This window comes from Xenopus laevis, chromosome 2L (assembly GCF_017654675.1).
Source record: "Xenopus laevis strain J_2021 chromosome 2L, Xenopus_laevis_v10.1, whole genome shotgun sequence".
NCBI lineage: Eukaryota > Metazoa > Chordata > Amphibia > Anura > Pipidae > Xenopus > Xenopus laevis.
In genome coordinates, this window is record NC_054373.1 from 144,172,206 (window position 1) to 144,316,384 (window position 144,179).

At 38.2% G+C, this 144,179-nt stretch overlaps 5 protein-coding genes across 11 annotated transcripts in view; 2 read left to right on the forward strand and 3 right to left on the reverse strand.

The window, feature by feature from the left end:
* Positions 1–12,058: 12,058 nt before the first annotated feature.
* ankrd52.L (ankyrin repeat domain 52 L homeolog) lies at positions 12,059–65,623 on the forward strand. 4 transcript variants are annotated; one of them, XM_018247395.2, is made up of 28 exons: positions 12,059–12,197; positions 24,832–24,915; positions 28,302–28,380; positions 28,825–28,895; positions 29,466–29,666; positions 30,845–30,932; positions 31,287–31,429; positions 32,831–33,043; positions 34,169–34,247; positions 34,340–34,454; positions 36,547–36,629; positions 36,712–36,829; positions 38,220–38,288; positions 38,960–39,100; positions 40,050–40,127; positions 43,376–43,487; positions 43,651–43,722; positions 44,638–44,839; positions 48,823–48,910; positions 50,010–50,127; positions 50,332–50,551; positions 50,645–50,732; positions 51,319–51,399; positions 51,854–51,999; positions 52,136–52,218; positions 53,058–53,140; positions 53,780–53,871; positions 54,809–65,623. In XM_018247395.2, the coding sequence occupies exons 1-28, from the start codon at positions 12,171–12,173 to the stop codon at positions 55,042–55,044; spliced, it is 3,210 nt and encodes a 1,069-aa protein (XP_018102884.1). In that variant the 5' UTR covers positions 12,059–12,170; the 3' UTR covers positions 55,045–65,623. The 4 variants fall into 4 exon arrangements, with proteins under 4 accessions (XP_018102884.1, XP_018102885.1, XP_018102886.1 ...); XM_018247396.2 differs by having other exon boundaries at positions 54,812–65,623; XM_018247397.2 differs by lacking the exon at positions 40,050–40,127.
* Positions 65,624–74,247: 8,624 nt separating this feature from the next.
* slc39a5.L (solute carrier family 39 (zinc transporter), member 5 L homeolog) lies at positions 74,248–94,978 on the reverse strand. Of its 2 annotated transcripts, none has more exons than XM_018247400.2 (12): positions 94,816–94,978; positions 89,590–89,892; positions 88,460–88,623; positions 87,652–87,841; positions 86,643–86,823; positions 84,927–85,096; positions 81,314–81,463; positions 81,144–81,219; positions 78,500–78,712; positions 75,976–76,056; positions 74,811–75,001; positions 74,248–74,493 (listed from the first exon to the last, which is right to left on the reverse strand). In XM_018247400.2, the coding sequence occupies exons 2-12, from the start codon at positions 89,890–89,892 to the stop codon at positions 74,350–74,352; spliced, it is 1,863 nt and encodes a 620-aa protein (XP_018102889.1). In that variant the 5' UTR covers positions 94,816–94,978; the 3' UTR covers positions 74,248–74,349. The 2 variants fall into 2 exon arrangements, with proteins under 2 accessions (XP_018102889.1, XP_041438432.1); XM_041582498.1 differs by lacking the exon at positions 94,816–94,978 and adding an exon at positions 94,473–94,592.
* Positions 94,979–100,861: 5,883 nt separating this feature from the next.
* nabp2.L (nucleic acid binding protein 2 L homeolog) lies at positions 100,862–112,740 on the reverse strand. Of its 3 annotated transcripts, XM_018245115.2 has the most exons (8): positions 112,574–112,737; positions 110,851–110,936; positions 110,408–110,515; positions 107,909–108,047; positions 107,334–107,405; positions 106,594–106,675; positions 106,439–106,499; positions 100,862–102,513 (listed from the first exon to the last, which is right to left on the reverse strand). In XM_018245115.2, exons 3-8 carry the CDS (start codon positions 110,484–110,486, stop codon positions 102,335–102,337), a joined length of 612 nt encoding a protein of 203 aa, XP_018100604.1. In that variant the 5' UTR covers positions 110,487–110,515; positions 110,851–110,936; positions 112,574–112,737; the 3' UTR covers positions 100,862–102,334.
* A 588-nt stretch (positions 112,741–113,328) lies between these two features.
* Positions 113,329–144,179, forward strand: part of rnf41.L (ring finger protein 41 L homeolog) — a 38,931-nt gene continuing 8,080 nt past the window's right edge. Inside the window, 3 exon segments of the mRNA NM_001094785.1 lie at positions 113,329–113,421; positions 140,503–140,614; positions 144,122–144,179. The exon segment at positions 144,122–144,179 is cut by the window's right edge and continues 214 nt beyond it. Coding sequence (NP_001088254.1) covers positions 140,525–140,614; positions 144,122–144,179 — 148 coding nt within the window. The 5' untranslated portion in view covers positions 113,329–113,421; positions 140,503–140,524.
* On the reverse strand, positions 132,211–135,720 carry LOC121400046 (cell wall protein DAN4-like; the record flags this gene model as incomplete). The annotated part of the gene is made up of 4 exons (XM_041582499.1): positions 132,211–132,661; positions 133,001–133,225; positions 135,095–135,349; positions 135,581–135,720. Coding segments are annotated over 4 exons (1,071 nt in total), but the record flags the coding sequence as incomplete, so codon positions are not given.

Sequence of the window (144,179 nt, forward strand, 5' to 3'; positions counted from 1 at the left end):
GAATGCAGGTTAGACGTGGATGGCTATATTGCAATAGCCCTGTTCTGTTTGTATACTTTCTTATAGTTTTATTAGACAATATTTTAGTTAGGTACTCGGGCTCTGTGTTACCATAGTCCGTGTAAAGACTTCTTTCATTGGGGTTGTCCATCACCCGGGGCTTTGAACTAGGTAAGTAAAACAGATATGGGCAAATTCTAATAATTATTCTGACATGTTTTGGGGGCAGTATTCATTAAGTTGGCACTACATTTGTTCTACCACATGTTCTGTGGCTATAACACATGGGGGCCGATTTACTAACAATAGAATTTCTATTTTTTTCCACGAAAAAAAATTTTCCAGTGAAAATTCAAGATTTATTAAGTGTAAGAAACCTCTAATACAAAACTTTGACAGGTAAACATTGTCGAGGTCCTATAGAAGTCAGTGGGAGATGCGCTGATTCTACTGGACCGTTTTTAATCAATTCAGACATTTAGAGGTTTTCCAATTTTTTTAGCTAGGAATTGAATGAAAAACTTTTTATCGTTCAGTTATATTCTGTCCGTACGTTTTTATTTGGATATTAAAATAAATTTCATGACATTCGTGGTTTTCGAGAAAGTAGCCTGTCAGGTTTTCCGATTTCACTTCGTGACTTTTGGCGCATGCGCAGTAGATCTGTACCGGCGAAATGCTCCTACTGCGCATGCGCCAAAAATGCCGGTCAAAGCAGGAAGAAGATCGCTTGGGAGAAGATGTCGTCTGTGAACTGGACCTACGCAGAGGGGTAAGTAACAAGTTAGGGGCATTTGCCCAGCGGGACAGGTAGGCCAGGGGGGAGGAGGGAGGGGAAGCAACACATGGGAGGGGGGATGGGTTTTGCGCCCAGGGGGTTTCCTTCTCCTTTAATACATAGGCCTCATGGTGTTGGCACTCGCAAAAACACCTTGCCATGTGTTCTGGTACTTTCTTTTAGATAAAATTGGCACTGTATTTATCTTGCTGTGAAAGACGGTGCATTTGTGCAACTATGTGCTCTGGGGCATTATGTTTTCTTTTGGGGGCAGAATTCTTTATATTCTTGTATTTACCTTCCTCAAACATAAAGATCACCTATAAAAAAAAAAAAAAAAAAAACAGATCAACTGAACTCAATAATGTATTGTGCCTAACCATATATTTTTTTTTGAGAAAGAATCAATCAGCAAGTTTACAACTGCAAAATCTTAAGAGACTGGCCAGTTAAATGTTTTTCCAAATTTTTCCACGATTAGACTGGAAGTGGTGGTTCATGCTGCCTGCAATACAATGGTTGGCATTTTGTCACTAGAGTGGGTGATAAAACACCCTGTGTGTCATTGCCCTTCCTATCATTTAATACTATTAAATGGAGAACACACCGTCGCTAAGCAAGAATGTATGAGTGTAGACTGGTGGACCTTGGTCTGCTCTGTGTGTATCAGTAGCTTTTTTTTTTTTTTTTTTAAATCCGAGGGTTTATTGAACTTTTTATTTTACAAATATGAAATAAAAAATATGCATTGGATACATTTGTATTTAAGTGCTACAATTAAGTGACATCAGTGACAGTAATGCCCCTAGGTATAACCAGGCTAACATCATATAGGTTTTTCAACCTGACAGATCAGGATAAAGGAGGTTGGGACTTGCTGGATTCATGTCTATATTGTGACTAGGGTACTGGCTGTCATGTATTGAGTCCTGGATTACAATTTGAATCACCATTTAAGACAGTATCATTTTGTCTGATTGAGTTTTCTGGAAATACAACACAGACTTGGGTCTGGCAGATTCTCTGCCACTACAGAAATGCCTAAAACCACCTAATACGACTTTTATATAGAATTTTTAGCACATAAAAATGGTCAATGTGTATTTTGGGGCCACATACCATTTCTGCCAGTCGTGATGGAAGCGGACATACAGTTTAATGCCATGTGACATTATATGAAGAAATTAAAACAGGCTAGCCAACTATAGCAAAATTATAAAAACAAACTTTCAGTATGTGAATGATATTTTCATGATTTGGAAATCAGACCAGATAGCGTTTGTTGGAAATGATTAATTATATTAATTCCCAACATAATATAGTTACATTGGCTGCTGATTACTGAAAAAAGGGCATTATCAGGATATGAGTTACAAATATCCAGAGAAGAACTGAAACTGAATCGTTTATTGAGACATGATAGCTACCTTACCCTGAGTACTTAAAAATTAATTTCCAACAGAATTGCATTTAACAATGATACCTTTAGAAATACTGTTGACTTTGGTTAAGAAATTCATAGAAAGGGGTAAGACAAAGGTACATTACTTGCATTTTATAAGGAAATCTCAGTGAATGAAAGGAGAGATTTGTGGAAAGGACAGAATGAAATCAAGAAGGAAGATGGAATACAATTTGTGAAATAATATTGATCTATGAGAAAGGGCTCTTACACATGAACATGTTCTTGTGGATTCCCTGTGGTGGCTTTTATATGCATGTAATGGGGTGAACCAGATGAAAGTGTGATATGTGAAAATTTTGTTATCTTGTGTATGAAAAAATGTGTTGGTTTAATTTAGTTTAGTTGTAATTTCTTCCCCAGACACTAGAGGCCACTATAGAGCACAGAAGGGCTATAAAGGGAGGTGCCTGTCCAAGGTGAGCAGTCTTGATGGGAGGGAGTGACAAGAACATCAGCTGATCGGTGAGTGAAGACATCATTGACTGGTAGGAAAAGTTAGAATAGGAAAGATCTTAAGTAAATCGAGCACTAGGTGCACGAGATAGTGAGGATAGCAGCTGTGGCCCCATCAAGGAGGAAAGTAGAATTAGTTTCCTATGGGCACTCCGTAAGGAAGGGAATCAGTGATAGTTTAGGACAAGGTAGGAAGAACACCTGAGTCTCTGGACAGGAATTGGATGGAAAAAGCGTCCTAACCTGGAAGAGTGGAGGGATATCACCCAAGATGTATCGGGCCACTATTGGAGAGTGGGTGGATACAGGTATCGGGCCACTGTTGGAGAGTGGGTGGATACGGGTGGAGCATATATCGGACCACTAGTCAGTTAGGTGTGATCCAAGATCTTAGGAAGGTGTGCCTACTCTGCCGTGATTCCTTGAAGTAATTGTACTGAAAGTGTTTTGAGTGTCCTGGTGTTCATATTCCAAATAAATATCTTCTGTTTCATTTTTACATCAAGTCTCGTGTGGTGAGTAAAAATTGGGTTAAGTTCCCCTTTAAAATCTGTAAGCCCCTCCCACATGCATTCTGCAGGGGAACGCATGAGATAATGCATGTAGGAGTTCAGCCCTACACTTATAGCATGAAAGATAATGAACTGGTAACATTCTGTAAATATCAGGGGTTCACTAATTGCAGAATATGGATGGATCCTATCATGTTTCAGTAAATGTACATTCAGCCAAATTGTAATTACCTAGTGTTTCTAGTCTTCATGTGCTGGAAAAATTAAGATGACCTGCCAATCCACTCTACGATGCTCCAATAACAGCACTATCCTGCAGAATGTTGAACTGTTTATTTTTTACTTAGAGATGCTGAATGGAGTATGGGCAGATTCTATTCATTTAGGATAAAAAGGTGTTTCTTCAACTATTAGATCACAGGGGTCAGTTTTGAGCATTGAATGTATTATTACTTATGCTTTAACCACATGCAGCTAGTGCAGTTGTTGGTTTGGGAAGGGTTTATACATCTACATGCTATTGTATTCTAAAACATACAGATTCCCTACACAATGGAGCATAGTGCTCTCTGGGTTTCGTCTTGTAGAATTCAGTGTCTGAATAGTAGAAAAATTAAAAGTAAATATGTAGTAAAGCACTCCCCTGAGGACTTTTGCAATTTATTTTCATTTTTTTAAAACAAACCGTTATTAGAAAACGTAAATAACCTCTTTACTTCTGCATCAAAGTACCTTGTTATAAGGGTAGTTTGTTAGGCATGATAGGAAGTAACCATGATAATCCATGTTCAGGGATAGTTAAAACAGTTTAATATATAGTGAATAAAGTACCCCCTCATGTAAAATATAAGGATATTATAAGTTACCGAGGAGTTTCATGACCATATAAAAACACGAGGCCGAAGGCCGAGTGTTTTTATACAGGTCATGGAACTCCGAGGTAACTTCTAATATCCTCATATTTTGCAACTGGGGGTACTTTATTTATTATAATACACAAGGTTTAGGGAGTCATGTGACAGAAATGACATCAGAACTCACCGTTTATAACTGATGACATCAGAACTCACCGTTTATAAGGATATAATTTACAAGATATTCATGGCTTTTGTGTATTATAAAAGTATCTTTATATCCCAACTATAACAAATACAGATTGCTTTAAATAAAACAAGTCACATCAAATGTAAAATTCAATCCCAGCGGTACACGTGTCTCTAAATTAAATCTCCAATAAACTTCTCTTTTATGTAGCAAAGTCAGAATATCTCCTCCTCTAATGCCTGTTTTTACCTGTTCAATCACTTGTACTGAAAAGTATTTCACATTTCTATTATTACCTTATGTGATGTGTCTAGTGACATTGGTTTTATTACAGTATTTGATATTACTAATCTGATATGTTCCCTAATTTGTTCATTTAAGGACCGCATAGTTCAGCCTACATCTGTTGCACTTTCTGCACGTTATTAAATAGATTACTCATGTGCTGTTACAATTTACAAATCATTTAATACTAGGGGCAAATTCACTAACCGGAGAAAATTCGCCAGTGATGGCTTCGCGCACATCGCAACACTTGACCAGGCATAAATTCGCCTGGACAACGCTAATTCACGAAGATCTGAAGTTGTGCACAGGGTACCGAATGCTGGTGAAATTATGCCAGCAATATAACGCTCAGCAGTTGGAAGTTGGTCTGAGGTGGCGAAGGCAAGTCTAGCGATAGAGGTAACGGTCAGTAAAATCTAGGGTTGCTCCGAATCCAGGATTCGGTTCGGGATTCGGCCTTTTTAAGCAGGATTCAGCTTCGGCCGAATCCTTCTGCCTGGCTGAACCGAATCCTAATTTACATATGTAAATTAGGTACGGGGAGGGAAATCATGTGACTTTTTGGTCACAAAACAAGGAAGTAAAAATTGGTTTCCCCTTCCCACCCCTAATTTGCATATGCAAATAAGGGTTAGGTTCGGTATTCGGGTGAATCTTTCACAAAGGATTCGGGGGTTTGTCCGAATCAAAAAAAGTGGATTCGGTGCATCCCCAGTAAAATCAAAAACTTAGTGAATTTGTGCAATAATGCTCTTTTGCCAGACCGAAAATTCACCTGGCGTCAGAGTGCGAAGTTGCGCCAGAGTCTATCTCCACGGTGAAATAAGGCCAGCGAATTTACGCCAGCTACCATTAGTAAATCGGCGAAGTGCCGAAATGACATCACTTCGCCCTTTAGTAAATTTCCCCCTAAAAATTTTCAACTTTTTTTTGAGGAACTCCTATCTACTCTATTGCACTTCGTCTGGTCTGAGGTGGTGAAGGCAAGTCTAGCGATAGAGGTAACGGTCAGTAAAATCTAGGGATGCACCGAATCCAGGATTCGGTTCAGGATTCAGCCAGGATTCAACCTTTTTAAGCAGGATTTGGCTTCGGCCGAATCCTTCTGCCTGGCTGAACCGAATCCTAATTTACATATGTGTAAATGTGTGTGACTTTTTGGTCACAAAACAAGGAAGTAAAAATTGGTTTCCCCTTCCCACCCCTAATTTGCATATGCAAATAAGGGTTCGGATTCGGTTCAGTATTCGGGCGAATCTTTCACAAAGGATTCGGGGGTTTGTCCGAATCAAAAAAAGTGGATTCGGTGCATCCCTAGTAAAATCAAAAACTTAGTGAATTTGCCCAATAATGCTCTTTTGCCAGACCGAAAATTCACCTGGCGTCAGAGTGCGAAGTTGCGCCAGAGTCTATCTCCACGGTGAAATAAGGCCAGCGAATTTACGCCAGCTACCATTAGTAAATCGGCGAAGTGCCGAAATGACATCACTTCGCCCTTTAGTAAATTTCCCCCTAAAAATTTTCAACTTTTTTTTGAGGAACTCCTATCTACTCTATTGCACTTCGTCTGGTCTGAGGTGGTGAAGGCAAGTCTAGCGATAGAGGTAACGGTCAGTAAAATCTAGGGATGCACCGAATCCAGGATTCGGTTCAGGATTTGGCCTTTTTAAGCAGGATTCAGCTTCGGCCGAATCCTTCTGCCTGGCTGAACCGAATCCTAATTTACATATGTAAATTAGGTACGGGGAGGGAAATCATGTGACTTTTTGGTCACAAAACAAGGAAGTAAAAATTGGTTTCCCCTTCCCACCCCTAATTTGCATATGCAAATAAGGGTTAGGTTCGGTATTCGGGTGAATCTTTCACAAAGGATTCGGGGGTTTGTCCGAATCAAAAAAAGTGGATTCGGTGCATCCCCAGTAAAATCAAAAACTTAGTGAATTTGTGCAATAATGCTCTTTTGCCAGACCGAAAATTCACCTGGCGTCAGAGTGCGAAGTTGCGCCAGAGTCTATCTCCACGGTGAAATAAGGCCAGCGAATTTACGCCAGCTACCATTAGTAATCGGCGAAGTGCCGAAATGACATCACTTCGCCCTTTAGTAAATTTCCCCTAAAAATTTTCAACTTTTTTTTGAGGAACTCCTATCTACTCTATTGCACTTCGTCTGGTCTGAGGTGGTGAAGGCAAGTCTAGCGATAGAGGTAACGGTCAGTAAAATCTAGGGATGCACCGAATCCAGGATTCGGTTCAGGATTCAGCCAGGATTCAACCTTTTTAAGCAGGATTTGGCTTCGGCCGAATCCTTCTGCCTGGCTGAACCGAATCCTAATTTACATATGTGTAAATGTGTGTGACTTTTTGGTCACAAAACAAGGAAGTAAAAATTGGTTTCCCCTTCCCACCCCTAATTTGCATATGCAAATAAGGGTTCGTATTCGGTTCAGTATTCGGGCGAATCTTTCACAAAGGATTCGGGGGTTTGTCCGAATCAAAAAAAGTGGATTTGGTGCATCCCTAGTAAAATCAAAAACTTAGTGAATTTGCCCAATAATGCTCTTTTGCCAGACCGAAAATTCACCTGGCGTCAGAGTGCGAAGTTGCGCCAGAGTCTATCTCCACGGTGAAATAAGGCCAGCGAATTTACGCCAGCTACCATTAGTAAATCGGCGAAGTGCCGAAATGACATCACTTCGCCCTTTAGTAAATTTCCCCCTAAAAATTTTCAACTTTTTTTTGAGGAACTCCTATCTACTCTATTGCACTTCGTCTGGTCTGAGGTGGTGAAGGCAAGTCTAGCGATAGAGGTAACGGTCAGTAAAATCTAGGGATGCACCGAATCCAGGATTCGGTTCAGGATTCGGCCAGGATTCAACCTTTTTAAGCAGGATTTGGCTTTGGCCGAATCCTTCTGCCAGGCTGAACCGAATCCTAATTTACATATGTGTAAATGTGTGTGACTTTTTGGTCACAAAACAAGGAAGTAAAAATTGGTTTCCCCTTCCCACCCCTAATTTGCATATGCAAATAAGGGTTCGGATTCGGTTCAGTATTCGGGTGAATCTTTCACAAAGGATTCGGGGGTTTGGCCGAATACAAAAAAGTGGATTCGGTGCATCCCTAGTAAAATCAAAAACTAAATGAATTTGCGCAATAATGCTCTTTTACCAGACCAAAAAATCCCCTGGCGTCAGAGTGCGAAGTTGCGCCAGAGTCTATCTCCTTGGTGAAATTACGCCAGCTACCGTTAGTAAATTGGCGAAGTGGCAAAATGAGGTCACTTCGCCCTTTAGTAAATTTCCCCCTAAAGATTTTCCCTGTAACTGTGGATTTAAATTCCTGGGAAACATGCAAGAATTTACAAGTGATACAATGGTTACTTCCACACTTATAGCAGCCCTTGAAGCTCAGGAAATGGGCCTGTTTAGCTTTCTTATATGTATATAAACTAGGTGATAATAAATCTCCCAAAGTATTTGCTCGCCTAGCTATACTACTCACCCCTTGATTTAAAATTCTAAAGAAATCTCATCAAAAACGGAACTAGAGGGGGGCGGGCCCTGGCGCAGGACGCGCAGCCGGGCCCCCCGCCCTCCTCCGTACACCCGGAACTGGCCGGGAAACATGCGGGGGGCGGACTGCCGGGGGGCCCTGAGGGGGTGCGGGCCCTGGCCCGCTCGCACCCCCTGCTCCCCTGGTAGTTCCGCCCCTGAATCTCATCTGTGTATAAGATTGGAAGGAATCTTTTTTTGTACTGTCTGTTGTATCTCATAATACAACAGTTCCTTCTCAATCCTAGGAACTGTCCCACTGGTATTCCCCCTATCAGACTCTTGGGGTGACATGAACGAGCATACAATAGGGTATTCCCGCTACATGGTTTGCGATAAATTTTAGAGTAGATTTCCGTCTGAGAAAACTTGTCCGTAAATTTTAAATTATTATTGATTGTTTTATCAAAATCACTGCCCTCCCACACACAGAGTAAGTCATCAATATAGCGAATGTATATTTTCAAATGTTTTTTCTAACCTGCAGAGATTTGTGTCTCCTCCCACCAGCCCATGTAAAGGTTGGCGAAAGAGGGAGCACATTTTGCAAATTTTTTCCCATGGCAATGTGTTTGCAATATCCAAGTTAGCTTGTGTTGGAAAGCTGTCTGTGTGGAGTGGAGAGCAGGAAAGCAAAAAATAAGGCAAGTAGCCAAACCAAAAAGTCTCACAGTGATTACAAACAGGAATAGTAGGTCAGAGCAACATAAACTCACTAAATTGAGAGAAGACAATGGTTCATAATTAGAGGAAGACTTGGAACAAGGGTTCATAACCATAATGGATCCCTAGCATAGTTCTGTTATTTTATTCCAGAAAAACAATCGCACTCACACTTGCGGAATAGTATTGGGTCTACTGCCTCTGGCGGAAGGCGGACCAAAATCTTGATCAACACAAGGATATCCAAAAAGAGTCATGTGACAGAAGATTACCACCTATGGCAATAGGGAGTAAATAGACCCCTAAAGAGATTTGTTGTTGGTCCAATGGGCATATGATGTGTGGCCAATCCCGCAATTATGTGCTTGCCAAACAAGCATATTCCAGACACCTTGCCCTTCTTGAAAGCTTTACTTTATAAACTAAGTCAGGGGTTTCAGACTTTTTGATGACCAAGCTCATTTGAGCCCCAACATTATCTTACTTTAGTTCCAAGTATGCATATCAGTGAATCTCTGTTTAGGCCAAATTGTTCCAGGTAGGTTGGGCTCCCCGGTACATCTAGAATAGTACATGGGCACAGTCTAGCCACAAGTTATTTTTTGTGCCCCTAGAAGGCTGGCACCAGGACACCAGCATGAATCACATACTATAAGTCTACACCCTGTCAACAAGTAGAATTGGGCTCCAGTGGAAAAGAACATGGCTTAAGATGGCCATAGACATGCAGATACAGTATATCCTTATGTCCAACGAATTATTGTGCGTTGCAAACTCCTGACCTACCATTACCAATTCAGATTAAATAAAGTAGTAAAAAGAAGCAAACAGATGATGTTCTGGCCATTACTTCACAGACAGGAATTGTACGAAAGTTATGTCCGACAAATTCTAGTGACATTGATATCATCATGCAGAGATATTATTCTTAGCCGACAGAAATCTTCTAACCTGTCTGATCAACAAGGTGGCCATAGGCGCAAAGATCCTATCGTACCAATCGAACGTTCAGATTACTCCCGATATAGCCATGCCCATTAGTGGAAAGTGGTTAGGGGAAAGAGCGGCTTGTTTGGCGATGTCGCCAAACGAGCGGATCTTTTCGTCTATGGCCACCTTAAACAACCGATAGCCATGGGACAAAAAAATGTCTGAATGATTCACACATGGTCTAAAAATTGTACCAAACGAAGTTTTGTACGACTTTATCTTTATGTGTATGGCCAGCTTTACAAGCTCATGATCATGAAATTGGGCTACTAATTTAAAGCACAGGCTGGTTTTGAAAGTACAAACTAGCCAAGGTACGGATTTGGGCTACCTTTTGGGCCTTTGGCTAGTTTGTACTTTGGAAACCAGTTTTTTCTTGCCTAAATGTGCCAAGCCGGTGTCTCCCAATGCATGTTGGGTAATGTCATTTTTATGTAATGTAAGACTACAATACACAGCATGCAATGGGACTGACTTGTGTAGAAGTTGGGAGTTACCAGACTTTGGGCTCTGTACCCCAGTCTCCTACTCTCACATTTTTCGGTGACTTTCCTCAATTTCAGATAATTTTGGGGCAAAAATCTGCTGGCCACCAAAATGTGTAGAGTTCGACCTTTTTTTACCAATATTTATTGAAATATGGGACCCCTATACCTCCTGGGTCCCCCTCTGTAGTTACACCCCTGGTGACGGGCGAATCTGTCCCATTTTGCTTCTTGGAAAAATTTGTGAAACAGTGAAAAATTGAAAAAGGCTTGTTTTCACATATATTCGTTTATTTTTTTAGACTTTTTTTCACTGCACATATTGTGGTATTTTTTGGCTACTTTTAGGGTTGCCACCTTTGCCAGAGGCTAAACCCAAACAGGGGACGGGACAGTTAGCATTGGAGGTGGTACAGTGATGTTGGGGTGGGCATGATGACATCAGAGAAAGGCACAATGATGTCAGTGGTGTTATGACACTGGGGCGGGGTTAGTGCATCACTTAAGCTGGCCATAGACGGAAATCGAGGATTCACACCATTTTCGGACCGTGTGTGGAGAGTCCCGACATTTTTCTTCCGGCGGAGATCGGTCTTTTGGACGATCGGACAGGTTAGAAAGTTTCTGTTGACTGCCCTTAATATCTCTGCATGTATTGCCAATCGTTGCTGTCAGGGGCAGAACATCGGCTGATCTGTTCTTTAACTACTTTATTTGATCTGAATGGTAAGACTTTGATCTGAATGGTTAGCGGCAGGTCGCGAGGTGGGTAAGTCCGATCATACTTTGATTCGTACGATCAGATCTTTACGTCTGTGGCTGGTTTAAGATGCAAATGGCTCGATTTCTGTTCAGTTTTCTGCAATCAGTTATCAAGAAAGCTCTGTAATACAGAAATGCTGATTTAGAAAAACAATTGCTTATTTTTGATTGATTGGACATTGCTCTTTTCACAACCCAGGTTAACTAAGAGACTATGATTTGCTTTTTTTTCTGTAATAACAAATTGACTGTACTTGATAAAAACTAAGACATGTTAAGCTGAGTATTTTAGTATTTAAATGTTTTTATCCGCCAGATTACCGAACAGAAAGTTGAGACCCGAACAGGCCTTAGAAAAACCGATCAATCCCGAACAGGTGGCAACCCTGGCTACTGTTGAAGTGCCTCTTGGCTAGTTTTGGGTCGGTTTTGTAGAGGACTTTGGCTGGTTTTGAAAAGAAGACCTGGCAACCCTGGTCTCTTGCCCCCCTTGAGTGCAGTACCCCCTCTACCTTCCTGATGGCGGCCCTGATCCCTGACAGAATTTTATTGCATGTAATATTATTTACCTCAAAGAGCCGCCATCACAACCCCTTTCTGTGAGGCGGCCGCATACAGCCACGCTGAGCCACATTGGATATTGCTTTACAGGCGACTGTCCTGTGGTATCGTAAGAAAAACTTGCCGTAACAATATATTCCCCTTTTTGCGCATCACTGCAAGTAAAAGGAGGATGGAGGTCACGTGATACATTTTCCTAGCCCCGTTTTTGTGAATGTGTGGGACACAGCGTCACCGTAACTGATAGTGGCACGTTACAATAAACTCGCGCCATTGCTTCTCCATTTCACACGTGCGTCACATTCCACTAGCCTGCGATTCCTGCTACACACCAGCAGATGTCAGTGTTGTTCAGTGTGAAAGGAGACCAGGAAGCTAGAGCCAGCGTCGCGCTATGCAGCACTGAGGACTCGGGAGTCTCGCACTTCTAAAACAGGTTTTCCGGTAGGCGGCGCTGTGATACCATGACCAGGAGGCGGGCCCTGGCTTCCCGCAGCAATAAGAAAAAAGGATCGAAGAGAAACGGCGCAGCTTGAGCGCCTGCAGTTGTCTCCTGTTCTCCGGCCCGCGGGAAACACCGCCTCATGACGGGAGCTTCATGCTGACTGACTGCGGGACATGGGAATCCTCAGCATTACAGACCAGGTGAGGCCTACGTTCTGCAGCAAAGCTGTATGTGAGCCAGAGCAGTGTGCGGCCTAGCTGCGCCTCAGGCCTTCATGTATAGTGCTAGTCCTCAGCGACTTTATTCATGGTGCCATATGTGCTCCCTATTCCATGTTGGCTATTGCTGCGCTTGCAAGTGCCCGGCCCTCCCCACAGCTGCCTGGAAACTGCTGCTCCCCACTCCCAGCAGCAGCTTTATTCAACACAGGAGGGGGGAGATATATATATATATATATATATATATATATATATATATATATATATATATATATATATATATTACAAAAGATCCTTGAAAATCTTGTTAATTGACTAGTGATGTCATCAGTTATAAACGATTACTTGTGATGTCATCAGTTATAAACTGTGAGTGGTGATGTCATTTGACTCACTAAAACTTGGGTATTATAGTAAATAGTATTATAGTAAATAAAGTACCCCTTGTTGGAAAATATGAGGATATTAGAAGTCACCCTGGAGTTTCATGGAACTCCTCTGATTTATGATATCCTTATATTTTACAATAGAGGGGTACTGTAATCACGATATATATATCATGTATCTCCAGTTACGTCTCTATTTATTTATGTATACAGTGTGTGTATTGCATTTTATACATATTCATATTTCTGTAACGGTTCCATTGTGGATACCTGGTTTCCAGGTACACTGAGCCCCTCCTCCTCTGGGTTAGTCCGTTTTCTGTTAAGTTTTGCAGAATATATCTGGCGGGGACTAGCTTTCCCTTAAATATATAGTATGCCCCATGATGACAAGTCATTGGCATGCCCACAAGAAAATGAGTAACAAAACCATTGTGGAAGTGTTTAACTACACAGACCAAGGCAGCCAGTAGGTGACCATCAGTCCTGTGAAACACAGTAGTCACACACAAATGCAGCAAGTTTGATAGGATTGAATTTGGTGTGGAGAAAGTGAAATTCATCAATGATGTGTCGGCAAACTTTAAAAGGGGATATGAAAGCATGTGCTAAAATTGCGCTGTGTTATGATTAGTGCTAGATAACAGTATCAGACTGACAGTAGGACCAAAACTGTACGACCTTGCTAGCCTGTGAATTACTAACCTGCAATCTCTCTCTGCAGCTGCTGGTTTACAACTCCCAGCATCCTTTTACTGTTTACTTTTAATGTTTCTTGTAATGTTTAGGTGCAGTTTCTAAATGTTTAGCAACTGGTATTGCCAAAAAACCTGAATTGGCATGCTGTAGACTTTGGCAAATGCTGCTGTACGCTGGCATAGATCGGCACTATTAATTGGGCCCGATGCTGTTTGGGCATCTGTTCTATTTACATGTCAGGACCTGTTTTGACTCTCTGTGCATGTGCAAAGTGTATTTATGTACAAACACATGGCACGTTGAGTAGCGCGAAGAACACCAGTATATGAACCATTGTATACACAATCAACATATGATCGCTATAAGTAACTTTTAATGTACATTAATATTTTGAAGAGCTGTTTTTTTAGTGTCATAATCACTTTAGATGTGTCATCTGTTAGATTTAGTGCATGGGGAAAAAAAGTGGGGGGCAGGAGGTTTTATCCAGGGAAAGAGACAGTGCCAGGAGACTGCTGGGTGTATTTGCAGTTTCTTCGCTAGGAGAGAAATGGTAAGGGAAGTAAGATGAGATCTTGCTGAACTGTTGAAATTGTCAGTAGGAATACTGAAGTCTCAATGACTAAAAATAAGGCAGCCTAAGTATACAAGTCCTGGAGGTTGCTAGATCCCTGGCACGTGGAGGCAGAAGGGGTGTGCACACATATAGTGGAGCTTGAAAGTTTGTAAACCCTTCTGAATTTTCACAATTTATGCACAAGTATGATGTAAAATGTGATCTTTTTCATAAAAAATACTAAAACTAGATGAGAACATAATTGAATTTTTTTTTTTCATTTATTGAAAATGGTTTACTTTGTGTATGGCAAAAGTGGGTTAACCTTTGCTGTCTAACTGGAGTGCCCCTTTGGGCAGCAATAGCTGCAACTAAACATTTTTGTAACTTTTCATCAGCCCTGTATGTTGACGAAAGAATTTTAGCTCATTTATTCCATCAACTAGCTTCAGCTCGGACGCAGGTGGGTTTCAAATGAACTGCACTCTTCAGGTTCCTACAAATCATTTCACACTCTTGTTAGCCTGGAGTTCTTTGAGCTCTTCTGGATTATTACACTACCTTTTTTTGGTGTGATCTTTGTTGGCTGACCACTCTTGAGAGGGTAACAATGGGGTTGAATTGCATCCAGTTGTTCAAAATATGACTGACACTCCAAAATAGTTTTGTAAACATTTCCTACCTGATAAACAATTTGAATTTCCTCTATTACACACTTTCACAAACCTGTGTTGCTGATATCAGACTTAGATGGGGGTTTAAGTGAATTAGGAGGATCCACCTTACATGAGTGCTCTGGTTGATTCATTATCTGTGAATGTAGGCCATCTTTCGGTTATGGGTGGCAGGCTTAGAGAGTGGAAGAGGAATAGTTCATGAGTGGCTGTTTATTGCAAATGAGTGTTTAGTGGTTTCAGTCAGAGCATTTGAAACAATTGCACTTGCAAAGTCGTACGGAAACCTTTTTATAGTTGTTACTGTAAATTGTAAACATTGGCAACGTACCACTTCCTGACAAAGATGGCTGCTGCCTAATCTACTGCAGCCTCAGGGGCTGGGTCTTTCCTCCAGTTTCCTATGCATGTCCTGAAATGTATCTACTTGTGCTGGTAAGCATTGTGTTTTGAAAAAGTAGGCTTTTACACAGGTGAATTTATAACCTTTGTGGTTTTCTTTAACTTTTAGTATGATGCAGAGTGATATTCTGAGACAATTTGTAATTGGTTTTCATTTTTTATGTGTTTTGAGTTATTTAACTTTTTATTCAGAAGCTCTCCAGTTTGCCATTTCAGTTATCTGGTTGCTAAGGTCCAAATTACCACAGCAACTATGCATTGATTTGAATAAGAGACTGGAATATGAATAGGAGATTCCTGAATAGAAAGATGTGTAATAAAAAGTAGCAATAATAAGAAAAAAACCCTGTAACCTTACAGAGAATTTTTTGTAGATGGGGGTCAGTGTCCATTTGAAAGCTTGAAAGACTCAGATGAAAGCAAATTATTAGGGATGCACTGAATCCACTATTTTGGATTCGGCCAAACCTCTGAATCCTGCAAATTAGAGGCGGGAAGGGGAAAACATTTTTTACTTGTTTTGTGACAAATAGTCACACAATTTACCTCCCTGCCCCTAATTTGCATTTGCAAATTCGGATTCGGTTCGGCCAGGCAGAAGGATTCGACTGAATCCGAATCCTGGATTTGGTGCATCCCTACAAATAATTAAAAAAAAAAAACTATACGTAATAAATTATAAAGACCAATTGAAAACTTGCTTGGAATTGGTCATTCTATAACATACTAAAAGTCAACATAAAGGTGAACCACCCCTTTAACTGGAATTTGTATTGCCTTTCCTGAGCAGATCACAACTGTCTTTCTTTCGATACATATCCATGACCTGATTACAGTCAGAAAACTGACCAACAGGTGGTGTATTTTACAGACTATATTTGCATACATATATCTTTGAATGTTTAAAAAAACACAAATACATTGAGTGGTTTAGATTAGTTGTCTTTCAATTTGCTGGAAAACTTCATTCATTGGTTCTTGTTTTTTGGACTTTTATTAATAAGGCAAACAGTGTTTAGCTTTTGCTTGTTTGATTAAAGGTGACTATATACTATACGTATAGTTTGTATGTTCTTACTATATCTGTGTGAGTTTTCTACAGCACTCCAGGAACATGCTTTTGGTTTAATTCGTTCCTGATCAAATGGACTGTGTGGTACCAAACATTTAGAATTTTCTAGAGCAGGGACTGCTGTGACTGGTAATCAATATCTGTAAAACACTGTGTATTATAATGTTGTTGTTTTGTGTATCCTATATTATGTACGTTATATAATTCAAATCACAAGTCTTTAGTTGGTGCCACATATCTATTAAAAGGGTTGTTCACCTTCAAACACCTAGCTGCTTTCAGACTGTTCACCAGAAATAACAAGCTTTTCCAATTACTTTCTTTTCTCTGTGTGACGCTTTTTCTAATAAAGTGTCATTTTTCACCTTCTAATCCAGCTCTGGGAGGGGGGGGGTCGCCAACACTGTAAACTGATCTAGATTGAAACATTTAGCTGATACATTTCTTATCTTTGTCCCTGCTGACCAGAATCATTAGTTTCATTACAGGCAGCTGTTAGAATTGATACAATAGTTACTAATACTCCAGAGATGCTGCTGAGAAATGGATCAACTAAATGTTGCAAAATTGTAACAGTTAAGAATCTGCACCTGAATTACTGAGCTGCCAGACTGAAACGCCAGTGACAGGAACTTTAAACTTAGATTTTAAAAATAACGGTAAATTAAAAATGGAAAATAATTATTTCTGGTGAACAATCTGAAAACAATTGAACTGAAAAAAGTGTTTGGAAGATGAACCCCTTTAAAACATACACACCTATGTTGCTAACTGATGTTGTTCTTGTTAAAGCTCATATTTTTAAATGTATGGGATCTGCTATCCAGAGTTCTCTAAAAAAAAAAATAAATAAACTGTAGTTACCATTGACTATAGTTTTTGCTTTTCATAGTCCAGCAAACACATGCTTCCCCCATGTGGGGATATGATGGGGTTTCCCGAGAGACCTTTTATGGGGGATGTAACCCGTGAACACTTACTTATTGCTACATTGCTACATTAAATGAAAAGCTTGATTATATTCACAACTTTTTATAGCACTGCTTGTTCATGAAGAGCTGACGTTTTACAAAATAGTGTGTATGTTTATAGGTATTGCTTACATGCCAACGCTAAGTAAGATCCATTAAGACACATGATGGAGGTAATTGCACCATTTTATCTAAGTGAGTAGATAACCTCACCAGCAGTAGGGTAGATAGGTGCTTTTCTTCCTGGTGGCCAAAAATGCAAAGACAGCACCAGTTGATTTGCTAGTGCTCCAAGAAGGAGAATCTGAGTTTAATTTTGAAGAGGCTGAGTTACACAGATAAGAAGTATCGAGATGTTTATAAGATGTGTGATAGCATTTTATGTGGCAGGTATGAAAATATCTTGGTAGGAACATAGGGGATGGCCAGGAAAACATGGAGAAACAAAAAGATGTGAAGAGTAGTGAAGGCCTTGTAAGGTTAGAAGAAAAATGTAAATTGTTTGCTTAATAGGAAACTGTAATAAAGGTTTTAATAGAGGAGATTTTTTTATTCATGTCAATGACAGGAGGCACAGACATATGTAGTATCTTCTCTGCTGGATAAACTAGGTAGCGAAGAATCATGTGCACCATCGGTCTTTGGTTACAGTAGTCCTCTGTGGATAGCATAAGGGCACTGATGAATATTTTAGTAGTTGCGTGAGAGAGAGGGATGGATCTTTGCAGTATTGTAAAGGAACAAGCAGCAGTTGTTGGCAGTAAAAAAGTAATATAATTTAGAAAAGGAAACTGTCAAAGTATATCCCCAGTCAGTATGCTGTGACAGCTAGGTAAACTTCAGAAAACGAAGTGCTCAGAGTGCCATCCCGCCTTCAATTTCCATTCTAGCCAGTGGGGAAGCAGTTCGGGGAGATTAGTCGCCCCAAAGAAGAGGAGATTTTTTGCCGGCCACTAATCTCCTCTAATCGTATCATGTGTCTCTGCCCAAGGGTAAGGCCACACTGGGCATTTTGGGGAGCTTTGTTCGACTGGCGACCAAACGTCATCCCTTACTCTGTGCCTCACTCTTGAAAAAAGGCGATAGGGCAACAAGCCCCATTTCTATGACTCTACATGCGCGCCCCCAATGTCTGTCCTCCTCACAGGATGTCCTGCTGTAACCCGGAAGTCCGCTCATGTGCAGTCCTCGGTGAGAGGCGCACGGCTGCTGGAAGGGCTGTGGGAAAGGCGCATGACTGCTGGAAGGGCTGGAGGAGGGAAAGCCGCCTTGAGAAAAAAAAACTGAAGGGGAATGTTTGGTGACATACTGTGGGAAAGGCTGTGCAAGGGAGAAACTGGCTGCAAGTAAACTCGCAGTGCCGGGAGAAGTGACGTCACAAAGCAGGAACTGAATACAAGGATGTGGCTCTTGGCAGCACGCACACAGGGAAAAGAAGCTTTTCTACTTTTACAAGATGGCGGAATTCTTGGACTCCATGGGAAAGTGGCAGGTTTCATTTTTTTTCTTCGGATTCCTAACTTGAAAGCAGGATGTAGCACCATTTTGGAATTTACTAAAGTAAGTTTATTCATCGGGACTAGGTTCTCTAAACGGTGTTACTGGTCCTTAAACTAGGCTCTGTAACCTAGTGCAATATATACTACAATATGTAAATGATGCAATTTTTTTTTTTTCTTTACCGTAAATCTATGAAAACACTTGAAGTAGTTCCTTTACTTTCCTAGTTATGGAATAAAATCGATTATCTGGTTGCTAGCATCCCACTGAAATAGCTACTTCACATGGCTTTAATGAAATACTTGACGATAATTAGAGCAGGGCCTGCATAAAGAAGCTTACAAAAATAACAGCCTGAGAATGAATTTGTTGACTGTCTGTCTCTGACCCCAGCAACCAGAGAGTGCAGTTTGCCTGAGGATGAATTTGTTGACTGGATATCTCTGACCTCCACAACCAGAGAGATTATTTGTAGCAAGTGAAACATAGGCAGAAGTCCTGCTTGGAATGCTGTAATTTCCTCCTGCATCATAGGGTGTAAGGAGTAGACTGGGCTTCATGGTGACCTCTTAAAGGAGAACTAAAGCCTAACTAAAGAAGTAGGCTAGAATTGTTGTACGTTATGTTTCGGGTTTCTGTACCAGCTCAAGGCAACACAGCCCTTTTGCAGAGAAGTTCTGTGTCTCCAAAGATGCCCGGTAGCTCCTCATCTTCTTTTCTGCTGATTCACTTCACGTGCTCTGTGCTGCTGTCACTTACTGGGCTTAGGGACCGACTCACAATATACTGCATATACAGAATAGAAAAGTCACAATATAAGGCTAATAATTCATGAAAATAATTACTACATATCGGCTCAGAAACCAGTCCAATTAGCATCAGAAGTTAATAATCAGCCCTGTAGCATCAGCTTATATTACAGGCCAACCCCATTTTCTGCTTGTAAATATGCAATGACTCCTAAGCTTAGCTTCTCAAACGCTGCTCAGAGCCCACTGAGCATGAGAGTGTTGCAGACCGTTTCCAAGATGGCGACCCCCTGTGACAAGTTTGAAGTTCTGGATCATTGCTGCTATTGAGATATTATTATATTTTTAACCATATTAAATTTTAGGATTTAGTTCTCCTTTAAAGGGGTTGTTCACCTTCCAAACACTTTTTTCAATTTAGTTGTTTTTAGATTGTTCCCTAGAAATAATGACTTTTTCCAATTACTTTCCATTATTTATTTTTTACGTTTTTTCCAAAATCTGTTTAAAGTTGAATGTTCCTGTCTCTGGTGTTTGAGTCTGACAGCTCAGTAATCCAGGTGCAGATTCTGAACTGTTACAATTTTGCAACATTTAGTTGATCCATTTCTCAGCAGCATCTCTGGAGTATTAGCAACAATTGTATCAAGTCTAACAGCTGCCTGTAATGAAACCCAGAGATTCTGCTCAGCAGGGACAAAGATTAGAAATGTATCAACTAAATGTATCAATTTAGAACAGTTTACAGGATCGGCGACCCCCCCTCCCAGAGCTGCTTCAGAAGGAGAGAAATGACACTTTATACTTCAATATTAGAAAAACCGTGACACATAGAAAATAGAAAGTCATTGGAAAAATTCGTTATTTCTGGTGATCTATCTGATAACAACTAGTTGTTTGAAGGTGAACAACCCCTTTAACTATGGATTATTGTCTGCTGCTATTATATTTTGAAGAACGGATATAGCACATCTGCCATATGTGCAGAGATGGTTGGGGCAGTATGGTTGAATTTGGCCAAATGCAATCTAAATCTGTGCATGTATGGCTAGCTTTAAAGGAACAGTAACATCAAAAAATAAGTGTTTTAAAGTAATGAAAATATAATGCAGTGTTGCCCTGCACCAGTAAAACTGCTGTTTGCTTCAGAAACACTACTATTGTTTATATAAATAAGCTGCTGTGTAGCAATGGGAGCATTCATTCAAAGGAGAAAAGGCTCAGGTTAAACAGCAGATAGCAAATAAGCTCTGTCTGTCTAATAGTGTTATCTGTTATCCATTAGTTAACCTGTGCCATATAGCCTTTTTTCAATTTCCGCCATTGCTACACAGCAGCTTGTTTATATGAACTATAGTAGTGTTTCTGAAGCAAACAGATCAGTTTTACCAGTGCAGAGCAACAGTACATGATATTTTCATTACTTTAAAACACTTACATTTTTTGGTGTTACTGTTCCTTTAAAGGACAAAGATATTGTATGCTCTAGCCTGATTAACCTATGAAGCTGACTGCACAGTTCTGTGATAATCTTCACTGTGCAGCTGCTAGATGTGTGTGAGCTGCTCTTTATCTCATTTGTCTGTATAATTGGCTGAATTATTTCCTCTCGTTGTGTAATTTTATCTTATGTAAACACAATAATCTGTAATATTAGACTCATGCAAAGGCTTCACAACGGACTGCTGATTTGTTTTGACCTTACTTGTTAGTAGGAACAATGAGCGACTTAAAAGGATACTGTCATGGGAAAAAAAATTTTTTTTCAAAATTAATCAGTTAATAGTGCTGATACAGCAGAATTCTGCACTGAAATCCATTTCTCAAAAGAGCAAACAGATTTTTTTTATATTCAATTTTGAAATCTGACATGAGGCTAGACATATTGTCAATTTCCCAGCTGCCCCGAGTCATGTGACTTGTGCTCTGATAAACTTCAATCACTCTTTACTGCTGTACTGCAAGTTAGAGTGAAATCACCCCTTCCTTTCCCCCCCCCCCCAGCAGCCAAACAAAAGAACAATGGGAAAGTAACAGATAACCGCTCCATAACACAAGATAACAGCTGCCTGGTAGATCTAAGAACAGCACTCAATAGTAAAAACCCATGTTCCACTGAGACACATTCCGTTACATTGAGAAGGAAAAACAGCAGCCTGCCAGAAAGCATTTCTCTCCTAAAGTGCCGGCACAAGTCACATGACCAGGGGCAGCTGGGAAATTGACAAAATGTCTAGCCCCATGTCAGATTTCAAAACTGAATATAAAAAAAAATCTGTTTGCTCTTTTGAGAATGGATTTCGGTGCAGAATTCTGCTGGAGCACTATTAACTGATGACAGGATCCCTTTAAGAATCCCATTGTACAGAGTTTATGTTGTCTGCTATGTAATCTGTGAATTTTCTCCTTTTTTGGCTTTTAATGGCTGCCCCATTGCTACACAGCTTGTGTATATGAACTATAGTAGAGTTTCTGAAGCAAACACACCAGTTGTACCTGTGCAGGGCAACACTGCATTATATTTGCATTACTTTAAAAATTGAATTTTTTTGGTGTTCCGGTCATGGAAAAACATGTTTTTTGCAAAACACATCCGTTTATAGTGCTGCTCCAGCAGAATTCTGCACTGAAATCCATTTCTCAAAAGAGCAAACAGATTTTTTTTTTTTATATTCAGTTTTGAAATCTGACATGGGGCTAGACATTTTGTCAGTTTCCCAGCTGCCCCCAGTCATTTGACTTGTGCCTGCACATTAGGATGGAACTACTTTCTGGCAGGCTGTTATTTCTCCTACTTAAAGGGATCCTGTCATCGGAAAACATGTTTTTTTCAAACCGCATCAGTTAATAGTGCTACTCCAGCAGAATTCTGCAATGAAATCCATTTCTCAAAAGAGCAAACAGATTTTTTTATATTCAATTTTGAAATCTGACATGGGATATGCAAATTAAATTATGTTTCTTTACAAGTCAATGTGGCAATGTAACTTTATGTAATATGTTTTCATGCAATGTAATAATTCTCCTCTGTGTAGAACACATACATTTTATAAAGGAAAATTGAAATGGTTTGTCAATATTGATGGATAATAAAAAAAAGTTTTGAAAGAAATCTGACATGGGGCTAGACATTTTGTCAATTTCCCAATTTTGTCAATTTTCAGTGGGAGACTGTCACTAGCTTTGGTTGGACATAGATATCGTACGATTGCTTTCAGGGGCAGAACATTGCTGATCTGTTCTTTAACTAAAGGTGGCCATACACGGGCAGATAAAGCTGCCGATATCGGTCGTTTGGACCGATTTGACAGCTTATCTGCCCGTGTATGGGGGCTTCCGACGGGTCTTCCCAATCGATATCTGGCCACAATATCGATCGGGAAGGTTGGATTTTTACCCGACCGACCCGTCGGAGCCCCTTGGCGCATCGTAATTCGATCGTTCGGCCATACGGCCGAACGTTCAAATTGCCCCCCCCCCCCCCGATATAGCCATGCAGTTAGTGGCATATCGGGGAAAGATCCGCTCATTTTTTTTTTTTTTTTTTTTAAACTGACAAGTTTTATTGAGTTCAGTTAAGCCAAGAGCAGGGTATCCGTGGCACACGGAATCCCGTCAGTAATCGTCATACACAATACAACTGATAATAACCATTATTCAAGACAGAGAGAAGAAAGGAGGAGAGAAAAGAAAAGAAGAAGGAGAGGAGAAGGAAAAAAAAAAAAAAAGGGGGGGAAGGAAGATCAGAGATACGGGGGGAAGGACATATCATTTGCAGAAAAAATGAGAAACAATATAGTTATAAGGCGGTGGGGTATCTGTACTGGCACAATTGGGGGGGAACTAAACGTGAGAGTCAACTAAAGCCAGTCAGTGTGGTTCGTATCATGAGTGCAGGGCTTGAAAAAGCTGAGGGTCGTTTTCATGGGCCAGCCAAGGAAGCCATATTTTGTCGAAGGCCGCCATATCATTCATCAAGGTATAAGTAAGTTTCTCATTAGTGGCTATGCAAATTATCTTAGCCTTAAGAGAACCCAAAGGTAGAAGATCCGCTCATTTTGCGATGTCGCCAAACGAGCGGATCTTTGAGTCTATGGCCACCTTAATCTGACTGGTAAGACTTTGATCTGAATGGTTAGTGGCGGGTCGGGAGATGGGAAAGTCTGATCGTACGATGATTCGTACGATCGGATCTTTGCATCTATGGCCAGCTTTAGATCTACCAGGCAGCTGTTATCTTGTGTTAGGAAGCTGCTATCTGGTTACCTTCCCATTGTTCTTTTGTTTGGCTGCTGGGGGGGTTAAAGGGAGGGGGGTGATATCACTCCAACTTGCAGTACAGCAGTAAAGTGTGACTGAAGTTTATCAGAGCACAAGTCACATGACAGGTGGCAGCTGGGAAATTGACAATATGTCTAGCCCCATGTCAGATTTCAAAACTGAATATAAAAAAATCTTTTTGCTCTTTTGAGAAATGGATTTCAGTGCAGAATTCTGCTGGAGTAGCACTATTAACTGATGTGTTTTGAAAAAAAACACGTTTTTCCATGACAGTATCCCGTTAAGCTTAGACTGGTGGAAGGTGTGAACCTTTGTGAGGCACATTCCAAAATATCTGTATATGTAGAAAGGACTGAGACAAATGAGACTATATCTGGGTTCATGTTTTTTTTTTTTTTTTCTTCTTTGAAGTTCCTGTCATACCAGGGCTGTGGAGGCGGTACATAAATCCTTAGACTCCTTATGGTACCTCTGACTCTTTCTCCTCTGTTTTTAAAGGAACAGTAGAACCATAAACTGAAAGTAATTAAAATATAAAGTACTGTTGCTTTGCATTGGTAAAAGCTGTGTGTTTGCTTCAGGAATGCTACTGTAGATTATATAAATAAACTGCTGTGTAGCCATGGGGGAGCCATTCAAGATGGAAAAAAGAAAAGGTACAAGTTGCATAGCAGATAATGGATAAAACACGACTGTATTGGACAGGGCTTGTCTGTTATGTGCTATGTAACCTGTATATATGTTAATTACTTTAAAACTCTTAATTCTAAAACAAACTCTGTTACAACTACATAAACTAAAAACAATTGGACACCCTAAAACAATATTGTATATTAATTGGACCTGGCATATAACGGTAAAATAGCTGTTACAATCTGAAAATTAACTAAAGTATTATTCTTAGTAACAGAATTGCTTCTGCCATATCCTCCTTCATAGAAGATTTTAAATCTGATCTGATTATTTTCAGTGCTTGTACAGTATTTAAAGTTATTAGAAGTTGGAGTCGGTATGTTTTTGGCTACTCCAGACGCCACAGCTCTGAGTCATATTCTACTAGAACTGACCATAATATCTGATCAAACGTAATGTAAAAATCTGTAAAACTTTTATGTTGATGAAAAGCCATATTGGTTTACTTGTAAGTTCTATAGTTACTTCACTGCTTTCAAATTTTGCCAGTGTATTCTTGTTTATATAGCCAGTGACTCCCTGACTCTGGTGTTGCAGTTGCTGCCATGCATTGACTAGTTAACATACTTGAATTCTTAGGGAACCAGTCCATTTGCACATTGCTAAGTTTTCCTTCTGTTTTTCATCTTGCAGCATCCACTGGTCCAAGCAATATTCAATCGCAACAAAGAAGAAGTACGTGCATTGCTAAGCCAGAAAGATAATGTCAACGTGTTGGTAAGTTCCAGGTTGTTTCCAAATTTTGGGTGTACTTATCGTTTTTTCTTAAAGGAACTTGTTGGTCAGAATTTGGTTTAAATTGTTTATGGCAATACATTTTTAAATTATTTACATTTTTGGAATTTTCTCACTGGTTTTCTAAAGGTTACCATACATGGACTGACCTTTAAAAGAGAAGGAAAGTCTCTAAACAACATTCCCTAAAAACCTCAGCCTTAATATAGTCTCTAACATATTCCCCCAGCTCAGTGTCCTGTTGCTTAGTTTGCTTATGAAAAGTCTAGTCCTACAACTAAGTACATACAACTAAGCTTGTACATGCCAAAGACATTGAGCTTGTTAGCCCCGCCCACTTAATCGCAGTGTCCAATCTGATGTTGCCCCTATAGTTTCTATTACTCCACTAAGCACTGTCCTGCACAGCCCCTCTCCCTAAACCTTCGCACATGCGCAGTATGCAGGCGGAAGTGACGTCAACAGCGAGAAAATGGTGACCGCAATCTAACAGAGAGGGCTCTCTTTCAAGTCTTGAAACTGGAGAAAGAATGTGCATCCAGATGAACTACTATAGTGGTTAGGGAGGCAGAAGCATGGTTATAATATTAAAGAAATTTTCATTTAACTCCTTTCCTTCTTTAAAGGGCAAATAATCAAAAAGATTTGCACGGTTACTCACTTCAAGCATTTATTAGTGAACAAATACCACAGCAATAAATTACATAATAGTGAAAAATAAACTCATATCATACCACATGGCAGTATCTTCCCTCTGTCTGCATACCTCATGTTAGCCACGCATGTTAGCTAACAAGAGGTATGCAAACAGAGGAAAGACATGTATGATGTGAGTTTATTTTTCACTATTATGTAGTTTATTGCTGTGATATTTGTTCACTAATAAATGCTTGAAGTGAGTAACGGTGCATATCTTTTTGATTATTTACTTAGGGCTATTGGAACTTGGCATGTTGCTCTCCCATAGACAGTATTTGGCCTTGATATATTATTTATAAATGACCTTAAAGGCACCTATCACCTCTGCAAAGAAAGCCTGCACTTTTCTAAGAAAAGCTCCATAACAAGCATTCTGGGCCTCGCTCCTGGAAGGGTTCTCCTAAGTCCGGGCAGCCATTTTGGGGCACACTATATAACCGATTGCTTGTTACGCACGTGCGTGTGATTTGGCAAATTGCCGACCAATCTGCATCATGTGTGACCTTATAATGTCAGCTGGAGCACATGGCCTCCAGTATCAGGGGCCAGAGCACTCAATGGGGTTTTTTCTTAACCTCTCTCTCCCCCCCCCTCCCGGCAAGCTGTTAGCCCACACCTTTCGTGGTGGTGGGGAAACAATTTTAGGTGATTGGTGTCCTCTAAAATTATCTGATTGGCCTGCAGAATAGCATTTTGCCAATGATCTGAATGAGACGGTGGCCAACAATATTTTTCCCTTTTTTTTTTTTTTTTGGTTAACCATAAAGCTTGTATGTGGGTATCTTTGTTCTTCTGATAATTGACTCTCCAGAAAAAGTAACAGTTTCCTTGTCTCCTGATGAAATTGACAATCATTTGTTGACTGAACGTGTTGGTACGTTCCGCTATTATGGTCGTTGATGTGAATTATGAATAGTTTCAGAAACACACTTTGTAACTAATTACAAAGGAAATAGGTAAACATGGAACATAGCCAAAAGGTTAGCCAAATTATTCAAGCCATTGACCTCATGGAAACTACTCTCACAGAAGAGTTAATGCAAGCTAAACACTCTTCTAATGTCAATGACAGAAAGCCGACGCGACTTGTATGTTTTCTCAGTGATCACTTTATTGCCTGGAGGAAGCATTTGGAGTAGTGATGTGCGGGTTGTGTTTTACATGACCTGTACTCGACCCTAACCCGCCCTCCCTCCACCCATGCCCGACTTCCGGCTTCCATTTATAGACCTGTGCCGACCCGTCAATCTATAAAAAAAGGAAGCCGGCCGTGCAAGGTGGTGGCTGGGGAGAGCAGGAACAAGAGCTCAACCCGGAACCGCCACACGCAAAAGGGGGTGCGAGGTTGGCCCGAACCTGACCGGCCCACACATCACTAATTCAGAGGAAGCATTCGGAGGAAATTAGTCACCCCCAGTAGAGCAGATTAATCGGAGGGCGACTAATCTCTTCATCTGTTGGGGCCCTAACAGAACAAACATCGCCTGCACTGTGCTAACAGAGGGAACTAATTCCATAGTGTAGTAGAAGAAGCAACCCTGTTTTAAGTGTGACACACTGAACTGTTTCAGATTTACTCTATGAACGCACTATATTTTGATTGGTGTTTCACCTTTAAGGTCCCCCAATAAATGAGTTAATCCAACCTGTGGTCCTTTCACTTTAAATATCTCTAATGCAAGTAAAAATAGCTTTCTGAAATAGATAGCTATGCTTAGCTATGTCCATTAGTTGTCCGTAAAGAGGGAGACAAGTTTAATGTGACTACCAAAGTTGTCTATATACAGTGGAACCTCAATTTTACATCCCCTAATTTTAAGTTTTCTCTCATTTTACATTGTTGTTTTGTGGTCCCACCTATATATTATGCATAATGCATTTCCCCGATTTTACATTTTCCTGGATTTTACACCATTTTTTTATTGTCCCCTGAAAAACGTAAAATGGGGTTTCTACTGTAAATAGTTCTGACTCTAAACTGATCTAAATGATCCATTACTTGATCCATTTGTTATCATTGGCCCTGCTGATAGCAGGAGTCCCCAATACTTTTTCCCCGTTATCCACATTCAAATGTAAAAAGTTGAGGACTAATGCAAGTATGACAAAAGTCCTTGGGGTACCCAATACGGGCTGTCACTGGCTATTTTGTACTCCCTATGTGCACTGACAGTCTACAAGAGACTTTGTTTGGCAGTACACCCAGTTTTTATGCAACCAAAACTTGTCCCCAAATCAGGAATTGAAAAATAAGCACCTGCTTTAAGGCTACTGGGGACAACATCCAAGGAGTTGGTGAGCAACATGTTCCTCAAGAGCCACTGGTTGGGGATCACTGGTTTAGAGGGAGACAGACATTAGTCGCTTTCTATAGCTTTGATTATATAGTCTCTGTCCCCAAGAAGTTTATAATCCTGGTCTTATCTTTTTGATCGACATTTCCTTCAGCAGGCAAAAGTTGAAAGGGATGCAGATATCCAGCTGTAATGCAGCGTTCTTTCAGTTTGTTAGTTTGCGATTCTTCACCTTATCAGATGATGATGAATTAATGTAGATACCATTCCTGGCATATGAAAAGGCTTAAAGAGTGTAGTCGTCATTAAAGTTGGGCTGATAGCACTGCATGTTAGTTATTGGTAGGTAACCTGCTACCTGTCTTTACTGAACAGGACCAAGAAAGACGCTCTCCCCTGCATGCTGCTGCCTACTTAGGAGACATCCCAGTTATCGAACTTTTAATTCAGTCAGGTAAGTTCTTTATTTTGCTGTACAGTTAGGGTAATGTCACACTGGGCGTTTTGGGGAGATTTAGTCGCCTGGTCTTTGCAGCGACCAATCTCCCCAAACGCCTTCCCTCACTTGGTCGCTGCAAAGACGAGGCAATTAGTCGACAGACGATCAAATCTCCCCAAAACGCCCAGTGTGACCTTACCCTTAAAGAACTTTACTCTTATTTAAACAATAGCATTCTTAGTATATTGCTTTTCCTGCTAACTTTGTTTGTTTGTTACCGCTCTACCTATATGGCCTTTACCACATCTCTTAATTGAGCTCCTGTATTTTTTTGCCCTGTTGTTTTAACCAGTATTGACTAAATACAAAAATAAGAGTCTTCAATACCAAAATAGTTTTTTAGAGTAATATTAATTGTAAGGTGCGCTGCTAAAATTTGTATTTTATTTTTATTTCTAGGTGCTAATGTAAATGCAAAAGATTCAGTTTGGCTCACTCCTTTGCACCGAGCTGTGTCGTCACGCAATGAGGTATATATATTTCACTATTAAGTTTTTCTTTTCTTTTTACCTTTTTACCAATCCGTCTTTGTCAGTGGAACCACCCTGCAATTCTATAAAATCACAGTCAGCTTGTCCAAACTTGTCCAATCAGCTGATGAACCGAGAGGAGCTGAAGTTACTACTCGGTTCCTGCCATATCCGTGTGTTTGAGCTGTTGGCTTAAACAAACAGAAAATTGCTTTTGGCTTGAGCAAACAGAAAATTACTATTGACCAATCCCCTGTTTTGCTTGGGGGCCTGCACTCTCCAGTAAAAAGCTTTCCCATAGTCAATAATGTGAATCGCTGTTGGTAACCCCCATGTGTTGCTCCAGTCTCCCAAATATTGAAGTTTCCTCTTGTATCAATTTTGGAAGACTGGAGCGACACATGGGTTTTACCATCAGCGATTCAGCGAAAGCCAGATAGTTTTAAAGTTATCTGTAAATGTAACAGCTCTATTCATAACTATTCATAACTATGTTGTGCTTTCCTGAAGAAACTAGAATATAACACCCTTATGCTTTTAATCTAACCTTTCTTTGCATGGACTATGCAGAGAGCAGTCTCCCTCCTTGTGAAGCACTCTGCTGACGTCAATGCTCGAGACAAGCACTGGCAAACTCCACTACACATCGCTGCTGCCAACCGGGCAAACAAATGTGCAGAGACGTTAATTTCGCTAGTGAAAAATGTCAACCTAGCAGACCGTACAGGACGCACAGCTCTTCACCATGCTGTGCTTAGTGGTAACCTGGAGGTATATAATCGTTTAACTGTTGTCATTGTCTGTAATAACATTTCTGCAAAATGCACCCAATATTCCCAAATTTCTCGAGACATCTGTAAATTATGCAATATTTGTCATGCTTCAGTAGATTGAATCAATGTTGTAATCGTAACATAAGGAAGTGGTCCTCACAAGTACATGATCATGAAAAAATATTTTATTGAAATCACACATTTTTGCACTGGCACATTGCTCTCTTACAGCAATATTTCACATTTGCTGCTGTACAGTAAGCCATAGCTACCAGTCAGATGTTTGCTTTCAGTGTTCAATCTGCAGCTGGCTGAAAAAAATATTCACTGACTGGTTACGATGGGTTACTGCCCAGGTCAAATTTGCCCAGTGTTTATAAATGAGCCTCCCTGTTTTAAAGTTTTCCAAAACCATGCTCCTTCTCAGGCAACTTCAATACAAGTCTTTGAGCTGTAGCAGCCTAAGGCTGCCATTCTTGCATCCTTCAAACACCCTTTACTTAATTTTATTAAAAGGAATTGTTCAGGGTAAAAATCTCTTAATTGGGAAAAGTTTCAAAGCCGTCTATTATGACATTTTTTTTTGCAGACAAAGTCTGGCGTATATTTTGCTTTGCCAATAAGTCTACCCTACACTGTAATCTTTAGTGAACCCCCAATCTTTCACATTCACTCTTATTTATAGTTATTTTGGTAAACCCATGATTTGTCCACTCCTTACAGTTTTACTTACAGTATTGCTGAATGTTGGTGTTCTAAAATTTCAAATGTATTTATTTTATAAAAACATCATATATAATATAGGTATGGTACCTGTTATATAAAAAAAAAATGGAGGGTTGTGGGTGCACTCCTTGGGCCATATAAAAACATATTTAAGTACAATAATCCCCTGTCTAAATAATTCAATGAATATGCAAGTGGATGTATTTAAAAAAAAGAGAAAAACAGGGTTTTTTGTTACAAAGTTATGATCATAAAGTTGATAAGCCACCATACCACGTCAAGGTAAACCGTGTGTGTGTGTGTGTGTGTGTGTGTGTGTGTGTGTGTGTGTGTGTGTGTGTGTTGTTAAAACACGAGCAGGGCATTTATTTATTGAAACTTATCTTTTGTGCTGCAGTAATGTGAGTTGTTTTACACAGTGATTCACTTATCCTCTGATATTCCCTGCAGATGGTGGTCATGCTTTTGAACAAGAGAGCCCATCACAGCATATGTGACAAAAAAGAGCGACATCCAATTATTTATGCATCATACTTGGGTAAGTCTTCGGTGCAGATTTATTCATTTTCAAGGAGAAAAAAAGTAATTGCAAGTAAAACTGACAGCTCCCTATTTTTTTTGCCTGGTTGTGTGTTGTCACTGGGGAAAATGTCACACAAAAGCAAAAATCACGTTGTTCCATACATTAAGATCTCAACTGTTTTAATAAACTGGCGGGAAAAGTAAGTTGCATGAAATTTTCAGACAATTGCCTTTGACTTTTATAGAAATTCTGCAACTTCCATGTACTTCTTAATTTTTCTATATATTTGATCCTGATAAAATATAAATATATATTTGTATTGAATGATAGCTATGTGAGCCACTAATTAACCCTTTTTTTCTTCTTTAGGTCATTTGGAGATTGCAAAGCTGCTGATATCCCGGGGTGCAGATGCTATGTCGAAGGATAAGAAGGGTTACACGCCACTCCATGCAGCAGCATCTAGTGGGCAAATTGATGTAGTGAAGTACCTGCTGAAACTTGGTGTGGAGGTAAAATTAAATTGTTCCATCTTCATTGAAATTAGCAGTTACTTCCTTGTGAGTTTCAAAATCTGACATATTGCTAAAAACTTTCCCTGTAAATCTGTTAATTGTTCCAACATAGATCTATTCAGTGTTCAGATAGTTCACCAGAAGTAAATGCTTTTTCCAATTACTTTATATTTTCTATTCGTGACTGTTTTTCTAATATTGAAGTACAAATTGTCATTTTTTCACTTTCTAAAGCAGTTTTGGAAAGGGGGGGTTGCTGACCCTTTAAACTGTTCTAAACTGATACATTTAGTTGATACATTTCTTATCTTTGGCCCTGTTGAGCAGAATCTGTGGGTTTCATTAAAGGCAGCTGGTATAATTGATACAATAGTTGCTAATACTGCAGAGATGTTACTGAGCCATGTATCAACTAAATGTTGCAGAATCTGGAGCTGCCAGGATGAAACACCAGAGACCGGGACATTCACCGTTAACCTTAGATTTTGGAAAAATGTTAAAAAAAAAAAAAAAAAAAAATAATTAAAAAAAACCCCAACAAAGTAATTGGAAAAAGTTCAAGTTCCAGTCAATGGTGTTTCTCTGACAGCTCCATAATCCAGAGAGCAGGTTACAATTTACTACATTAGTTGATACATTTCTCATCAGGATCTGTGGGATGTTGGCAACTATTGTAACTATTGCTTATAACAGATGCCTTTATTGAAACTTGATTTATAATAGATTACAGTGACACCCCCCCCCACACACACTTCCAGAGCTGAAATAAATAGAAAGTTGTTGAAAAAAAGTCTTTACTTTTAGTAAACTATCTGAAAACAACTGATCAAAGTGTTGGAAGGTGAATAGTCTTTGAAATTCTCACCAGAGCAGATGTGAACTTCTTCCCATAAGATTGGGGCACATTCTTATAACATGAGCAAAACAGACAGAACTACGGTACCTTGTAACATTCTCTTATTGCCATTGAACTATGAATCATGTATTTCGAAGACCTGCGGTGTAAATAAAGTCAGCTCTTCATCCTTTTTTTTTTTTTTTTTTAATATTTCAAATTTTTTATTGGTTATCATTGTAACAAATAATAAAAGTCATAAATTACAACATGTATTCAGCTGCATGCTTATCCTGGTCTGGTTATTTTATGATGTTCCATATGTATGATCCTATGTGACTGGTCACCTCCAGAGACCTCTCAGGATGTTCTATTTCAGTGCCACTATCTTGCAGCTCTCAGTACGATAGAAAGGGGGGGAACCTCTGAAGAAAGGGGGGGGGGAGAAAGGAAGCTCTTCATCCTTTTAATATCAAAGTGCATGTTAAAAAGTGTTTTTGTTTTAGAGCGGCTTCTCTCAATATTTGTTGTTTTGCAATAAGCTCTAATGTTCTATATTTTAGATTGATGAGCCTAATGCCTTTGGGAACACTGCCTTGCACATTGCTTGTTACATGGGTCAGGATGCTGTTGCCAATGAACTTGTAAACTATGGCTCCAATGTCAACCAGCCCAATGAAAAGGGTTTCACCCCACTTCACTTTGCTGCTGTCTCCACCAATGGGGCCCTGTCTCTGGAGCTGCTTGTCAACAATGGGGCTGATGTCAACTTCCAGGTATTTTTAAAATAAAGTAGGCTTGGATTGTAATTGTGTTTATTGATAAGATGAACGCTCTTGTGAATTTAAATGTTCACTAGGTATTAAATACAGATATGATCCATGTACACAGTAACTTTGTAGGTGTCTGCTATGGATCAGCAGAGGCCTCTGGATACAGAGCTTCTCTGGTGAACTGTCCTAACATTCTTTAAAGGGGCAGTATACACCTAAAAACACCTTTGCTAAAAATGAGCACTATAAATAGGACTTCATTTTTTTAAAACATCCATAATTTTTCTATTGCCATTATAAGGCCTACTACCCTTTTCTTTTATAAATAGGGAGATTTGTCTACCTTTGAAAAAACAAATCCCTTCCTTCTCTAAGCAGCAGCCTTTGAGCAGTTCATTATTGGGGGATTCTCGTGGACTGGTAATTAGTTTCATCAGCTTCTACTAGGTTCTGTGAGACAGGAAGTACTAAATTGAAACTGACTTTATATTCTTGTTAAGTGTCAGAAACCATAGATATTCCTGATAGGGATGCACCGAACCCAGGATTCGGTTCCGGATTTGGCCTTTTTCAGCAGGATTTGGATTCGCCGAATCCTTCTGCCCAGCCGAACTGAATCAGAATCCTAATTTGCATATGCAAATTAGGGGAGGGAAATCGCATGACTTTTTGTCAAAAAACAAGGAAGTAAAAAATGGTTTTCCCTTCCCACCCCTAAATTGCATATGCAAATTAGGATTCGTTTCGGTATTCGGCCGAATCTTTAGCCAAGGATTCGGGGGTTTGGCCGAATCCAAAATAGTGGATTCGGTGCATCCCTAATTCCTGAAACAATAGGGAAAAGTAAATTTAGCACAAATCCTCTGGTAGAAAAGGGGTGTATACTGTCTCTTTAAACTGATACACTAAAGCATGTTAGTAGGTTAAGTGAGTCCTTTTCTTACATCTCAGTTTATTTTGAGGAAGACAGATTATGAGAAGATGCAATTGTATGACTATAGAAACCTTTTAAGATTATTTTTCAGGAATATTCCATTAACCTCTTGACTTCTAACTGATATTTTCTAAAGATTATATGGCTAACTAGTTAATTTACCTTTGTTTGCTTTGTTTTTTTAATCTTCATAGAGTAAAGAAGGGAAAAGCCCTTTGCACATGGCTGCGATTCATGGAAGATTTACACGCTCCCAAATTCTAATACAGAATGGTATGGGCCTTTTTCAAACATCTATTCTTTCCTTTGATCAGGGACTATATGATCAACTGATTTGATGTGACTTGTATTGTCTTTAACTACAGGTGGTGAAATTGACTGTGCTGATAAATATGGCAATACCCCTCTGCATGTCGCTGCTAGATATGGGCATGAGCTGCTAATTAGTACATTGATGACAAATGGTGCTGATACTGCAAGGTAAGGATCAAATTGTAGAAGAGGGTTTTTGTCCAGACAGGCAATTAGGAGGGCACTGTACATGGGCCAATAAGATGTCTATTGCATGTCACACTTCTGGAAATGCTGTAAAGCTCTCATGGTTGCCCCCTATTGATTTTATATTTGTAAAAAAAATAATTTTGGTGTTGGGTTAAATGCTTGTACTTTCTTTAAGCTCGGAATATTTTGAATATTGCAGCTATAAAACAAGTTCTCGTGTACTCAAAATACCCATCATCCTTTGCCTAGTTTTGGATGCTTAGAGATCCAAGGCATAGACACTTGCCTGAGAGTGACATGGTTCTCAAGAACTTAAGGAGATAAAACAGCAGTTTTCCAGCTTTGAATAAATTGTACGGCCCTCCAAATGTTGTTGAGCTAGATCTAGAAAGGAACCTGAAATTCTAAATATTAAAGAAAAAAGTGTTTAGTGTATTGGAATATTCTAGGGGGATGGAGGCTGTAGTACATAAATAGAAGTCTACCTGCATCCATGGTATACCATGATAGTATTGGTTGAATAGGTTAAAGTGGACCTATTCAACCACCTAAAGTGGACCTATTCAACCACCTATTCAACCACCTAAAAAGCTGCATAATGAAAGTTCTTTGCAAATTAAATATGGAACCCCAAAAGGTGTTATAAAGGTGTTTAAATATCTATCCTGTCAATCAAATATTACCTGCCCCGCCTCTATGCCCGTGGCATAGAGGAGGGGCAGACAATTACTTTCACTTTCCATTCAGCACTTCCTAGATGTCACTGCTCTCCTCACATTCCCCCTTCCCTCCTCAGGCTCTATAATTGTGTAGGGCACTGCACATGGACATTAGGTCCCCCATTCTGGTGCACAAGATTTCCCTTAATGACCATGTCCACAAAATGGCAGCTGCCTGCTTGCTGTGATTGTATAATTCCAAGACAGAAGGAAACAAAATTTAAATAATAAATACAGTGTAAGTAAAGTTTATTTTGCTCAACTAACATGATAGAAAATAATTTGAAATTATTTCTTAGGGTGACAGGTCCCCTTTAAAGTGGACCCGTCACCCAGACCTAAAAATCTGTATTATACAAGTCCTTTTCAAATTAAATATGAAATCCAATTTCTTTTTTTTTATTAAAGCATTCATAGCTGTTGTAAACTCATTTAAAAATCTCAGCTGTCAATCAAATATTGTCTGCCCTTCCTCTATGCCTAGGCATAGAGGCGGGGCAAGCAATTACTTTCACTTTCCATTCAGCACTTCCTAGGTGTCACTGCTCTCCCTACATTCCCCCAGTTCTCTTAACCATTTAATTGTGTAGCCAGGGCATGGGGATGGACATTGGGTCCCCCATTCTGGTGTACAAACAAGACTCTGAGATGATGCAAGGCTTGTCTTAATAACAGTGTCCACAAAATGCTTCCTGTCTGCTTGTTATAATTATGAGTCCCAGACTGATGGAAACAAGATTCAAATAATTTATAAAGTGTAATTAAAGTTTATTTTGCTTGACTAACATGATACAATAGGATTTGAAATAATTTTTTTGGGTGACGGGTCCCCTTTAAGCTGGCAAATGACTTCAGGTGAAGTGGAATAATTCTCTGTATGAAACCTGCAAAATGTATTGCCAGTTGGTAAAGGCACCTTTCTTGACTTATTGTGTTGGTTGAGATCCCTTTTACTAAACTGTAGCACAACAGCTTGTGTTTTGCAGTATTACACAACTGCCCAGGTAAAGTTGTTGTTGTTTTTTGAGGTGCCCCATGTATCACTTTTGTGCTCCAAATAAAAAGTTCTATATAGGTCATGTCAAACCATTTATGCTCATGTACAGGAATGTTATCTGTGGCTGCTAAATATCAACATTGCTTTGTATCATAAGCAAAAGCCTACAAATATTCTGATTCTCTGTCAGCCATGATGCATGAAAACAGAGGATGGAGCCTATCTGTACAAGTCTAGTAAAAACTAATGGGCCAGAAAGACTTGATTTCTTAAATTGCCTGTGGTCCTATGAAAGTATTGTACAAATGTACTGTAGATTTAAAGTATTTTTTCGGTAACTGGTTCATGTTCACAGGCGTGGCGTACATGGCATGTTTCCCCTGCACTTAGCTGTTCTCTTTGGGTTCTCAGACTGTTGCCGTAAGCTGCTTTCCTCAGGTAAATATACTAGTTTCTTAGCGCTCATTCTCATCTTTCTATAATTCCCAATTGTTTTTACTTGTATACTGCTTTCTTTCAGGTCAGTTGTACAGCATTGTGTCCTCGCTCAGCAATGAACATGTGCTGTCTGCAGGCTTTGATATTAACACACCTGACAACCTCGGGAGGACTTGCCTCCACGCTGCTGCTTCAGGCGGGTAAGAGCTGGCTTAAAGAAAATGCATTGCTGTTGGGACTGTTAAAGGTGTTGCTTAGTTAGTGTTTTCAGATTGTTCACCAGAAATATATATATTTTTTTATTACTTAAAACTAACTGAAACATGTTTTGTGTTTGACCTTTTTCCAGAACTGAAGTTTAAATTCCAGTCTCTGGTGTTTGTCTGGCAGCCCTGTAATCCAGAGAACAGATTCTGAACGGTTACAATTTACTACGTTAGTTGATACATTTCTCAGTAGAATCTGTGGGATGTTGGCAACTATTGTATAGATTTATAATAGATGCCTTTATTGAAACTAAGAAATGTATCTATTTAGATCAGTTTACAGAGTCGGTGCCCCCCCCTCCTTCCTGAGCTGGAAAAATAGAAAGTTGTTGAAAAAAGTAATTATTTCTGGTGAACAATCTGAAAACAACTGAACTGGAAAAAGCGTTGGAAGGTGAATAGTGGTCTTCGTAATCTGAAATGCAGATTTCAGTCTGTGTCTGTGCCACTCAAAGGATAGAAAAGAAACCTTTCAGTGCTGTAAATAAAAAAAAAATGGGGTATGTCAGAAATGTTCTTTTGCGCTATTGAATGACACCATTTTCTCTGCAGAAAATCTTTTTCTGCTGGGTTGGATCGAAAAATAACCATGTCTGAAAAAGAAAATATATTGAAGAAACTGGTGGGATTGTGCTCTTCTGCTAATACAGCACCCATATGTGGTTAATTTGTAGAAGTGCTCAGTTCTACAAACAGTCTTATTATTATTATTATTATTATTATTATTATTATTATTATTATTATTATTGGTAGCGAGATGGAGTTGGCCAGCTTACAAAAATGATCGGCTGGTGTGCCTATCTAAATTGGGACTGTGTACAACACCAAATCTAATTCGCAAACAAACTCCAGTTTTTGTTACATGCCACTCTATGTTAAGTTGCATTGACAGCTTTTTTTGTATCTTAGTTTGATGATATTAACCTAAGCAAAGTGGAATATAATACTCCAAATTCATACAAAAAAATTGAGTCCCAGGCAGTGAATAAGTAAAGCACTCATTCTAGCAGCAGAAATCTCCCCTTGGTCTGCAGCAATAATGTAATTTTCAAACATATGGATCCAAACAGTAAAAGGTATAGTAGACTCACCAGGGTTTGGAAGAAAAGCTGCAGGCTGCTGCAGAGGTAGAAGAGCCATCCTCTCGCCAATCTGTTATGATGTGGGTAGCCGAGGATGAGTAGAGTATAACAGTGCTTTATATTAGCAGAGACTCATGCAATCATTACACAACAGTAATTTTCACTTTTAAGCTATTTTTTTTTTTTTTTACCAGTCACATTTCTTTTGTTGCATTGTATAACTATTTTTTGTTAAATTGCAGAATTGTTGAATGTCTTAACTTACTGTCAAGCAGTGGTGCTGATTTGAAGAGGCGAGATAAGTTTGGAAGGTAAGAAGTGAATTCCTTATCTTTTGGAGCAGAATTTTAAAGAATGCTGGAAACTGACAGCACAGGAATCTCACAATTATTTATTTGTTTCTCTCTTAAAGGAATGTAGTAAAGCATTTTTGCACTCCCTGGTACTTTCAGTGTCAGACTTCTTATTTAAGGCAATGGGGGGCCTTTTTTTTTTTTTGACTGCATTGTCTGCAAAGTTAATATTCCATTTCATATTAAATATAAGGGTTTACCAAGCTAAGGTTTTGGATTGGTATTTGGTCAAATCACAACACATTTGCAAGATTCGGAGGAAGGCAAGTAACCTTGTGTGCCTCTAGCCTTAATATTAAACATTGAACAAATGCAAAAAACAGTTTTTTGTTAAATAGTGCTGTTTTTTTCTTCAGTTGTGCTTATGAAAATGTGTATATGTGAATGTGTTTATAAAAATTATGGGTTTTTTGCAGTTTGGTATCCAACACCATTAATTGTAGGTGTCCAATATTCAGCCTAAAAATCCAAATTTTTAGTGCATAAATGAAATGTACCCGCATGTGTGTTAATTTCCGTTTTATTCCATTTCCTGCATGTTGCATGTCTGGTTAGAAAGGTGCATAGTCTGTCTGTTTATCATCAACAACCGCTATCATTAATGTAGTAAACTTATTTAAATCCAATAGGACTCCATTGCACTATGCTGCTGCTAATGGCAGCTACCAGTGCATAGTGAGTTTGGTCACAGCTGGAGCCAGTATTAATGAAGCTGATTATAAAGGCTGCACCCCCTTACACTATGCTGCTGCTTCAGACACATACAGGAGGTGAGTAAAGCTTGTATGCCATGTATATTATCTGAAGCCTGTTCCTGTGCTTAGCTAATTGGCATGATCTTCAGTAATGTATAAATTATGGCAGTTTGTGACTTTTCAAAGTTATTATAAAAGGGATTGTTTTGTGTATGAATGCTATATTGCAACAGTAGCTGCTATGTTGCCCAGCGTGGTGTAGTTCTAAAGGGCAACTAAAGGCCTTAGAAAAGATACCAGAGTCATAGGCCTGCAGCACACTGTACGGTCACCCAAAGCCAGTGCAGTGAGGGCCATATTTACTAACACTGGAGACAAACCTCATTGATGAACAATCACCTACAAGTTAGAAAACAAAAGCAAATATTTGGTTGCTATGGACAACATCACCGGTGATGTTTGTTTACAATCTCAATAAATAAGCCCCATTGAGTAAACCAGAACATACCTTTATGATTGCTTTCTGTCTGCCTTTTTTGAGTAACTGTCCAAGTGCATGTTCTACACATGCTAGGCTATAATAGAATGTCACTTGGCAATGCATCCCTGGCACTACTGATGTTGACAGGGTGCAGTTGCCTCTATCTTTACTGTCTGGCTGAATTTCACAATTATTTGGTAGAATTAATATATACCAAGGTTTTTTGTTAACTTTTCAGTACTGTGTTTGTTTGTGTCAAGAAGTATCTGTGACCAAACTCTCTTTCAACCCTTGCTCAAATAACCCCTATACTAGAGCTATGAAAGAACCCTCGATAAATTGCTGAAAGTTTTCACCCTTGAAAATGCTCCCACAATGGCTTGCTTGTTTTGAGATTAGCAGACCTTGTATCTCCATCCGTGTGCATAGATGGTACATTTTAAAGTGTATTAAGCAAATGTGTTCTAAATCCTTCATACATCTATGTAGGTGGTAGCACTGCTGCACTTTTTCTCACTCCATATCCCCACTATGTTTCTTCAGAGTGGACACACACTCTGGAATGAGCCAGGATCCAGAGGAAGAGCTGGTGAAAGCCTCGCGCCAGAAGGAGGCTTTCTTGTGAGTTGTATATGTAGCACCCTCCTCCTTAATTTCCTATCTCGTATTATGTAATGAAAAGACCCCAATTTGTGATGCTTATTTCAGCCTTCATGAAAATACATTTGTATCAGATATTTTACTATCTTTTACCTTTTGGGACTCTAGATGGAAGCCTTCACATGCAATATGTTACTGTGCACATAATGGCTGTATTTTTCAAGTGAAATACTAAGATGAATTGTTTAAAGTGGCTGTTTACCTTCTGAGTTAAATTTTAGTATGATTTAGAGAGTGATTGTCTTAAGACAATTTGTAATTTTAATATTTTTTATATTTATGGTTTTTGAGGTTTTATTATATATCTATTTGTAATTTTTACGTTTTTATCACAAAAAAAGAAATAATGCTAGAAATATTACATGTTCAAAAAAGTGTTGATCACAAAACCACTCATGAAAATACAGACATAATCCCCCGAGAGTATGCGCATGAAGCTGCTGAAAAAAAGGAAAATAATTTAGTTTGGCATAACATCAGTTCATAGGTATGACCGTAGTAGTTTTGTCCCAAGTGTCCAAAGGAGAGAATGAGCATCCAAAGAGTCTTCCAATCTAGCCGTAAAGTAATGCATATTTTGAATATCGTTGAGTCTGTGGAGTAGTTGCAATAAAGATAATTTGGGGGCCAACCAGTTTAGTGACACAACCCAACGTGATGCAGCCAGTATTTGAGAGAGTAGCTTCCTGTGAAGGTGTAGCAGTTTTGTATATGTAAACACAGCAGTGCTACTTTTGGAGAAGGATTGTTGTTAAATATTTTCAATGCTATCCGAAAGACCCGAGTCCAAAAAGATTGTACTATAGTACAGTGCCACCATGCATGCATATAGTCTCCCATTTGTTAACATCCACAAAAACACGGCTGAAGCAGATGGGATAACTGTGTTTCCAGAGAGGAGTAATGTACCACCTGGAAAGTACTGGCAAATGCCAGAGGGCCTATTTTAATTCTCAGTTCGGACCTGCTTGCAGTGTTGTCTGGGAATGGTAGAAGTGTGTGATCTGTTGAAATCTAAATATCTCAGATGGGATGGGGATATGGTCTATTTCTTGTAGATACTGGAGTGTTTGAAATCCTCTGGAAGTGAGCAATTTATACATAATTACCAGGCCCTTTTGCAGCCTTCAAGAGGGGGAAAATATGGATTATCCAGTAAGGGTAATCTTGTAGCTCCGTGATTGTTGTCGCTATACCAGAGCTGTTGATGAAAAGCTATGATAGGATTTTGGATTCAATATTGTCGAACTCTCGTGCACAGAAGCGCTGATGTAGATAAGGAGTGATAGAGGCATTCTCGAAGTCGACCCAACGGAGAACATCTTGAGTTTGAGTTACCATTGGATCTTTAGCCCTCCTTGATATGGCAACCGGTACAATGCTGAATTGTTAACTCTATCTGTTATGCCAAATTCGATTATAGATCTTTCTTTCATCAATGTTTTTTATTAATAAGAATAGGAAGAGCTCTAAACAAACAGAGAATCTTGGGGACTTTTACCATGCAAGATGCTGCAATGTAGCCAAACCAAGATTGCAGGATATTTACTGTAAGGGCTTTAGTTTTGGACAGATTGACTTTCAGGCTGGAAATTATGAAATTGGTCTAGTATCTGGAACAAATTAGGGAGACTTATCAGGGCTTTGTGAGTGTGAGCAAATCTTATCTGCATATAAAGTGATTTTATGGAGATGATTGACTTTCGCTTAACCTGAAATATTTGTCGAAGTACGAATAAGATAGGCCAGATGCTAATTGCCAATGCAAATGACAGTGGAGATAATGGACAACCCTGACAAGTCCCCCTAGCAATCTTAATCCCTGGGGAGTGTATTCCCATGAGTTGTATATGTGTAATGGGGTTGGTGTACAAAACTAAGCTTCCTATGCTCCCTAACACCCCCCCCCCCAGCAGCAGCAGAACAGTGGGAAGGTAACCAGATAACAGCTCCCTGGTACATATATGGTACATATTTGAACAACTCTTAATAGGAAAAAATCCATGTCCCACTGCGACTCCTACATTGAGTAGGAGAAACAATAGCCTGTCAAGCAATTCCATAGCAAAACACTGGCTCTTTCTGAAAACACATGACCAGGCAAAATTACTTGCTGGTTCAAGAATGAAATTTTACATGGTAGAGTGAATTATTTGCAGCGTAAACAGTCATTTAGAAATCAAAACTACAGAATAAAATTATTACAGAATCCCTTTAAACATTTCCAGTATTGTAGTTTTTATCTTAATTTTGTGAGGCACAAACTGGCCACTCTAATATTTGTCTGTATGGGAATTTATATTCTTAGATCAAACATAAGTGTGTAATCTTTTGTATGTTTGACAACAAATGCTGGCCATTCTTGCAGCTCTGCAGGATGCAGTCAAACCAGAGGAGGGTATTAGGTGTTGTCTTGTTTGCTGTATGCTTCCCCCCCCCTATTTCCTCTGCCCATGGCTTAAGGAAATTGTGTTATTCTGACAGATTTTCAGAATAAAGTCTAGTCAATGATAAAGTAGTAGTAGTAGTAATAATACTAGCTAATGCTGAAGACATTGTCGCAACTATTTATATATTCTAGTCTCCTCTTGAATATGAGGAATGATTATTTTGGAGTCCTCTTTTATCACTCCTTATATTTGTCCTGTTAACCTCTGTGCATTTTACCAGATCTGTTGTGTTGTAAAATAATTGCGTATTCTGTAGTGTTGTAAAATGTACACGCTATTTATAAATACTGCAGTTAGCCAATTGTAAAGGATGATTTCCACGACTGTGACACATGGTGGTAATTTAAATGTAATGGACCTTTGTAAACATTTCTTTCACAACAATTTGTTTTCCTTTTATATACCTTTATAAATATGCCCTTTTATATTGCAGATTAGACATTTTTGCTAGGACTAACTATTTTTTAACCACAATTATATATTCTGCATGAAAAAAAATTCTGAAAGCAAAATAAACTCTTAAGTGCCAAAAATGTATTGTACCTCAAATGATGCACACAGTTTTATTTAAAAGAATAGCTTGCAAAACTCCCATCATGTAAATCAATAGTATTTATAAGTGTATTAAATAAATCAGTACAAATTAAGCCACAGTACAGCTTGTACATACTGCTTAACATTGACTTCAGCATTCAGTGCAGCTAGGTTATTTTTATGGAACAATAATAGACTTAATGTAGGTTTCTATTTTTTCCCCAGCTGCTTAGAATACTTGCTGGATAACAACGCGGATCCTTCACTTCGTGATAAACAGGGATATAGTGCTGTTCACTATGCCGCTGCATACGGTAACAGACAAAATTTGGAACTGGTGAGTTTGTCAGTCAAATTAAATGGCAAGACAAATACAATGCTGACATAATCTGTATAAACAAATCTTTTACATAACCTATCATAACAAGCCCATTTCATGGGAAAACTGGGAAGAGTTTTTTGTTTGTTTTGAGATCCTCCTAACTTCTTATTCATTTTAGCTCCTGGAGATGTCCTTTAACTGCCTGGAAGATGTGGAAAGCACTGTACCAGTTAGCCCTTTGCACTTAGCTGTAAGTCTGTCTCTAAATACATGGTCAAATGAAAAACTGATCTTTTAGTGTTTTACCTTAAGTATTTGTTTCTGGAATGCATTTTTGCACTTTGAAATGTCTTTGGATTTTTTAAACTTGGTCCCCTGAAAACTGTTAGGCTATGGGCAGACAGAGTGTCGGCTCTGCTGCTCTCAGCCTGCATATTTTATTAATGCTGAGAGAATCAGATCTGCTCCATGCCCCATCCATGCTGATTTAAATTAGATCTGCTGGCATGCAGGCACATGTAACAGAGGTTGGCCCAAATACGCAAAAGCATGCCTTTTCAGGCCAACCTTCACTTCTTGCACCTTGCGGAAGTGGTTAGAATGAATGTAGTTGGGGCACGGAGCGTATACACTTCTCTGACTGCAAAAATATGCAACGGAGCCTAAAGCTCACTGTCCCCATAGTTACAAAATGGGATTTCTGCTGTAAACTTGTTGGAGATATGTAGTACAGCTGTTCTTGTTGGAGTTGGTTCCTACAGACAGAACTGCGCATAAGATTTCATCATTCCTACATCGTTTGGATGTCCAGTTTTTTTTCTTGCCATTCATTGCCACTGTAAATGTAACAAATGTGAAATGTGGCCCTTTTACATTTCTTTTGGGGTGTAAAGGCAAAGGAGGCATTGAGAGTGTCATTGTTATCAGAAATTGTATGTAATCTCTTTAATCACAACCTAACTTCAGTCATATTTACCTATAAAGCTTAACTTTTGTCTTCAGGACATTGTGTGCAAACTTTTGTCTGTATATTGTGCTGAGACCTGTCAAGGTAGAAACTTGAAATGAACTAGAACTTTTAATTAAAACTAAACAAACTAAAACAAATGCTGTAGCTGACACTATAGATAATTTTTTTTTTTTTTTCAACATTCTTCTTTTGTAGGCCTTCAATGGTCACTGCGATGCCCTAAAAACTCTGGCAGAGACGCTGGTGAACTTGGACGTACGTGACCACAAGGGCCGCACTGCGCTTTACCTCGCCACAGAGAGAGGATCTGCAGATTGTGTGAGTGTTCTGACCAGCCATGGTGCCTCACCTCTTATAAAGGACCGCAGGAGGAAGTGGACACCACTGCATGCAGCAGGTAAGTGACTTATACCCAGTGTAAGGCAACCGATAATCTGAGTGTCAAAGGAAAGGCAGAATAGAATTGGCAAGAGACAAATAAAGGTTAAAGGAGAAGGAAAGGCTAAAATTAAGTAAGCTTTATCACAAAGGTCTATATAAATACACCAGTTAACCCTCAAAGTAATGCTGCTCTGAGTCCTCTGTCAAAAGAAACATAGCATTTCTTTCCTTTTATTGTGTACACATGGGCTTCTGTATCAGACTTCCTGTTTTCAGCATAACCTCCAGGGCAGGGCTTGATCATGCTCAGTTTGCTCCTCTCCCCCTCCCTGTAATCTGAGCTCAGAGCTGTAAGTGAGCAGGGAGAGACTCATGCAGGAAGTGATATCACAACAAGCTTATATGGCAGCTTCTATCCTAAACAAACAGAAACAGTGTCCAAAGCTGTTTACCCAGGCATGGTAAAGCTTTCTGCAGAATAAATATAGCGTTCTAGCTTGCACTATTGTGGCTGGTCTGTTGACAATAAACTGTCTTGGAGCTTTCCTTCTCCTTTAATCTGAAAATAGCATAGAAAAGAAAGGGGAAAGGAGAAGCTGAAATGTAATGAAGAGGATAAGAAAATAAAAGGGCAATGTGGAAAGTAGCAAGGAAAGTAAAACAAGTAGCTGGTAAAAAGAAGCAGAAAAAATCTAATTAAAATGAAGACAAGCTTGCGTTCTGAGCTGTGTCTGTATAAATATGAAAGGGTTACTTGGCATAACTATATGGCCAAGAGACATTTTAATGTCCAACATTTCATTGTTATATTTCATTTCTGTTGTTACCTTATTCTTCTAGGAAGAATTGCTCATGGGATTTGCTTACATTTAGCCACAAGATTATTAGTGAGGTCTAGTAAAGTTAATGCTCAACAAATCCATTATGTACGATCTTGTTCATGGTTATATTATTGTGCTAAAACAGAAAAGGGAGTTCCCCAAACTATTGCCACAAATTAGGAATCGTAGAGAATTGCGATTGTATTCTGTAGCATGAAGTGTGTTTTTGTCAGGACCAAGTACCTTTAGGCTACGGACACACATACGTTTTTCCGCTGCATCTCTGCCGCGGTTTGGGAGGGGAGACTTCCTCCCATCCAGTGCATGATCACTGTTTTTTTTTTTTTAGCGTAGAATGTGGCAGTACGTAATCTAACTTTGGCTGCAATAGTAGAGAGTACCCCGTCTATTACTCCTAACAGACAGACTGCTGGGTTCCCTATCTGTGGTGTGCCCAGTTCTTCTGCTAGAGTTTCCATTATTTTAGACCAAAATTCTTGTATAGGGGGACAGGACCAGGCCATATGAATAAAATTGACCCTAGGAGATTTACACCTTGGACAGGAGTCATCTTTCCTCCTGCCATATTTCTTCAGCTTGAGGGATGTTATGTAGGTTTGGTGAAGGAATTTGTATTGTATTAGCCTGTCTTTTATTGATATTAGGAAGTTGTAGGCGTTATCCTCCCACTGTTAGTATTCAAGACCAGGAATGGCCTGCACCCATAGGCGGTAGGCTTGGTCAAAGGTCGGCTTTATTGACTCTAAGATTCCTCTTTAGAGCTTGGATATGAGTTTAGTTGGGGACGGGGAATGGAGAGTCTTCCAGCCCCACTGTGGCCACTGTGGGTGGAGAGAGTTTGGAACTGGGCATGGAATGCATTCTGAAGTTGGAAGTGTATATAAAATTGTTCCTGTTGATTAGGGACTCTTTCATGTAGTTCTTGGTGCGTGAGGAAGTGAGACCCAGATATTAGATAAAGAGTTTTTTTTAAAGCACAGTCTTGGCCAATATACAAAGTCTTGGAGTTTGTGGAGTGGGGCGAGATGAGCGGCAAGGGGTGTCAGGCAGGGTGATCATGTCCATGTGATGCCTGTAAGGGTATGCTCCCATGCCCTCTATCGAGTAGAGAATAGATGCTTGAGGAACCGTATTAGGATTGTAGGGGCAGGGGGAGAGACCCCAGTGTAAGTAATAAATTTGAGAAGCTAAGTAGTAGAAGTAGAAATGTGGGAGGGCCAGACCCCCTTTTTCAATGGCTGCTGTCCGTTTTACCCAGGAGATGTGGGGGGAGCCTTTAGCCCATATAAATTGGATTATGGTACTATTTATTTTTTGAAAGACTAGTTAGGGTATGGTGAATGGGGTATTGTGGAATATGTAAAGAAATTTAGGGAGGTAGATCATTTTAATGTTTGCCCTTCCCCAAAGTGCGATTGCTAGTTTGGCCCAACTCTTGAGAGTATGAGACATAATCAAGTATCGGGTCTAAGTTGAGTTTCAGAAATTGTTGGTGGTTCGGGTGCACCCTTATCCCCAGGTACTTGATTTATATCACCCATTTTAACTGTGTCTGGGGGGGTAATGGGGTGGAAGGGAGGGGGTCAATGTTAAACAATTGCGATTTATCCCAGTTAATCTGGAGTCCTGAGTATTTGCCAAGTCCTGAGTATTTGCCAAGTCCTGAACAGTGGCAAGTAGACTGGAAAGGGACTCTAGAGGGTCTGCTCGGTATACAAGTATGTCTTCAAAGAGGGACACCTTCTCTGTGATATTAGCGTATTGTAGCCCTTTGACAGTTGGGCTTTCTCTTATCATAATGGCCAAGGGTTAAATTGCTAGTGCAAAGAGGATTGAGGACAGGGGGCATCCCTGCCTTATCCCCCTACAGAGTTGAAATGGGGGAGAAACAGTTATTGACCCTTACCTTGGCTATTGGGGATTTGTACAGTACTTTGACCCACTGGACAAACTTGGTACCCAGGCCAAACCTGTGTAGCACTTGCCAAAGGTAGTCCCATTCTACCGAGTCAAAGGCCTTCACAGAATCAATCGGTGTCGCCGCCCTAAATTCCCTGTTCGTATGTGAAAGTTGAAGGTTAGTAAAGAGACGGCGAAGGTTAAAGTCTGTTGCTCTGCCTGGCATAAAGACGGATTGGTACGGATGTATTATGTCCTCCACTGCTTGGGTGAGCCTTGTGGCCAGAATTTTTGCCAGTATTTTAGCATCAGTGTTGATAACAGATATAGGGCGGTATGAGCTGCATAGGGTTGGGTCATGTCCTGCCTTTGGAATGACCACTATAAGGGCTTCAGCGAAGGATGGTGGCAGTGATTCAGAATCCCAGGCTGCCTGGAGAGTTTCCAGGAGGCGTAGGGTTATTAGTGGGCCTAGTGTTTTGTACCAGTCCGGGGGGAGCCCGTCCAGGCCAGGGGTTTTATTCAACGGAAGGATTGGATAGCATTTTCTAACTCTTCTGCAGTTATGGGCAGATCAAGTCAGGCTTGCTTTGCTGGGGATAGCTTCAGTATCCGTATAGAGTCAAGAAAATGACTTCGCTGGAATGCTGTGTTTGAGGTAGAGGATTTATATAACTTTCCATAGTACTTGGCAAATATTTCAGCTATCAAGTGGGGTTCATAAAGGATTTGGCTTCCCTCGGACTGTATGCGAGGCACGGCAGTAGAGGATTGTTGTTGTTTGTCTAGAAAGGCCAGTGTTTTACTATTTTTATCCCCTTTGTCAAAGATTTGTTAGAAGTATATAGTAATGCTTTCTTTGTCTAGGTGGTGGACTCCCTAGCTAGGGCTGCTTCAGCTTGTCTTACCTCCTCATATGTGACTCGAGTAGGGTTACTGAAGTGTCGGTTTTGAGCCTGCCCTAGTCGCCATTCAGCTTCTGCAATGGCCTCTTTGGCCGCTGTTCTGACCTGGGCCACTAAGGCTTTTATGGAGCCTCGTGGCGACGCCTTAGATGCTTCCCACACCGTTTCTTGGGATGTCGGTTTTTGTAATAGTAATGCTAATTTAGCTCTTTCCTCTGTCCACATTTTAAGGAAAAGTGCAATGAGAAAAATAAACTAGTTGTTTGGCTCTCTATAATTGCCCTGTTATTTGAGAGCAGTGATACAGTGAGATGGAGAAGTCATTTAGCACATTTTGTTTAAATCTTTAACAGCTGCCTCTGGGAACATTGATTGCCTGCACCTGCTGATCGATTGCAGCGAGAGACCGGATATTACTGATGTGATGGATGCTCGTGGGCAGTAAGTTATTCCCGTACAAATCTATCTGACAACACAGTTACTTTGTTATATGAAGCCCTGGCTCTCGAAAGGATACCATGTTCTATTAGCTATTGCGTTTGCAAAAGGCCATTATGGAACAGCTATTCCAATTAAGATGGAAAGTGGCTTAGTTGGGGGTAACAGTAGTTTATAAGGGGAAAAAAAACTGGCCTTGCAAGAGTTAGGACACGCTGAGAGGGAGCTCCCAGTGCGAGTGGCCATGTCGTGCAGAGTGCATGCGCATAATGAGCAAGTTGTGACATTCGGCCCAACATTTCTGCTCGAACCGGGAGCTCCCTCCTGGTTTGAGTATTCTAGAGCTTGCAGGGGGGGGGCATTTTTTTTTTTAAAACCTGTTACCTCCAACCGGAGTGCGGTCCCCTTTAAGTACACAACAATTTATCACTGCCAACGCTCAAAAATATAAATCACATCTTTTGGTAAGTTAAACGTCATAAACCAAAAACAACTGGAAACCCTAAAACAACTTTTATATATTAATTGAAACTGACATATAACTATAGAATAGCTGTTAAACACAATCCAATATTAACTAAAGCATTGTTCTTGGAAACAGAATTGCTTCTGCCATATCCGCCTTCATAGAAGCTCTTAAATCTGATTTGATTATGTTTAGAGCTTGTATTTAAAGTTATTAGGAGTTGGAGTTGATGCCCACAATTGCTTCCAACTCCACAGCTCTGCTTTTATGGCAGTCATGTTTTGGTCTAACAGAGACTATAATTGAAGTGGAAAAATGTCCTCTCTATAGAGTTTTCACTTCATGTTAATTGGGATTTATTTACACCCAACATCTATTTTGACATTTTCCCCACTTAATGCATCAACATTTTGTTTAATGCCCTCAAGAGGCTATGCAGTACAGAACATTGACAGAGGCATTTCCAAAAAGTAGTGGGCAATATTCCCCCATTGATTGCTTGTTTGAAGAAATACAAATGGATAAAAAAAAATCCCCTTAAAACCATAGCAAATCTTGGTAATCCTTTTGGTTTTCTGTTATTGGTCATTTATGATACTACTGCTTTGGAGTGTTTTATAATAGTCTTCTTTTCAGAACCCCGCTCATGCTTGCTGTGATGAATGGTCATGTTGACTGTGCTCATCTGCTGCTGGAGAAAGGGGCTGCTGTGGACGCGGAAGATAAAAAGGGGAGGACAACAATTCACAGAGCGGTGAGCAGCCACAAGTTATAGTTGTTAAAATTTGTTTAAGAGTAACTAAAGATAGTTACTCTTTATCACTATTATAAAGTTTATGGCACATGATGTGTTTTACAAAATGGTGCTATATATCTGTAAATAAAATGACAGTTGCTTTCTTTGTTTAGATTTTTTTTTTTTTTTTGTTTAATCTAAAATATGTCATGTCTTCAATAGTCTGTTACAGGCTGTGAGGATTGTGTGGGAGCCCTGATGGAACATGATGCCTTTGTGCTGTGTCGGGATTTCAAGGGACGCACACCTATTCACTTTGCTGCAGCTTGTGGACATGCTACCTTAGTGCATGTGTATTTGCAGGCAGCTCTTTCAATAGACCCACTGGATGCAGTGGTGGATTATAATGGATATACTCCCATGCACTGGGCTGCTTACAATGGTAAGTTTTAATAACCAAAGATTTCTATGTTGCAGTTATTCTGTGTGATACTTCTTGTAACTTTTTGAGGTTTTTTTGTGTTGTATTTGACAGGGCACGAAGATTGTTTGGAACTGTTACTTGAACACAACCCATTTGCTTACCTCGAAGGAAACCCTTTTACCCCTTTGCACTGTGCAGTGTAAGTGTTTACCAGGAATGGGTGTAAAGTAATCCATTGACATTCATGCACCCACTTGTAGCTGCAGTTTCCTCAGGTCTTGTGGAATAACAAATATTTTAACCATATGAAATGGTGAAACCTATCTATTAACAGCTAAAAATTTTTAGCCAATATTTAGATGTATGGAGGGGGAATTTAATAGCTATGGGGACAAACCAGACCTAGACAACATTAAGCATTTCAGATGTTGGGGAAATGCTAGATTTTGTAACGGGCAGACTTGGTAAATATTCTGCTTAAATGCTTTAAAAGCATTTCACGTAACTGATATTTCTGTTCCTTTAATGCAAAATGCTTGGGGAGAAGAAATTATTAGGGATGCACTGAAAGCTTGATTTAGTTTTAGGATTAGGCCATGTACCTACGTTTTTGTTTTTTTTGTGCAGGATTTTGATGAATCCTAAATTGGTAAGTTGTCCAAATCCAAACTCACTACTAAATCTCTGGACAACTGAATGTGTAAATTTTTTGTTCACAAGGTGAAAATGTTTATTTTAACTTTTTGCAAATCTAAATTTGTTTGGTTTTTATTTTATTTTTGCAGAATTAACAGCCAAGGTACGGCTGACCTACTGGTAGAAGCTTTGGGTGCCAAGATTGTGAATAGCAGAGATGCCAAAGGGAGGTTAGTTTCTCTCCACTTGTACTGTTTCTGTTAATGTTGTAGTACATATGAAGTAAAGCCCTTAACTTAATACATATCTGTATAGATAACTCTGTGATATCCACACTAGGTGCAGGATTTGGGGTTGAAAACGAGTTTAGCCATGAGATTGTCTGTTCTAACTGATTTTGACAAACCCAACCATTTACTCTTTCTTTAATTAGTAAACTACCTCCTAAACATGAGTAATAAAGGGTAGTTTTGCTTCACTTGTATAGTAGAGATTAGCACATCCTGTATATATTCGGTCATTTCAAGATTTAGAAAGATATAAATCTTTTTGTATATATTCGGTCATTTCAAGATTTAGAAAGATATAAATCTTTTTGTAAACAACTGTTTGTATTTGCTTACTTTTGTATTTTCCTTGTGTAGTTTAGAATCCAAACTTCAGTTTTTTTGTTTTTTGATGCAGGACTCCTCTTCATGCTGCAGCATTTGCTGACAATGTGAACGGTTTACAGCTACTTTTGCGCCACCAGGCTGAGGTCAATGCCACAGACCTCTCTGGTCGGACATCTCTGATGATGTCAGCAGAAAATGGAAGAACTGCAGCAGTTGGTAATTGTACTTTTTGGTGCATAGTGGTCCATAGTGTTTTGAGATTCAAAAAATATACTTTATCATGTTCATCCATTTACTTGATTAAAATCTGAAGTCAGTCTTTATCTAAACTGATTTAATAATCCTGTTGTAGAGTTCCTGCTGTTTCACATGAAGGCGGATTTAACTGTGATGGATATCAACATGAACACTGCGCTTCACCTAGCCTGCAGCAAGGTGAGTATGCTTCTCTAGTTGAATTAGAGTTTCAGATTGAGTGTATGTAGTTGTATGATTTTATAGTGTTTTGTTTATATATTTAAATTTCATCTCACTGTTATGTGCAGCTACTAATATTAAGTCCATTTACCTGTGTACAGTGTTAATCAGCTGCATGTTATGGCCAAAAGTATATGGACAACCTGCCCATTCATCCTCATTCTGTTTTTTTCCCCATAAAGGTTTTAATTAGTTTGTATGCTATGCAACCTTTACTCTGCTTAGTGGTTCCATTCAACCACAAGATCAGGTTAGTGAGGTTATGTTCAATTAAGGTCAGGGCTCGGTGCAGGTTTGTCATTCTTCCCTTTTGAGCAGACAAATTCTGTAAAAACATGTTTTTGTGTATAGGGCTGTTATCAAGCCAAAACCAGAAAGGGGCTTAATAAAACTATTGCCAAAAAATAGGTATTCCTGAAATTTTAGCTAACCTTATCATACTTAAGTGAAAAGTGGTCCATGCAGTTAGAAAGCTTTACAGCTTATACTTCAGCTTTACATAATTATGTTGTAGTCGAGGTTAAAAATTTCATACAAGCATCGATCATGCCCAACCTTCACTTTTGGTCAGCCATTTTTGCTCTGTTTTCTGTCTAAAATTGGGGTGTTTACTTTTTATAGCCTTATTTTACACTATAATACACGTGACTATAATTATATCCTACAAAAAGGTCACATGCCCTTGAAGATGTATATGGCTGCAGCTAACCCTTGTTGTGACTTAAAATTGAAATTTAGGCACTCTGTATAAAAATAATTCAGATGGGATTTCTTCCAATTTACGTTTTCCTTTCTAGGGCCATGAAAAGTGTGCCTTGCTGCTTCTAGGGGAGACCCGGGACCTTGGCCTTATCAATGCAACAAACAGCATGCTGCAGATGTGAGTGAACCAAGGAGGTTGCTAATGGGGGCTGCTGCTTTTTTTCTGTTTAGAATAGCCCTGACAGCTTTGTGCCAACAATCATTTTCCTGTTTGTTTTCCTTTAGGATTATGAAGTGTATTTTTATATGAGCTTGGGGGGGGGGCACAGGAATGATATAAGTATAATCATCTATACCCCAGCAACATAGCTCAACCCAAAGCAATATTTTCAGTTTCCTTAGAGCTGGTCTTAGGGATGCGTGCAACGTTATTGTTTAGATAGGCGTGTTCAGAACACCCACATTTGATGGTGTACTGAAAACCTCCAGAGACCATTATGTTTTATAAAGTGGAAAAATGCTGTTTATAAGATGAATGTGTTCCCATATCACATTTTACTGGGTAACTATATCCAATACCTTTATGTGCAGCTATGTGTGACATGTTGGCGCTGTTTAACCATTGAAATAATATCTATCTAAGATATATATATATATATATATATATATATATATATATATATATATATCTAATAATAATTATCTGCGTGTAGTTCTATGCTCTGATGTCATACCCCACAGTTTATTGGTTCTGGCTATTTTTAATTATGTGTAAGAGTATAATATCTGGTATTTAATTTTTCTCATCCTTCCCCAGGCCTCTTCACATTGCTGCTCGCAATGGACTGGCATCGGTTGTCCAAGCTTTGCTTACAAGAGGGGCCACTGTGTTGGCTGTGGATGAAGAAGGTGAGAAAACTACACTTTTCCCTGGCCTCTTGTTTGATACTGAAGAGTGTTACTTGAATTGTTTGAGTAACACTGGCCTGGAGCAGCAGCATTATATTTTTATTAATGGCTGCTCTCCAAGGGAGGTTACATTTTAGAGACAATGCGCCCTCTTCATAATTGGCAAACATAGCATATTCAGCTACAAGACAAGCCATAAACTGTAACCAGCAGGATTTAAGCATAAATGTCATTCAAAACATTTCAGTCAAGGAAGCAGGGCCTTTAAAAATCTACCGCAGAATATCAAATATATATACAAGAGGGTAAGAAATTATGTGGGGATTAGCTGATTCAGTCCCTACACGTGTTTTGTTTGTATTTTTTGAAAATTGCTATTTTCTTAAATTTTACTTCTTTGAATTGATAGAATCATAGATGATAAAAGCATAATAACCCAATTAAACCAGAATTTGTGTAAAAGTCTAAACTGTACTGTTTGTGCACAGTTTACGCCATTTATCAGAATGTATACTGGGCAGTTTAGAATTTCAGCTAGGCCATTCCCTCCCACCATCTGGCATAATGGAAGGTGTTCTATGGTCTGACCCAACTCTTTGCCCTCTCTCTGCATCATAATAAAATGGCATTAACCTCTTGCATATTAAAGTTGTGCTTATTTTAATACAACCCTGCTACACTAGTTGACTTTAATTGGTCAGCACCCAAAAATGTACTTTAAATTATTAATGGATAATTGTTGTGGATATTTTGCCTGTAATATATTTATTATTTCAGAAGCAGTCTCTACTAAACACCTGGCACTTTTTTGCCTTGAATAAAGTATAAAGTCGCATATTTCATCCCTGCTATTATAGAAATACAAAGCTCTGAACATCTTCCTTAGAATTGTCTAATACATTTTACTTTTTGCATTCATTTTTTTTTCACTTGACAGCAGGTCACACCCCAGCCTTGGCCTGTGCGCCAAACAAGGATGTAGCGGACTGCTTGGCACTTATCCTATCCACCATGAAGCCTTTCCCACCAAAAGACGCCATCCTACCCTTCAGTTTCAACCTTCTGAAAAACTGCAGCATCGCTGCCAAGACTGCCCTTCCTAATGGTGGCAGCTGCCCCTACACAAAGGATCGTCATGGTTCTATTGCCATGGATGGCTGCTACTCTGAGTAGCTTCTTTCACCCACTGGGTGATGCAACCTTACATTTAATTTATTTAGGATCAATTTAGGGCACTTTTAAAGGAGAATAAGACACAACATGCAGTGGTGTTGAACTGCTACTAGGCTTCCCTGCCTTTGACCTGCTCTCCTGAGCTGCCCTGGCTTGCACTGAAGCTTATGTAGTATTGTACCTTACTTGTGTATGAGGTGGAGATTCTTCCTAGGTGAAAGGAGTTTTAAACTGAAAGGGTTCCCCTCTCTCCATCTGCACAGTGAGCTGCCCTCACTAAATGCTTCCATGGTGTCTCTTGCAGAAGGATAAAAGAGAGTGCGGCATTGGAATTTATAAGTTCACTCCAGTTATTGGTCTCTTTGCTGCTGTAAGTTTTTTTGTTTTTTTTGTTTTTTTTTTTAACCCATTATATATTTCAAGAGTTACCAGGCCTTAATGAATTTCAGAAGCAGCTTAGAAAGTCTGTCCCTGGGAGACTGGACCTGATAGTCAGGTGGTGACTTGTCAGTCGGTTGAAATCTACAGACATGTAGCACTATTATACCCATTACCTTAAAACTATCACATATGTTCATGACTGATGCATAGCAGTTTTTTTTTTTTGTTTTTTTTGCAGATTACTGATTGATTCTGATACAAACGTGCGCATACTTCCTATTTATGCAAAACAGGTGCCTCGATTAGCCAGTCTAACGCATCAGAAAGTAACATTTCCATTATCCACTGCTGCAAAATACCCCCATCAGCTAGGCACTTTAGTGGTTCTGTGTTTTCTAGTGCTTTATTCTGCCACCCTGTCTTTTTGTCTGCAATTTACTAGATGGTACATACCATATTGTCAGTATTTTTAATTATTTATTTAACCCTTTCTGTTGGACGGCATGTTTGTTTTGTATACTAGACCATGCAATTTGCGAAAGGGATATATATATATATATATATATATATATATATATATATATATATATATATATATATATATATATATATATATATATATATATATATATATATATATATATATATATATATATATATATATATATATAATCTATATCTTTGGCATTTAAAAGATTTTTTCCCTCATTTTTCAAAGTACAATTTGCACTTGAATTCCTTCAATATCTAAATCTGTAACCTTTCTGTGTGTGCACCTGAGTACTAGATGTTTACTAGCATATGCAAGTATTTAGTTGCATAGGGAATGTGTTTACTTGAGGAATGTAAGAATGGTGCTTTCATGTTTGTGCATTTTTATTTTAGTTTACTACAGTAATGTAATATAGTTTTTATTTTTATTTAGCATGATATTAGCAACCTGATCCAGATAGAAAACTTGCTTTAAAAAGGCATTATTTTGATTTGTATTGAGACTTACAAATGCTTTAGGGGGCAAGGTTTTATCAATAATTATTAGCCCATGTTTGGATGAATTACCCTTTTCTGCCTAGAATTTGCTATTGAAATCTGTCAGGCTATTTTTTTAACCATTTGATCTTATAGCAATTTAGAACCTATTGCCAAAAAATTAAGCCTTGGGAAAAAAAAAAAGTAATTTTTAAGTGAGAAATTATTGGTGCTAAAAGCTGTCTTTATTGAAATAGTATTCACTTTTCATATATATATTTTTTTTTTTTAAAATCATAGCCTTTTGCAAAAATGATCATGTAGTAAATTTAATGGAAAGTAATCCCTATGATAAAGGAACCCAATCATATGGGGCTAATATACTAAAATAGCTGCTAAACTGTACCAGTCTGGTTAACCATAGCAAGCAATACTGTATTTGCTCTGGTTTTCTTTTTTGTAGTTAACATATCAGAACTGATTCTTATTGGTAGCCATGTGTAATGGCTCTCTTCCGTTACGGTTTAGTGGCTGTGTTAGTAAATAAGGCCCATAGTCTTCTTTTTCTATCAAGTAAGATTTTTTTTTACAGGTACTATGAAAATGAGCCGCTAAGGTTGCTTATTTCAGAAGAAAGTCAGCAGACTTGTTAAACCCAAATTATTATGTTACTGCCAAACCATTATACACAAATTAGGATGAACCATATGGCTTTAATGTAATAAGAAAGCTGAAAATATTGACTGCTGGAGATTTTGAGAAATATTGGAGCATGTTGCTCAACTGTCCACCTTTTAGATTTATAAACTCATTAAAAGTTGGGCTGCCCATAATAATGATCCCTGTTATAATATAATCTTTTTAGTAGCTTCTTTTTTTTTTTAATTGCCTTCTAAGTTATTGTGGGGGGAAAAAACAAAAGCATAAGCATATATACTTGTATATCGTGATACAGAAAAAGAATAGGCAAAATACACTATTAAAATTGCATCTGGCTATGCTCATGCAGAGCAAAGTGATGTCTGTGCTTATAATGCTTCAGTAAAACAACACTGACGAGACTATTTAGTAGTGTGCTGTAACAACACCGTCACATATACAGGAACACTCTGATTTTTCAGTATCTCCATATTGTGCCTATATGTATAGGACAATAACGCACAGATGGACAGGGGTTGTATGCCATTTTTTAGAATAGCATTTTATGTTACAACTACTACATCAATTCTCCCATAAACTTTAAGAAGCAGAATGTAACCTTTTAAAGCATCCGTTAAAAATCTTGAAGTTGTGTCTGTTAACACGAGATCTTGATCATTTAAAATATATAAAAATGACTTGGGTCAAGAAAAGGTAGTTGTCTTATAAGCAGTCATTGTACCAATTGTTCATAGTTGTATGTGTAGCCAACTCATTCAAATTCCTAATGTAAACTGACACCTTGCCTTCATTTGTTTTATAAATAGCCAAGTCTTGTATATAGTGGGAAATGCAAGTTTCACCCTAAGTGAACTCCTATCTACATCATTATTACTTAAAAAAAAAAATGTCCAGTTTAAAATTTTAATGAGCACCAAAGTCTTTGAGGTGTATTTATTAATACTCTCTACAAACCTCCCTGTTCGCATATCGCAACCAATATGCAGTTAGACTTGAACAGTCATTACAAGTTGGAAAACATAAGCAAAGATCTGATTTGTTGCTTATGGGTAACATCACCAGTGAGGTTTGTCTCCAGTGTTAATAAATATTTGTTAGAACCCACCTCTATATTAGGGAAGCCAGAAGTCTTTATTTAGTAAAAAATTTGTTGGACTATTACTGGAGTCTTTAGATTTTATTTCTGTTGGAGATTAAATATCCATGCCCTCTGATATATGGTGCCAGATGCAGTGATTGAAGTACTCTAAGGCCAAGCACCAGGTCACATGCTTAGCTAAATGCTCATTGTTGCTCCCTCTGAGTGGAAATACATGAGGGCTGATTTACTGTGGGTAGTGGCATAAGTGCTGCTCATACACATAAGAATTTGCTGCTACCAACAAGGGATGCAGTTTACACTTTGCACCTTATGTGCAGAGTTGCAGGGCTCATAAGGCACAATAGAGCTTTAATGACAGCCCTGAGCAGACATTAAAGGAAGTTCAGACATTTATGCATCTTTGCTACCTAAGTCCAAATGGAGGTATATTTTCACTTTTTATGTACAGACATCAGGCTTTTAAATTAAGATTTGTTTTGTTTTGTTTTGTTCCCCACCTTTAGTCGTGAGTTATGCAGTCCCTGCAATCTTTTCCATAATCTGCTGCTGGAGGTCAACAGTACATGCATTACACTGTTGCATTAAAAGCATGGTTTGACTTAATAGGTTTTCATTTCATTAGGTAATTCACAACACAGACCACACAGCTCTCTTGGCTGGCTCTGTTTTGAATATAATTCCATTTGTCCCATTTAGCTTACTTTTACGTTTCCGTGGCTCTTTCATATGGCACTTTTTATTGCACTCCGTTTGTGTTAACGCTTTGATGGATGTTTTGAGATTTCTTTATTTTGCCTGCTAGTTTAATTCTAGTCACAGTATTAGTCAGGATTCATTTATATTTCTTAAATGCAGAAGCCCAGTGCACAAAGTGGATGGTGTCCAAAATCATTGCTTATGCCTACAAAAGCCGTGTGTGGATTTTTTTTTTTTTTTAATTCCACAGTCATTTAAATAACTATATATGTTGTCCCTAAAATTTAGAGCATAGTTATCTAGTGTTTTCTAAAATTTAGAGCAATTACAGTAGACCGCTCTCTGGGTCACCCTTAAAAGTTTTTAAGGACAGAATTGGTTGAAACCGTTCTCATAATTCTTGGAACTGACAATGAATAGTGCCTCAAATGGATGAGAGAGAGTCTTTTTCTGTTGGCAGACATTACGTTTTCTGTTTACGTGCGTTTTTGTGTATGTGAGATTTGCACTATTTATGGCTGACCTGGGCTTCAATATATTTGAGTACCATGGACTTCAGGGGAATATGAAACAAAAAGCTAAGCCTTTTGTTCTTCTTTCAGTCTGTTGGAAATAGGATGCATACGTTGACAGAAACTGTAGTAGTTGCAAGCAGACTGAGGCCATGCCCCATACAGCCTACACATTATTTACAAAGAAATGCTGTTAATCTACCCCTCTTTTTCTATACGTGAATGCAAAAGTGTTACCCTCTTCAGTCAAAACAAATTACCTCAGATTGCTGTTGGAGTTTGAAAACTTGAATAAACTTCTCTGCATGTTTTTTTTTTGTAGGGAAGCCAAGCAGGCCAGTTTGCATTATGTTTTTGTATTTAGTCATCTGCACTATTTGGTTCTTTTCTTGTGTGCCTTCTTAAAATGTAGCATTTGTACATTTTTGTTTTATTTCTACAGAAGATGGTGTGGTTGTGTGTGTGTGTGTATGCGGGGGGGTGTCTGTAGATATATATAATAAGCTGTTAGATGTTAACGCTAGAAAGAAACCGCTTTGGAACTGATTAATAATGGGATTCATGTTGCCATCTTTTATTTATGCCTTTGCCTCAGACAAATGCTTGGGTCCAAAGATGCTTTCTTGTAGTGGTAAGGGCTGAGTAGTTGCATTAATGGGGCACACTTTTATTTTTCTGAAGGCATTCGCTCCACTGCCCTGTCTAGCATTTTAATTTTTTTTAATCACATCATTATTTCCCTCCTTTGAGAAGATAAGTGTCTTAATATTATGCTATTGTTTTGCACAGAGTGTTAGGAGTGAAGATACGTGGTACTGTAAAGCTTAGTTGAGACCCACTAGCACTGTTCCTGTGACCTCAAATCCTGCTTTTCAGTGTATCATCATCATCATGTCACTGTTTTAGTTATTCATGAGATAGGCTCCTTCTTTGGTGCTTTATGTTAGATCATTTCACAAGTGTTGCCTTGTCCACATTGTGGTAAGGTGGTTGTAATATGTTTAATAATGTGTTTGTGTTCCACTGTGCAAATTAACTTACTTGCCCACCCTTTCCATTTTGCATGTTGTGAAAATGAGACAATCAAAGTTCTGTCAAAAGGGCTTTCTAGCAAATTCTTTTCTCTGGCTTGGCTTTGCTTACTCTGTTCCAGCTATTTTTACTGGTGGGGACATTTTGCAGCAGTTTTGCCCTTCTACATTCTCCTTTCACCTAGAAAGCAGCGCTGTCTTGTTCTCCTTTAACAAATCCAATGTGTGCTTTAGCAGCACAGCTTGACAATTCTAAGTAATAAATTGAGTGTTTATTTTTCGGGGGGCCGAGCGTGGTTACGCAAAGAAAAGATGCATTCATTTGCTCTGAGAGATGTTGTCTGGTTCCCTGAGTGCATTGTTTACAGGGCTGTCCTGAAACTTCCATTCCTATCCTCCCACCTACTCTACCTTTAATCCATGCTGCCCTTTCTTTTGACTTCTATTATTCATTCGAATGGTTTCTGTTTAGGGGTTTCTCTTATCCCAAACGGTTTCCTTTTTGCTTTCACACAGCAAATTATTATGCCAAAGTACCCCTGTTTTTTCCATCCTTCAACCTAGTATTTCTGGTCCAGCCCTACTTGTTCATTGTAAATGTGTCACTTGTGGCATTATTTGGACCCTTAACTGGATCTTGCCTTCTGCCATTCTCTCCAAAAATGGAAGTTTCTTTCAGCTCCTAATGCAAAGCACTTGTGTCATTAATAAGCACTTTTCATAACTCTGCTGCTGGTGCCTGCAGAACATTGCTACTGCAATGCAGTCAATGTCCATGCAGCAGTAGAGGATTAAGGTATGTAGGGGTTTGACTTCCTGTAAGAACACAGAGTAGATAGGAGTGGGTGGAATAAGCAAGAGAAGTCTACTTTATCCTCCATTGCTGTGCTCATTCCTTTCGGGTAATACCTTAGTAGTGGAGGAGGAGAAGAATGCAATGGTTTAAAACGAATGAGAAGGAACTTAAGAAAAAAAGAAAAAAAAAAAAAAAAACAGCACAAATGCATTTCATATACAGGTTTACTTGCACTGCCACTGTATAAAGAAGGAGCTACACTTATGTGGATAGCTAATGTGAGCCATATTGCTGAATGTATCCTCCGACATGATATACCAAGATATTAAATTGAAATATGGTTGACACTTCTTGGTTACTCAATGGTTGGTTGCCATTGACTTTGTGAGAGGCTTTTACAGCCAATTATATTATTATTATAGATTTGTTTTGATTTTTTTTTTTTTTTTTAATCTTGCTTTGGGTTTATTTTTAAACATTTGACAATTGTTCTCTATTCCTTGCCACACGGACACTTTCATATGTTCTGAATTTAGAGAGCAAAAGAATAAGGGTATAGACATGCAGAGAATTTAATGTTTTCAGGTCTTTCTTTCTTCTTTCAATCTTAAACCTTTAAAAGAATTGCATGGAATGACTCACTGGAAACTATGTGGTTTGAACCTCTACAACATTAAGTAGGGAACTGAAAGGGAACTGTTTTGTTTCTCATTTTTTAAAAATATTGCAAGAAAAACTGGACCAAAGTAGAAACCACACTGGTGTTCGGAAAGGGCCACAGCTCTGATTTTCAACAAAAACCCATGCTGGTTTCTGACTGTTATACTTAAATTTACCATGTATGAACACTATATTGTTTATTATGTGTATATTAATTTAACAGCATTTGCACAAGCACACTTACTGCATCTCTTGATGAATCTAGCTAATATTGCTACTTTGAGCCTCAAAAGCCATGGAACCACTAGGAGCCAAAAATAACAAAATTGCCTGTACCCCAGTCTGTTTTAGCAATATGACGTGTAAATTTTTCTTCCCTACTTTTGTGACTTTGTGAAATTAAAATAGGAACATTTCGAAATTGAAATTCAATTGTGAATAGACTGAACCATCATGAAAGGAATATCCTGCTGCTTGCTAATGCTGTTATCCACAAAATCATAACTGAAATCAAACTGTGTTTAAATGGGAAACTGGGCCTATTGATAACCCTTAGTAGAAATACATGGGCCCACACATCTGTGTAGTGATCTGATAGATTGGCCTATGCAATTAACCTTCCAGGCCCTGTAGAACTAGCTTAATTGAAAGCAAAGGCAAGATATTAGCCTTACTTACAAAGTGGGTGCTTGTCACACAGGGCAGTTTTGCCCAATGCAACCCACAGCAACTAATCCAATGTTTGCTTTCAAATGATAATGCTTGTTTATAGGGGAGATCTAGCCTTTTCTTTCCTGAAGCAACAAATTAGGCCTTCCCAGCAGTGCCATGAACTTAGTGGGAGCACATTATTTTTAATGTAGGTGGTTTATTGGCTCCAATGTGGGGGAGTGTGATTCTGTACAATATTCAAAATTTTTGGGGGTTTTTTGTTGGGGGGGTGAATAACGGGAGACATCTTATGTGACTTCATGAGGTCAACTAGCTTAGCAATGTACATACTGTACTGTCACCTTTGATCCACAACTAATGATTTCCAAAACAAAATATTAGCAACCAATATTCCACCCCACAGACACATGAAAGCATTGTGTTACAGGCAGCTTTGCAGTGCTGAGTTTAACCAAATTGTAATAAGAAGTCATTGAGCCAAAAAAAGTTTACAGGCAGCGGCTACATATTGTTGCCAAAATGCAAAATGTGTTTTTTGTTTTTTTTTCTTGCTTTTATTCATTTTTAGTCCATAGTAAACAAAGGTTTCTCCCTAGAAACAGTGCTGAAATTTAAATTATCATTAAAAAATATCTTTGCTTAAGTCAAAATTCTTTACTGTGTTCTGTAGATTTATTGTTTGAAAGCTATAAGCAAAAGTACATTGTGGGGGCAATTTTAAAGGAGTTTTAAAGTGAGTGGCATCCAGTTGCTTACTACAGAGTATTGTTCGCTTTATAGAGCTTAATTTAATTCAGTAGCCTTCAATTTAATATGCAACTCAATTACAAATGTAAACTACATGTGCTTTACTTGACCACTGTGTATGGATTTAAAACTCCCAAATTCTTTATTAATAATGCTTAACTAAATTTAAATAGTGGGGTCTCACAATGCAAAAAACAAAATGCTGCCCATTGTTTTCAATCACATAAATAGTAGTAAGGATTTGTTCCTGTTGAAGATAAGCATTACATTATTAGAAATAAAAAATTGTATTCATTTTTTGCTTAATTTTGAACTGAAAATTAAAGCCTCCCGCTTAAACCATTCTAACTGGGCACTGTTGTTTAGGCAAACTGGTGAGCCTTGTTAGATACTGGCACAATTTTGTCATCATTGTGTCATGGATAGTATATAGGACATAGTACCTCACTCATGAAAGGGGTTAGTTGATCATAAAGAAAACCAGTCCAAGATTAACTTGACTGGGGTTTCTTTACAATAAATTAAGCCTCACCATGAGGATGAATGTGGTACTTTGTCCTCTTGTGCCTGATACTTTAAAGACCTACTTGCCTGAGGGCAGGTAAACCAGTAGAGTGATGGTTCTTTTATTTTTATATACAACTATGGGAATTTTTCACCAATATGAATTCATGAAAATTTAGAGGCCTATTTGTCGAATTTTAGTGGTTTTAGAGGGTTTTGAAACCATGATTAAACTCACTTTCTCGAAAATCACTGTCATTAAATTTTTTTAAAGATCCGAATATAAAAAGTATTACGGAACAAAAACTGGACGATGCTCTAAACATACAAAACCTACAAACCTCCAAAAAATTGGAAAACCTCTCAGACTGAATCGATATAAAATGATCTAAAAAGTTCAGTGCAGGTCTCGTTGACTTCTAAAGGCCCTCAACAGCTTTTACCCGACACATTTTTGTATTGGAGGGTTTCATGATTTTTATGCTTAATAAATCTTGAATTTTAAGAGTTTTAAAGAAATTTAGAAAAACCACAATTTTTTATAATGTTCGTAAATTGGCCCCTTCCTCGCAAGGACAAATGTGGGAAAATATTTGCTCAAAATTGACTATTGGATATGGCCTTCTGGTAAATTACCTATTTAGATCAGAAATCCCATACTTGTATGTTTAGTTTTGTATTCATGAGTAAGCAGTTGTTTTGTTTTTTTGTGCAGAGCATGGGGTAGCTTATTTTTAAAGCAATCAACACTAGTTTTTCTAATCCAGAGACAAAACACACCATCATGACCTCTAGTGAACTGGCAGTTTCTTCATATTTTTAGCACAAGTTGATTAAATGGTGTTAAAATATCCTGTTTAGAACTGATCTATGTGTCTAGCCTGGCAGTTAAGCATTGCATGACAAGTGTAGCATACCATCAGAACGGATTTAATTTTATACAGCATATAGTTTCAAAGTAGACGGTTTGTTTGCATACAGCGGTATTACCTACTGTAGAAATCTTTTGGTTTGCATATATTTAATGGTTATTACAGATATATAAATAAATGTGCATGACCTGTTTAACTAGTGTAGAAGTAAGTGTCCACTCCATACAGGTCTTTAAATCCCCTTGAAAAATATGTAATTTGGGTAAATGCATAGTGTTGCCTCAGTTTACTTTTATTCTGCTTAACACCTTTGCAAATAAACCAAAGCTTAGCAGATAAAAGATGGGAAGACTGAGAATTTAATTTCCATGTTAAAACTGTTCCTCATCAAGTGGTGCTAAGTAATACAATTGGTAAAACTTGTAATATAGAAGCACCTAGAAGATACCCATAGAAAATGGAAACGCTCTATTCGTAAAACCTGAGTAATTGCCATGATTCATGTCTCCAGCAGTGAATGGTTTAACCATACCTCTCTACCTCCATTTGCACGTGGTTGCTACTTGCGTAACATTTGCACAAAATCCAGTCCAGCAATTGATCTTGTGGCAATAAAACCTGTAATGATGTTTGTAATCATGTTACCTTTTGGTCCGTTGGGGAATAGCTAGTATAAACCAACTTGGAAAGACTTTTCTTAAGTCTCTGTAAATGCTGCATTAAAGTTATTGTCTCTAACTTTAGTTAGAGAGGCAGCATTCCTGCTGTCAGATCAACTAAACATTGGGACAGACGCATTACTCCCTCTGAACAGTTTTTTTCTAATGTGGTCGTAACAGTAACCAAAATAACGTTACAAAAGTCTCTCTTGTACATGATCCAAATCCTGTTTCAAGCCTACACGTTGGAGAAAAAAAGTAAAAAAAAAAAAAGACTTTTAATAATTTCTTGGTGTACTACCTGAAACCAGTAAGTTTTATAAAGGTAAATTGCCCCTTTTAGCCATCTTTTACATATTGTATTAACAAATCCCCACCCAGCCGATTGCATTCAAAAAGCCATCATCTGATTGAAGTTCATTACCTGACCCAGAAAACCCTGCAATATAAAACTACGTGCATTTATTAATAAACATAAGTGAACCAGAATTTTGTCCGCTACAGTATATGACCATGATTTATATATGTAAACAGGGAATTTTAAGTTAAGTTCTGGCCAATTAATACTGGTTTTAATTACCCTGGCTGCTGATGTTCTGGACATTGCTTCCATCCCTTTCTATAAAATGTCTGAGGCAACAAGAATAGCCATCATCATCAAACTCCTATGACTATATTTTTTCTTGTTATTGTTATACTTATTTCAGGGATCTGACCAGAAGCCTGTTGGTTTTATTTTCTTTGCTTTTTTTTCCTCTTCCAATTGATCAGTGGAGTTAAGCCTTGCTTAAAGCTGTCCTCTAAAATATCAGTGTTAAGATCAGGGAGGAAATATGGAAATTTGTGAATTTTGAACTGCTGGGGTTTTCTTTTCTAAATGTCCATATTTTTTTTTAAATTCATTCTAACATCTGGGACAAATTTAAACCATTAGGTTTGTCGTGTAATAGTAATTTTCTTTCCTTGTGGGGGCAGAACCAGTCATATGAGCTATTTAGGCATGGTTGAAGTATCTACTTTGCTCAACATTTTATAGACTTTTTTTTTTTACATTTTATGTTGCCATTAATACTTCCTTGCGCTTAGCCTTTTATATTAACTCCTAGGTGTAAAATAAACGGTTTACCCCTGACGGAACACCGATTGAGACGCTACTTTGTATGGCAGCAGATTATTGACCTAATTCCCAATCTGTATATATTTGTCACATTAGATGAGTGTCTTGGTCATTGGGACAATAAACCCATTTAGTTGTAATTATTTTCATTGTGCTTCCACTTGAATTCAGTTTATATATTCATGACAGGAAAGGGACATTATTGAGCTATGCACTTTTTTTTTTTAAAGTTCTCTATTTAGATGCCTCTAATTAAAAGTGGGTTTTTTACAGAGCATTTTATATCCGTTATTATTTAAAATTAAAATTCTCTTGCTTTGTTGGATTTAAATATTGACTAATTGTTATGTAGCCACTGCTTTTACCCTCCTTATAGCTCCAGCATCTGCAGTTTATCAACCATTCACTTTTGGTTGCAATTTTTCTTTTAGAGCCTTTGATGCATTTCAAGTTTGGTGTTTTTTGTTTAGTTTGATGGACTTGCATTTTCTAGATATTGGTGGCAAAACAAGTACACATGGGTTTGCTTTGACAACCAGAAAGGCCATTAAAATCAGCCTTGTGATTAATGAATATGCACATTACATTACAGAGCACAAAATATGACCAAAGGATATTTTTCATATTTGGAAAAAATAAGCATTGGCTCTCTGCACAATCTTAAAAGCACCACACTAGTTTGTCACTACTGTTTGGAAGAGCATACCATTTGTATTTTGATTTATTTCTTTTTCATTATTAAATTGCAGTATTTTAAATCCCTGGTGATGGATAAAGAAGGCTAAAACACAAGGTATTTGTTTCTGATCATCCATGCCAGAACCATAAAGGGAAAAGTACGCATTATTTTTCTTCCATACAGGGTAGGACTACACAGACGTTTTTGGCGCGATCCAACGCTCTGCGACAAAACGCATGCGACGGAAATAAGATAAGAGACAGAAATGTCGAATGAAGTCTCAGCATTGATCCGACGCAACACGACTGTCGGATGCAGACAATGCACGCTGTGTGTGCATCCGACAGTCGTGTGGCGACGGATCAACGCTGCAACTTCATCCAACATTTCTATCTCTTAGCTTATTTTTGTCGCAGCGTGACGAAAACGTCCATGTAGTCCTACCCTTATTTTCATTAAAAATGATATAGCAAAGTGTGGCAGCATTGCCCATTTATATGCACAAACTATTGCTTTTGCCCATGTTCCGCGTCATATTGTAGGAAATAAAATAAAATCCAGAGGTTCTTTGCTTCATATTGCTTGCTTTAGCTGGAGAGTTATTCCCAGACTGCCACAGTCTAAATATAAATAGCCAACAAGCTTGTTGACGACATTAGAAATAACATAGATTAAGGGGTGGTGGATTTATCAAGGGTCAAATTTCGTTTTTTTTGAACACCAATAACTTTGAACTTAGAAGAAAAAAAGACCAACCGAAATTTGTTAAAAAAAAAAAATCTGTTTTTTTTTCTGCAGGTGAATAGGCTGTATTCAAATCCAAGTAAGATCGTATTCGATCTACTTCAATTAGAAGTTTAAAAAAAAAAAATTGATTTTTCCAGGTCCACCGAATGACTCCAAATAAGTTCGAGGAGGTCCCCCCATAGGCTAAAACCGTGATTCGTCAGGTTTTAGATGGTGAATGGTCGAAGTTTTAAAGAGACCGTAAATGGTTAATTTCGATATTCGAATAGTCGTTTGTTTTTTTTTCGAATAGAGTTTCGGCTTATTCAATAGTCAAAGTACACAAAAATAGCTAGAAATTCGAATTTTTTTACTTTGACCCTTGATAAATCTGCCCCTAAATGATGTTTTCTTATCTATATTCCCCCCCCCAAAAAAAAATCCATTTGTATTTTCAATAATCATCCAAATTTCCTACATATTTAAAAGATTCCTTTTGCAAAACAATGCACAAGCAGGCGGTTTCCCAACATAGGTTCTAAAGTGACTTGATAAGGCTAATACGAATAACCAGATTAAAACGGACATCTTCGATGGTTGCCACGGTTAACCACGTTAAGGGAAACCTAACCTGTGTATGCAGATTAATCCTTAAATGTGCAATTTAGACTTTGAGCATGTCTGATATAAAGATTTGATTGTGGGTTTTTATACATTTTATGTAGTATTTTTCTGCCTACCACACAAATAGTGGTGGGGTAAATTTCCAGTGTACATATTTAAGACACATATAACCTGCAGTCCTGTACAATTTCCTCTCATCCCCTAATATACTGGGGATACTGTAAGTTTAGCTGTCCTCATGACAGCATGAGTATGGTGAGGGTATTTCATGGCTTCTAAGTATTTACTCCCAGTTTACATATACTGACATTTTAAATTGTAATTTTACTTTGGTTATACCTTATATATTTCATATATAGTGGTGTTTTAGCCACCCAACAACAAACATTGCTGCTTTATCACATAGCATTTCTGCCTGTCTCTCCATGCATTCTGTGTTTGTGTGCTTTTTTTTTTTTTTTTAATATGCAAAAACAACTCCATTTTAGATTAGTTCCCATTAGCAGTAGTTCCCTTTAAAGAAGAGCCTTCTCATTAGTAGAAAAAAATAAATAAAGGGGTGTGAGGAGTGAGAGATTGTTTGGAATATACCAAATTATGCACAGTGATTTAATAGTAGCTGAACATTTGAAATCCTGTAGATATGTTAGTGTGGCAAATATGTTTTTTTTTATTATTATTATATATTAATGGAAAAAATGATGGTACACGAGCATTTTGGCTCCTTGATGAATGAACATGAGAAAACGGCAGCTATATTCTTAGCCTTTGTACCAAGAATCTGGATTATTTTAAAAAAAAAAAAAATACAGTACAAGTAGTATTAATAGTTATTTCAGTCAGGGAAAAGTGGGCATTTAAATAGAATTCTTAGTACCTAGTTGTAGTCGTTTTTTTTTTTTTTGTCTTTCCCACATTGCGACAAAGAATACTGGACCACACAAAGTATGAAAAGATCACTAGTTAATTCTCACAACATTCAGACCTCTTGAGACCATTACGTGTGTGTGTAAAATAATTACGGGCATTAATAGTTGTGAACACTTGTATTAAGTCAGTGTTGTTCCTTTACTTGGCAACTATTTATCAAGGGAGCATTTTGTTTTTGAAGAAACTGCGGGTACTATGTATTGCACTTTTAAGGTAGACAGCAAGTAGCTGTTGGGAGTATAGCGGCTTGTTTTGCATGCTTATCAGTTCATCATCATTCCCCACCATGCGCATTGACCTACATACTGTAAATCTGCCTTTCTGTTATTGGAATGTTACATTGGTTTTTTTTTTAGAGAGGTGTCATTTCCATAACTGGAACTCTGCTTCACAATCTGTTGTGTTGGTGCGGGAGAGGAGAATCTATCCCCTGCCTGTTTTCTTGTAACTCACAGGACCCTAGCTGCTATATATATATATATATATATATATATATATATATACCAGTCTGCAAGAAGGTCATGTTGTGTACAGGCTGTATGATATCCATGCAATAAATTGGCTCATGTTCTGGCTGTTGTAAATCATGCTGCACAAAGTGTTCGACTATAATAAAGGGTTTGGGATTAAAAATGCACAAGTGTGAAAATATTTTCATGAATAGGTCTTATCTGAAAGGCTTTTCTTTTTCGTGGCATAAAGATCCATTTAGTTCAGCCTTTTTAGATAAAAGCCATCCTTCAGAAGACACCTTTTTGCCTTTTTAAACCCACATAGGGAAACAGTCTGGATTTGAGAGCTCCTGTCCTTGGATGTTTTCTTTATATGGTAATAACATACACAGATCATGTCTCTGTCAAAGGGTTTATTCTGGTTTCAGAAGAAGCTCCATAGTTAGAAGTGAAAACGGTCTTTCTTTTGTGGTTCCCATTTAATAATGTCACCTGTATTGGGATTCAGAGTGTGAATTGATACTGCAGTGGTTTATTACTGCCTCAGAGTTTTCTGTCACAATAACAAAACTGAGTGCCTGTTCTAGCAACATGGTAAGAACTCTTTGGCCTCCCTTGCTGTGGTTGTGCCTTTCTTCCCCACCTGCACATTTTGTGTCTCCTAACAATGATTCTTGTATTTTCTGTTTTCCAACGAAGGGGCATGGGTGGGAGATGGGTAAAGTTTGTGTGTGTGTGTGCACCTTTTTTGTGAGGGGCAATAAATTAAGAGTGCACGTAACAGGAAAATCAGATTCAAACTTGATCTCTTTTCTACAAACTTCCCTGCAACAAAGTCCTGCTGCTCATATTGTGGCTTTGAATCAATTCTGTTTATTAAAAAGCTTTAGCTTCTAAAGTGTGTGTCAAATGCGCTTTTTTTTGGTTTAATTTACTGTTCATAAAATGTTCGGCAAAATACTTTCTTGTGTGCAATAGTTTTAATGTCTCATTTCTTTGAGGCTAAAATTGATCCACCCTGTTACACGGCTGATTATGCACCAGAAACGGAGTTTCAGAGAAAAAAAATACACATTGGTATTGAGTGTAGATAAGTGAAAAGCTCCAATGGTTTCATTTAGGGGCATATTTATCAAGGGTCGAATTTGAAAAATTTTTGAAATTCAAAAAGACCAACTGAAATTAAGGGGTTTTTTTGGGCGAATCGGTCCGTTTTTGATCGAATTCAAATCATACAAATCAAATTAATTGTTCAGTCTATAGAGTTTTGCCCCCAAAAAAATTGTCCAACAATTTACTCCAAGTTCTAGGAGGTCCCCCATAGGCTAAAACAGCAATTCGGCAGGTTTTAGATGGCGAATGGTCAAAGTCGAATTTTTAAAGAGACCGTACATGATCAATTTTGATATTCAAGTACTGTATATGTAAGATTGCTTGAAATTCTCATCTTTTAAATTTGGAAATTCACCAGGGCCTTTGATAAATCTGCCCCTGAGTGTATCCCTGACCATCCTGTCTCTCGAGTGAAGGTGCAGTGATCTTGGTCATACCCAGTGTCGGACTGGCCCACGGGGATACCAGGAAAACTCCCGGTGGGCCCTCATGCTGCTAAACTTTTGGCCTATTTCATGGTCATTCCCTATTTCTATGAGAACAAATAGGCTAAATAGATGGAATAATTGATTATAGTATTTAAAGAAAACGGACTAGGAGAATAGAGGTTGATTGAGGAGATAAAGAATAACAGTACTGAGAGTGGCCCCTGGTCTAAGCTTTTATGGTGGGCCCCTGGTGTCCCAGGTTTTTGGGTGGGCCCCTGGTGTCCCATTCTGACACTGGTCATACCTGAGCACTGAAAGAATGGGGGCTTTGCAGGCACAGCACACCTTTGTTCTTGCATGGTTAAACAGTACACACATTCCCCTACACTGCACCACAAAGACATAAAAAATACCTCAGACCAATGTATAACTAAAGCTAAACTAAACAAGCGAATCTTAATTTAAAGGTGAACAACACCTTTTAACATTTTATACAGACACTGTTCAGCGCCTTTGCCATTTTTTTTTTTTATTTCTTTCTCAATTTGCTTTACTCTAAATACAGGGTTCGAGAAGATAGCTCATAGTACAAGTTGATCCAGGGACTAATCCGCTTGCCATTTTGGAGTCGGGAAGGAATTTTTTTTACTTCCTCTGAGGCAAATTGGAGAGGCTTCAGGTTTTTTTTTTTGGTTTTTTTTTGCCTTCCTCTGGATCAACTAGCAGTTAGGCAGGTTAAAAAAAAGTTAAATTTGATGGACATGTGTCTTTTTTTTTAACCTAACTTACTACAGTATCTTTACAGCTTTCAAATTGGGGTCACTGACCTGACCCAAAGGGATATATCAACCTATTATTCTGTGCGCTCACTATTTTATTTTTGTTACTATGTATTCCTTATTTTTCTATTCTGGCCACCTCCTTTTCATATTCCAGTCTCTCATTTAAATGGCTGCCTGTTTGCTAATGTAAACAAGACCCAAGCAAGCAGAGGCTAAATAAAAAGCTAAATAATTGGGAAAACTCAAATGAAAAAAAATAAACAATTCCAAATTGTCTCAGAACATCATTGTTCACATTATACTGAAAGGTAATAAAACTTGCAGTGCAGCAATAAAGTGATTAAAGTTTATCAGAGCACAAGTCACGTATCTGGGAAACTGACAATATGTCTATCCCCATGTCAGATTTTAAAATTAAATATAGTTTGCTGTTTTGAAATATGGATTTCAGTGCAGAAGTCTGCTGGAGCAGCACTATTAACTGTGTTTTGAAAGAAAAAAAAACATGGTTTCCCATGACAGTATCTCTTTAAAGCACTGGTGGGGCCATTAGAACACATTTATGTCTGTAGACCCCAAATATGACACCTATTAAGACTGTATATCAATGAAATGAGAAAGCAGAATATGGACCGCACAAGCTCACCGTTCATCCGCCGGCCCAGGTGCTCAGTCACAGTGTCCCCACTGTGAACATAGCGAAAATTCAAGGAAACAGACGGCACTTCTGAGACTGGGGTTTATTGGAGTACCTGCTGGTAACACCTGACGCGTTTCGGGAAATATCCCTTAATCATAGGTGAGCAGTACGTTTGTTACAGCTGGGTTATATATACACAGGGTATTAGTGCCCTCTAGTGGGCTTACATAAAAATTACATCTTTATTTAGATCATTTAAAATTTAAACGGATAAAGCATAAAGATATTAAAACATCATTTTTTTTGTTTACTAAAAAACATTAATAGTTAGATAAAAACCAAACAAACCAAGCGGAGGTAGTGTTCTTTGCCTGCATTTTTAACAAGTGGGGGGGACTGGAGAGCAATTGTGCTAGAATGTGACCAATTTAGGCCCACATAGTCAAGTGGGCTATTTTCAATCAGTGGGGACCCCTTTTGTTTCACTCACTAGTACAGGTAACTAATATCATGTCTATAGTTTAGGCCATTCGGGATCCTTGTGTCTAATTTGAGGATCCAGAATGCCTCTCTGAGGTTAAGACGGTGAATGATATCGCCACCTCTTATCGGAACCTGCACTTTCTCGATGACCTTTACCTTTAGGTCTTTTGGACCATTGGGTGAGCACGTTTTGAAGTGCCGGCCCACTGGAGTATTCTCCTCCCTATTGGCACTTCAAAACGTGCTCACCCAATGGTCCAAAAGACCTAAAGGTAAAGGTCATCGAGAAAGTGCAGGTTCCGATAAGAGGTGGCGATATCATTCACCGTCTTAACCTCAGAGAGGCATTCTGGATCCTCAAATTAGACACAAGGATCCCGAATGGCCTAAACTATAGACATGATATTAGTTACCTGTACTAGTGAGTGAAACAAAAGGGGTCCCCACTGATTGAAAATAGCCCACTTGACTATGTGGGCCTAAATTGGTCACATTCTAGCACAATTGCTCTCCAGTCCCCCCCACTTGTTAAAAATGCAGGCAAGAACACTACCTCCGCTTGGTTTGTTTGGTTTTTATCTAACTATTAATGTTTTTAGTAAACAAAAAAGTGATGTTTTAATATCTTTATGCTTTATCCGTTTAAATTTTAAATGATCTAAATAAAGATGTAATTTTTATGTAAGCCCACTAGAGGGCACTAATACCCTGTGTATATATAACCCAGCTGTAACAAACGTATTGCTCACTTATGATTAAGGGATATTTCCCGAAACGCGTCAGGTGTTACCAGCAGGTACTCCAATAAACCCCAGTCTCAGAAGTGCCGTCTGTTTCCTTGAATTTTCGCTATTAAGACTGTATAACCTATCTTAATAGAACTTCCAGAATACATAGACCGTTTTATGGGTTTTAGTAACTGCCACCCTTAGTTTTGTATAAGAGGCAATAAGGATAGTATGTGAACATATATTTATTTTTACATTTATTTTACACAGACATACCTTTAACACTGTACAGATCTTCTACATTTTGGGAACAAGAATAATAAAAATGCTGTATTCTATTTGCTATAAGTCCAAAAACGCCATCTGGTCTTGATACAGAGCAATGCAAAACATGATGGCACAACCAAATGGGAATCCAAGGCTGTGGATGATACAGTCCTTAACTTGGCAAGGATCAGCCGAGTCCCGGTTTAACATTTGTGGAAGCTGAAAAAACACAGGTAATAGTTAGCTTTTTATATTCATTATTGTATTAAATAAAAAATAATAATTATGGGTTATACAGTACACTTCAGCCTAGGGTTAGCAGATATCCATGGACAAATGCATCAGAATGTGATAGTACTCAAAAGACTGTAGTTGTTTATACATTTATTTACATCCCTATAAAATGGTTTGTTCAGTACTAATAAGCATGCCCCCCAAATAAAATAAAGCTGCAAATGGCCAACAGAATAGTGTAAACTGATGGGAGAAGGGTTATGTTGGGTAAATAGTTTCTTAATTCTAAATGTGTTACATACCATATCTACCAATGCTACGTAAAGAAAAATGCCAGCAGTAGCAGCAAATATCCAGGGGGTGATCTGAGCTGAGCTTTGACTGGCTACAGCGCCAATTATCATTCCAACGAATGAGAGTAAGGCTGAAACCAAGCTGAAAAAAAGGACCTTCCTCACTGGGACTCCATTCTGCAGTAAGACGGCAAAATCACCTGCAACAAGCAAATAGGTTGGTTAAGGAACATATAGTTACTAAAAGGCGAATTGTCACCAGCGACCGTTTCGCACACATCGCACCGCTTTGACAGGTGCGAATGCTCTATGAATAAATCAATTTACTAAAATGCGTCCCAGGCGCCGAACGGTGGCGAGTTTATGCTAGTGTTACTTCGGCAGTATGAGCATTTCATAGGGAAGATGCGCTAGCGTTCATTTGTGCCTAGAGAAAATTCACTAGTGATCTTGCGCTTAGGTCAATTTGCATAGGGCGGGTAATTTAAAGTTGTCTGGACGTCTTTATTGTTGGTGCAAATGCTTGAAGTTACTACTTTTTCTTATACATGTCAAGGGAACCTTAATAAAGACAAGAGTTAATATAATGCCCTAAATACAGTATGAGCCCACTGTAAAATGAATGTTCCATATGCTATAAAATGTGAAACCAGTTACCCAAAAAAAGTTTGTCAGCCCAAAAGATCTTGTCCGGACTTTTGCAGGCAATTCCGCTTCAAAAAAAAGGAAAAGTCGCCAGCGGTTTTTGAATTTTGATTAATTTTCATCTCACAGGATATGATGTAAGTGACGGAAGATTGAAGATCTCGCTTCTAACGAAAGCGGTAACGTTCAGTAAAATCCGAATTTTTGTAAATTTGGGTAGTAACGTCCGTTCAACAGAGCGACGGTCCCATTCACTAATGAATTTGGTGCCTGCGTCTGTTAGTAAATTGCCAATCTCCCTGCAGGTGGCAACGCTGTGGAAAGTAGCTAGCGTTAGCCTCTTTGCTCATTAGTAAATATACCCTAAAGTGTGAGAGGTTACTCATAATCAAATATAACTTGGCAATTTTTTTTTATATGCCCCCCTCCCCCCCAGTTCCATGAATGGAATGTTTGTTGTATGTATGGTTCCATGTCCTATTAGATAACATTTTTGTAACACAAGATTTACAATTGAGTTCTCACTCACCAAGCTCATGTGGCAATTCATGGCAAAACACTGCAACGGTGGTGCTGAGGCCCCCAGAAAAGCCAGAAGAGAAAGCTGCACCTGATAAAGAAGACTTCATATTTATGCTGTGTGGGCAACCATTAAAAATTTTCCATAAACTAAAACTCTACAGAAGCACATCCTTTACTTCCATGGTAGCTCTATGTTGTGCTGCAGAATTGCTGACATTCGATGAATAAGAGAAGGAATAAGGCTGAAGCCACTAAGGCTAATGTCAAATTGCATTTTGTACTGACAACACACATAGAACTGTTGATCGCTTGCATTATGAAGGGAATCTCTGTGCAACTGTACAGACTAGAAGTAGTATTCTTGCAGAAGTTTGTTCTCAATAAATGTAATGGGAAACATTAAATGGTCTCCTATGGTTGTGATTCTGCAGTGTTGCCTAAAAAAAAGTTTTTTTGCAGCTCCAAAATACAACATATAATCTTAGTCTACAGTTAGATGGACCCTGCTAATATTAGTTACAATTAAAAAGGAAGATTAACTTTGTATGTTTCAGATTTATTATCAAGAAAGTTTACAATTGGTCTTCATTTTTTAGTTTTAAATTATTTGCCACCTTCCCAAGTGAAACATAATTTGATCAGGTGGCATTTTAAGTGACCAGTTCATTTTTTTTTTCCTTAAAGGAAAACTATACCCCTCAAACAATGTAGGTCTCTATAAAAAGATATGGCATAAAACTTCTCATATGTTAAACCCTGCTTCATGTAAATAAACCATTTTCATAATAATATACTTTTTTAGTAGTATGTGCCACTCAGTAGTCATAAATAGAAAATTGCCATTTTTTAAAAAAAAAAAAAAGGGCCGCCCACTGGCATCCTACAATTCACGGTGCACACAAACAAACCATACATGTTAGGTCACATGAGCCAATTAACAGACTGATTTTGTCTTTTGCTTCCACACTCCTTCCTGTTACGGTTAGAGTTGAAGTATTACTGGTCAGGTGATCTCTGAGGCAGCACAGAGACCATCACCAAATGGTGGCTCAAGGCAAGAGATGTAAAAGGGCAATATTTACTTAAATATATATTCCAGTTTGGTAAGATTCTTTAATATGCCACTTAATTTGATATAAATTGTTGCTCAAGTATTCATTTTGGGGGTATAGTTTTCCTTTACGTTTATGTAAACAAATACATTTTTAGTGCAGATAAATATACCTTTAGCTACTCTTGAACTTGCTGCAATGGTAAAACAGCCGGACGGATGCAATAGGCGCCTCACAGCGATCCCATTTAATTGCATGCCGTGCCATTTTTTAAACTCATTACAACCCCCAGGAATAGCCATTTCCATGGAAGAGGTTTTATATGGCTAACTTGATACCTCGGGCTAGTTGATAGAGAATACAGCAGTATGACTGTGGAAGTTAAAGGTGGATGTGGCTAAAAAATCTAGGACCCATAACATTTTGTTCAAGGATGAAAAGGCAAGCTCACACCTTCACAAAAGTTTTTTTTTACCTGCCTACTTAAAAGGGGGGCTACTTATACCCTTAAAGGGGTTGTTCGCCTTCCAACACTTTTTTTTTTCAGTTTAGTTGGTTTCAGATAGTTCACCAGAAATAAAGGCCTTTTCCAATTACTTTCTGTTTTCTATGTGCGACTGTTTTTCTAATATTGAAATGTTAAGTGTCATTTTTCACTTTCTAAAGCAGCTCTGGGATGGGGGGTCACCGACCCTGTAAACTGTTCTAAATTGATACATTTAGTTGATACGTTTCTTATCTTTGTCCCTGCTGAGCAGAATCCCTGAGTTTCATTACAGGCAGCTGATAGAATTGATACAATAGTTACTAATACTCCAGAGATGCTGCTGAGAAATTTATCAACTCAATGTTGCAAAATTGTAACAATTTAGAATCTGCACCTGATGGTAAAAATATAAAAAATGGAAAGTAATTGAAAAAGGTCTTTATTTCTGGGGAACAATCTGAAAACAATTGAACTGAAAAAGTGTTTGGAAGCTGAACACGGGAGGAGAGAGCGTAATTCTTGACCTTTACAAAATACTGGTATTTTGTTGGCCAGTTTTGGTCTATACTGCACAAAATGGACATTACTGAAACAGAGTTCAGAGAAGGCCAATTAAATTAATAGTGTTTATGAAGAAAAGCTGGGCGAATGGGGCTTGTTTATATGGTTGAAGATGCACTTAAAGGGGAAGGAAACCTAGTCGGCGCAAACCCCCCACCCTCCCTCCTCCCCCCTGGCCTACCCGTCCCGCTGGGCAAATGCCCCTAACTTGTTACTTACCCTTCTGCGCAGGTCCAGTCCTTTTATCTAAAAATAGTAAACTACCAAGGATATACTTCAGCTCTTAATATTTCAATAATGCAAATATAGAGGGAAAATAAATGAATTAAGTCCCTTTAATTCCATTAATTTCTCTCCTCCCTCACATTCTGCCATAAAGTGAATACAGGGCATGCTGAGAATTGCAATCCAGCAAGTAAGATCTGCTTTACCAATAGCCAATCCGTCAGTGAAGTTATGGATCCCATCCCCAAGAAGAACCATCCATACGATCTCTGTAATGCCTTTGCCTGCGATGTTGTGTGAATGCCCCGAATGACCATGATGAGAAGAGGCAGCTCTTTCATTGCTGCGCCTGATTTCCACTTCCTCACTGCTTCTCTGCACACTTTCTGCTGCCCTGGAGACTTCACAAAACTCTGAATCTGTGGGAAAAACAGAGAACATTGATGATCCATCTATACGAAAGAGGCAAGCAGTTCACTTTGTGCGACAGCTTTTATAGGGAAACTTGTTCAGAAGAAATTACCTTGTTTTACCTTTTAAGTACAGGTATGGGATCCGTTATCCGGAAACCCGTTATCCAGAAAGCTTCGAATTATGGAGAGCCTGTCTCCCATAGACTCTATCTTATCCAAATAATTAAAATTTTTAAAGATGATTCCCATTTTCTCTGTAATCATAAAATAGTACCTTGTACTTAATCCCAACTGAGATATAATTAATCCTTATTGGAGACAAAATCAGCCTATCAGGTTTATTTAATATTTACATGATTTTCTAGTAGACTTGGAGGCACATTTATCATGGGTCAAATTTTGAGGGTTAATAAACCCTCGAATTCGACCCTCGAATTTAAATCCTTCGAATATCGAATTCGAAGGATTTAGCACAAATCCTTCAATCGATCGAAGTAAAAATCATTAGATCGAACGATAAAATCCTGCGAATCGAACGATTCAAACGATTATAAGCGATCGAGCGAAGGATTTTTCTTAGATTAAAAAAAATGTAAGAAAAGTGCTGGGGACAGTCCCTATAGGCTAACATTGTACCTCGGTAGGTTTAAACTGCCGAAGTAGGTAGTCAAAGTTTTTTTAAAGAGACAGTACTTCGACTATCGAATGGTTGAATAGTCGAACGATTTTTACTTCGAATCGAAGTCGAAGGTCGTAGTAGCCTATTTGATGGTCGAAGTACCCAAAAAAATACTTTGAATTTCTATGTTTTTTTCATTCGAGTCCTTCACTCGAGCTTAGTAAATGTGCCCCTTAAAGTATGAAGAACCAAATTACGGAAAGATACCCCAGGTCCCAAGCATTCTGCATAACAGGTCCTGTACACATAATCATAGCTTTCAGAGTGTGAACAGAAATGAGAAACTTTTTAAGGTATCTCTTCAGGTTTGGGTTTTGGCCTAGCTTGAAAACTCATGGCTCTGTTCAACTAATATGAATGGTAAACAATGTTCCTGTCGGAATCCTCTGCCATAGTTGTCCTGTCAAGTTTAATTCTGCATTATAATAGCTTAATAGAAGCATGTTTACTAACAGAGATTTCTGGAGAGCGATTTCTGGTAGATGGTGCCCATAGCAACCAATCAGATCTTTGCTTTTGTTTTCTAACTTATAGGTGGCTGTTTAAATCTAATTGCTTAAAGGTTGCTCAGGACCCCATAAAGGGATCCAGAAATCTCTCCAGATATTTATCTCCACTGTTTGTAAATATGCCCCATAGATTATTGGTTAGGCATGTGGGGGTGTTATTACCTAACCGATATAGTGGCAGGAACCAGAGAAGCTCTTGGTAGCACAGAGCAGTTACAGGAAAGACAATGAATTTCCCTTAAAGGAATCCTGTAATGGAAAAAAATTTTCCCCCGAAATGCATCAGTTAATAGTGGTGCTTCAGTAAACTTCTGCACTGAAATCCATTTTTCAAAGACCAAGCAGATTTGTTTTACATATTTAATTTAGAAATCTGACATGGGATTAGACATGTTGTTAGTTTTCCAGGTGTCCTCAGTAGGGATGGGCGAATTTGACCCGTTTCATTTCGCCAAATATTTGCCGCCGGCGAAATGTCGCAGACGCCCATTAAAGTCTATGGGCATCAAAAAAATGTTGTCGCGTGACGAAATTCTTTTGACCCACGTATTTTTTTTTTCTGACGCACAACGCCATACAAGTCTATGGGCGTCATTTTTGAGGTGAAACAAGGCGAAAAAATTCGCCCATCCCTAGTCCTCAGTCATAGACATGTGCTCTGATAAACTTCAGACACTCTTTACTGTTGCACTGCAAGTTGGAGTGATATCACTCCCTTTCCCCCAGCAGAAAAATGGGAATGTAACAAGATAACTGCTCCCTTACAGATATGAGAATAGCACTCAATAGTAAAAATCCAAGTCCAACTGGACTCCTTCAGTTACATTGAGTTTGAGAAACAACAGCCTGTCTGAAAGCAATTCCACCATGAAGAAGTGCTAGTTCTTTCTCAAAGCAAAGGGTCAGGTAAAATTACCCGAGATAGCTGCCTACACACTTGAAAAAATACACTTGGTCTAGGAATAAAATTTATACGGTAGAGTGAATTATTTGCAGTGTAAACAGTGTACTTTAGAGATAAAAACGACTTCATTAAAATCATGACATAATCCCTTAAACTTTGTTCATTGTCTGTGCAAAGAAAGAAAATCTGGAAAAGAGAATTTTTCTTTGCTCATTAATTGATAAGCCTTATAGTTTAACATAATAATTTCTTCATATTGGGTGAAATTCAAGTTTTCTGGTTAGTCATTAAAATGCATAGTTGGAGCAATTTGAAATTTGGTGCAGGTGTAGTTTTGCAACTTACCAACAGGGCTACCAAGGTCCCATAATGCAGTGGTGTAGCCTTCATCTCCTGCAGGCACTGTTGGTTTTGGAAGCCTCTGTAGGGTAGAAGTGCAATATATTTCTGATTACTATAAAGTACATTTCAGATGTCATCAATGTGTTGTTCTCAATGTGTCACAAATCTTTCACCTTCCGTTGCCGTCTTTGTTTCAGCAGACCCATAAGATTTTCAATTAGAAACAGAAGGTACACGCCACCAAGTACACTCAACCCTTTCAGAACAGGTTCTATTGCATGAGTTTCCCCACCGTGCTGATTGCCAGAGTGATCTTCCTGAGCCTGTAATATAATAGAGATGTGTCAGTCACTTGCAGGCTTTGGTGATGGTCTTGGATTGATTGTATTGATCCCTTGTCCAAAATAAGAGCGATGGATGGGACAAGGTAGAGAACACTAACTACAGGATAAGGAAATAACTAATGAAGCTTTTAAGATGAATAAAAAGTATTTGACACTTCTGGGAGTGTTTGGAAGAAGATGTTTATACTATATGGGCAGGTATAAGTCTTCCTCAAGTGGTTATTGTTACATTGTAAGGCAGGGGTGCCCAAAAGGTAGATCTGGATCTACCAGTGGACCTTTAGCTGGTGATCAGTAGATCTCAAGACACTGTCAACAAACAGATTGTCTAATCATCCTCCTATTTTATGCTTTTCATTCAGATATTTATTATGTTAAGGTTACATAACAAACAGATATTTGTTAAATATAGCAATGTACATTTTCTCAAATCAATATTTAAGTATTTTTTTAAAGTAACATTTTCCATGGAACAGAATGCTTTTAAGGATGTAGATCATAATGGGACATCACTAGGAGTAGACCTCACATTAGTAAAGTATGGGCACTCCTGACGTAAGATAAACAAAGCCTTCACATATCGACTAATAAAATAAGTGAGTGCAGGCATTTAGTGTAGCAAGGAAAGGATCAGATGATGAAATTAAGAAAATGAAAGGTACATAAAGACCTATTTTATTCAAATGCTATAGTAATGCTAAGTTTATTGTCAGACTTTGGCATATTTCTTAAAGCAACTATTCATAAAGAGGGATTATACATTGAACTATACTTTGTTGAATATTGCAGTTATACATAAGAGTTGCTGCACATTTTGTCTGTGCAAAAGCAATCGAGGATAATATCATCAATTATAACTACCAGGGTGTGACTGTGACTTGATTACTGTCTATTGCTGGTTTCTGCTCATTCATGTCCATTGTGATAAAACTATACAGAGTAGGATTGAAGAGATTTTCCATGAGTGTAAAATGTACACCCTTTTACTAAATGCTTAGAAATGATCTGCATATTCAACTTACAAGAGGAGATTTACTTTGTTTGCTGGAATGTTAATGTACTTTAGAGAACATACCCAAGACCCAATCGCTACTAACAATACAAGATAGTCTTCGTTAAATGAAGCAGTAGGACTCAACTGTGTACCAAACTGGCCTACATTATTAAACCCGTTGTTCACCTTTGAGTTAATTTGAGTATGATATTCTGATACAATTTGTAATTCGTTTTCATTTTTTTCTTATTTTTGTTTTTTGAGTTATTTACAGTTTTATTTATCAGCTCTCCAGTTTGCAGCTTCAGCAATCTTATTGCTAGGGTTTAAATTAGGGATGCACCAAATCCAGGAATTAGTTCGGGATTCAGCCTTTTTCAACAGGATTCAAATTCAGATGAACCGAACCGAATCCGAATCCTAATTTGCATATGCAAATTAACGGAGGGGAGGGAAATTGCATGACTTTTTGTCACAAAACAAGGAAGTAAAAATGTTTTCCCCTTCCCACCCCTAATTTGCATATGCAAATTAGGATTCTGGTTCGGTATTCGGCCCAATCTTTTGCGAAGGATTCAAGGGTTCGGCCGAATCCAAAATAGTGGATTCAGTGCATCCCTAGTTTAAATAACCCCAACAACCATGCATTGATTTGAATAAGAGACTGGAATATGAATAGGAGAGGTCCAGAACAGAAAGATGAGTAATAAAAAATAGCAATAACAATACATCTATAGCCTTACAGAGCATTTGTTTTTAAGATGGGGTCAGTGACCCCCATTTGAAATCTGGAAAGATTCAGAAGAGGAAAGCAAATATTTAAAAAGTGTAACAAATAACTAATGAAAACCAATTGAAAATTTGCTTTGAACTGGCCCTTCTATAACATACTAAACGTTTACTTTAAGGTGAACCACCCCTTTAAGGGATCTGTTCCCTAAAGGTTAAAAGGTGACCTCAAAGCAGCAGCTTATTTATTAATTCCTGGCTTGGAGGCAAGATTTGGTTGTATAAAAACCTGGTGCACTGCTAAACAGAGCCTCAATGTAGGTTGACAATCCACATAGGGGCTACCAAATGGCCAATCACAGCACTTATTTGTCACCCCAAGAACATTTTTCATGCTTGTGTTGCTCCACAACTCCTTTTACCTCTGACAAAGGAGTTCAAAAGTTAATGATTAAACTGAAAATGGGGTTTGCACACACCCACAGCTACTGCTGATCCCCTTTAAAATGTTAATGAAGCTTCTATACTGTAATTAAATGTGGTGTGAAAGGAAGTTTTCTGAAACAATGCTGGGCAGGAACCACTGATAACTGCTCTCTGGAGATAATAACAAGTTTTATTATTGTTTGCACTAACATGCATTTTAAAAGAAGATGCAATATTAACGCACACATTAAAACATCTTATATGAGAGGCACAAGATCCTAATCAATTATGAGATACCTAAATAAAGGGTGAAGTGCATTCAGTAATTTATCTCATGCTTGAGCCACCTTTAGTGACTATACCCCTAAATGCCTTATAGCAGTATGAAAACTTAAGGACCTGTTTATCAAATTTTGAATTTGTGTATTTGAATTTTTCCCAATTTGAATAAACTCAAATTCTTAGCAACAGCCAAAATTGTGAGTTTTTCTCCAAAAAGTAATAGCCAAAAATATGATTAAAAGTTCAAACCATTTATTAGGACATACAGGTAAAGGCCTGATACGTTTAATGCCTGTTGGGGCATTTACTCATAGGCCAGCCTATGAGTAATGGTATTTTTGGCTATTACTTTTTGGAGAGAAGCTCACAATTTTGGCTGTTGCTGTATTTTTATGCACCCGTTGACTGGGGTGAACTATGAGTATATTTTTCTCCACTTATTTTCATTGCCCTTGTTATTGGATATTAATTTATAGTGGTGCTGCTATTGACAATTTGCATCAATTCTCCTATTTTGTTTAAACTCAAATTTTTACCAAACTTGAATGAAATTTGAATGTTGACTTATTTACTATATAACTCCAATGTAAACAACTCGATCAAGTAAAAATGTGAAAAACCGCTCTAATGCATCAAATTCATATTCTACTCATTTTCAAAGAGTCGAAAAGCTCGACTCGAGTCGAAAAAAATTTAAAATTCTAATTGAAACAATAGCTCCATTTCTCCTTCATATTGTCTTCTACATGAGCTTTCAGATGCTGGAATTTTTGCATTTGAGTTTCTCATTTTTGAGTTTAATAAATAGCAAACATTAAAGTTTTTTAATATAATTCGAATTCATGAGTTTTAGCATTAAGAAAAATCGAACTACAACAAAAATTCGAATTTGAGCTTGGATAAATCAACTCCTTAGTGTTTGACTAGCAAAGTTAGAATCTTAGAAGATCACATTCTGAATATGCACAGCTTAAAAAATACATTTTATTTACTATTATTACTAATACTTACATGTGGCAGTAGATGCAGTAAAGCATCACCACACAGAGTCCCCACAGCCAGAGCCACCAGGAACCTCAGCAAAGAGCGGAACAGAGGGCGTCTTAGGAGGGGAACAAATGCAACTGCTAAAAGGGAGGGGGCACTGATCACTGTCACAGCCAGGGCTCCCCATCCAAGAACTGCAAGACAAAGTTGGTAAAGTTATACAAGAAAAAAATGCATGTAACCCCCGGATTATTGTGCATGAAGTCAAAAGAAATCCACTGTGATGTTCCATTATAAAAGTTAGGCTAATGGCACACTGTACTGTCTGTTTTTGTTTTTTGTCCTGAAAATGCTCTAATGTCCCGGATTCAGTTTGGAATTTGGGCTAAATCCCAACATTTTTTCCCATAATTTGTCTTTGGTCAAATTTGAACCCTACTAAAGCAGCTGTCAGGGACGTGAGTACCGTAGAATTAACAGTTTTTAGTTACTCTTTAGTCCATGCCATACTGTGATAGTACACACAAAAAAAGGGTCAAATGACTAAAAATGAATGGTACAATTTTTTTCAGATATTACAATTTTGATGGAATTTTGCTCAAACTGGCAATTAAAGTAATCTTTTGTGAATTAATCAAGTATCTATTAAGTGTACTTCACATATTCAGAAAAGTGCAGAGTTGAAAACTTAAACATGCCGATGCAGGGTCGGACTGGGGACCCATCGGTGCTGCTGTCCTAGGCCCCCCTATGGACCCCTGTCCTCCGCTGCGCGTGTGCAGGGGTTTTTTTTGACGCGCGCGTAGGGTTTTTTGACACGCCTGTGCAAGGGTTTTTTTGTACACGCGGGTGCGGCTTTCTGACGAGCTTGTGCGTTTTTTGATTTTTTTTTTGCCTCAGCAGCCCAGAAGGGAGACCAATGCAGGACGACAGGAAGATTTTCCACGGAGCCGGTCTGGCCTAGCAGAGCCAGGGCCAACCGTGTTTTTTCCTGTTGTCCTGCCAGCCCAGTCTGACTCTGTGCTGATGCAGTAGTGTTTTTTCCCCCCCATAAAACTTGCTTCTTGGCACTGCTTGGATGAATGATAACATCTGGGTTGTTTATTTTGATTATAAAATGCTATAATTTCCCTTTGAACTGTGCAAAGTACTAGGGAATGATAAGGACCAACCCAGAAAACATGGGTGGGGGTAGGCATATTTCATCAGAGTCAAATTAAAGCTCACCACAATTCTCTGTTCACTTGTATAGACTTTTTGGTTGCTTAGCTATCAGAGCAAACACTGTTTTCACTTTTGGCTAAAAATTAACTCTTTGAGGCATATTTATCAGAGTGTCTTGTATACCTGCAATCAATTATAAATACTATACCTATGTTCTTTCAGTTGGGAGGTTCATTTAGCAGCAGTTTAATAACCGATGGATCACGGTGGGTGCGGACATCCTAGATCATGAGTAGTACCTTTTATGATTTATGAACAAGGATCAATTTGTATGTGACAGTCCAACAAGTGTAATAGTATTATTGAATATTCTATATTATTGCAGATTAGCGATTTTAAAGAGGGTGAAATTTAAAGGGGAACACCAAACCATATATCTATTTTTTTCTGGTTCTTCTTTCTACTTTCTCTAATAAAAATATACTATATGGCCAACAATATCTGGCCTCCTGTGTTTCCAACATTTCATTCACAAAACAAAGGTCTGAATATGAAGTTGATTTGTCAATACTCTACCTTGCAGCAATGCTTGCTTAGAATCGGAGTCTGAATTTGTCAGTTCGTCATTGTGGTGGATACACACACGGCTATCAATCTGGTACAGCAGAGCAGGGCAAAGCAGGGTGAATTGTTCAGGAGTGATTTCAGATACCCAAGAAAGGCCAAAGTTTATTAACAACTGTGTCACATTCAAGCACTAAATGGGACAGAAAATGAGAAGGGACCATTAAATCATCTATTGTGTCATTACTGTAATAACATTTTAAACTTGTTTTAAGATACATTCACTTGAGAACTCCCCCAAGAGGAACATTATCATCATGTTACTTGAAAGATTTATCCAGCTCAGTGTAACTCATTGAAAAGCAAATAGCTTTAGGTAGAGCACCCATATGCCAAAAATATTCCCTTGCCAGTATGACTTTAACTCCCTGCCAGAAAGTCTGTCAGTGTCACCTAATGCCTAAACCCAAGCTGTCCATTGACATGACTACCCAATAAAGTGATCAATCATAAAATGTTACTGAGGCCAGGCAGTGTCAAAAGCCTCAGGACATCACAGCAGATGTTATGGAAAGCCATAAATGACGGGTCACTTAGGGGCAGACTTATCAAGGGTCGAATTTCGAGTTCATGGGAGTTTGTAAAAGAATTTGATTTGAGTTTTTTTCCCTGAAAAAAAACTAGGATTTCCAGGAAGGCTGCAAACAACTCCCAATTGAACTTTAACTATTCCCTATTAAAATTCCACTATAAAAAACTCGAAAATTCGACTTTCGAACTTGAAATTTGAATTTTCACTTCAACCTTTGCTAAATCTGCCGCTAAGTGTAACAAGGCACATTTTTATACAGTCATGTACTAACAGGGAACTTCTCTCACATTTTAGGTTTATTTTCTTTAAATCTATTTACTGCTGGAAAGGTGCCTAATAAGAGAGAGGGAGAGTTATAATGATGCTTCTATAGAGGTGAAAGACAAACTGATATGTAAGGGAATTATACAAACAGCAAGTTGTCCATACATCGTCATGTTGGTGAGAAAACGGAGAATGCTGCAACTGAATCACATGTTTCAGAATGTCCTCTGTTGGCCACTGTCTTTTTCTTGACTGTGTAGTGCTTCTCTTCTCATTATGGGGTGGCATTTTTGTGGACGTTCGTGTTTTGGGCACAGCGTGCACAGGCTGAGTGATATCTGCATTGACCTCCACACTGTAAAAGGAATTAGAGGGAAATTATGGAGTTTGTCAGGTGCTTACGTATGATTGAGTACTACGTTCCTGGCAACAGAAGACTTGGTGGAACCTTTTGCAGGCATGTAGGGTTTCCTAGTGTTAGCATAAGAGGGGAAACTCAGGATAACCTATATGCATATATATTCCTACATGGGACTGCTCATGGTTGCCTCTTGTGGTAGGGATGTGGTATTTCTCCCTTGCATCATGTAAAAATAAGGTTGGAAGAGATCAATCTACTCTTACATCCCACCTTTGGTGGTGGATGGAAATTGGAATCCATTTTGAAGCTCCATGGACTTGTTGATGTTATGTATGAGCTGGCCACAAAAGGCCATTTTCTGGTTCTTAGTGTTAGGTTCCTGACATTTCTGGGTAAGGAGTTATGGGTGATTTTGTTGAAATCCAACTAACTCTTTTCACTAACAGCTGATATTGAAATGTATAGATTGTCGGACTGTTGGGTACTGCATCTTGCACAGCCTTGCACCACCCCAGTACAAATAATACACGGCAAATAATGGCAATATTGCAGTAAAATATTTGTGATCTGCATTTTATTTTCCTGCCATGTCCATACTTCTCCTAAAGTCACCTTCTAGCATTCTTGGTTTGTATCACAGGCAAGGGCATAGTGGTAGATGACTGCAAGTGTTCCCGGCTGGAGTGCGCATGGCTATGCTTGTTGCCCTGGACGTCTAGGATGTCCAGGTGAGAGACATGATCATGTCCCAGATCCGTGTGTTCTATCTCCACCACCTGAAAAAAAAAACACAAAAGATCTTAGCGCAAAGGGTAAGAGACATAAAAGTCACTAATATTGCCCAATAACTATACAAAATCTGGTGTATTCAGATGATGATATCTGCTTCAGAGCTGTTGGTTTGTGTATGCCATCTGAGTGAGGGAAAATCTTATAGAACAGGGAGTAAGCCTCTTATCCAAGAAACCAAAAAGGGACTATAACTAGGGATGTAGCGAACTGTTCGCCGGCAAACTTGTTCGCGCGAACTTCGACCGTTCGCGTCCGCCGAATGTTCGCGAACGTTGCGCGACGTTCGCATTTTGAGTTCGCGTTCGATTCGAATACAAATCGTTCGACCATTCGACCATTCGAATTCCTTCGACCGCTAAAAATCGAACGATTTCCATTCGTGCGAACGATTGTAAGCATTCGATCGAATGAAAAGCATTCGTTCGAATGCTTCGATCGTTCGATTCGAATGAAAATCGTTCGATCGTTCGAATCGAACGATTTTAGCGGGTGTTCGAAGTTCGCGAACTGTTCGCGAACGTTCGCATTTTTTGCCGGTGTTCGCGAACGGCGTTCGCGAACACCAAATCGGCAGTTCGCTACATCCCTAACTATAACCTCAAAAATTGAATTTAGCACATGGACTGATTCAGTTTATATGGAAACTTCTCATGTTCGCGAACTGTTCGCGAACGTTCGCATTTTTTGCCGGTGTTCGCGAACGGCGTTCGCGAACACCAAATCGGCAGTTCGCTACATCCCTAACTATAACCTCAAAAAATTGAATTTAGCACATGGACTGATTCAGTTTATATGGAAACTTCTCATGATTGCTTTTCTTGAAAGTGTGCAGGAATTACAATTATCTGTAAATTCATAACAGGCCTGTGCTTATTTTAAAGGAGGTATTTTCTGCATGATGTTCTACATCTGTCACTTCTACAAACTTGTTAAACCTCAGTGCCACATACCTGTACTTTTCCTAGTCCCAAATTCTGAAGCAGCAGGGTGAGCCCTTCATACGATAGAGTGTCATTCTCCCCATATAAGTGAAATAACTGCTGTAGGTAATATCCCTGCTCCTTCTCCGCTTCCTCCAGAGATAGGGATCTTTCTTTGTCACTGTGTGTCCTGGTCAGCAAGGCTTGCATGAGGGGGTGAGGTCTACCGGGACTAAGGTTTTGCTTAGAGGGATTTCTTAGTTGACTTGCACAGAAAGGAAAGAATGTCCATAGCCACAGTTGGAGAACCAGACAAACTTTGTGGAACAACATCTGAAAAGATATGATGATGGTTTTAAAATACCCTTTATCTGTGTACATTTATTTAGAACTTAAGGGAGAAGGAAAGGTTAAAACTAAGTAAGCCTTATCAGAAAGATCCACCTAAATATAACAGTAAACCCTCAAAGTAGTGCTGCTCTGAGTCCTCTGTCAAAAGAAACTCAGCATTTCTTTCCTTCTATTGTGTACAATGGGCTTCTGTATCAGACTTCCCGCCTTCAGCTTCAACCTCCTTCCCCCGGGCATGAGCATGCTCAGTTTGCTCCTCTTCCCTCCCCCCCTTCTCTGCTGTAAGTGAGCAGGGGGAGGCAGGAAGTGGTGTCACACCAAGCTAATACTGCAGCTGCTATCCTAGACAAGCTTCTAGAGCTTTTTACTCAGGTATGGTAAAACATTCTACAGAATAAATATACCATTCTAGCTTGCACTATTGCAGCTAATCTATTCGCAATAAAATGCCTCCTTGCCTTCTCCTCTAAAACATATTCAAAAACCTTAAAATTAAAAAACTTCGAAGGTAAAAATTCGGAATCTAAAAGTTGGTAGACTCATTGAAAATTATGAGTAGAGAGCGATTGTGCTGCTTTTTGCAGATTTTTTGAAGAACATTCAAGTTTTTTAATAAATAAGTGCACAGTTTTTTAATTAAAAAAAACCTCATTTACAAGTGTAAATTTTGATAAATAGGCCCTTCCTGAATTAGGGCAACCTAGGTGTACCCCTACATAAGACAATTAAGCTACTTCCAAATCCAGCTTGGAGCAAATGGTGGCCCAAAAAAATAGTTCACAAAGAATACTTCTATGAGCAGTGTCGGACTGGCCCACCGGGATACCAGGAAAAGTCCCGGTGGGCCCACGTGTCAGTGGGCTCTCTTGCTGCTAAACATTTGGTCTATTTCATGGTTATTACCTATTTGTATGAGAACAAAGAGACTAAATAGATGGAATAATAAATTATAGTATGTAAAGAAAAGAGACTAGGAGAATAGAGGTTGAGTGAGGAGAGGAAGAATAATACTACTAAGAGGGGACCCCTTGTCTATGATTAATTGGTGGGCCCCTGGTCAAAGGTTTGTGGGTGGGCCCCTGGTGTCCCAGTATGAGTGTCCAATTAACCCTAATACATGGCTTCTAGTGTTATAATACTCTGTATGTCAACTGGTAATTCATGTCTCATTTCATGTAATGCATACAAGATGTATTTTGTGTGGTACATGTTTAAAACAATAAAACTTACCCTTTAACTGCTTTTAAAATCATTTTACTGGAAAAGTTAATTTTACGCAACATGAGAGTAAGTGACTATATCAGTGGGAGTGTACACAGGCAGACATATACAAATGGATCTAGTGGTACATTTCTTTGAATAGTATTGTTCCATGTTTCTGGATGGTTAGCTGCTAAACAATTAGCTAACAGGATGACTAAATGATGTTAGGACACACATGTGTTTACGACTATACCAAACTAGCCATCAGACCGGGCATTCACATCACATAATATGGTGACATGGTCGCACTCTATTTGACAACATAAATGCAAAAGGCCACTAGTGTAGCCGCCTATATAACAACCTTATGCATTGACTTGTATTCCTCAGTCTGCACTTGACTGACAAAGTATTATCTTGTGATAGGGTGATAGGGTGTGATAGGGTGCTATGGGTTATTGCACTGGTGCAAAACACGCCCCAGGCTAGTAAATGACAACCAGTGTGACAATAGGTTATTGGATGCTAAAATGTGTGACTGTCGTGCATAATGTGATTAAAATTGCTGTTTCTTCATTAGCCACGTGAAAAGCCTGATTGTCTGCATGTCATTGATCATGTGTGTCTGTCCCAGCAGGTTCTGGAGGGTGGGAGGGCTGTAACCAGAATATCCAGCAATTGTTCTTCAGCCTTAAGCATTTACACGCAAGTTTGCCCCATAAGGTATCCGTTATTATACCACTATTTCTCCAGTCATTCTTGCTGACCCAAATTAATTAACAGCACCTCAGCTGATGATGCACTGGCTAACATGTGCATTGGCAGATAAAAGTTTTATACCTGTCCGATCGACAAACCAACCAATAGTCAAAGTATATGGATATCAATTTTAAACGCTGGGCCACATAACCAAAACAAAGTTGTTTTATTGCTACCAGTATGACCAGCCTAAGGCTATTTTCAGTGTAAGTATCCCCTGGTGCAAAGTAGTGCAATAGGTGTTCCCTAAAGACTAGAACATAAAGTGATCCCTTTTTTACCACCTTCTTAAAACACAGGCTAAACATGATATTAACGACCCATGCCTCTTAGGGTAGGGACACACTGGGCGATTTGGGGAGTTTTAGTCGCCTGGCGACTAATCGCCGCGACTTTTCTCCCCGAATGCCTCCCCTCGCTCTGCGCCTGGCTAAAATGAAAAATCGCCTGCGCTAATCACACGCGGCAATTCGTTTTCCGAAATCACCCGAAGTTGCCTCACGAGGAAACTTCGGGCGACTTCGGAAAACGAATCGCCGCGTGTGATTAGCGCAGGCGATTTTTCATTTTAGCCAGGCGCAGAGCGAGGGGAGGCATTCGGGGAGAAAAGTCGCGGCGATTAGTCGCCAGGCGACTAAAACTCCCCAAATCGCCCAGTGTGTCCCTACCCTAAATGTATCTTTTGGTTTTTTTTTAATTAGGTAAATACAATGAAGAATGACAAATCAAAATCCTTATCAGGATAAATAACGTAGTTAATACATGAAACATAGATTTTTGAATATTATATAACTGTAAGTGTCAATGTAGAACAATGGATAAAATACTGTTAATAAAAGTAAATTTAGATCAGTTATAATTTAGTTTAGCATTACTTGCAAAGGATAGAATAGATTGTATAAATCCTTGGAACTTAAGGTGGCCATACACTTTAAGATTCACTCGTTTGGCAAGGTCGGATCTTAACCCGATATGCCCACTAACGGCAGGGCAATATCGTTTGAATGCGAACGTTTGGCCCTGGGGCCGAACAATCTGATTGCAATGCTATGAATTGGCGCCGACGGGTCACAGGGCCGCATCAACTAGTCTATTCAGTCCTGGATCATACAAAAAAATCAAACTTGACTGATCGACATCTGGCCTGATATCAGCCAGGAGGACCCGTCGGGAGCCCCACACATGGCACACGCGGCGCTTCAAATTCCGAAGTCGCCAGAAGTTGCCTCACGATGGTGAGTTGATATCAATCCATTTTTTGTGACTGGCTCTCCTAGCTGCTGCTAATATTAATTCGGTTTATCTAATCAAATATGATTTATGCTGTTTCAGGTGACAATTTAACTTGGGAAAGTAAATTTGAGTTCATGTAATTTTCAATCGCCTTCTACGTTTTCTGAATTTATCTACAGCAGTGTTCCCCCTTCACCACCGACACTGCACATGATCTCTGTGCTTTTGACTGCTGTTGAGAAGTTAAGCTTAGGGGTTGTGGGAAATCCAAACCTTAGCAGAAAGGGATGCTACTCCCGTCGTAAAAGCTACAGACCGGATCATCAGTCAATTCTGAACATATTGGATTTAATGCAGGGTCCGACTGGATTACTGGGGCCCACCGGGTTCAAAACCTTCAGGGCTCCGTGAACTCTGGGGCCCGTGCGCATGGGGAACACCATCCGGAAGATAGACACTGGATTTGACCTGGCTGTAGAAAGGGCCCCGTGCGCATGGATACCACATATCTCTTTTTGGGGGCTAGCTGATCAGGGGAACGGGTTTGGGCTAGGGTTGCTACCTGGCCTGGCTGGTAAAAATGATGGTTGATCCAGATGTACGGTAATAAATATGGAAAAATTATAAATAGAAAGGAAGGCTGGCATTTTTTTCCAGAAAAGGTGGGAACCCTAGTTTGGGCTGACCCTGATTCTATGTTGTAGCGTAATATAAAACTGAATTAATTTTTATTTATTTTTCTTGTATCATGACGTTTAGATCATCCTTTATGCACAGCATGGAAAACTGTGACAAATCTGTTGCCAAGGGATTATTGTTTTTTTTATTATTTATAATTGTAAAGAAAAAACTATTAGCTTAGCAGACTGCAATGATGTCAGACTGAGGAGAAATCCAGACTGTGCTGTGAAAATGGGAGTGTAAAGCAAGAAAAGAAAGTGTCAAAGCCAGAAAAACTGGTACAGAATCTGACTTTGCCCCAGAAAATTACAAACAATTCCACGAATATGTCAAACACAGATTTAGAATAATAACTTTCACCTTTTACACCTTTTCCTTTAATTAGGTGTAATTTTACAAATAATTCTGCTTCAGCGTTGCCTTTATTTGCTCCAAACCAACAACACATGGGAAACTACATTAATAGGCTTACAAAATGTGCTGGTCTAAACAAAAGGCAGCACAAAACATGATGACAAATTGACAGTTTGCACTTTATATGAGGGGTTATAGAAAGCATATCTAGTTTTTTTATTCTCATTAATATTATTCAGGAATTCTCCCCTACAATATTGTCTATCAGAGCCCAGGAAATGAAAGCAGTATACAGGGTGCCCTAGGTGACAGAGAGCCCTGCTAGAACTCACCTGTGTTGTGGCAGCGTGTGGGTGCTGGGTGCAAGCAGTGGCCGACTTTATTAGAATACCTCACTCCTACCATTCATAACTGCAATTTGTTTTTCCACTCAGTCCATGCTGATTTATAAGAATACAGATACTAACCTTGAATGGGGGGCAGGGTGCAAACCCAGGGCTGGCACTTTTAAACACACAGGCTAGTTAATGTTCAATCTGTCAATCAAATACTGCAGTCTGTTTGCCAACAAAATGGTTGCTATCTTTTCGCTATTTAGAAAAGTTCTGCTGAGTTTGGCAGGGGTGCAAATCATTATACATAAAGCACCAACCATGATATTTGGTATGAACATACCTTATCCAGGAGATGTGTGCTCCAGTCACTCTTTCAGCAGCTGCCTCAGTGCATACAATGGGCCCTTACAGCTGTAGAAGCAGCACAGATATAGAAAACAGTAAAGGGCCGCCTTGCTTGTCTGGAACTATCCAGGTAACTACCCACATTCCAAAAGGTCAAAAGCACCACAGGTAGTGGCAATAAAAGTCGTGATTATGGGAAACTCCTCCCCACCTGACACTTCTGTCTCACACTGACTTTGCTAGATTCCTTCCCTTATATTGTTTCTTATCTGCTCCCAATCCCCTGCAAAGAAAGGCCTATATGCCAACAAAAGTCTGCTGCCGTTTGCAGCAAACAAAGCTGAACATATTGCAGCTAAACAAACATGAAATTGGCTAGGTGAGGGGCACTAAAGCTGGCCATAGATGCAAAGATCCGATCGTACGAATCATCGTACGATCGGACTTTCCCATCTCCCGACCCGCCACTAACAATTCAGATCAAAGTCTAAAGGTGGCCATAGACTCAAAGATCTGTTCGTTTGGCGACATCGCCAAACAAGTGGATCTTTCCCCGATATGCCACTAACTGCATGGCTATATTGGGGGTAATTCGAACGTTCGGCCGTACGGCCAAACGATCGAATTACGATGCGCCAAGGGGCTCCGACGGGTCGGTCAGGTAAAAATCCAACCTTCCCGATCGATATCGTGGCCAGATATTGATCGGGAAGACCCGTCGGAAGCCCCCATACACGGGCAGATAAGCTGTCAAATCGATCCAAACGACCGATATCGGCAGCTTTATCTGCCCGTGTATGGCCACCTTTACCAGTCAGATTAGTTAAAGAACAGATCAGCAATGTTCTGCCCCTGACAGCAATCGTACAATATCTATGTCCAACCAAAGCTAGAGTCAGTCTCCCACTGAAAATCCTACGATCGGCAATACACGCAGAGATATTATCGGCAGCCGACAGAAATTTTCTAACCTGTCCGATCGACCAAACGACTGATCTCCGCCGGACGAAAAATGTCGGGACTCTCCACACACGGTTCGAAAATCGTACGAATCCTCGATTCGTACGATCAGATCTTTGCGTCTATGGCCAGCTTAAGACTTTACAGTTTGACCTTATCACTTCACCAAATCACTTCAGCAGGTTAAAGAATCCTGTTGGATCTTGGCCACATCTGTGCGTGTATGCGGTCCGGCGATCTGACCGCCCATATCGGATGAATTATGATCCGATCGTTGGGCCCTAGGACCCACGATTGGATCAGTCTGATATCGCTCATCTCAATGTGGGCATATCGGGGAGAGATCCGCTCATTTGGCGACATCGCCAAACGAGCGGATTTTTGCGTCTATGGCCACCTTTAGAGAGTTAGCATTGCACTCATATGGAGAAGGTAACCACAATACAGAACATAAACTGTGTTCTATTTAAATGGACAACACCAATGTTTGTTGGCTTGTCTGCTGTGATCTCCAATTAACGTCTTAAATGTAGATCATAATTTTCACCCCTGCCTTAAATACATAATGGATTTTTCTCTCCCTGAAACCTCTAGTATAACCCAATATATTGGGTTGATTGCCCTCTAAAACCGCAGGTTTGGGGAATGGAGAATGTAATGATGATTTTATACAGAGAAGTATATAATGATGCAATGATAATTCCCCGCTCTATAGCTCTTAACATAATACTGAAGAGGGCAAATAATATGAGAGAGGCAAAGCGTTTCGGCAGATCCAGTAGTATTGTTGAGAAAGAAAGATGAATCACTGAGATTTTGTAAGGACTAAAAACAGTTAAAAATTTGCTGCATACTTTTCATCTTTGGATTTAGCTGGCCAGTGGCTATTGTCAGAGGATTGGAGTAAAACAGGGTTTGTTATTCTAATGAGACTTTAGGAATTTAACCCGGCTGCATGTCCCACGGCAGGGCCCGCCCCCCTCTAGTTACGTCTCTGCAGGTTCCATTAAAATGCGCAGTGAGTGTCCACATTGTCAACAAGCTTTTGTTTTAAATTTACGTAATTCAAAGTTCAAACAACTACACATGTGTATTTTTAATTGGAATACTACGTTTACAATACACTTTAACATACAATTAACAAAAATTAATTTTTTTCCACTTTCTCACATTTAACAATCACTGTGTTATAATGACAACCCAGCAGGGAGCATAGCCTGTTGTGTCTGGGGCTGAAGCTTACAATGAAATGCTCCTGGCAACTCAACTATGCAGAGATGCTATATAAACTGATGGCAGCATTGGTCTTCCCATGAACTAAGCACAGCTGAGCACTCTTGGAGGGAAGGTTTTTTGAAGATGGGAATAAATACATTTTGTTTGTAGGAAAATGAATAAGTACCAACACAAAGTTAACAGTTAAATAGGTGGATAAGTGCAGGGCTGAGTGTGTCAAAAATTGTGCAAAGAAGGTGAGAAGATATGGGGTCAAAGGAAAATGTTACTAAGTTAGGTTAAAAAAGACACATCCATCAATTCTGTAGAAAACCTGCCTAACTGACAGTTGATCCAGAAGAAGGCAAAAAAAAAACATCAGAAGCCTCTTCAATTTGCCTCAGAGAGGAAAAAGTCCTTCCTGACTCCAAGATGGCAATCAGACCAGTCCCTGGATTAACTTGTACTATGAGCTATCTTCCATGACCCTGTATTCCCTCACTTTGCTAAAAAGTCATCCAACCAATGTTCCCTCTAAGTTGTACGCTCATGTGTGTGCACACAAGTTTTGAGGCCAGCAGAAGGAATTAGAGGGAACATTGCATCCAACCCCTTCTTAAAGCTATCTAATGTATCAGCCTGTACAACTGATTCAGGGAGAGAATTCCACATCTTCACAGCTCTCACTGTAAAAAAACCCTTCTGAATATTTAGGTGGAACCTCCTTTCTTCTAATCAGAATGGGTGACCTCGTGTCAGCTGGAAGAACCTACTGGTAAAAAAAGCATAGTTGAGATTATTTTACGATCCCCTTATATATTTATACATAGTTATTATATCTCCCCTTTTTAGTAAAGGATTATGAGTCAGCCATTTACTAGATTGAGATGAGCCAACAGTGCAACTACTGTATAAGGTGGGTCTGTGGGACCTATCTTTCCCTTCCTGCTTGCTGTTTTACATTTATTATAGTGTTTCTATTTGTTACATGCAGCTTCTGTCCCCACAGACATGTAGGTTTTAAATGCCTTTCTCTTGATTCCTTTTAACTTTACTTCTATATTAAGCCATATAGGGTGTTTCTTGGTGCTTCTAACTTCTTAAGGGAATAAATTGAGAAGAGTAAAGATTTTAAATCATTTTAAATGACAACCATTGCTGTTCTGTGTTTTTAGCATAAAACATAATGCCCCAATCAATACTCTGTAGGGCACCCCTTAAGGTGCTAACGTGCTTTTCTGAAATTCAGGGTATTTGTTGCCCCAGTGTATATTTGTTTTTTCCATCAGACATCAAATAATATAACATTATGGTCACTATTGCCCAGGGGTTCAATTAATTTCACATTCCCTATAAGTTCTGGGTCATTTGTGATCACTAAATCCAGAATAGCATGTTTTTCTGGTAGGCTCCTCAACAACCTGTGCCATAAAATTGTCATGCAACAAGTTTATAAACTTGTTCCCATTAACTGACCTGGCAGTACTGTTGCTTTAGTAAATATCTGGGTAATTAATATCCCCCATTATCATTACTTTACCCAAACTAGCAGCCTTTTCTATTTGCATCAGGAGCTTTGCCTCCTCCTATAACTTACATTAGGGTGGGTGGGGTCTATAGCAACTCTTACAATTAATTTGCTGGACTCTACTTTTCAGTAAAAATATCCATTCATAAGCCTTCTGTCTCCTCATTTTCTATCATCACCTTTTCCTTTATTTAAGCTTTTAAATCCTGCCTAACAAACAGAAATACCCCTCCTCCTTTTCTATTGCCTCTGTCCCTCCGAAACAAAGTATAGTCACTGATATTTACTGACCAGTCATGTGACTCATTCAGCCATGGTTCCTCCAGCACCAGCACCAGCAGCTCTCCTACTTTACCAGGCAGACTGCTTGCATTTGAAAATATACATTTAATACTGGAACCAGTGTGCACATTTTGTAAATACATGTGGTCCCCATTCTTAGCAGTACCCCCAAGCAAATCCTCCGACATTTTCCCTTACTATGCCCACTACCTCATTTAACCAATCTTCCTCTGAATCCCATACTTCACCCTTCCCCCCTCCAAAGCTTAGTTTAAAATCTCCTCCAACCCTGTAGTTATCTTCTCCCCCTTGTGGGGATGGAGCAGACCAGAATTTTGCTAACTTCCTATACTATTGCAGGGCTAAATGAGTGTAAAGGAGATGTGAATGGATTGCAAGTTAAATTGGGATTGTCATTGGATAGTATGCCGAGGCTAATGTAGTCTATTTTGTCTTTAAAGAAATTCCACTACTAGCGAGAGGTAAATCTTTGCTTCCTGGTATGATGGTGCCTTGATGAGAAAATCACCCAAGTAATGGAAATTCTCTGGGTTTACTGGATTACTGCAAGTTCCATTACCTTGGTGAAATCCCAAGGTGCAGAGGTGTAGCCAACGGCCTATAAACTGACATTACCCATAAACCTTGAAAAAGCATGAACAAGCATTACTACATGAATAGGCTTTTAGTTAATTGTTTGATCCAATAAATTCCAGGCAAGAAACGTAATGGAAAGAGCTAGTTAGTAAAATAAAATATAACATGTGACGCAAACATCTATAGTACCTGCAGTTAATGGCGTGAGGTTTAATCACCTGATCTAAATAGTCATATCTATAGTAACCAGATTGTGTCAGCTTCCTGCAGGAAGAACAGTGGAAAGAGACACCTGATTGTTTACATGGATTTCTGTCCAGGTGCAAATTTGCCCAGTGTTGATAACTGAGCGCCTGTAGTGTCAGATGTGTGTTTTGCTCAAATTGATCAATAAAACTGTCAGGACCATTGATTTTACCTGAAGTCACACAAAAAAACAAACATTCCTTGATGTTTCACGCACTATAGCAAGAAGGGTAAAGAAAGGGAAGATAGATGTGTCTGTGCTTTTGCATACATCATAGCAATCTCCTCTGACACTGTGTCTGCATAACACAAACATTACCGATTCTTGCACCATGTATGTAACACATTTCACAATCACCAATTACATTTGTTTTGCTGTTGGCAAGCAGCATCTGCTCCAGAGAATGTCTGCTCCTAGCCAGCTACAAGTCTTGTACTTTATAAGCACCAACCCAGTTTAACTTCAAACCATTTCATTTGTTTGCCCAGAAGTGACACTTTTCTAATTACAAACAGTGTTGGACTGGCCCACAGGGATACCAGGAAAACTCCCAGTGGGCCCAGGTGTCAGTGGGCCTTTTGCTTCTAACAATTTGGCCTATTTCATGGTCATTCCTTATTTCTTTATGGTAAAAAGGGGCTTAATAAGGGAAGAATAAAGTATAGTAAGTAGATATAAAAGACTAGTAGAATAAAGAGGAGAAGATGAATAATAATTTGGAAAGTGGGCCCACCATCTAAGGTTTTCTGGTGGGCCCCTGGCATCCCAGTCCGACACGGATTACAAATACAATTATTTCACTTTAGCGAACCCCAAATGGACACTATCAAATGATATAATTGCAGAATATAAACATCACAAATTACAAAGATAGCGGCACCTGTGTTCCAGATCCTCATTAGCCCCACCCTCCTCAAATGTCTCTGAAGAAGAGCCCAGTGCTGCAAGACATCATGATGATGGAGCTTATGAGTATTTGAAATACTGTTTTGGTGGTATGTTATGGTTTTGTTGCACAAAGTTTATGAAGTGATTTCATTGTACTCAATAAACATGTCAAATGTGTAAATGTTCACAGTATTAAGTTTAACATAACTGTCCACACTGGTCCTTTTCCAGCACAGGGACATGTAGAACTTAAAAATATATTAAAAAAAAACAAAAAAAAAAGTAAAATTTTTCTGTTGTTTTTGTCAAGTCACGGAATGAGAGTGAGGAATCACAACAGGTTTTTATTTTAACTGAAAACAAAAAAAATTGGATATCAATAGAGAGTCTAACATTAGGTGGTTTGTGCTCCAGATCCAGAAATAAAGAACTTTAGGCCGAGGAATAAAAACAAAGACAGGAAATGGGCTCTTCATAGTTCCTACAAGGCTCTTGTGCAGGTTTCTTCAAGACCCTTTCTGCTTTTTTATTTTTTAAGAATAATGGAAGAAAAGATTGTGAGCATCTCGTCACGTAATCGTTTCTCCAGCATGGTGGGTGGACAGCCCCACTCAGGACCAATTGCATGGCAACAAAACACTTTGAATTACCCTTTGTGCCACTATGCTTGTTCTCATTTTATACTGTATTTATCAAATAATATTGACTAATTTCATACCTAATCATTAGTGAATTAGGGGTGCTATTTTCTAAATCGTTGAAGCAAGGTCAACCGTACAGATGGCACTTTCTTTTGGCAGAGATGGGAAACCTAAATGTAGTGTAGAGGTGATATTGTGAATGATAAAAACTCAATCCCTTGATAAAAAGCCTGGCAGCGTTCAAAAACAAAACACCTTTATGTTCACAGAACACAGGAAAGGGATCCTTATTTGTCCTTATCACTGCACGGCACCTCTGATCCCTAAAATGCTGCAGGTAACCTGGTGAAAATAAGCACTTCCTTTAGGAATTGTCCATAGATCTATGGTCATCCTCTAATAGTAAGGCCTCATTCAGTGTTGTAAGAAAGATTCCGAGTTTGCCTACTAGCACACATTGACAAATACAAAAACACTGGCTTTTAATGGTGGCTTTGTACTTTAATGGTTCTATTGCAGAAGTGTCAGCCTACTGGCAATTTTTTTGTATTGACTTTTGTTTTTTTTTGGGGGGGTAGGTTGTATTGATATCTAAACAACCGACACTGTAAACTTAGCAAATCACTAGAGGTCCCATTATTTAAGCAACCTGTATTTATTTAGCTATTATCCCTACATTTGGCAATAGCCTAGTGTATAGTTCTAAAAGGCAATTCCACATTATAATTTTGGAAGGGGGTTACACGCATATGGCTGTGGATAATACATGATTGATTCTGTTTTTGCCCTAAGAAACAGCTCAAGTGTGAATATGAAGCATTGTAGTTAAAGCCCAACTTCATAACCACCTTCCTTCGGAAACGCACAGTGCTAGAAAATCTTTTTAAATTGTAACAATGAGAAGCTCCTGAAATCTGTCTAAATACAATAAGGCATTCAGGAAATATTGGGGAATTGGCTGATATACTCCATGTCACATCCGGAATTTGGCTTGCATTCACCCAATGTCTTTTATACTGGTGCAAATCAGAGACGCTTGAACTATTCGGTAACGAGAGAAAGTAGGTAACATTATCTCATTCCCCCTTCACGCTTGACATATGTGCTTTGAGGCGAAGGGGGAGGTGAATTCGCTTATTTGAGAAGGTTGTGGCTGCTATCTTTTTCCTGTGCGACGTGACTCTTTTCCGTTACTAACAGAGTTTGGGGCTCCAGGAAGCGAGTGGTTGGGTTGGCTGCGTGTAATCCGCCCGCTGGCCGAGTGAGCAGGAGCCGTGGATTGGTGGGCGGGAGGCCCAGAGCTGTTAGATCCATTGCCATTTTCTAGATCAGATGCTGAAAAAGAAGACGAGAATCCACTTCAGAAACTAAACCCTCTCTGATTGGTCAGTGCCTGTTCTAATATGTATTTCTACTCACAGACATACAAGGATTCTGCACAACATGTTTTGATGTACTCATACTGTGTACAGCTATACTTTGCTTTTATTTTAATAGAAAGTTATGTTTGATATGTGTACCACATAACTTCTCTTCCTTTTTTGCATTTGTACCCAAGGATAGGAGCAGCCATCTTGGTTCCGTAAACCTCAAAAGATCGGCATTATTCAGTTGCTACAACACAAGCTGTTCTAGTGATAAATATTTTGTAAGAGGAGCATAATACAATAATGCAAATATATAGATATTTAATGTTAATTACATATACATACATATATACAGTGGTGTGAAAAACTATTTGCCCCCTTCCTGATTTCTTATTCTTTTGCATGTTTGTCACACTTAAATGTTTCTGATCATCAAACACATTTAACTATTAGTCAAAGATAACACAAGTAAACACAAAATGCAGTTTTTAAATGAGGGTTTTTATTATTTAGGGAGAAAAGAAATCCAAACCTGTATAGAACCTAATAACTGGTTGGGCCACCCTTAGCAGCAATAACTGCAATCAAGCGTTTGCGATAACTTGCAATGAGTCTTTTACAGCGCTCTGGAGGAATTTTGGCCCACTCATCTTTGCAGAATTGTTGTAATTCAGCTTTATTTGAGGGTTTTCTAGCATGAACCTCCTTTTTTAGGTCATGCCACAACATCTCAATAGGATTCAGGTCAGGACTTTGACTAGGCCACTCCAAAGTCTTCATTTTGTTTTTCTTCAGCCATTCAGAGGTGGATTTGCTGGTGTGTTTTGGGTCATTGTCCTGCTGCAGCACCCAAGATCGCTTCAGCTTGAGTTGACGAACAGATGGCCGGACATTCTCCTTCAGGATTTTTTGGTAGACAGTAGAATTCATGGTTCCATCTATCACAGCAAGTCTTCCAGGTCCTGAAGCAGCAAAACAACCCCAGACCATCACACTACCACCACCATATTTTACTGTTGGTATGATGTTCTTTTTCTGAAATGCTGTGTTACTTTTACGCCAGATGTAACGGGACGCGCACCTTCCAAAAAGTTCAACTTTTGTCTCGTCGGTCCACAAGGTATTTTCCCAAAAGTCTTGGCAATCATTGAGATGTTTTTTAGCAAAATTGAGACGAGCCTTAATGTTCTTTTTGCTTAAAAGTGGTTTGCGCCTTGGAAATCTGCCATGCAGGCCGTTTTTGCCCAGTCTCTTTCTTATGGTGGAGTCGTGAACACTGACCTTAATTGAGGCAAGTGAGGCCTGCAGTTCTTTAGATGTTGTCCTGGGGTCTTTTGTGGCCTCTCGGATGAGTTGTCTCTGCGCTCTTGGGGTAATTTTGGTCGGCCGGCCACTCCTGGGAAGGTTCACCACTGTTCCATGTTTTTGCCATTTGTGGATAATGGCTCTCACTGTGGTTCGCTGGAGTCCCAAAGCTTTAGAAATGGCTTTATAACCTTTGAAATTGAACTCAGGTGTGATAAACCACAGTTAAGTTATTTTTTAACAAGGGGGGCAATCACTTTTTCACACAGGCCCATGTTGATTTGGAGTTTTTTTTCTCCCTTAATAACGTAAACCTTCATTTAAAAACTGCATTTTGTGTTCAATTATGTTATCTTTGACTAATAGTTAACGGTTTTTGATGAGCAGAAACATTTAAGTGTGACAAACATGCAAAAGAATAAGAAATCAGGAAGGGGGCAAATAGTTTTTCACACCACTGTATGTATGTGTGTATATATATATATATATATATATATATATATATATATATATATATATATATATATATATATATATATATATATATATATATATATATATATATATATATATATATATATATATATATATATATATATATATATATATATATATTTATTAATATTACTTCTCTTTTATTTAGGGAGAGAACTTAGAATAGATTTTTTTTTTTCAAACCTTTGGCAAAATGAACCTAACATTGGTAAAGTCATCTTTTTACTTAATATTAAAGTCACCCGAAAAAAAATATTCCAAATCCTATTTTATCACGCGAGTCAAGCAAAATAAACTTTAAATTACACTGTATAAATTATTTGAATCTTGTTTCCTTCGGTCTGGGAACTAATAATTATAGCAAGCAGGCAGGAGCCATTTTGTGGATACTGTTATTAAGGCATCATCTCAGAATCTTGTGCACCTCAATGGGGGATCTGATGTCCATCCCCAAACACTTGTTACGAAATTAAATGGTAAAGAGAGGGTGTGGGGAGAGCAGTTACATCTACTGTGAAAGTGCTGCATGGAAAGTAAAAGTAGTTGCCTGCCCTGCCCCTATGACTAGATAAGCCTAATTGTGGGCATCTAGAGGGGAGTTTTGCTTTAAAGGGATACTGTCATGGGAAAACATGTTTTTTTCAAAATGAATCAGTTATTAGTGCTGCTCCAGCAGAATTCTGCACTGAAATCCATTTCTCAAAAGAGCAAACAGATCTTTTTATATTCAATTTTGAAATCTGACATGGGGCTAGACATATTGTCAATGTCCCAGCTGCCCCAGTCATGTGACTTGTGCTCTGATACACTTCAATCACTCTTTACTGCATGTTAGAGTGATATCACCCCCCTCCCTTTTTTCCCCCACCAGCCAAACAAAAGAACAATGGAAAGGTAACCAGATAACAGCTCCCTAACACAAGATAACTGCTGCCTGGTAGATCTAGGAACAACACTCAATAGTAAAAACCCATGTCCCACTGAGACACATTCAGTTACATTGAGAAGGAAAACAGCAGCCTGCCAGAAAGTATTTCTCTCCTAAAGTGCAGGCACAAGTCACATGACTGGGGGCAGCTGGGAAATTGACAAAATGTCTAGCCCCATGTCAGATTGCTCTTTTGAGAAATGGATTTCAGTGCAGAATTTTGCTGGAGTAGCATTATTAACTGATGCGTTTTGAAAAGAATTTTTTCCGATGACAGGATCCCTTTAAATATGTAGGCTTGATAAAGGGCCCTGCGTGGCCCGAAACGTTGCCAAACTTTATGTCTGCCGTGAGCCAATAAAAACACTTTTCTTCACAAGACAAGTTTGATCGGTGTGCTACAGTTTTCTTTGGATGTTCCCTTTAAATATGTAAACTTGAGAGCTATCCTACTAAGGAATCCATGCACTGAAGTCACAGACTATGCTCATAGGTAACATTAGGAGGCACATTTATTAAAGCTTGAATTCATGCGAGTTTTTAAACTCTATTAAATTCGAATGGAGGGTTATTTATATATAAAAAAAATGAATATCTAAAATTTGAACGAATATTATCGACCTGAAAACTCAAAATCGAATTCGACTAAACTCGATTTTCCCATTGAATTATACATGAACTCGGCATGTTTGAGGGTAGGACTACACCAAAGTTTTCGGCGTGATCCGACGAGCTGTGACAAAACTAATGAGACGGAAATAAGGTAAGAGATAGTAATGTCGGATGAAGTCGCATTGTTGATCCGACGCGACACGACTGTCGGATGCAGAAGGTGCGCCTGCAACCAACAGTCGTGTTGGATCAATGCTGCTACTTCATCCGACATTTCTATCTGTTGCCTTATTTCCGTCGCATGCGATATAACGCATTGTGCGGAAAATGTCCGTGTAGTCCTACCGTTAGGTGTTGAAAAGTCGAATTAGAGTTATTAGGCCAGAGTATGATAAACCTTGAAATTGTAAACTCGAATCGAGTTCACAATTCACAATTCGAATTTGAGAGTTTTGACCACAATTCTTTTTTGAAATTAAAATTCTACCATGTAATTTTTTCAATGGAAATGTTTTAGCCTTATAATGAATATCATATTATGAGACAAATTAACCTGGAGGAGCTGGACTGGACGAATTGTGATTGTTTGTCCCAGTGCCACTCTCTTGCTGACCCTGAAACAGGAAAAAGAATGAATAATTAATCAGAATGTTTAAAGTCACACATAAAAACACACACACACATATATATTAGTAGCATTTAGCTCACCTGCTTGCTTTGGGACTGCTGGGCGATATATTCTGGGTTGGGTTCACTAAAATTGGGCACTTCGGAATAAACCATACAGAATCTGGAAAAAAATATTGAGCATATAAATAGTTATATACATGATAAACACGTTTTGCACTTGTAAAAGCACAAACCACCTACTCTGTCCAGCTGTGCATGTATACACAAAAACTAGCAAAACATGGGGGCAGGGAATGTGCATTGATCAATCTTTTTTTTTTATGAGACCTTTTCTATGTGACTTATCAGAACAGATACAGCTGTAAATATATATATGTTGTGTAGTTTATAAATCATAAATGTTTGTGGTGTAAGGAGATATATGGTCCTTTACCATCATTTTACGGATTGCAAATGGCCACATGGTTTATGGTTCTAGATATGTCCATTGTGAGTTGTGACCAGTAGTAGATGATAAGAGCCCAGCACTGTCTAAACCAGTGCTAATAAAATACAGCAAATGTTAGAAACAACATTGGCTCAACTAGCTTAAAGTTTCTTTATGTTTGTATGTGTAAAACCTTTATATATCATGATTCTGTTAGGAGATCCGTGTAGTATGGCCCTAGCCTTATATATATTGGAGGGTTACGATCTCCATAACATGTAAAAAGCTGGTGGTTCTTTTGAAGCAAGGACTATATGGATATGTAACATGGCGATGTTGCAAGTCTTGCATGCTGTGGCCTTGTCCATATATATAGAAATAAATCTCTTACTCTCCAATCTTCTGTAGGTCACCTCCCCTTCCCGTGTAGAGAGTCAGGCAACCCTTAAATAAAGAAGCATATCTGCATGCATAGAAAGCAAATAAATGATCTTTAGATACCCAGACAACAAAAAACAAGAAAAAAAAAAATCTACTTAACTAGAAGACCTCTAGCATCCATGCAGTACATGGGAAAAAGGATTGAGATCTTTATATCAGTGAGAGCTTTCCATTAAATTCTTTAATATTAGCAAATAGATGCTAACACTTCAACAGGGGCTGCACATACACACTGACACCGCTTATAGCTGGTTTTTCAATTGCAATTTGCTCCATCAACAACAAAAAGGCGGTTATTAATAATCTAGTTGGCTATACACATCATGCCGCATAGGAGGTCTCATCTTAATCTTATGGAATTAAACTGCCTTTCAAACAAATATTACTACTTTGTACTATGCTTCTGCTGACAGTGTGTGCCACACAGACTTACTTCCCTGCCAATTTCTCTACACTACACTGGTCCCTGCACTGAAATATACATCTCTCTCTCTCTGATTTCTCGCTGATTTAACATGAACTTACCCTTTACTGAGCCGGATTATGTCTCCTGGCTGGATAAAGTTCCCCAATTCGTCCCACACGGAGATGTTAATACTACCAGTTTTGTCAGCCACTTTACATGTTCTCACTTCATGGCCATCTTTAGTCTTGGTTACTCTCCCTGCCAAATAAAACATGGTTTTAAATTTTTTCCAAAGAGAATTTTAACTACCAGATAACATATATTAGCAATGCCTGTATATGGTTGTGGATACTAAGGGTCATCTGCCATGGAGCCCATTTTAAATAAATGAGTCACATGTATTAACAAAAAGTATGTCTTTTATAAAAAAAAAAATATGCCACATGCCAATTGTATAATTTCCAAGTAGCTGCCTAAAATAATCCCTAGGTGGGTAAATCACTGGTTAGAGAGGCAGATTTATTAAGGCTCAAATTTTCATAGATAATTAGACTAGTAAATTATCCAAACTCGATTAGAATTTTTAAAAAAAATCAAATTAGATTTTCGAGATTTATCAAACTCTGGCCCTTTAAGAATTTGACTACTCACCACCGAAAAATTGCCAAATTCATGTACAAGTCAACGAGAGAGGTCCAGGGACCAATATGGACATCTTAGTAGCTTTCCTGACATGAGGAAGGCTACTAAGAAAAAACTCAAATCGAGTTTGGTGGAAGAAAAAGCTCAAATCTAGTTTGGTGGAATTTGATTTGAGTTTTCAAGTCACTAAAATTCGTCCGAGTTTGAGAAATTCTATTCTTTTTTTTAAATACCCCCCACTAAATTTAGAGTATATTTGAATTTAAGAGTTTAGAAAAACTCACATGAATTCAAAATTTGACCTTTAATAAATGTGCCTCTAAATGAAATAAAAATTAAATGACTGCCCCAATATATGGAAACATTTGGACAATACTGATGTGGAATGTTACTTTTATTATTAACCTGTATTTATATAGCGCCAACATATTGCTTCCAGCCTTATTAGTTAGGAAATTGAATGTAGCAAACGCAATAAACTCTAAGTGAAAGTAATTTTCCTGCACAAGGCAGCAACCTGTAGAGTGAGTGTTCAGTGCTGACATTGCTAGAAGGTTGCTGAAAATACATAGAAGATTTTGGAAAGCTGACATTTCAGTATTGTCTGAAATAAATCCTGCTTAATGGAGGCTCTTTCAGTGCACCTGTGGATCAGTGCAAGGGAGGAATAATTACAGGGAGAGGCAGGTGGAAATCCAGGTTTGAATCCTTGGCCAGCATCTTGCAAACTAATTTAAGTTCCAACCTTCTTCAACCCTCGGCCCACGTAACAATTAAAGAGAGTGAGTGTGCATTGTGTCTGCAAAGTTTTAATAGTTCTTGCAAAAATAACACTGCTCATGGAACTTAAAGGCACAGTGAAATTTCCAATTCAGGGGAGGGTGGAAAAATGCTTGAAAATACATTTGTGTTTAGGACTACAGCGCGATCCGACGAGTTGCGCAAAAACGCATTTGTCAAATCGCATGCGATGTTGATCCGACACGGCACGACTGTCGGATGCAGACGCAGCCCGCTGCGTCTGCATCCGACAGTTGTGTCAGATCAACGCTGCGACACCATCCGACATTTCCGTCGCATGCAATTTGACGTCTGCGTTTTTGCGCAGCGCGTCGGCTTGCACAGAAAACGCCCGTGTAGTCCTACCCTAAAATGCCTGTGGGTGCACTACTGTGTCAGGCAATTTTACCACTAAAATACACACCATAACGAATTTCCAAGTGTTTTTTATATTTTGCTTCCCATCTTAAAGGAGAAGGAAAGTTATAATCACAAAAATAAAAGGAAAACAAAATTTCAGTGTAGGTTTTGCTGTGGGGCCCAATAATGGCTAATTATTTTACTGCTCAGAATTATGACTTCACCACGGGCCAGTATACTTGTTTGGGTAAGTTATAATCACTGGGGGAGCAAAAAATTTAGAACCACACATTGATTTTAACTCTTCTTCTCCTTATATTTTTGAGCAGTAAAACATATAATTTTGGTTGACCTCTCTTTACAGGCCAGTGATTTGCAGAGGCCGCTGATAAAGTATGGTACTGCTGCTATCAGAGGGCTGAAAATCATGTTAAAATATAAGGAAGAATTAATGGTGCAAAATACAGGAAAATAGCCAAAATAAAATCCACCTATTCACTTATCTGTACCACTTGATTTCACTTTACCAAGTGGATAAAGCCAAAATGCTGATTTGTCTACAAAATAGATGGAAGCTGTTCTGGGTCAACCTCTAACTATTCAATTATCAAATTGGGTTACCTTTGGTATGAATAATTTATTTATTATTTATCACTGGCAAACAAAGGATTTACTCTGGGTGGGAGATATTCAATAGGCCATAAGACGGCAGTATATGACGAGTCTCCACAGAATGCCAGGCCCTATAGTCGACAAGACCAACTGTTTATGGGTCTTTCATTGAACAAGGAATTAAAACAATTTACATCCAATTCTTACACATCACATGTGCCTACCTGTTTCCAGGACAATAAATAGAACACTCAGGTTCTTCAGTCCAGGCTTTACATCTTTCACAAAGGTTTCTGTAGTCATAATGACTTTTCAGTGTCTTGCTTGGTTCACTGTAATTAGAAAGATAAAAATGATGTTTCTTCTGGCCACATTGGTTTTTGCGGGTGCTGGGAGCTAAACTAAATATGAAAACAGGAAAAATACTTTTTTAGTGCAACTATGTTTCATACATAGTCAACTCGTTTGCTCTCCAGGTGTCTTTTCCCCCGTGACATTGAAAAAAGCTTTTGTGCAACCTCTCCATCAACAAAATAATTTTAGCTCATTGTTCTGGGCCAATTGTTCCATTCCCCAAGGAAAATAATATTCAACACAAGGACAAGCACTAAGATCACCCAACAGAATAGATGTGTTTACCGATATGAAAGGCACATATATGACTTACATTTATCCTAGAGAAAAGTGATCATTCAGCGGTTTCATAAAATGCCTCTGGCTTTCTGCTTACATCTAGACTGCCACAGGCTCTTTCTAAAATGCAGAATAATACAAAATCACTGTACATATAATCCCATATTTGTCTAAATTGGGAAACTGGGCAGCAAACTGGAAAATGAGGTTCAATGTTGATAAATGCAAGGTTATGCACTTTGGCAAAAATAATATAAAAAGCAAGTTATACACTAAATGGCAGTGTGTTGGGAGTTTCCTTAAATGAGAAGGATCTTGGGGTTTTTGTAGATAACAAGTTGTCTAATTCTGGGCAGTGTCATTCTGTGGCTACTAAAGCAAATAAAGTTCTGTCTTGCATTAAAAAGGGCATTAAGTCAAGGGATGAAAACATAATTATGCCTCTTTATAGGTCCCTGGTGAGGCCTCATCTGGAGTATGCAGTGCAGTTTTTGAGCTGGAGAGAGTGCAGAGACGTGCAACTAAATTGGTTAGGGAGGGACGGAAGACTTAAATTATGAGGGTAGATTGTCAAGGTTGGGGTTGTTTTCTCTGGAAAAAAGCGCTTGCGAGGGGACATGATTACACTTTACAAGTACATTAGAGGGCATTATAGACAAATAGCAGGGGACCTTTTTACCCATAAAGTGGATCACTGTACCAGAGGTCACCCCTTCAGACTAGAAGAAAAGAACTTTCATTTGAAGCAACGTAGGGGGTTCTTCACAGTCAGGACAGTGAGGTTGTGGAATGCACTGCCGGGTGATGTTGTGATGCTGATTCAGTTAATGCCTTTAAGAGTGGCTTGGATGATTTCTTGAATAGACATAATATCAATGGCTATTGTGATACTGAACTCTATAGTTAGTATAGGTATGGGTATACATAATATGTGTGAAAGTAGGGATGGGTGTGTGTATGGATGCTGGGTTTTCATTTGGAGGGGTTGAACTTGATGGACTTTGTCTTTTTTCAACCCAATTTAACTATGTTACTATATATGCTCTGTTCAGCGTCGGACTGGAGGGACCGGGGCCTACACACTCCCCTCCCCTGCGTGTAACTTGTTTCCGTGATTGGGGCTGGAAGGTCAAGGGGTGTTGTTCTCCAGTCAGGGGGCAGCATGAGGGCTGGGTTTTTCCTGGTGTCCCATTAGCCCAGTCTGACCCTGGCTCTGATATTAAGTGACAAATGCAAAATTCTCATTTACGTGAGTGCGTAAGTCGTTTCCTAAACTTGCCGTTTTCTATTGTTTCCTGAAGCCATTCCTCCGATACTGATTTAAGCGGATGCAATTTGTTTTATTTAAAAGAAACAGTCTTGTTATCTGGAACGGGAACCTGTTAAAGCCACTGGCAGAAATTACATGTGATTAGCCTGTGATACTTAAATAAATCAGTACTGTATTTTCTGAAGGAGAACACCCCTTCCCATTGTGTGCCCTCCACTGGCCATACAGGGGCACATGTGTGTATTATATTATATACACACACTTATAATGAGCAATGCAAGGGTCTCATGGCTGGTCACAGTGGGGGGACACAATGCTAGTGAGAAGGAGTAATAAGAGAATGCCAGTGAGCAGGAGTACTAAGGTAACTAATGTAGGCACCAGGAGGACTGTGTATAAAGCTGCACTCTCTACTATCTGACACCAACCCGCAGATGAGCAGGAAGTCTCAGAGCTCACACACTGGACTTGTAATATAAGGTCGTACCTTGCGATGGACAGACCGCTACCTCGCGGCACACAGCATCCCCCAGCTGAGAGCTCCTGCACATCCGCCACACTCGCGTCCCTCCGCTTACAGGAAGTAGTCGAGCTGCTCTGACCAATAGGTTCCCGCAGACTCACACAATGAACCAATCAAACGGCGCTCCATCAATCATTAACCAATAGTAAATTATATATTGCGCAAGAACATGATTTGTAGCGCTCACCAATGGGGCGCGGCTCAGATTACAGGCGGAGCTAATGCGGGAGCCTGCAAGTGCAATGTGATGGGAATAATACTGGTGGTTGTGACAGGACACGCATTGCTATGTTGCTATGGTGTTGGTTGCTTATTAGCTTTACGCAAACTAAAAGGAGTCACCCATTCATAGCTTAGTTCATAACTTCTGGGTGAATACTGAATTAGACTTCGCGTTAAGCATTGTTACTATGTTACTATGTTACACCTGATAAATGGTATGATCCAAAATGGCGGCCATACACCGCCTGAGAATGTGACGTAAAGAAAACAATTGACTAGCAACTAGAGTCCGATTGGACGTAGGCATCTATTACGTCAACATCCAAGGAATGCGTTTAAAGGTTCTCCCCTGTTCCTGGAGCACCTCGGTATCTCCCGCCTCCGTTCACTATTGCAGTTAATTGGTCTAGAAGATAAGAAGTTCCGCCCATTTCTTTGATATCTCTTTCTTGGTTGGCTGCTGTAAGCTGTCTGTTAAGAAAGTAGAGCCTTGTGGTGTCCGCTGCTGTTAGGGGGAAGTAGGGAGACCTAGTGCCCGGGCGTCAGAGACCCCCCCTGCCCCGGGACAGGCAGGGTCGGGGTTCGTCACGGTGAGTGTTTGATAAGTATAATCCTTTAGTTCTTAATTAGAAGGGAGAGCTGCGAGGCCACCAAGGTAGATAAATCCGCGAGGCAGGTGTTGAGAAGTCTGTGTGCTGTATGTGTAACAGCGGCGTGTCACCTCTATTAGTTCTACGTTTCCGTTTTCTGGAACTATTCCAAGTGGTAGTTCAGCAGTATCCGCAGGGCTGTAGTGTAAGCTTCTTTTCAGGCTAAATTCGAGTTGTTTTGTGACCCTGGGGCAGGTACTGCCAGTACTATACGTATGTGATTTGTGCACTGCTATAGGAGATGTAAGGGACATGTGACAGCTCAGTTGTTGGCACCTGAGATTAGTTGTGGCCTCACTGGACAGTCAGTCAGCTCTGTGCTATCTCCCAGTCTTATCAGACACGGCCTGACCCTTGGGGTAATGTCACACCTGGAGATTCGGGGAGATTTAGTCGCACTCGCATTGCTTCCTTTTTCCGAAGTCTCCTCACGAAGTGACTTCGGAAAATGGAGCTCCGCGAGTGCTATGCCGCAGGCAATTTTTCATTCTAGCAGGCGGAATACAGGGGAAGCAATTCGGGGAGATTAGTTGCCCCAAAGAAGAGGCGATTAAATCTCCCCAAATCTCCAGGTGTGACCTTACCCCAAGGGTCAGGTCGTGTCTGATAAGACTGGGAGATAGCTCAGAGCTGACCCCCCTTCCCCCTCATGGTAGTTCCCAACAGCAACCGATTTACTGTAGCCCACTTTTTATCCCTGCTGTCTTCCCTAGTGTTTGCAGGTAACAGGGACTAAGTTGTGTTTGGGGCTTATCATTGAATATTTACCCCAAAGACATGTATATTATATTGTGAATAATGTACCCACTTTAGCAAGAAAAGTTCCCGCATTACTTGGCGCAGACTGACTCTGAGGAAGTGGCGAGTATTAAGGCAAGAAATGTGTAAGTCCAGTGCACCCATTGCACAATAATTGTACCACTGAGTGTGTTTTAATTAAGCCACTTTTACAGAAAACGATTGGTTCTCTATGGTGGTCCGGAACAGCGGCAAGTAATGCGGGAACTTTTCTTGCTAAAGAATTATTTTGGCTTGGAGTAGCCGACATCTCGCGAGGGCAGAGTCTGGAAGAGAGGACACGCAAGCCGGATGAGCTCCGATGCGGACCGCATCTAATTTATTTGTTCATAATAATGTACCCCCTACTGTAAAATATAAGCATAGACGAACTCAGAGAGGAGTTCCATGACTATATAAAAACACAAATCCAGAGACTTTTATACAGGTCATGGAACTCTAAAGGTGGCCATACACGTGCCGATTTGGCAGCTTATCTGCCCATGTGTGGGGGCTCCCGATGGGTCCTCCCGATCGATATCGGGCTAAAAATCAGGCAGATAACGATCGGTCAAGTTTGATTTTTTTTTTAACGATCCAGGACCCTATCAGCTAATTTATGCGGCCATGCGACCTGTCAGCGCCCATTCGTATCATTGTAATCCGGTCGTTTGGCCCTGGGTTCGGATTCACCTGATATTGCCCAGCCGTTAGTGGGCATATCGGGTTTAGATTTTATAGTGTATGACTTCTAATATCCACATTTTTACAAGGGGGTACATTATTCTAATACACAGAATTCAGTAAGTCATGTGACAGATATTGCATCACTAAGCACCGATTACAACTGATGACATCAGTAAAACAGTTTATAAGCATATCATTTACAGTTTATTCATGGCTTTTGTGTATTGTATAAACCATTTATACCATCTTGTGTTTTGTTGTGTGACCATCCTACAGTTTGCACAGTTTCAGTGTCCTGTGTACAAAAAGATAGGTGTACTTGTACTTTATGGATCAACCTTGTATTTGGATATTTTAGCATCAAGCTGGACTTGCATGGCAACCTTTCACCTTAGAGTGTTAATTCAGCTCTAGCTATTCAGATTTTGTTGCTCTCCAACTCTCTGTAACCTAAAAGCTCTAAGTAGGATGCTGGGAATTGTATCTAAACTACATGACGTTGATGAAATATTTGCCTTTTCCTTTAAACGTTAAACTGACGCAACATTGTTTAACTTGAAAATCAAATACCAGACATAGTATTTCATCTGTCATGCATTATGGTGATGGTTATTGTTGGGGCATAATATTTAGTCTTTATTTGATTTCTGTGAAAATCTGATCTGATTTATTTGCCCAATTTCATTCAGTTGCCTCAGTGGTGCTGTATGCTGCACCTGACCACATAATGTGATAATGAATAGACCAGGGTTTCTTAACCTTTTGGTCTGGTGAATTCAATTGACTGGAAGTCAGCTTTGCCACCCAAGAATTAGTATACAATGAATGACAAATCTCGTTGTGGCTATGTTTTTTTTTTTTTTTTTTTTACTAGAGGAAGACTTTCCATTGTAATAAAAGGCATTAGGTAAAGCCCAACCTTAAGAGCTCGGGGACCTATTTTTGTGTCCCTGTTGTACAGATTAAGAATCAGTTTTATATTTATCTGCTGTAATGCCTGCTTTATATGGGATGCAGTTGTACAACGTTGTATAAAAATGTGCCATTAAAGTGGATTTAAACTTGCTATAACCTGCCTCATATTTGGTCAGGCTGATTGCTTCATTTTGCATGTATGTCAGCTTAGGGGTCTATGTTAACATAAAATCCTTTTTTATTGCAGGTGATCTGTCCAAACTAAAAACTTTATTTGGCTCACTGACTGGCTGACCTTATGGTTTTAAAGTTGTGTGTACATTTAATTGCTGTTAAAATCTCTATTTGTCTTTCTTTTGTAGCAGCGGCCAGGTACTTTGGGGTATGCAGTGTGCCTTGTTTAGAAGTAGTATTAATATTAATTTCATTTCCCATAAATAAACAGTAAAGTATATGGAAATGTTGTGCATACTATTTTTAACTTCTTTCATGTGTCTAGGAAACTACCCCTTGAGGCTCTTAAAAGATTTTGCTACTTTTATTGCTGACTATGGATTATGCAACAGCTGACTAATAAAAGCGGCTGTTTTCACTCAAAGAAACTATTAAGCAGTATACCTTAAAGTACCAGTAACAATTAATTTGTTTCATGTCCATTTAAATATCATGCACAGTTATACTGCATGTCAAGTGTACTAATAAAATTTAATGCACCAGTTTACTTGCACCACAATATTTTTGCAGATGTTAAAAACTGCACTGTATCCATAGGAGCACTGGAGGAGAAGCTGTATGCGTCTGTACAGGAGCGTAGTTTAAGGGTAAGGTCACAACTGGAGATTAGGGGAGATTAGACGCCCCAAAGAAGAGGCGATTAGTTGCCGGGCAACTAAATCTCCCCCGAATCTCCAGTGGTGACCTTGCCCTTAAACTGATAAAAATACATCTGATAAAATGGTCTTCTGATCTTCTGGGCTATGAAATTATCAGTTGGACAAACACTGACCTAACACTAGCTCAATATGTTCACCTAAAGGTGCATGGTGTACAGAGCATTTCTTTTGCTGGAGTTTTTTCCCCCCAACAAAAGTGGTAGGCATTAAATGCACATTTTGGTTCCTAGTTACTATATTAGGAAGTGTGACACATTGACCATGACCATGCTGTTTATTTGTGCATGCTACTGGGGAATAATACCCGCTTGCCTTTATTATTCATGATAAAGGCTTTTCATCGACTATTTCCTATAATAAATCCAATCTTTGTAAGGCAAGGCAATTTTGAAGGTATACTTTATGGTCCAGTTCTGATGTATTCAGGAAACCAGTTTGTGGAAGTACATACGACTTTAACGTTACTGTATAAACGAGCAATTGCTAGCAAAAGGCACAAGAAGGAAAGCCCTTACTTTTTTTTGTACTTCAAATGTTTATGAATTGTACCTTGTTTCTTTTTGACTTCTTGTAAGAGGATACTGCTAAGGTGAGGTTGCCTTACAGAGGCATCGATGCAGAAATAACTTGTTACAACTGCAGAACATGGAAAATAAGAATGTGTATGCTTCATAAAGGTTGTATACTGTTGTTTCTTCAGTTGAAGCAGCCAGAAAAAATGTCAACTACTTGTGTCCTTCTTCTTTACAAGTCCCCATGTTTTTATTTATTTATTTACTGAAGAGGCAGTGTTTGTTCCCTAAAACAAATTCATGCATGCAATCAATCTTGGAAGCATACAGTGCTGCCAGAATTGACCTTCAAATTTGTTATTATAATGATAAAAGCATTGATATAGCAATAGCAACCATTACTGCTTTTGTAGAGACGGAGAGTTGCATGTCATTTTTTTTTCTACAAGTAAGGTTTTTTGTTTTGCCAAGAAAAGGGACATTTCCTGGCATATGTCTTGTTTAAAAATCTTCCATTTAAAGATGAACTAAACCCCTTAAAATGAATATGGCTAAAAATGGCATATTTTATATACGGAACGTATTGTTTCAGCTTCTCAATAACAGCCATGATTCAGGACTTCAAACTTGTGACAGGGGTCGCCATCTTGTGACACTCACATGCTCAGTGGGCTCTGAGCAGCTGTTGAGAAGCTCCGCTTAGGGGGTTGCAAATTATCAAGCAGAAAATGAGGTTGGACTGTAATATAAGATGATGCTAAAAGGCAGATTATTAAATTCTGATGCTAATTGCACTGGTTTCTGGGCTGCCATGTAGTAATTATCTTTATTAATTACTAATCAGCCTTATATTACGACATTTCTATTCTATGTGTACTGTATATTGTGAGTGGGTCCCTAATAGGCTATGCAAAATAAAAAATGTTTCTAATATAGTAAGTTAGCCAAAAATGTAATGTATAAAGGCTGGAGTGATTTGATGTATAACATGTCAGTCAGAACACTACTTCCTGCTTTTCAGCTCTCTTGGTTTACACTGACTGGTTACCAGGCAGTAACCAATTAGAGACTTGAGGGGGGGCCACATGGGTCATATCTGTTGCTTTTGGATCTGAGCTGAATGCTGAGGATCGATTGCAAACTCACTGAACAAAAATGTACCATGTGGCCCCCCTTCAAGTCGCTGACTAACTCAGAGTTATAGAGCTGAAAAGCAGGAAGTTGGATTCTGGCTGTTTTATTAGACATCTGTTCACTCCAGCCATTATATATTACATTTTTGTCTAACTAACTATATTAGAAACATTTTTTTATTTTGCACATACAATCTATTTACACAGTTTTATTTTCACACTGAACTATTCCTTTAAGACTGCTGATGCACTCCTACAAAGAAAGACTCTTCTATTTAAACATATATTCACGTGTCTTGTTTGCGCTGGAGAAATAAAAATGATACATGAACATAGCTCCATTGCTACCTTGTGTATGTTATTTATGTTTGACTGAACAAATGCAATGTTCATGTTGAATGTGTTAGATGCAATTGGCATTGCAATAAAGAAGTCGGTGTAGCCAGTGGCATACACTTTACAGCATTGTTAGTTAACCTTTAAGTTAACTTTTATTATGATATAGAGAGTGATATTCTGAGATACTTTACAACTGGTTTAAATTTTTTATAATTTGTGGGTTTTGAGTTATATCTCTTTATCCAACAGCTCACCAGAATGCTTTTTTCAGCAATCCGGTTGCTAGGGCCCATATTATCCTAGCAGCCATACACTGATTTAAATAAGAGACAGGAATAGGAGAGGACCTGAATAGAAAGATGGGTAATAAAAAGTAGCAATAATAATAATACATTTGTAGCTTTACAGACATTTTTGTTTTAGATGGTGGTCAGTGACCCCCAAATGAAAGCTGGAAATAACCCCAAGGAACTGGCAAATGACTAAAATACTATAAAATAAATAAATAAACAATGAAGACCATTTGAAAAGTTGCTTGGACATTCTATAACACACAAGAAGTTAACTGAAAGGTGAATCGCCCCTTCAAAGGAGACAATTTGCAGTTTGTTTTCTATTACTTGCTTTTCAGTTATTTAACTTTTTATTCAGCAGCTTTCCAGTTTGCAATTTCAGCAATCTGGTTGCTAGGATCCAAATGACAGTAGCAACCATGCAGGAATTTGAATAAGAGACTGGAATATGAATAGGAGAGGTCCCGAATAGAAAGATGAGTAATAAAAAAGTAGCAATAACAATACATTTTGTAGCTTTACAGAGCATTTGTTTTTAGATGGGGTCAGTGACCCTGTTTGAATGAATGTTGGAAAGATTTAGAAGAAAACACATCATAAAAACAAATAAATAATCAAGACCAATTGAAAAGTTGCTTAGATTTGGCCATTCTATGAGATCCTAAAAGTTAACTTACAGGTGAACCACCCCTTTAAGAAATCTCTTGCACTTGCCCCTGTCAAAGCTAAAAATAAGCTAATACAGGCTGAGTTCAGATGGCGTGTTTCTTCTGGCATTTAACCCTTTAAGTGCCGCAGAACGTAGAATCTACGTTCTGTGGATCAAAGGACCAAAGTGCCACAGATCGTAGATTCTACGTTCTGCAGCACTTCCGGGTTTGCGAGCGGAGGAGCGGCTGTTAGAGCCGCTCGCTCCGCTCCTTCACTATCCCCTGCCCCTAGACAACGAGCAGAGCAGGGGATCGAGTGGCTCCTGGGGCGCGATCGCCCAGGGGCCCCAAAGCAGCAGCAGGGACGCGTTTCCTATGCGTCCTGCTGCTGCCTGCACTGCACTTCCGCCCAGCTCCGCCCCCCCATGCCTGATGACCGTTGGAGCTGGAGATCTGCTGCGTGGGGCCCTTTCTCATGGATCTGATGCATCTACCCCAGGTAAGTGTAACATTTACACACACAAAAACACACAAACACACCAACACACACTTATTACAGTAATATACACTTACATTCACACTTACACACACTCACACATAGATTTTTGGGGATTGGGGGGGTCACACACACTCACAGCACCCATGTACACTTGCACACGCGCACACGCGCAAATAACATGCAATTTACCCGTTGTGCACACGCATATGTACATATATGGCTTTGTGGCTTTTTTTTTTTTTTTCTTATCGCATCGTCTCTTTTTTGGCTAAAAAAAGTTTTATTGCCGTTCCGAATAGCGTATTCGCTAACCGTACTGTGCAATAGCTTTTGTATGTTATTTTGGTGGTTATATTGCAATTTTGAGTATTTTGGTGCGTTTTTAGCCATTTTATTGAATATTTAGCCATTTTATTGCATTTTCATTTCTGCATTTGTGTTGTTCACTTGTTTCTGTCCGTATAATCGATTTAGCCCAGCTAAAATATTCAAACGGTAATTCTGGTGGCCGATTACACTAGTGTGAAAAAAAAAAAAAAAGCATTGATTTTTGTGGTTTTATTAGTTTTTGGTGATTTATTTGCATTTCACACTGTTCTGTGTTATTTTGTTTTGCCTATGTAAATTTTATCTACTATATATCCATTTGTGGGTCTCTGTGCGCCACATAGTCTGGTAAATCTATGCATATTGGGCATCAAAGTGTTTCAGTAGACCCCTGTCGTTCATATTTAGGATGTTTTATGCTGATAGGTTACGAAATGTGGGGCACATAATGGGGTAAAATAAAGCTTTGTGACGATTTTCAGAAATTTGATAAAAACCGCTACGTTCAGCATAGCTTTGCAGTTTGGTAGTTTGCAGTAGAAAGATGTAATTACCTGTTTTAGATTCGTCAGAATGTGTACTTTCTAAAAAATATATGGTTTTCTAGGGTCTCCATACTGTTAGGGGGTCTTATGGTGCAAATACACATACTGGGTGCTTATATTGCAGCAGCCAGAGCGTCAGCCATGAAAATTTATATACACTACTGTTATTTGGGCGCCTCTGTACACCACATAGTTTGGTAAATCTATGCATATTGGGCATCAAAGTGTTCAGTAGACCCCTGTCGTTCATATTTAGGATGTTTTATGCTGATAAGTTACGAAATGTGGGGCATATAATGGGGTAAAATAAAGCTTTGTGACGATTTTCAGAAATTTGATAAAAACCATTATGTTCAGCATTGCTTTGCAGTTTGGCAGTTTGCAGTAGAAACACTTATTTACACATATTGGATTCGTCAGAATGTGTACTTTCTGAAAATATATGGTTTTCTGGGGTCTCTGTACTGTTAGGGGGGTCTAATGTCGCATAATACACACACCAGGTGCTTATATTGCAGCAGCCAGTGCGTCAGCCGTGAAAATGTATATACACTATTGTCATTTGGGGGTCTCTGTGCGCCACATAGTTTGGTATATCTATGCATACTGGGCATCAAAGTGTTCAGTAGACCCCTGGCGTTCATATTTAGGATGTTTTATGCTGATAAGTTAAGAAATGTGGGGCATATAATGGGGTAAAATTCAAGCTTCGTGACGATTTTCAGAAATTTGATAAAAACCGTTATGTTCAGCATTGCTTTGCAGTTTGGCAGTTTGCAGTAGAAACACTTATTTACCCATATTGGATTCGTCAGAATGTGTACTTTCTGAAAATATATGGTTTTCTGGGGTCTCTGTACTGTTAGGGGGGGTCTAATGTCGCATAATACACACACCAGGTGCTTATATTGCAGCAGCCAGCGCGTCAGCTGTGAAATTGTATATACACTATTGTCATTTGGGGGTCTCTGTGCGCCACATAGTTTGGTATATCTATGCATATTGGGCATCAAAGTGTTCAGTAGACCCCTGGCGTTCATATTTAGGATGTTTTATGCTGATAAGTTACGAAATGTGGGGCATATAATGGGGTATAATTCAAGATTTGTGACGATTTTCAGAAATTTGATAAAAACCGTTACGTTCAGCATTGCTTTGCAGTTTGGCAGTTTGCAGTAGAAACACTTATTTACCCATATTGGATTCGTCAGAATGTGTACTTACTGAAAATATATGGTTTTCTGGGGTCTCTGTACTGTTAGGTGGTCTAATGTCGCATAATACACACACCGGGTGGTTATATTGCAGCAGCCAGCGCGTCAGCCGTGAAAATGTCTACACATATTGTCATTTGGGGGTCTCTGTGCGCCACATAGTATGGTATATCTATGCATATTGGGCATCAAAGTGTTCAGTAGACCCCTGGCGCTCATATTTAGGATGTTTTATGCTGATAAGTTACGAAATGTGGGGCATATAATGGGGTAAAATTCAAGCTTTGTGACGATTTTCAGAAATTTGATAAAAACCATTATGTTCAGCATTGCTTTGCAGTTTGCAGTAGAAACACTTATTTACCCATATTGGATTCGTCAGAATGTGTACTTTCGGAAAATATATGGTTTTCTGGGGGTCTCTGTACTGTTAGGTGGTCTAATGTCGCATAATACACACACCGGGTGGTTATATTGCAGCAGCCAGCGCTTCAGCCGTGAAAATGTGCGCCACATAGTTTGGTTTATCTATGCACATTGGGCATCAAACTGTTTAGTAGACCCCTATGTTTATATTTAGGATGATTTATGCTGGTAATGATACATGGACAATACGATGCTGGAAAGTTGAAGCTTTGAGGCAATTTTCAGATATTTCACCAAAACCGCCAAAATTGGCAAAGCCTTGCGACTCAGTAGTTTGGGGCAGAAAGGCATTGGTACCCATTTTAGATTCTGTATAATGTGTACTTTCCAAAAATATATGGATTTGGGGGGTAAACATATATTTCTGTGTTTTTACCCCACAAAAATGCAGTCAATGTGTTGATTTTTCATTAGCTGAAGTTACCCACAGGACAATTTGTATGTGCTAACTTCATTTTCGGGCCTCTAAATGCCAGATACTTTGGTAAACCTATGCACAGTGGGCACCAAACTGTTTGGAGGACCCCTGGCAATCACAATTTGGGTGCTTTTTTGTGATACGTAATGATACATGGGCGATATGATGCTGGAAAGTTGAAGCATTGAGGCAATTTTCAGATATTTCACCAAAACCGACAATTTTGGGAAAGCCTTGCGACTCAGTAGTTTGGAGCAGAAAGGCATGGGTACCCATTTTAGATTCTGTAGAATGTGTACTTTCCAAAAATATATGGGTTTGGGGGGTAAACATATATTTGTGTTTTTACCCCACACAAAATGCAGTCAATGTGTTGATTTTTCATTAGCTGAAGTTACCCACAGGACTATTTGTATGCGCTAACTTCATTTTGGGGCCTCTAAATGCCAGATACTTTGGTAAACCTATGAACAATGGCCACCAAACTGTTCAGAGGAACCGTGGCAATCATATTTAGGGTGCTTTTTCTTGGTGCGTAACGATACATGGGTGATATGGTGCTGAGAAGTTGAAGCTTTGAGGCAATTTTCAGATATTTCTCCAAAACCGACAATTGTGGGAAAGCCTTGCGACTCAGTAGTTTGGAGCAGAAAGGCATGGGTACCCATTTTAGATTCTGTAGAATGTGTACTTTCCAAAAATATATGGGTTTGGGGGGTAAACATATATTTCTGTGTTTTTACCCCACAAAAAATGCAGTCAATGTGTTGATTTCTCAGTAGCTGAAGTAAAGTCCTGAACAATTTGGATGTGCTAACTTCATATTGGTGTCTCTAAATGCCAGATACTTTGGTAAACCTATGCATAATGGGTATCAAACTGTTCAGTGGACCCCTGGCAATCATATTTCAGGTGCTTTTTCTTGGTACCTAATATAGTTTGGGATATGCGGAGCAGCAAAATAAAACCTTTGAAATGATTTTTCAGAATTTTGAATTTTATTTTGAAAAACCGCTATCTTCAGACAAGCTTTTATGTTTGGTAGTTGGGAGTAGAGAGACATAGTTACCCATTTTGTAATCGGCAGAATGTGCACTTTTCAAAAATGTATGGTTTTCTGGGGTAAACCTATGGTTTCAGGATTTTTTGCCTTGGAATCTAAAGCATGCCGTTTTCTGCCTTAGTGCTTTCAAAATTCAGTAATATACTGCCGGGAGTTTTTTCTGTACAGAAGTCCTAAATCTCCCTAAAACTATACATATCTGGTATTGGCACGTTCGAGAGACATAAGGCTTTCCAAATCAGTTGGATTTTCATCTGTAAAATGAAATATTTTTCTGGTATAAATTGATATACGATGAAAAATGGTAATTTTTCATTTTTTTTTTGGTATTTAGCACTATAAATTTTTTTGCACAGGTGGAAATACATGAAAACTCAGGCAGATTTAGAAAGCTCAGTTTCTACCGAAAAAAACAATGTATAGTTTTCCTAGGTAAACTATAGGTTTCCCCTCAGAAAATGCCCCTAAAGTGAGAGAGCACAAAATGCTTAAAAACAGCTGGCATTTCGCGTAACCAAAATGTGAAATTCTGCTGGCACTTAAAGGGTTAAATGCCATGGGTACATCTTCAGTGTATAACTGCATTCCTTTGTGGCTTCAGCCTGATGAGCCAGTGTTGTCTGAAACACTGTGTTCCTGGTGTGTGGTACTGAGTTACCATGTTCATTTCTGGAATACAGTATATCCTATATGTTATTATTTGAGCAGTAGGGAACAGTTTGATAGCTAAGGGTAAGGTCACACTGGGAGATTTAGTTGCCCAGCGACTAATGGCCTCTTCTTTGGGGTGACTAATCTCCCCAAACTGCTTCCGCCTGCTAGAATCAAAAATCACTGCGGCATGGCACTCGCGCCGCTTTGTTTTCCGACGTCGTCTGTAGTTTCCTTGTGAGGCAACTTTGCGCGACTTCGGAAAAGGAAGCGCAGCGAGTGCCATGCCGCAGGCAATTTTTGCATTCTAGCAGGCGGAAGACTGGGGAAGCAGTTCAGGGAGATTAGTCACCCCAAAGAAGAGGCCATTAGTCACAAGTGCCATTCCTCGTGAGGCAACTTCGGAAAACGAAGCGCCGCGATTGCCATGCTGCAGGCGTCTTTTCATTCTAGCAGGCTGAAGACGGGGGAAGCAGTTCAGGGAGATTAGTCGCCCCAAAGAAGAGGCGATTAGTCGCCGGGCGACTAAATCTCCCCGAATCTCCCAGTGTGACGTTACCCTAAAGGTACTGTTTGTCTGTCTTTTTAAAAAGTCCTAGGTTCTTATTTTAATTAAACAGTTTTTTCCTGGAATATACTGGTAATGGATCAGTTATCTGGAAACACGTTATCCAGAAAGATCCAAATAACAGGAAGTTTGTCTCCCATAGACTCTTTTTTTTTTTTTTTAATCAAATAACTAAAAATTCGAAAGATTTTCTTTTTTTCTCTATAATAATAAAAAAATACCTTGTATCCAAATTAAGATATAATTGTTCCTTATTGGAGGCAGTTCAATCCTATCCGGTTTAATGTTGAAATTATTTTTTAGTAGACTTAAGGTATGGAGATCCAAATTACGGAAAAACCAATTATCAAGAAACCAACATGTCACAAGCATTCTGGATAATAGGTCCCAAACCTGTACTAATAATTCAATTCTAAGGCCAACTTTTATACATAAGTATGTAAAAACTGTCCTTAACCAGTGCACTTGTGTAAGCAACATTGATTAACCCTGTGCTGCTTTTTGTGTAGACAAAATACGTTTTTCTACAAGCTCAAACATCTGAATATAATAATAGTGCCACATCACATTCATGTAAAATGATTGTAAGGAAAATCATCCAACACTGCAATATGGCTCATAAATTGATATTTAAATTGATATTTGTTTTCAGATGCATGGAGACGCACCTTTCATAAAATGTGGTGAGTTTAGGACCGTCTTCTTTAGGTGCGATCTTTGGGAATGTTATGGACATTGAATTGATGTGCTGACTTGAAATGGAGCCCCTAGAGTAATATTTTTGGATACTGATAGAATTGGGACATTCAAACCAGCGGGTTTCCTTTTCACAGTGAGCTAATATTTTTCTAGTCTGGTTAAAAAAGAGAAAAGTCAGAGGCATATGAAACACAAGGCTTCACTTCCCTGTTGGCAAACCCTGCAGTTCTGTCATCTGCTGCTTTTAGGAAATTAATTCTGGTCTCGTGATGGCAGTAACACGTCTAATATTTGCATCTCAATTGTGTGCCGTTTCACAACTACTTCAGTGTTATTCTTCTGTGCACTATTTTACTCCCTGTTGGCATAGACAGGTGTTAATTGCAACTTTATTTTTCCTTTGAACGTTGTAATTTTTTCTGTTATTTTTGTATTGCTGTCTTTCCTAATTTTTCCAGAAAAATTACCTATTAATGTAGTAGTAGTAGTAGTAGTAGTAGTAGATGTAGTAGTAGATGTAGTAGTAATAGTAGTAGATGTAGTAGTAGTAGTAGTAGTAGATGTAGTAGTAGTAGTAGTAGTAGAAGATGTAGTAGTAGAAGATGTAGTAGTAGTAGTAGAAGATGTAGTAGTAGTAGTAGTAGATGTAGTAGTAGTAGAAGATGTAGTAGTAGTAGTAGAAGATGTAGTAGTAGTAGTAGTAGTAGTAGATGTAGTAGTAGTAGTAGTAGTAGATGTAGTAGTAGTAGTAGTAGTAGATGTAGTAGTAGTAGATGTAGTAGATGTAGTAGTAGTAGTAGTAGATGTAGTAGATGTAGTAGTAGTAGTAGTAGTAGTAGTAGATGTAGTAGTAGCAGTAGTAGATGTAGTAGTAGTAGTAGTAGTAGTAGATGTAGTAGTAGTAGTAGTAGATGTAGTAGTAGTAGATGTAGATGTAGTAGTAGTAGATGTAGATGTAGTAGTAGTAGTAGTAGTAGATGTAGTAGATGTAGTAGTAGTAGTAGATGTAGTAGTAGATGTAGTAGTAGTAGTAGTAGATGTAGTAGTAGTAGATGTAGTAGTAGATGTAGTAGTAGATGTAGTAGTTGTAGTAGTAGTAGTAGAAGATGTAGTAGTAGTAGATGTAGTAGTAGTAGATGTAGTAGATGTAGTACTAGTAGATGTAGTAGATGTAGTAGTAGTAGATGTAGTAGTAGTAGTAGTAGTAGTAGTAGATGTAGTAGTAGTAGTAGATGTAGATGTAGTAGTAGATGTTGTTGTAGTAGTAGTAGTAGTAGTAGTAATAGTAGTAGTAGTAGAAGTAGATGTAGTAGTAGTAGTAGTAGTAGTAGTAGTAGATGTAGTAGTAGATTTAGTAGATTTAGTAGTAGTAGTAGATTTTGTAGTAGTAGTAGTAGATGTAGCAGTAGTAGTAGTAGTAGATGTAGTAGTAGATGTAGTAGTAGTAGTAGATTTTGTAGTTGTAGTAGTAGTAGTAGTAGATGTAGCAGTAGATGTAGTAGTAGTAGTAGTATATATATATATAGTAGTAGTAATAGTAGTAGTAGATGTAGTAATAGTAGTAGTAGTAGATGGAGTAGTAGTAGATGTTGTAGTAGTAGTAGTAGTAGTAGATGTAGCAGTTGTAGTAGTAGTAGTAGTAGATGTAGCAGTTGTAGTAGTAGTAGATGTAGCAGTTGTAGTAGTAGTAATAGTAGTAGTAGTAATAGTAGTAGATTATGTAGTAGTAGTAGATGTAGTAGTAGTAGTAGTAGTAGATGTAGTAGTAGTAGATGTAGTAGTAATAGTAGTAGATGTAGTACTAGTAGTAGTAGTAGATGTAGTAGTAGTAGTAGATGTAGTAGTAGATGTAGTAGTAGTAGTAGTAGTAGATGTAGTAGTAGATGTAGTAGTTGATGTAGTAGTAGATGTAGTTGTAGTAGTAGTAGATGTAGTAGTAGTAGTAGTAGTAGTAGTAGTAGTAGTAGTAGATGTAGTAGTAGTAATAGTAGATGTAGTAGTAGTAATAGTAGATGTAGTAGTAGTAGATGTAGTAGTAGTAGTAGTAGTAGTAGATGTAGTAGTAGTAGTAATAGTAGTAGTAGTAGTAGTAGATGTAGTAGATGTAGTAGATGTAGTAGTAGTCGTAGTAGATATAGTAGTAGTAGTAGTAGATGTAGTAGATGATGTAGTAGTAGTAGTAGATATAGTAGTAGTAGTAGTAGATGTAGTAGATGATGTAGTAGTAGTAGTAGTAGTAGATGTAGTAGTTGATGTAGTAGTAGTAGTAGTAGTAGATGTAGTAGTAGTAGATGTAGTAGTAGTAGATGTAGTAGATGTAGTAATAGTAGTAGTAGTAATCGTAGTAGTAATCGTAGTAGTAGATGGAGTAGTAGTAGATGGAGTAGTAGTAGTAATAGTACTAGTAGTAATAGTAGTAGATGTACTAGTAGTAGATGTAGTAGTAGTAGATATAGTAGTAGTAATAGTAGTAGTAGTAAATGTAGTCATAGTAGTAGATATAGAAGTAGTAATAGTAGTAGTAAATGTAGTCGTAGTAGTAGATGTAGTAGTAGTAGTAGTAGTAATAGTAGATGTAGTAGTAGTAGTAGTAGTAGATGTAGTAGATATTGTAGTAGTAGTAGTAGTAGATGTAGTAGTAGTAGTAGTAGATGTAGTAGTAGTAGTAGTAGCTTTTGTAGTAGTAGTAGTAGTAGATGGAGTAGTAGATGGAGTAGTAGTTGATGTAGTAGTAGTAGTAGTAGTAGATGTAGTAGTAGTAGATGTAGATGTAGTTGTAGTAGATATAGTAGTAGTAATAGTAGTAGTAGATGTAGTAGATGTAGTAGTAGTAATAGTAGATGTAGTAGTAGTAGTAGTAGATGTAGTAGTAGTAATAGTAGATGTAGTAGTAGTAGTAGTAGATGTAGTAGATGATGTAGTAGTAGTAGTAGTAGATGTAGTAGTAGTAGTAGTAGTAGTAGATGTAGTAGTAGTAGTAGTAGTAGATGTAGTAGTAGTAGTAGTAGATGTAGTAGTAGTAGATGTAGTAGTAGATGTAGATGTAGTAGTAGATGTAGTAGTAGTTGTAGTAGATGTAGTAGTAGATGTAGTAGTAGTAGTAGTAGATGTAGTAGTAGTAGATGGAGTAGTAGTAATAGTAGTAGTAGTAGTAGTAGATGTAGTAGTAATAGTACTAGTAGTAGTAGATGTAGTAGTAGATGTAATAGTAATAGTAATAGCAGTAGTAGTAGTTGATGTAGTAGTTGATGTAGTAGTTGATGTAGTAGTTGATGTAGTAGTAGTAGTAGTAGTAGATGTAGTAGTAGATGTAGTAGTAATAGTAGTAGATGTAGTAGTAGTAGTAGTAGATGTAGATGTAGTAGTAGTAATAGTAGATGATGTTGTAGTAGTAGTAGTAGTAGTAGTAGTAGTAGTAGTAGTAGATGTAGTAGTTGATGTAGTAGTTGATGTAGTAGTAGTTGATGTAGTAGTTGATGTAGTAGTAGTAGTAGTAGTAGTTGATGTAGTAGTAGTAGTAGTAGTAGTAGATGTAGTAGTAGTAGTAGTAATAGTAGTAGTAGTAGTAATCGTAGTAGTAGATGGAGTAGTAGTAGTAATAGTACTAGTAGTAGTAGTAATAGTAGTAGTACTAGTAGTAGTAGATATAGTAGTAGATATAGTAGTAGTAATAGTAGTAGTAAATGTAGTCATAGTAGTAGATATAGAAGTAGTAATAGTAGTAGTAAATGTAGTCGTAGTAGTAGATGTAGTAGTAGATGTAGTAGTAGTAGATGTAGTAGTAGTAGATGTAGTAGTAGTAGTAGTAGATGTAGTAGTAGTAGTAGTAGTAGATGTAGTAGTAGTAGTAGTAGTAGTAGTAGTAGTAGGTGTAGTAGTAGTAGTAGATGTAGTAGTAGTAGTAGTAGATGTAGTAGTAGTAGTAGATGTAGTAGTAGTAGTAGTAGATGTAGTAGTAGTAGTAGTAGTAGTAGATATAGTAGTAGATGTAGTAGATGATGTAGTAGTAGATGTAGTAGATGATGTAGTAGTAGTAGTAGTAGATGGAGTAGTAGTAGTAGATGGAGTAGTAGTAGTAGATGGAGTAGTAGATGGAGTAGTAGATGGAGTAGTAGATGGAGTAGTAGTAGTTGATGGAGTAGTAGTTGAAGTAGTAGTAGTAGATGTAGTAGTAGTAGTAATAGTAGATGTAGTAGTAGTAGTAGTAGTAGTAGTAATAGTAGTAGTAATCATAGTAGTAGATGGAGTAGTAGTAGATGGAGTAGTAGTAGTAATAGTAGTAGTAGTAGTAGATGTAGTAGTAGTAGTAGTAGTAATAGTACTAGTAGTAGTAGATGTAGCAGTAGTAGTAATAGTAGTAGTAGTAGTAGATGTAGTAGTTGATGTAGTAGTAGTAGTAGTAGTTGATGTAGTAGTAGTAGTAGTAGATGTAGTTGTAGTAATAGTAGATGTAGTAGTAGATGTGGTAGTAGTAGTAGATGTAGTAGATGTAGTAGTAGTAGTACTAGTAGTAGTAGTAGTAGATGTAGATGTAGTAGTAGTAGTAGTAGTAGCAGCAGATGTAGCAGCAGTAGTAGTAGATGTAGTAGTAGTAGTAGATGGAGTAGTAGTAGTAATAGTAGTAGTAGTAGATGTAGTAATAGTACTACTAGTAGTAGATGTAGTAGTAGTAGTAATAGTAATAGTAGTAGTAGTAGATGTAGTAGTTGATGTAGTAGTTGATGTAGTAGTAGTAGTAGTAGTAGTAGATGTAGTAGTAGTAGTAATAGTAGATGTAGTAGTAGTAGATGATTTAGTAGTAGTAGATGGAGTAGTAGATGGTGTAGTAGTAGTAGATGGAGTAGTAGTTGATGTAGTAGTAGTAGTAATAGTACTAGTAGTAGTAGATGTAGTAGTAATAGTACTACTACTAGTAGTAGTAATAGTAGTACTACTACTAGTAGTAGATGTAGTAGTAGTAGTAGATTTAGTAGTAGTAATAGTAGTAGTAAATGTAGTCGTAGTAGTAGATATCGTAGTAGTAATAGTAGTAGTAAATGTAGTCGTAGTAGTAGATGTAGTAATAGTAATAGTAGATGTAGTAGTAGTAGTAGTAGTAGATGTAGTAGATGATGATGTAGTAGTAGATGTAGTAGTAGTAATAGATGTAGTAGTAGTAGTAGTAGTAGATGTAGTAGTAGATGTAGTAGTAGTAGTAGATGGAGTAGTAGTAGTAGATTTTGTAGTAGTAGTAGTAGATGGAGTAGTAGTAGTAGATGGAGTAGTAGTAGTAGTAGATGGAGTAGTAGTGGTAGTAGTAGATGTAGTAGATGTAGTAGTAGTCGTAGTAGATATAGTAGTAGATGTAGTAGATGTAGTAGATGATGTAGTAGTAGTAGTAGTAGTAGATGTAGTAGTAGTAGTAGTAGTAGATGTAGTAGTAGATATAGTAGTAGTAGATGTAGTAGTAGTAGTAGATGTAGTAGTAGTAATCATAGTAGTAGATGTAGTAATAGTAGTAGTAGTAGTAGTAGATGTAGTAGATGTAGTAGTAGTAGTAGTAGTAGATGTAGTAGTAGTAGTAGTAGATGTAGTAGTAGTAGATGATGTAGTAGTAGTAGTAGTAGTAATAGTACTAGTAGTAGTAGATGTAGTAGTAATAGTAGTAGTAAATGTAGTCGTAGTAGTAGATGTAGTAATAGTAATAGTAGATGTAGTAGTAGTAGTAGTAGTAGTAGATGATGATGTAGTAGTAGATGTAGTAGTAGTAATAGATGTAGTAGTAGTAGTAGATGTAGTAGTAGTAGTAGATGGAGGAGTAGTAGTAGTAGATTTTGTAGTAGTAGTAGTAGATGGAGTAGTAGTAGTAGATGGAGTAGTAGTAGTAGTAGATGGAGTAGTAGTGGTAGTAGTAGATGTAGTAGATATAGTAGTAGTAGTAGTAGATGTAGTAGATGATGTAGTAGTAGTAGTAGTAGATGTAGTAGTAGTAGTAGTAGTAGATGTAGTAGTAGATATAGTAGTAGTAGATGTAGTAGTAGTAGTAGTAGATGTAGTAGTAGTAATCATAGTAGTAGATGTAGTAGTAGTAGTAGATGTAGTAGATGTAGTAGTAGTAGTAGATGTAGTAGTAGTAGTAGTAGATGTAGTAGTAGTAGATGATGTAGTAGTAGTAGTAGTAGTAGTAGTAATAGTACTACTAGTAGTAGATGTAGTAGTAGTAGTAGTAGTAGATGTAGTAGTAGATGGAGTAGTAGTAGTAATAGTAGTAGATGTAGTAGTAATAGTAGTAGTAGATGTAGTAGTAATAGTAATAGTAGTAGTAGTAGATGTAGTAGTTGATGTAGTAGTAGTAGTAGATGTAGTAGTAGTAATAGTAGATGTAGTAGTAGATGATTTAGTAGTAGTAGTAGTAGTAGTAGATGTAGTAGTAGTAGTAGTAGATGGAGTAGTAGATGGAGTAGTAGTAGTAGATGGAGTAGTAGATGGAGTAGTAGATGGAGTAGTAGTAGTAGTTGATGGAGTAGTAGATGGAGTAGTAGTAGTAGTAGTAGTAGTAGATGTAGTAGTAGTAGTAGATGTAGTAGTAATAGTAGATGTAGTAGTAATAGTAGTAGTAATCGTAATAGTAATAGTAGTAGATGGAGTAGTAGTAGTAATAGTAGTAGTAGTAGATGTATTAGTAGTAGTAGTAGATGGAGTAGTAGTAGTAGTAGATGGAGTAGTAGTAGTAGATGTAGTTTTAGTAGTAGATGTAGTAGTAGATGTAGTAGATGTAGTAGTAGTAGTAGTAGATATAGTAGTAGTAATAGTAGTAGATGTAGTAGTAGTAGTAGTAGTAGTAGTAATAGTAGATGTAGTAGTAGATGATTTAGTAGTAGTAGATGTAGTAGTAGTAGTAGTAATAGTAGTAGTAGTAGTAGTAGTAGATGGAGTAGTTGAAGTAGTAGTAGTAGATGTAGTAGTAGTAGTAGATGTAGTAGTAGATGTAGTAGTAGTAGTAGATGTAGTAGATGTAGTAGTAGTAATAGTAGTAGTAGTAGTAGTAGTAGTAGTAATCGTAGTAATCGTAGTAGTAGATGTAGTAGTAATAGTAGTAGTAGATGTAGTAGTAGTAGTAGTAGTAGTAGTAGTAGATGTAGTAGTTGATGTAGTAGTTGATGTAGTAGTAGTAGTAGATGTAGTTGTAGTAGTAGATGTAGTAGTAATAGTAGTAGTAGTAGTAATAGTAGTAATAGTAGTAGTAGAAGTTAATGTAGTAGTAGTATTAGTAGTAATAGTAGTAGATGTAGTAGATGTAGTAGTAGTAGATGTAGTAGTAGTAGTAGTAGTAGATGTAGTAGTAGTAGTACTACTAGTAGTAGATGTAGTAGTAGTAATAGTACTAATAGTAGTAGATGAAGTAGTAGTAATAGTACTAATAGTAGTAGATGAAGTAGTAGTAGTAGTAGATGTAGTAGTAGATGTAGTAGTAATAGTAGTAGTAGTAGTAATAGTAATAGTAGTAATAGTAGTAATAATAGTAATAGTAGTAGTAGTAATCGTAGTAGTAGATGTAGTAGTAGTAGTAGTAGTAGTAGTAGTAGATGGAGTAGTAGTTGATGTAGTAGTAGTAGTAATAGTAATAGTACTAGTAGTAGTAGATGTAGTAGTAGTAGTAATAGTACTACTAGTAGTAGTAATAGTAGTAGTAGTAGATGTAGTAATAGTAATAGTAGTAGTAGTAGTAGATGTAGTAGTAGTCGTAGTAGTAGTAGTAGTAGATGTAGTAGTAGATGTAGTAGTAGATGTAGTAGTTGATGTAGTAATAGTAGTAGTAGATGTAGATGTAGTAGTAGTAGTAATAGTAGTAATAGTAGTGGTAGCAGTAGTAGTAATAGTAGTAGTAGTAGATGTAGTAGATGTAGTAGTAGTAATAGTAGATGTAGTTGTAGTAGATGTAGTAGTAGTAGTAGATGTAGTAGTAGTAGTAGTAGATGTAGTAGTAGTAGTAGATGTAGTAGTACTAGTAGTAGTAGATGTAGTAGTAATAGTACTAATAGTAGTAGATGAAGTAGTAGTAGTAGATGTAGTAGTAGATGTAGTAGTAGTAGTAGATGTAGTAGTAATAGTAGTAGTAGTAATAGTAGTAGTAGTAGTAATAGTAGCAATAGTAGTAATAATAGTAGTAGTAGTAATCGTAGTAGTAGATGTAGTAGTAGTAGTAGTAGTAGATGGAGTAGTAGTTGATGTAGTAGTAGTAGTAGTAGTAATAGTACTAGTAGTAGTAGATGTAGTAGTAGTAGTAATAGTACTAATAGTAGTAGATGAAGTAGTAGTAGTAGATGTAGTAGTAGATGTAGTAGTTGTAGTAGATGTAGTAGTAATAGTAGTAGTAGTAATAGTAGTAGTAGTAGTAATAGTAGCAATAGTAGTAATAATAGTAGTAGTAGTAATCGTAGTAGTAGATGTAGTAGTAGTAGTAGTAGATGGAGTAGTAGTTGATGTAGTAGTAGTAGTAGTAATAGTACTAGTAGTAGTAGATGTAGTAGTAGTAGTAGTAATAGTAGTACTAGTAGTAGTAGTAATAGTAGTAGTAGTAGATGTAGCAATAGTAATAGTACTAGTAGTAGTAGATGTAGTAGTAGTAGTAATAGTAGTAATAGTAGTAGTAGTAGTAGATGTAGTAGTTGATGTAGTAGTAGTAGATGTAGTTGTAGTAGTAATAGTAGTAGTAGTAGTAGATGTAGTAGTAGTAGTAGTAATAGTAGATGTAGTTGTAGTAGTAGATGTAGTAGTAGATGTAGTAGTAGTAGTAGTAATAGTAGTAGTAGTAGTAATAGTAATAGTAGTAGTAATAGTAATAGTAGTAATAGTAGTAATAGTAGTAGTAGATGGAGTAGTAGTAATAGTAGTAGTAGTAGATGGAGTAGTAATAGTACTAGTAGTAGTGGATGTAGTAGTAATAGTAGTAGTAGTAGTAGTAGTAGATGTAGTAGTAGTAGATGTAGTAGTTGATGTAGTAGATGTAGTTGTAGTAGTAGATGTAGTAGTAGTAGTAATAGTAGTAGATGTAGTAGTAGTAGTAGTAGTAGTAATAGTAGATGTAGTAGATGTAGTAGTAGTAATAGTAGTAATAGTAGTAGATGTAGATGTAGTAGATGTAGTAGATGTAGTAGATGTAGTAGTAGTAGTAGTAGTAGTAGATGTAGTAGTAGTAGTAGTAGTAGATGTAGTAGTAGATGTAGTAGTAGTAGATGTAGTAGTAGTAGTAGTAGTAGATGTAGTAGTAGTAGTAGTAGTAGATGTAGTAGTAATAGTAGTAATCGTAGTAGTAGATGGAGTAATAGTAGATGGAGTAGTAGTAGTAGATGTAGTAGTAGTAGTAGTAGTAGTAGTAGTAGTAATAGTAGTAGTAGTAGTAGTAGTAGTAGAAGTTAATGTAGTAGTAATAGTAGTAATAGTAGTAATAGATGTAGTAGATGTAGTAGTAGTAATAGTAGATGTAGTAGTAGTAGATGTAGTAGTAGATGTAGTAGTAGATGTAGTAGTAGTAGTAGTAGTAGTAGATGTAGTAGATGTAGTAGTAGTAGTAGATGTAGTAGTAGTAGTAGATGTTGTAGTAGTAGTAGTAGTAGTAATAGTACTAGTAGTAGTAGATGAAGTAGTAGTAGTAGTAGATGTAGTAGTAGTAGTAGATGTAGTAGTAGTAGTAGATGTAGTAGTAGATGTAGTAGTAGATGTAGTAGTAGTAGTAGTAATAGTAGTAATAATAGTAGTAGTAGATGTACTACTACTAGTAGTAGATGGAGTAGTAGTTGATCTAGTAGTAGTAGTAGTAATAGTAGTAGTAGATGTAGTAGTAGTAGTAGTAATAGTAGTAGATGTAGTAATAGTAGTAGTAGTAGTAGATGTAGTAGTAGTAATAGTAATAGTAGTAGTAGTAGTAGTAGTTGATGTAGTAATAGTAGTAGTAGATGTAGTTGTAGTAGTAGATGTAGTAGTAATAGTAGTGGTAGTAGTAGTAGTAGTAGTAGTAGTAGATGTAGTAGATGTAGTAGATGTAGTAGATGTAGTAGTAGTAGTAGATGTAGTAGTAGTAGTAGTAATAGTACTAGTAGTAGTAGTAGTAGATGAAGTAGTAGTAGATGTAGTAGTAGTAGATGTAGTAGTAGTAGTAGATGTAGTAGTAGTAATAGTAGTAATAGTAGTAGTAGTAGTAGTAGTTGATGTAGTAATAGTAGTAGTAGATGTAGTTGTAGTAGTAGATGTAGTAGTAATAGTAGTGGTAGTAGTAGTAGTAGTAATAGTAGTAGTAGTAGATGTAGTAGATGTAGTAGTAGTAGTAGTAGTAATAGTAGATGTAGTTGTAGTAGATGTAGTAGTAGATGTAGTACATGTAGTAGATGTAGTAGTAGTAGTAGTAGTAGTAATAGTAGTAGTAGATGTAGTAGTAGTAGTAGTAGTAGTAGTAGTAGATGTAGTAGTAGTAGTAATAGTAATAGTAGTAGTAATAGTAGTAGTAGATGGAGTAGTAGTAATAGTAGTAGTAGTAGATGTAGTAGTAGTAATAGTACTAGTAGTAGATGGAGTAGTAGTAGTAATAGTACTACTACTAGTAGTAGTAGATATAGTAGTAGTAGTAGTAGATATAGTAGTAGTAATAGTAGTAGATGTAGTAGTAATAGTAGTAGTAGTAGATGTAGTTTTAGTAGTAGATGTAGTAGTAGTAGTAGTAGTAATAATAGTAGTAGATGTAGTAGTAGTAGTAGTAGATATAGTAGTAGTAATAGTAGTAGTAGATGTAGTAGTAGTAATAGTAGTAGTAGATGTAGTAGTAGTAGTAGATGTAGTAGTAGATGTAGTAGTAGTAGATGTAGTAGTAGTAGTAGTAGTAGTAGATGTAGTAGTAGTAGTAGTAGATGTAGTAGTAATAGTAGTAATAGTAGTAATCGTAGTAGTAGATGGAGTAGTAGTAGATGGAGTAGTAGTAGTAGTAGATGTAGTAGTAATAGTAGTAGTAGTAGTAGTAGTAGAAGTTAATGTAGTAGTAGTAGTAGTAATAGTAGTAATAGATGTAGTAGATGTAGTAGATGTAGTAGTAGTAATAGTAGATGTAGTAGTAGTAGATGTAGTAGTAGATGTAGTAGATGTAGTAGTAGTAGTAGTAGTAGTAGTAGTAGTAGTAGTAGATGTAGTAGATGTAGTAGTAGTAGTAGTAGATGTAGATGTAGTAGTAGTAGTAGTAGATGTAGTAGTAGTAGTAGTAGTAGTAGTAGTAATAGTACTAGTAGTAGTAGATGAAGTAGTAGTAGATGTAGTAGTAGTAGATGTAGTTGTAGTAGTAGATGTAGTAGTAGATGTAGTAGTAGATGTAGTAGTAGTAGTAGTAATAGTAGTAATAATAGTAGTAGTAGTAGATGTACTACTACTAGTAGTAGATGGAGTAGTAGTTGATCTAGTAGTAGTAGTAATAGTAGTAGTAGATGTAGTAGTAGTAGTAGTAGTAGTAGTAGTAGTAATAGTAGTAGATGTAGTAATAGTAGTAGTAGATGTAGTAGTAGTAGTAATAGTAGTAATAGTAATAGTAGTAGTAGTAGTAGTAGTTGATGTAGTAATAGTAGTAGTAGATGTAGTTGTAGTAGTAGATGTAGTAGTAATAGTAGTGGTAGTAGTAGTAATAGTAGTAGTAGTAGATGTAGTAGATGTAGTAGTAGTAGTAGTAATAGTAGATGTAGTTGTAGTAGATGTAGTAGTAGATGTAGTAGATGTAGTAGTAGTAGTAGTAATAGTAGTAGTAGATGTAGTAGTAGTAGTAGTAGTAGTAGATGTAGTAGTAGTAGTAGTAGTAATAGTAGTAGTAATAGTAGTAGTAGATGGAGTAGTAGTAATAGTAGTAGTAGTAGATGTAGTAGTAGTAATAGTACTAGTAGTAGTAGTAGTAATAGTACTACTACTACTAGTAGTAGATATAGTAGTAGTAGTAGTAGATATAGTAGTAGTAATAGTAGTAGATGTAGTAGTAATAGTAGTAGTAGTAGATGTAGTTTTAGTAGTAGATGTAGTAGTAGTAGTAGTAATAATAGTAGTAGATGTAGTAGATGTAGTAGTAGTAGTAGTAGATATAGTAGTAGTAATAGTAGTAGTAGATGTAGTAGTAGTAATAGTAGTAGTAGATGTAGTAGTAGTAGTAGATGTAGTAGTAGTAATAATAGTAGATGTAGTAGTAGATGATTTAGTAGTAGTAGTAGATGTAGTAGTAGTATTAGTAGTAGATGGAGTAGTAGATGATGTAGTAGGAGTAGTAGTAGTAGTAGGTGTAGTAGGTGTAGTAGTAGATGGAGTAGTAGATGGAGTAGTAGTAGTAGATGGAGTAGTAGTTGATGTAGTAGTAGTAGTAATAGTACTAGTAGTAGTAGATGTAGTAGTAGTAGTAGTAGTAGTAATAGTAGTAGTACTACTAGTAGTAGATGTAGTAGTAGTAGTAGTAGATATAGTAGTAGTACTACTAGTAGTAGATGTAGTCGTAGTAGTAGTAATAGTAGATGTAGTAGTAGATGTAGTAGATGTAGTAGTAGTAGATGTAGTAGTAGTAGTAATAGTAGATGTAGTAGTAGTAGATGTAGATGTAGTAGTAGTAGTAGTAGATGTAGTAGTAGTAGTAGTAGATGTAGTAGTAGATGTAGTAGTAGATGTAGTAGATGTAGTAGTAGTAATAGTAGGAGTAGATGGAGTAGTAGTAGTAATAGTAGGAGTAGATGGAGTAGTAGTAGTAGTAGTAGATGGAGGAGTAGTTGTAGTAGTAGTAGTAGTATTAGATGGAGTAGTTGTAGTAGTAGTATTAGATATAGTAGTAGTAGTAGTATTAGATGTAGTAGTAGTAGTAGTAGTAGATGTAATAGATGTAGTAGATGTAGTAGTAGTAGTAGTTGCTTCATAATTTATTTTGTATGGTTTATAAGTGCATTAGCCTTTCTTATTCTGCCTTTCTACAGCCTACAATTGAAAATGCTTTCTGGTAGTTGGGGTTGCTGACCCCAGAAACCAAAATACAAATTGTTTGAGAGGTCAGTGTTTTTATAGCTTTCTTTTCAGATCCTCTTTGATTCATTTTTCATTACATTTTTGGTTAAAAAGGGTACTGAAGCCCTAGCTACCAGATAGCAGCTGAAATTCCAAGCCTGGACGTTGCAGAACAATAAGTGCACATTTTTTTAAAAGACACAAACATCTTAGAACACCGTCATCTACATTATACTTAAAGGGCACCTATCTGAAAAAATAAGGCCTGCACCCCGGTTGGGAGGAAACAGTGCTATTTTATGCAAAAAAAATTGTTATAGCACAATGCCACTCACACTGGGCGGAAATGTGGGCTGATATTTGACCCGACCCGATGTAAAGGCAAAATAATAAAATCCCATTTTTACTTCTATGGCAGATATTATTTGACTTGTGCTGTTCTGATCATTTATGACAATCCCTAAGCTTAACCTCCCAACTGAAGCCAGGACCACACTGAGCATGTAATCTTGGTATTGCAAAGATGTTAAACAAAGTTACAAGATGACCGAACCCTGTGCCAACTTTGGAAGCATAAATCATTTGTTTAATTGGGCTTCTGGTGCAGGAAGTTCATGTTTATATTTAGTATACAAAATACAGCATTTCTAACATTATTCTATTTTAGACTTTAGTTGCCTTTAAAACAGGCTTATTTAGAGAAGCTACCCTCACTCTGTTACTCTGCTAGCAATTATGGATGCACCAATTCCACTATTTCGGATTCAACTGAATCCTCGAATCCTTAATGAAAGATTTTGCAGAAATACCTAACTGAATCCTAATTTGCATATGCAAATTAGGGAAGGGAAAAATTGGGAAAAACTATTTTTACTTGTTTTGTGACAAAAAGTTACGTGATTCCCCTTCCCAATTTACATATGCAAATTAGGATTTGGTTCGGCCATGCACGAGGATTCAGCTGAATCCGAATCCTGCTGAAAAAGGCAGAATCCCAAACTGAATCCTGGATTTGGTGCATCCTTGCTAGCAATAGCAATACCATATGCTACATCTCTCTCCTGCTTATTTCTGATCTTGCCCACACCTACACCTTGTGTCTCATTTCTTTCCCCTTCCTCACTTTTTTTTGTACCAGTACTGGTAATACAATACCAGTACATGTAATTAATGTGACTTATGGGCAGGTCGATTGGCTCCTGATAAAACTGATCCTAGTGTGTGAATGTGATAAGGATGTTAGATTGTAAGCTCCACTGGGGCAGGGACTGATGCGATTGATATTTCATTTCTGCAGAGCACCTCAGAATGTTGTGGCTTTATAAATAGTTTTTTTTTATTTTATTTTTTAAATATATAAAATTATATAAATCGACAACTAATATTTCTGCTGTATTGGAGAGATAACATGCCATATGTTTCCTTTCTCAGTGTGTAGTATTGGTGATGAGCGATGGGGTATGATGTAAGTCGATTCCAGGGGGATGTTGACGAAGATCTTATTTGCCCCATTTGCAGTGGGGTCTTGGAGGAGCCAGTACAAGTAAGTGAAGCATTTATATGTTGGAACTATTAGAAATTTGTTGAATAATCGCGTTTGAGAACTTTTAATGGTCGACTTTTAATGGTCGACTAATGATCGACTTTTAATGGTTTTTCTTATTTTGTGCTGGTTATGCAAGATTGGATGGCCACCAGTGTATAGTAAACTGGCCATGTTCTGGCCTACACTCCCTGGTATGTAAACAATGGATTGGTGGATACTGTGCTACTAGCCACACTCACAAGGAAGGCCACATTGTTCCATTCCAATTCCAAAATAAACATTTGCCTAATAAAAGAAAACCTAATTCTAAGTAACTTTTCAATATACATTTATTAAAATACTTTCAGCGCATTATTTGTAAAAACATTTGTTATTGAAAGCAGCATTTGCTTAACTCCTAGTTGTTCCTTTTTAAACAATGTTGCAAAAGTCTTCAGGTGGCCATACACGGAGAGATCCGCTCGTTTGGCAATGTCGCCAAACGAGCAGATCTCTCCCCTATATGCCCGATCCAACAGGATTTTTAGTCCCGTCCAATCGACATCTGGCAGACTTTCGGCCAGATATCGATCGGGGAAGCCCGTCTGAGGGCTCCATACACGGGCCAATAAGCTGCCGACTTGGTCTGGCCGCAGCTTTTATCGGCCTGTGTATGGCCACCTTTAGTTCCCCAGCAAAGACAGATCTGTTATTCAGCTGCCTTGTCTTACATTGTATCAACAGTCTGAGCCATCAGGGCAGAGAATAGATAGGGACAGACACAGCAATACATAAACAAATAACTATAAAACCATAGAAAAGAATTTAATGAATGTATATTGCAAAGTTCCTTAGAATTATGTTTTCTTTTATTAGGCAAAAAATATTTTTTTGGGTTGATATTCCCTTTAAAATGATTTTTAAAATATCCTCTGTAAACAGGGCATGTTATAGGTTCTGTAACTTTGTGAATCTTGTCTTTATGTCAGGTCTGTGCTAAACTGACAACTTATTAAACCTGTTTTGACACCGATACATCTTGAAATCACTCTGGTCACTTTGCAGTCTACAGAAACAATTAGTATATGGGAGCATGTACTGTGTTTTTATAAAGGGCAAATAGGAGATTTACACAAAACTTCCTGTCAGGAAACCCAGTGTCAGGAATTGAGACACACATACTGAATAGATTGTCTTGGAAGGGAGTTTTGCCCATTTTTGTCCATAAAATTATAAAAAAAAAAATCTTACTCGAACAAGGAGCTTTCTCTTTTATGGAAGATGGGTTGCCTTTATTTTAGGGGCAGATTTATTAAAGGTCTAAGTGAAATTTCAAATTCAAATGTTTTTTTTTTTTTTGGTCAAAACTCTCAGATACGAATTGTGAATTATCCAAACTCGATTCGAGTTTTAATTTAAATTACGAGATTTATCATACTCTGGCCCTTTAAGAACTCAAATTCGACTATTCGCTACCTTGAATCTGCTGAATTGCTTTGTAAGTCAATGGGAAAGTTCCAGGGATCAAAACCTTCCTGACATCTGAATTGTTTTCGGAGAAATAAACTTGAATCGAGTTTTTCTAAATTCAAATTGAGTTTTTCGATTTTAAGGTTTCGGGTCAATTTCAATAAGTCAGAGTTGAGAAAATTAGATTTTATTAATACATTTTGATATGTCTAATTTATGGTAGTTTTAAAAACTGAAAACTGAAATTCGACCCTTGATAAATGTGCCTCTTAGTATTGCATGAAGGAGGCTATTGCCACAAAACTGGGTGCAAGCAAATATGGTTTCTTAAGGAAAGTGTGTAATGCTGTTTCCATACTCAAGTGCACCTATTTATTTGGCAATTGAATTATTGCATAGTAAGTAGCTTTAAGGTTTTTTTTGGTGTTTGTATTTACTGTAACTCTTTCAATGAATAGTTTCATTTATTTCAGGTCTTACTGGCAGTTGCCAGTTTTATGCTACATTAAGGGCTTCTTTGTATACCAACCTTTACTTTGTAAAATTACGTATATGTCGTTGGGAAGATGACAAAAAGTTGGATGTGTGTGTATGTTTTGGATGACGAAAGAATCACTGCGTTGTATACTTTATTAGTTTAAAGGGGTTGTTCATTTTCCAAACACACTTACAATCAGTTGTTTTTAGATTGTTCACCAGAAATAGACTTTTTTTTTTTTTTTTTTTTTTTTTACAACTACTTTCCATTTTCTCTGTTTTACCAAAAATTAAAGTTTAAAGTTTAATGTTTGTCTGGCAGCTCAGTGATCCAGGCTAGTGATGTGCGGGCTGACCCAAAACCTGCAGGTCAACCACCTATTGGGTGGGTTCAGGTTGAAATTTGGTCAACTATTAAGAGTTAGGGACCGGCTAGGTGTGGGCTACAGTGAGGAAGTATACTCCTTCACTGTTCCAAAGATTCCCTGTTTTGAGGTGCGCACAAAATCGTACAGAGCGATAAGATACGGGTATGGGTTTGGGGCAGGTTCTGCAATGGCAACACCTTTCAGGTTAGTCTGGTGTGGGTTAAGATTTTGTAGGTTAGAGTTGGTGTATGTTACATTTTTCCTGACCCTCGCATCACTAATTCAGGTGCAGAGCTGAATTGTTACAATGTACTACATTGTTGATACATTTCTCAGCAACATCTGTTTAATAGCAACTATTGTATCAATTATAGCAGCTGTTGCCCTATGAAATAATTGCAAATCCTATTTTATCATGTTAATCAAGCAAAATAAACTATACTTACACTATATAAATTATTTAAATCTTGTTTTATTCTGGCTGGGAATTCATAATCGCAAGCAGTGCCCTTTTGTATTATTAAGGCAAGACTTGCATCCTCTCAAAATCTTGTTTGTGAGCCAGATTGGGGGCCTGATGCCCAAGCACTGGCTACACAAATGGTGAGGAGTGAGGGGAAATGTGCAGTAGTGACAACTAAGAAGTGATGAATTGAAGGTGAAAGTAATTGCCTGCCCTTCCTCTATCCTAAGGCAGAGGGGAGGGACAGGCAATGTATGATTGACAGCTGACATTTTAAAACGAGTTTACAACAGGTATGGACACTTTAATGAAAATCAAACTGGATTTCATGTTTAACTTGAAGAGTACTTTTATTATACAACTTTTATGTCTGGGCGACAGGTCCCCTTTAATGAATTCTGCTCAGCAGGGCCAAAGATAATAATTCATCAATTTAATGTATTAATTTAAAACCGTTTACAAAGCTGTTTTAGAAAGACATTAGAATATATAATATTAGGAAAAAGGTCTAAAATAGAATGTAACTGAAGAGTCCTTATTTCTGGTGAACTATCTGAAATCAACTGAACCGGAGAAAGTGTTGGTAGGTGAACAATTTATTTAAGGGATAATGAGCTGTGTCGTTCATCTTATTATTCTTTGAGTAGGTAGTCAGTGGCCTTATTACCTTTTGTATTCGTTTATTGTGTCCAAATGCATCTGCTTTAAAACAATATATACTTATTTATTAATGTCCTCAACCTGTAGGCTCCTCACTGCGAGCACGCATTCTGCAATGCCTGCATTACCCAGTGGTTCTCTCAGC

Coding starts and splice junctions, on each gene's coding strand:
- ankrd52.L (XM_018247395.2), top strand. CDS start 12,171: ATGGGAATCCTCAGCATTACAGACCAG. Junction 28,381..28,824: donor CGAACTTTTAATTCAGTCAG/GTAAGTTCTTTA, acceptor TTTTATTTCTAG/GTGCTAATGTAAATGCAAAA. Junction 39,101..40,049: donor GCTTCAGACACATACAGGAG/GTGAGTAAAGCT, acceptor ATGTTTCTTCAG/AGTGGACACACACTCTGGAA.
- slc39a5.L (XM_018247400.2), bottom strand. CDS start 89,892: ATGTTGTTCCACAAAGTTTGTCTGGTTCTCCAACTGTGGCTATGGACA. Junction 88,624..89,589: donor TGGGACTAGGAAAAGTACAG/GTATGTGGCACT, acceptor TTTTTTTTTCAG/GTGGTGGAGATAGAACACAC. Junction 81,464..84,926: donor TACTGCATCTACTGCCACAT/GTAAGTATTAGT, acceptor ATTATATTACAG/GCTCAGGAAGATCACTCTGG.
- nabp2.L (XM_018245115.2), bottom strand. CDS start 110,486: ATGACTACAGAAACCTTTGTGAAAGATGTAAAGCCTGGACTGAAGAAC. Junction 106,676..107,333: donor GACCTACAGAAGATTGGAGA/GTAAGAGATTTA, acceptor ATTTTTTTCCAG/ATTCTGTATGGTTTATTCCG. Junction 106,500..106,593: donor AGCAGTCCCAAAGCAAGCAG/GTGAGCTAAATG, acceptor TTCCTGTTTCAG/GGTCAGCAAGAGAGTGGCAC.